The 144,179-nt window shown below is 39.5% G+C and overlaps 1 protein-coding gene across 1 annotated transcript; it reads left to right on the top strand.

The window, feature by feature from the left end:
* The first annotated feature begins 28,514 nt into the window (after window positions 1–28,514).
* LOC127028863 (fibroblast growth factor 10-like) lies at window positions 28,515–101,905 on the top strand. The gene is made up of 3 exons (XM_050914522.1): window positions 28,515–29,015; window positions 97,751–97,854; window positions 101,681–101,905. Exons 1-3 carry the CDS (start codon window positions 28,682–28,684, stop codon window positions 101,876–101,878), a joined length of 636 nt encoding a protein of 211 aa, XP_050770479.1. The 5' UTR covers window positions 28,515–28,681; the 3' UTR covers window positions 101,879–101,905.
* The last annotated feature ends 42,274 nt before the right edge of the window (window positions 101,906–144,179 follow it).

Raw genomic sequence — 144,179 nt, 5'->3', positions numbered from 1 at the left:
TCAGGAAATATATGCCTTTCATCTCACGTAATGGAATATTTTGGTTTATTAAATCTAACTTGAACAGGTGAAACAGTAAGAAATAGTTCAGTTAATAGCTTATCTTTTAAATTCAAATGACATTGCTACAGTTAAAGTGAACATCAACAGAAGGAGCAAAAGATAAAATGAACAATGATGTCGTGACTGAAAGGTATATTTGTTACTGCTTTAGATCAGTAGCTTCCAGCAAAATGTTTCTTTGGTTATTGATAGATGCAAAACTATTATCATTAGAACCTTTCTAGTCACAGGTTGTTTTACTATCCTTATAAACATGATTATCTGGTTTCAAAATAACTTTCATGGAATACACAGATTTTACTGTATAAAACTTAAGTTCAGAAGGAATAATTATCATAATCTAAACCAGTATATTGTCTGTGTGATTGTCTCCCTTCTACAGTACTTGCATTTCCAAAGTGTGCATGACCTACAAGGAATTTTAGCAGTTGTCTAATTCAAAGTTGCTATCCATGTTTGGCCTTGACTTTAAACATCTGAGCAGTGATCCATTAACATTTGTTGTGTGCCTGTATCATGCCATAGAGTTGGGATCTCATTTAGGTGCTGCATCGTTAACGTTGGTAAAAAAAGCATTGCTTTCAGAATGAAAGCAAAAAAATAAATAATGATTTGAACATGCAGAAAGTTCAAATGTTGCAGATGGTTCCTATCAAAAGGATGATATCTGGATATAGCTTTATTGGAAGGTTAAATATTTATAAAATAATTTGGCCTTGTATTTAAAGGTCATCTAACTAAACAAATAAGTAACATTAAATCAGTCACAAATGTTCTTAAAATATTGGTTTGTGCCATTTACAATTAGCCAATAGAAAGTTGACTCATACTTCTCACATCTGACAAAGTGTTACTTTTAAAGCAATAAAAGGTTTTAAGCTGTATCAGGCTACTAATATTTAAATGGGAATTGAGAATTGGCTTTGAGTCATATTTGGCATGATCTCCTACTTCTCCTCCCAATGGTAAAAATTATTGCTGAATTTCCCATTAACTTTCACAGAAATGTTCTTTGGACATAACCGGACAAATTCTACCTAGATTTACATTCTGGAATCCCAAGCAAAGCCAGTAGGGATGCAAACTGTGGCCCAGCAGCTATCTGCCAAAAGGTGACATGCTGTGATGTGTCTGTTTGCCATCAGGATACTGCTGTGGTAAAAACTAATATTACAGTTATCCCAAACACCTTTTCAAAGCCACTGCTCTTACTTTGAACATTTAAGGCAGTGTTTACTTCAGAGAAACACTAATCTGAATGTATGGAGAGTTAATTTGATCCCTGCAATTTAGCACCTTTGTAGTACAGCATTTGTAAAGGAACAGATAACTTAGTGGTTTCAGAGGAAGGATTTTAATGAGATGGATGGCTTTTTTTATTTTTAAAGGATGGCACCAGTTGTATCTAATCATTGTAGTACCCACTATTCTTTGTTGGTGTTAACAACAGTTGTTTAAGCTTTATTTAATACCTTCTTGATTTTTGCTACAGAAAGGGTGATTACATATGGTCCTGCACTGAAGTGTTTGCCCATTTGCCAAATGATGTGAAATTAATTAATAAATATATACCAACAAAAGTGCTCCCCTTAACTATAACAAGCCAACAAGCTATAAGAAGTTCTTAGCCTGATACAGCAACATTTTATAAAGCCCTAATAGCATGGCCCTGGCAGGATTATACACACCAGTTTCAATTGCTGTGGAATTATTTTCACTTCAGAACACTTTATGCCCAGAGTACATTCAGTTTTAGTTTGCAATGCTCAAATCTGCTATCTACAACAGGGTTTGTTTTGATCTAAACTGGCTTCAGTTTGGAGGTCATTTTGTTAGCATAAAACAGAATCAATGAAATTTCAATTATACTTGATTCCTCTTTTCCATTCTGGACATAGCTCTGCTCCTGAAAAAATTAAATTACAAGGAAATACAACATATGCCCAAATCTTTTTCTGTAACATATGCCAGATAGATAGCAATATATGGGTTCCAGTTCCTGCTTCAATGATAGTCTTCAGCAAAATTCCCATTGGTACAAAACCACATTGTGTCGTATCCTCTTGACACAATATATAACAATATCCAGCAAGCTTAATACTCTACATAATATATTTCAACATCTGAGCCACAATTATTTTTAGACATCTAATTCTCTAAGCCTTTCTGTGTTATTGTAAGGACACTTTGGTCATCACATTTGTTCCCCACCCAAAGTAAGCTGGAATAATATCTGTCAAGAGCTCAGAACTCGTTACAGAGCAGACTGAGAGATTGCCATCAACCCCAACAGTCTACAGAGTTCCTCCTATTAGTGACACACAGAAAGAGGCTGAGATTTTCAGTTTGATATAAACTTAATAGCCTTAAAATATTTGTAAAGGTGAAATTGAATGCCATTGTGATTCACCTATTTAATACAAATTTAAATCCATGTGAGACAGCAAAATATGCCTGCCTATTAAGGTTGTTTCCTTCTTTCAAGGATTTCAGTCCTTCCCTAAATAAAGGAAATTGCAAAACTCCTGCCCATTTCACTGGGAGAAGAATCAGATCCTTTCAGATCTTTACCAGGGACTACACCCTGCTATGCATGTTTTTACATGAGAATAAATCCATATCATCTAAAAGTATTTTTGCAATGGGACAGTCAGTACTGTTTTCTCAACCCCTAGCATCTTGCTGTCTTATTCAGTCCCAACAGGCTAGTTATAATCCATTTCATAGGCTTCAGGATGTAGGAAAGATCCAACAGTAGCTGAAAAAATAAGAAATGTGCAAGTGGAGCAGGGCATCTCACTTGCTTCATTAACAAGCCCTAAGCATACGTGTGCTCAGCTGAGTGTCACGCTCAATCACACTGTAGGGCATCATAGTAACCAAAGCAGCTCTCACTGTAGTTGCTTTGTGTCCTTATAAGACCGTGCTGTCTCTTCATCCCAGTAAAAATAGTCAAATTCTCCACTTGGGCACACCTTACAAAACACTAAAGTCTTGGTATAGAACCATTTCTAACACTTCCATAATTAGCTTGAGCTCTGACTTGGAGGGGGTTGGGGAAGGAGCAGGAGAGAAAAAGCTGTGTGTTAAATATTGTAAGACTTCCGCCGTTTTATATGTAACATCAGAAAGAGAGAACTTCTGCATAAGGTCGTTCTCATGGTTTTCATTATCACATATAGTTAATCAAAACCACTTCAACCCCAGGCAACCAACACACTGCAAAGAGAATATTAAGAGGGTATAAAAGCATCCTACTCACTTGGAAACTAATTAACTTGGTTAAAAATGAAATAGTTTTTTAAAAAGTACTATAGTGTTAGGAAGGGCTTGTTCATACCTCAGATTTACTATGTGTGCACACAAATGAAAGCCAATTTTGCTTCTGTTGAAGGTAATGGCAAAAGTCCGACTCCAGTGCAGGCAGATCAGGCCTGTAACATTAGACTTAAATCTTGAAAGAAATAGGATAGCCTTTTATGTACTTATATTTTAGGTCAAACAAATTTGATATACTCTATGGATCTTGAACCTCAAAATCCCACTTCTAGGACATCTCAGTTTCAGAGCTATATAGTGGCTCAGGTTTTAAAAAAATAGGCTTTAGGTGCCTGATGCTAGTTTAAGAGCAATTTAGGCACTTAATTCCAAAACAATAGCCCTGAAAATTCTTCTTCAAAAGCTTCCTAAACTTTCCAGGTGCCTCTATTATCATAAATATCTATTTCCAGTTTGGCACAGACTAAACAGCTTCTTTCTTAAGTGTTCTAGTGCTCCCTACTTAACTTACCACTTACTTACCCATGGCCAGATGTAGACCCAAAGCCCTGGGACCAAGACCCTTCCATCGAACTGCAGGGGTCTACAATGTAGGTGCCCCATTCTGATATTGTTAGCAAGAATCTTTCTATGGTCAAGGGAGATCGAGCCACTGTAGTTAATGGAGTTTGGGGCACAACTCACCTTCTCCCAAGATTTCCTCAGAACTATGGTATAGATTCCATTCACTTTATCATCAACAGGACAAGTACCTCAGACATTGATAGAGTTAGGTAAGAAGAGCTCTGCGTTTGGAGTCACTCTTCCTATTTCTTTTATCAAGCACTCATTCTCTGAGCACATCTACTGAACACCAGCTGAAACAGGATCTGCATAAAATGCAGTAGCAATTCCTTTCATTTAGAAGATGCCTGGAAGAACTGCCTTCCCTTTTACACTAGGAGATCAGAGCAGACGTGCAGATTATGAAAGAATCATTTTCTACCCAAGGACATTTGAGTTCATGTCCCCAGGTGTGCCTAAGCCCTCCAGGTATTGGCTAGTCTGATGACTATGTCAGGTAAGGAATAGATGCTTTCAGGCCCTTGTGATGAAGCTGATCCACTAAACAAACAAACAAACAAAAATCAAAATTTATTGATGTGGAAGAAGACAGCAAGGAGCAAGGCTTTTTGCAGCATGGTGTGCAAAACCCCAGTCTCCTGGAACAGACTCCAGAAGCAAGCGAATGCATCCTTTCTTTTCTGAGGAAACCTACCTCTCAGCATGAGCCCACATTCCCACCTCTCATGAGATGGCCATGTTTGAATGTCCCACCCACTTGGCACCCCGCGAGGTTTCCAAATTGAGATCCCTCTCTGAAATCCTGAATGAAATATATAAAACATCCAAGAGCAGAACAAAACCCACCTTTGTTCATTGCATTTCACCCAGACTAGCTTGGGTGACTCTAATACGCTGGTTTGGATTCCATCTTGAGGTTTTTCTCTGTATGGAATTGATATTAATTCTGGGTTATTTTCCAGGCACCAGTTTGATAAGAAGAATGCAGCTTCCTTAAGATGTGCTCAGCCTCTGCCAATTTCAGTCCTGACCTTGCACTGAAAGCCTCCTGGCTAGACTCTATATCTATATGGGAAGCCAATTAAATTCTCAGCAAGTGCCTTAATATGTTATGGGAGTTTCTGAAGAATGGAGGCCCTAATTTCAAATTCTCCCTTGCTGACATGGATTAAAATTAGAACAGACAAAATTAATAAATAGTTCTATTTTAAAAATCACATCAAATCCTACATTAGAGTATCTTTAGACATAGCATCATAACAATTTAAACAAGGACCTCAAAAACTTAGTGCAGAATAGGTCAGAAGTCTTTAAAATTGTTATTGATGTCTATTGCGCACTGAGATATTTTAAGAGTTATTCTGTTGCACTGATTAATAATAAATAGAGCACATTAGAGTGGTTTTATTTACTCAGCTTTCTCTCACATGAAACTAATCCACACATACGTTATTTATAAATAATGCACTCCTCTCCAGTTCACAGCATCTAAATTATGCAGAATTAGGAACAGCTGACAAACTAATACACATAACTGTTTATCCTAGTAGATCATAGATATCACTGTATTTGTTGCCAGCATACTTGGTGAACTGCAGTTTTGAGTAAAACCTATATAGGTGGACTTTTTTCCATAGATGCCACAACAATGTTTGGTATTCAGATCAATACCATTCTTATTACTCTTTTGCTCAGATAAAACCTATTAGAATTAACTTAAATATATACAGAAGCATCATTTGAAAGCAATAATGCAGTTTAGTGCTTTTAGTCAGCCTTATAAAAATCAAAAGTTTTGCAGTATTTTAGAGTATATTAATTTGCAGATGTTTCAATACTGCATTACACTATAGTTGTTCCATCAACAATAAATAATCTTCTACCAATGCTCACTCCTGTGAGTGTTTATTTTCATCTAGGAACTAAACTCAACATTGTCAAGCAACATCTCTCAACAGTCATGAAGTATTTAGCACCTGAGAGCATCACCTAGCACAGATTTTCAAAGCAATAATCTTAGGTTACATTTTCATTGGTTTTCCAAGAGGAAATATGAGTTTTCCTATGCAGATACACAAGGCCAAATTCACCTCATCAGTTCACTTAATTCATGTCTGGAATGAATTTGGGCTATTCTCTATTCAACTGTGTTGAATTAGACTTTGCATATTCAGTTTTATTTAGATGGAAGTAATTACCTGAGAAAAGCCCCACAGAATATTCATTGTTTAATATTATAGTAATACAGATATGTAACACTGTATGTTCTGCCAGTTATGACTGGACAACTTAGGTGAACAATTCATAGGGCCAACTACATACATTGTGGGGTTTGGGGCTTTTTTGATCACTGGGGCAATACAAGTATGAGACGAAAGCTTAAAACCCTAAAAGCAAGCCATTCTTCAAATACTGAAATCTAAATCCCATTTTATTATGCTGTCAATGAATTGCCAAGATTCTCCTTTGCTTGTTAACATGATAGCGGACAGATGAGAAGAAATAAAAAGTACTGGCCTGTGAAAGGCAAATCAAAAGGGGAGATTGAAGGGATTTCTCGAGTTACTCAGGTGAGTTTTTACACCCCAGCCAGTGACCCAGCCAGTGGTCAGAATGGCTCAGAACGCTTAGACACGGTATCCAACTGTCTGCCCAAAAGGCTGAGAATTTGCAGTTTCTTTGTAAGCTTACTGCACAATAAACAAAAGAAGGGAATTTGATACTAACTAAACAGAGAATGAATAGTCAATAACATTGTATAAGCTTTTTCAAGTCACAAATCTTTATGCAGCAGGGAAAACTTTGCATGTTACTGGAGTCTTTTACTGCAAAGATTGCTTTTTTTGTTCCCTCCACTCATTTTTTAGGTGTAAAATGTATTTTTCTAAAATGAAACCCTCACCTGTTGGCAGATAACGGCATCAAATCCCTAACTTCTATAAAAGAAAGGTAAACTATAGATTAAATAGACATTAAAGTAAATGAAGGAAACTGAGAGCACTATGATTACAGAGATACTTAAATATTCTGCAGAATTGCAAAATAATTATTTTATGACTTTCAAAATGGGTGGCATAATGTTTATGAAATAAAAGATTCCAGTAAAATAATGTATACTTTTTCCATTGTTGGATCTCTAATTCTTAAATTTAAAAAAGCACTTAAAATACCATGGCCAACATTTTGAATAAAAAATTAAATATGTAACAAGTTCCATGCTATCATAACTCAACAACTATGAAATGAGATGGCACGTGAAGAAGAAACACAGAGGACAAAATGCAAACACAACGATATTTGTACAACAATTTTAAGTGCAGTTAACTAGAGTTTATAGAACTAAACCTGAATTCTCTTACAGTGGAAACATTATTGTATGCATCATGGTGTATATTTCTCAGAATGCGTTAGCTGTCAAGTTTAAGTAATACCTTACATGCCCTTTTTGTAACTTGCAGAATTAGCTTTATGAAACCCAGCTGTTCAAAATAAAGCCTGGACTAGCAGTGCCATCTAGCATCTTTAAAAAAAAACAAACCCAACAACAACAAAATCCCTGTGCACTTACAGAATTGGTAGGTTAGGATTTATTAAGACTATCAGTGTTTGTAATAGATCTATGCATCAAGTCGTAACCCTCAAGTGAGCAACAGGACATGTTTTGATAATCAGTGTATTACTAAATATAACATCTGTACACATCACAAACCATCTGGACAATAAAAGTGTCAGACAAAACTCTTTAGCCTTTGAAAGAGCTGAACTGAGACTGGGGAGAAGAGGGCTGCATTTACTCATGCAATGTTGGGTTATAATACATAGATAGCATAAAGCTGTGATAAAGATGGGAAGAAGGAACAGCAAGAGGTTTTCTTCCTTAAGCAATATAGAATATGTAGAATGCTTTAGATGACCAGAGAAAATATTTGCTTATGGCAGTAAAGAGAAACATCTGCTTTGCATGGCTTAATAAATGAATTCCCCATTCTGAAATCTAATAGACTTCTGCTTTGCATAGGTATATATTGACATGTAACAATGCATATGAAATATATTTATTTGCTCCTCTCTATATGGAGTTAAAAGGCTTAAGATTTGCAAAAGTATAACAGTGAGCAAAATTTCACCCATTTTTATTGTTTGTTGAACAGAATGAATTGCTTGGCATTGCATAAGACAAAACATGAAAATAAATACTGCCTCTCAGAGCCTACACAGTATAGAAGACAGGCTCTGAAATGACAGGACGTACTGGGAAGCTTTGAAACACAGTCATTAATTATCATCACTGTTAGGAGCAAGCCTTTAGGAAGAACTTGAGTGCAAACAAGGATGGGAAGACACTGTAGCATAAAGAGCTGCAAAGAAAGAGAAGTGAGATGAGTTATTATTACAAGCTCAGCCATAGCAGCCCCTTGGCACAACAGTGTAGAGATATAGATATAGGCACACACCTTTGCCCCATAGCTAAGAATCATTTCTATATTGCATAAAACAGAGAAATTAATTATATCATAGGCATGGAAATTAGATTATGAATCTTTCAGTTGAAATCCCCTGAAGAACCGTTACCTTGTGAAAAATTATGAATGCCTTGGTGACTTTCAAACAGATTTCATCTTCCACTGTTTTCCCCTGTTCCTGTGCATTTTTGTGTGGACGTTCCCTGAGAAAAGTTTCACCGATTAGAACTGTAAATTTAAGATACAGCTTGCAATACTCTAGATTATTCCATACCTGAAGCAAAATTTTTATTTTATTTTTTTTTCCCAGCAAAGAAAGTTTTCTTGGGATAGAAACAGAAATAGCATGCAAAGATTTAAACAAATACCTCTGGAGCAAAATTAACCCCACTGAGTCTAGGTGCCCAGTCACCCAGTTCAGATAACCAATGTGACCAGTCTGTGACACACCACCAGTGAAGTTTGTTTCCACAGAAACATGCACAAAACAAACCAATCAAGAGACAGTTTAACATAACATTCTGCATCTGGCTTGCATGAAAAAAAAAAACACCTAAGTTATGTCAATATAACTGTTTGGCAGCCACTGTAAAGTCACCTGTAACTATCTCAAAATCATCGTTCTGTTAGCAGCCTAAATATTTATTTAGGTGATTCTCTTTCAGGGAACAAGTGCCTTTTACCAATCAAAAGCCCCTCTTTACTATTATCTACTTATTACAACTGATATTACATAAGGTTTTGTGAGCTTCAACTATGGCACAGCATTCAGCTGAGTTAGATACAAACACTAAGTACATATCCATGATATTCTCATTTTCCATGTCAGGACTTGAACTGTGTGTTGCTAACACAGTAATTAATTGTGCATTTCTCCGAAACACTTTTTTTCCCTAGTGTGAAATGCTACTTCCCTGTAAGAATAGTTATTTAAAAAATATAACATATCTGCAGTACTTTCAGAGACCAGCAGGTTTTACATAGAGAACTGGAAAAGCAAAGTGTCAACACTTTAGTCTGATAAAATGTTTTCACCCTTGTAAAAAAAAAAAATAAAAATACACAAATGGTGGCAGCACGCCATGTGTTTTCCAGTACAATCACGCTAACTTTAGGCCTACCAACAGAAAGAAACAACATGCACTTTGAAAGAGAGTCTAAAGGAAATGTGGGAATGGAGATATGGCTGTCCTGGTTTCGGCTGGGACAGAGTTAACTCTCTTCTTAGTAGCTGGTACAGTGCTGGGTTTTGGATTTAGTGTGAGAATGATGTTGATAACGCTCCGATGTTTTAGTTGTTGCTAAGTAGCGCTTATCTTAAGCCAAGGACTTTTCAGTTTCCCATGCTCTGCCAGCAAGCAGGTGTGCAAGAAGGTGGGAGGGAGCAGAGCCGGGGCAGCTGACCTGAACTAGCCAAAGGGGTATTCCATACCATGGAACGTCATGCTCACTCAGTATATAAACGGGGGGAGTTGGCCAGGAGGGGTGGATTGTGGCTCTGGCATCAGTCAGCAGGTGGTGAGTAATTGCATTGTGCATGTGTCTTTTCTTGGGTGTTTGTTTTTTTTTTTTATTCCTTTTCATTACAATTATTATATTATTATTATTCTTAGTTAGTAGTGTATTTTATTTTACTTTAGTTATTAAACTGTTCTTATCTCAACCCACGAGTTTTACTTTTTCTTTTCCTCCTCCCCACCCCACTGGGAGGGGGGAGGGGTAAGCGGCTGTGTGGTGCTTAGTTGCTGACTGGGGTTAAACCATGACAATGGCAGATGTCTCTTTCTGCTAGAAAAGAAACACTATGAGGTGGTAGCCCAGAAAATGTTTTCTTTTTAACTTTCTGTTTAAATGCAAGTTTGTATCTTACTTTTTTGCTGTGTTCTAATTAAGAAACTTTTATTTTCCCTTCTTATTTTTCTTATGTTATGGCATGCTGGTGTGATTGGGAATTCATCCCCACTGGGTAAGTCTCTGCTTACAGACCTAGGGAGGCAAGGTACCTTATGTATACTAGTATAGCTATTTATGCAGATCACATCAGTTTATTCAGAAGACTCATCATATCCCTGCAGAAGTTCAGGGCTTGATATGACAGTGCTCCCACTTGTTAAGCACCAACCTTTTAATGCTTAAAGAGTAAGAATGTTTCCAAAGGAGAGCAGCAGCAGAGAATAAAATTCCCAACCAAAAGGCAGGGAAAAAAATACATTCAAACTAGACACCCCACCCTCCCACAACTAACCCACTGGCACAAAACTGATTAGTTGCCTAAGGCCACTGAGAGCACAGACATGGGATGTTTTCCTAAAGGGAAAAGGAGTTACTTTGACCTTTTAATTTATAAAAGGAAACCACACACCCAGGTGTTGCAGCTCTGCTCACAAGGAGCAATTAGGACATAATCTGGGTTGTTTATTTTGTTGGGTTCAGAGGTCCATGCTGAAAGATCAAAAAAGACTTATAGTCACTCAGTAAGCTCTATGCATGTGATGCTTTTCAACTGGCTTTTGTGTTGGTACTGTCTAGTTGTTTGTTTGTTTGGGAAGAAAAAACAGTCTCTTTAAGTAGGAAATCCCACTTGGGTTAGTCTGCTACAACAAGGCAAATTGCCCCTTCATGTTAAAGTTGGATTTTAAAGGAAAAGAAACTTGAAAAGAAACCTGTGCCTGTACAGTGAGCAACAGCCATTCAGTTAACGGTGTATTCTTAAAACTAATACAGCCAATCCTTTCTAGATTAATCCACTTTTATTGAATACTTTGTGACTTAAGGTATATTGTTATAAACAGACTTAGCAAAGAGATTGATTTAGTATATTTTAAACCAGTAACAGGCTTCAGAGGCTAGAACAATTCTGCTTGCTATCTAAAGAGAAGTATAAAAGAAAACATATAAGCCATCAATTACAACAGGTGCTTTAAGGGACTCTTCTGGACAATAGTGACACCAATATCACAGCCAAAGTTGCACAATTACCTCTGCATCTTTCCTAGAATGAAGGAGTCAAGCTTGCATGGCTCTTCTGACCCAAACTGTGCCAGCATGGCAAAGAAAGTTGGGCAGTATTTCAAACAAGCAATAAAAAAATATTTCTCAGGCTGTCAGCACAGAACCAATAGTGAGAGAAATAGAATATGCTGTGGTGTTCCCTCTGGTATCTTGAATCTCTCCAAAGATTTATAGGTGCTGTCCTAACAGTGCTGCCTGTTAGTGTGGTCTCAGGTTTGTTTAAAACAGTCCTAAACCATAGAAGGCGTACACAGTAGACCCTTTGGCCATGATATTGGTTCAAGAATAAATCTGACTGTAACAGTTTAAGTCAGTTGTTTTTTTTTTTTTTTAATGGAGGTGGAAGATAGTATTTAAAGAATGATTGCTTGTGTCATCCACCCAGGAAATATAGGTCCCTCTGTGGGACAAGACCTATCATTTATTATATGGATATGCAACTTTTAGCATATTGTAAGGTCTTGGACAATCTTCAAGCAAGAGATTCTTCCCCTCTACTAAACTGCTTGGTAGCTGATCTGTCATCAACTACCCACAAGAGAGAAGGAGGGTAGAAATAGCCATTCTTCACAACAAATTCCTTTCCAAATCTTTCAGATTCCCTGTCAATGCCTTTTCTGTGGCTACTGTTCTTGCAGCTACAGGGGACCTTGGCCAACAGGATGGCAGGCCAGCCATACAGTGGAAACTGTGAAATCTTGAGATTGGCACAGAAAGATGTCAAAATTCGCCAACAGAGTTACGTTACTGCAATGACTAACAACAGGCTGGGATACCACAATCTGGTGGCTACTCTTGCAAAGACTTGTATACAACCTCAAATTAACACACTGTTAGCCTGATCCAGAAAAGACTGATATTAATGGAGACCTTTTTCCAGCTGATGTCACAGACCTTTGGCTCAGGAATTGTGAACATCCTTGTTTGTGTGAGTAGGGTTTATTTCACTGTGTGAACTTAAATCATGAAGGTTATGACAGCAGCACCTACCTGTGACATGTTGGGATATGGCAGCCAAAAGCATTACCAAGGAATTAATACAGGGTGCTTTTTTTTCTTGAAATATTCTCTTCATTTCTAATGTTTGCTGACATTTAATCTTACATCAACAAGAAACTTTAAATAAAGACAAAGTGGCTGTTTTGTCTTGTCTTCACTATTCAGAAATTTCCTCTCTAAGGTTTTCATGGGAAGAAACTAAAAAACAAATCTAACATCTCAAACTTCTAGAACAACCCATAAGCCTAGACATGTCCATTTCTTTCCTTTCTTTTTTTTTCCACGAAAATGAAGCAAGCATGTTTTTCTAAAGTAAACAGCATATGAAAAATTTGGCACTGTAAGATCTGATTCACTGCAACGTCGTCTTCCATTCCATTCTGACTAACACGAAGACCAGTGATGTAGAAATGTAAGCCCTCATTTTATATGACATTAATATTTTCCACAGCTTTGATACTCTAAGACAAAAATTACAACAGAATCAGTTCTGCTATCTTTAGGTTTAATAAAGAAAAACTTAAGCATTCTGTAAGATTCACAAAACTCTTTTTTCTTTCATCAGAGCTAAAAGCTAATTTGCCATGGCACAAACAGGAAAGAGAGAGAAAATTTATTTCTGAATGCATCTGTTGGTTATGAGCACAAATTAAGCTGAGTTTTTGTTCTTTTTAACTGATGGAAAAGTTTTAAATCCCAAAAATACAGTAAGAGCAGAAAATAAAATATGGCAGTTTCTTCAATATTTATTTCATCCAAAAATAAATGTCCTGAACTTAAACACGAATTGCTTCACTTTTATATAACTGGAACATCTTTTCATTGTTTCAATTTTGATTTTGGGAGGGTAAGGCTATTGTATAGATTCATGAATTTCTAGTCCCTAAGCCAATGGATGTCATATTCGGGGCTTGTTCCTCCTCACACTGCTGACTAGCATCCACTGTTGGAGGCTTCTGGAAAGTTACTTTTAACCACAAGTTATTGTATTAGCTGCAGGAATTGTGTGGAAGATAGATATGGGAAAGAGGAGCTTTCTGTAGCATATATTAGAAAGCAAGTTGGATCTGATAGCCATAATAGTTATTCCTTGCTCTAATGTTTGTGAAAAGAAAAGAATCTTTATCAATAACGGATGTAAATTTTATTCCATATTTTAAAGAAAGCCTATCATGTACAAAGCTACAGAGCTACAAAGCTGGTAGTAATTTAAAAAGAAAGGCAAAATGTAATTGAGAAATAGAGAAGCAAATTCAATCGTTTATTTCTTAAAATTTTAAAATACATCAGATGAGCAAAATAGAAATAAACAAATAAGCAGATGAGCAAAATCTTATTTTGTCAGCTATTTTACAATCCAAGGTAAGTGGACACTACACGGGAAGAAAGAATTTGCTGCATAGATGGAGTAGCAGACTAGGATTCTGGAGATTTGGCTCTTACCTCTTCTACTGGCCTTCTGGGTTGCCTTCAGCAAGCCACTTCCATAGCTTGTACCTCTATTTTCTAGTATGTAATGTGGATTTCCTCTGTAAAGCATTCTAAGATCTCTTGGTAATGCTCTCATAGTTAAATTGTATTGTTTTCATATTTTAGAATCATAGAATATCTCAAGTTGGAAGGGACCCATAAGGATCATCAAGTCCAACTCCCTGCTCCTCGCAGGACTACCTAAAACTAAACCATATGACTAAGAGCATCGTCCAGATGCTCCTTGAACTCTGGCAGGCTTGGCGCTGTGACCACTTCCCTGGGGAGCCTGTTCCAGTGACCAACCACCCTCTCAGTGAAGAACTTTTTCCTAATGTCCAATCTGAACTTCCCCTGACGCAGCTTCATTCCATTTCCACGTGTCCTATCGCTGGTCACCAGAGAGAGGACATCAGCACCTCCCCCTCCGCTGCCCCCCTTGAGGAAGTTGTAGACTGCGATGAGGTCACCCCTCAGCCTTCTCTTCTCCAAGCTGAACAAACCAAGTGACCTCAGCCGCTCCTCATAAGCCTTGCCCTCGAGGCCTTTCACCATCTTGGTCGCCCTCCTCTGGACACAGTCTAATAGTTTGATGTCCTTCTTATATTGAGGCGCCCAAAACTGCACACAGTACTCGAGGTGGGACCGCATCAGTGCAGTGTAGAGTGGGACAATCACCTCCCTTGACCGGCTAGCTATGCTGTGCTCGATGCACCCCAGGACACGGTTGGCCCTTTTGGCTGCCAGGGCACACTGTTGACTCATGTTCAACTTGCCATCGACCCAAACCCCCAGATCTCTTTCCGTGGGGCTGCTCTCCAGCCTCTCGTCCCCCAATTTGTATGTATAACCAGGATTACCCTGTCCCAGGTGGAGAATCTGGCACTTGCTCTTGTTAAATTTCATACGGTTGGTGATTGCCCAGCTCTCTAGTCTATCCAGATCTCTCTGTAAGGCCTCTCTACCCTCGAGGGAGTCCACAGCTCCTCCTAATTTGGTATCATTGGCAAACTTACTTAATGTACATTCAATTCTTGTGTCCAGATCATTTATAAAAACATTAAAGAGCACTGGCCCTAAAATTGAGCCCTTACTGTGACCTTATCCTTTTTGAAGGCAAAAAGTAGTTTGGGCATGTGGGATATAATTTATCCCACAGCACTACCCTTGGGCAAATAATATTAACCCAGGGTTATTTGCAGTATCCAAAATGGGATTTAAGGCAGACTTATGCATCTAATCAACTGAGCTTTTGAAAACATTTGCTCAGAGATTGTTTAAAGTTCATAGGGGCCTCAGGCTTCAACAAAGGTGCATTGGCACCTACAGATCAACTTCTAGTGTGTACAAAAGCACCTAAGCACCTAAAACTGGACAGGACCAAGCAAGTCAGCACACCAGTGCTCATGGTGCGAGCATATGTCCTGCTGGAATCCTGAAACTAAATCTGCTTATTTATTTCCATGAGGGATTCAATCCAGTGAGCATTAACAATCCTACCTGTGAAAAGAGAGACTTGAATTTCAGTGCCTGTTTGAACTGCTGCTTATTTATTTTGCATTAGGCAGTCATAAAATGCATAAACAGACCATGGAGCAGTGACTGGAACCCACATTTTTATTTTAAGAGGAATGCTTTAACCCTAAGCTACTGTGTTACAGTTGGTGTTTTTCTGGACACTAGTCCATGCAAAGTGGAAAAGCGACATTAGAATTGAGTAAGAAGAAAAAGAGAGAAGATTATTTTGCCTAACATGGCTCAAGCACTTTGTTGGACTGGAGATGTGGACCTAAATCCTCTTCAGGCAGAGGGATTTGAACCAAAAAGTCCTATCACATTAGTAAGAACCTGTGGATGAAAGGCGATCTCCACTTGTGCTTTCACCTCTGTTTCACAGTACTGATTCCTACTTCATTTGAATGAAGAAGATTTACCTTAAGTGTATAAATTCAAAGGAGGAGAAGGCAGCATCTTCCTCTAGTATGGAAACAGCGCTTAGGTCACCAACAGAGTGATAACCAGGTCAGAATGTTTTCTCTTAGATATACAGACAACAATCTAGATGCAACAAGCTGTAGCTTCTTCTAGAGGAGCCAAGCATCTGATACTCAGGGACCGTGATGATGAACATCACAGTGCCAAAATCCTTTATTATGAACAGATTCTCATGGTAGTTATATTGCACAGAAACAGGAGCTCATATGTAGACATGATGATGTCTCCAGACACCCAGCAATTTCTGGCAGTTCTGACAGTGATTCAGTTCTGATTCCAACTTTGTAACGCATACATTTTCTCATAAAAATATGTAGGAAGAATGTTTTAGACATCTTGCACTTACCAGTAAGAAACAACATTCTGACAGTCACATAAAGGCATAATCAGTAATTATTCTGACATGAGTAAAACATTGTCCATGTCTATTTCAGGTCCTTAGTACCTTAACCTGCTGTCATATTTATTACAGGTAATTTCAAGAATATTGCAAAAAGCCGTCAGTGAAGCAGGGGGTGGGGGTGGTGGTATGCACATACATTTCTGAAGAGGTTGATTCAGTCAGGATTTGTGGCAGTATAAATTAAAACTTCCTGAGTTTTTATTATTGAATTATTTGTTTCAATGCCAACTATCTGAGGATATGATTCTTGGTAGAGTTCCCTGGTTTTCACATCTTTTATCTATACAGAAAATACCACAAAATCTGGCTCAATAAAAGACAAAGACAAGACTACTTGAAACTGATGGAGTATTTACCTTTTTGACACAATTTAAAGCCAGCAGGAGCTCTATGAGTAAACAGGCTGTAGAATCAGTCTAGGACCATTTAGAGGACATGGATTGTTAACCTAGACTTGAGTGACAAATAAACAGCATCGTGACAGAAGAAGCCCTTTTGAGTCACAGAGCCTCTCCTGACTTTTTCCCCCCCTTTTTCTATAAAGATTGATAATATCACCAGCAAAAGATCCCTTCCTCTAACTCAGCACCAGAGGAATAAGAGGAACTTAGTCTACCTATTCTGTTACCTCCATCCCCAGCTAAATACCTTGATGAGCCAAGCACATGCACACATAGCTCCTACTTACCGCTGCCATAGCAGACCAATGTCCAAGACACCAGAATAAGGGTAGCTGAAGAGGTCCTCTTTTTCTCAGCTGCAAGGATGCATTCTTCAGACTAATTGGTTACAAATGTTCACTTAACAAGCAAAGTTATTCATATGTTACAGTAATGCAATAGTGAGTCTTGAAGACTTTAAATGCTGTTCACTTGTCTTTCTAAATCAAAATCACCCAGCAATTATTATGAAAAAAAAACATCCAGTACTTAAAGCAAATGTCATTTTTAATCTAGGGAAAATTTGTATCCCAGAATTTAATAGAGTTAGCATTCTTTTATTTTTTCTTTTTCTTTTTTTTTTCACCAGAGAGCAAACCCTCTATATGAATGCACAGCATAGCTAAAAAAATCAAGAATTAGAAATAAAAGTAGAAGCCTTTTGCTGCTATGCTATTGATTTTTTCACTCAGTTGTGATCAAATAGTCATACTATCTGACAGGTATTCAGTGCACTGTGTAAAACAAACTGCTAAGTCAAGCTCCCAGTGGATGTGCACACATGACACAAATATACTACACTGGAAAAACTATAGGCAGAATGAAAAAAATCAGCACACATTGAATGAGCATTAATTACTGTCTTCCTTAGTCTGCGCTGGGAATTTCCAGGGAATTTCTAGAATTGCCACACCCTGATGTATTTTCTGCAATTTGGTCAGTGCAGGAAAACCACATAGAATCTGTTGAAGTCAGCTGCCCAGAATCAACTGAAATTTGAGTCCTGTTTATTCTCTAATTTTTGCAGAATTAGAGTTTTAGAGAGAAAGGATCCTCATAAAAAGAAATGGAAAATAAATTATTGTGAAAGGATGAGAGAGCTTGCTCTGTTCTTGCTTATGCTGTAGTTTTGCAGGAGATGTCACTTAGTAATGCAAGCATTTTGTTAAGCTTTTAATCGAGATTTATTTGGTTTCTTCAAAATAATGAAAACTATAGAAAAAAAATCCAGTAATCATCTAAATTGATCCCTGCATCAGATCAGGTCCACCTAGAACAACCCAACTAATGTCTTTCGAACTTGCTTTTGAAACTTCCCATGAAACAGATCATACAACCTACCGGTTCCTTGTAATGCTCATCAAAAGCACCAAACATTGTGTCTGTAATAATGATCTTCTCCTGGGAGGACATATAACAGCTACTTTGGTACCATTCTTTCCAGTTATGAAAATGTTAGTATCTTTCAGACTTGAAAAAGTGCCATGCAAAAATAGTTTTTCTTCTCACATTTTGCGTAGTTTTTAATCCCTTAAAAACCTTGATAATCTCACTCCTGATATAGCCAGATTTCTAGAAGAGGACTTCCACACCTGAGGAACTTTTTATAAGCCAGCTGAAAGTCTAAGTAGGAAAAGCTGAATAATCCTGCCCTAAGAGTACTTAAACACACACCTAGCTTTAAATATATGTATGGTCATATTGAAATTTATTGGAATATTCAGATGCTTAAACACATGCATAAGAAATTGTCTGGTTGGCTGGCAAAGGGCTCAATGCTTTGTAGGGCCAAGCCCAGTTTTTCTTGAAGATTTCTAATAGATTAGAGGGTCTTATTTATGGATAGTGTTTTCTACGTCATTTTACTCAGCAGAACACATTATGTTTTGGTGAGTTGACTTGCATTTATTTCCCTGACATTAACCTCAATAATTATCTCTTCATAGATATGACTTGCACGTTTGCTCCTGTTGTAGAGGACAATACTTTTTACACATTAGCTGATATTCATTGATTTGCTTTTGTCAGAGATCCAGGCTGGACATAGTCATTCTTGGTGCCAGGCCACTCCCTACCCCCAAATCTGTTCAGTGTTCAGAAAGGAGATCTACATGTGTCAGCCATCAATCAAAAAACTGAGGAGAGGACATCCCAGCCATCACTTCTCTGCAGATGCTCCATGTTGGGAACAGGATAGGCTGTTTTCAGGGTCCACAGAACTGTGCATTTCTGAACAGACCTTCAAGGACAAGTTTCCATTTTGGAGAAGGTATGGCTTTTCCCTAGTTCCCATTTGAGGATACTAAGCAATTGCAAGAGAATGGAAGGATACTTCTTCTGAAAGCCACCAGGGAGCAACTTGTCCAATGGAGCTGTGCATAAGCTCCCAGTTTTAGATTTTTGGAGGAGCACCTTTTACTGCAAACTGTAGAGAAAAAAGAGCTTTATTCCCCTCACACACACAGCTCGGAGCCTAATTTTTTTCCTTTCAGCAGTGAGAGAAAAGAGAGCTGACTTCTGGTGGCTTATCTGATGATGTGATTTGTTGACAAATTTGAATGCATGTCCATAGGGAACCAGGACCAAAAAGACTGTTTGGTAATTAAATTGTATGGTCTGAGTTAATATATTATTTGTAAATGCTTTTTTAATTTTTCTGAGTAATTGCCATTCAGTTACCATGAATCTAACTAGCTGACTCTCATTGTCATGGTTTAACCCCAGTCAGCAACTCAGCACCATGCAGCTGTTTCCCCCTCCCTCTCCCAGTGGGGTGAGGAGGAGGAAAGGAAAAAAAAAAAGTAAAACTCGTGGGTTGAGATAAGAACAGTGTAATAACTAAAGTAAAATATAATACTAACAATAGTAATAATGAAATATAATAATAATAGTAATGAAAAGGAATGCAACAAAAAAAGGAAGGGGGGGAAGGAAAAAACCAGTGATGCACAATGCAATTGCTCACCACCTGCTGACCGATGCTCAGTTAGTTCCTGAGCCACGATCCATGCCACCCGGCCAACTCCCCCCTGTTTATATACTGGGCATGACGTTCCATGGTATGGAATACCCCTTTGGCTAGTTCAGGTCAGCTGTCCTGGCTCTGCTCCCTCCCAGCTTCTTGCACACCTGCTTGCTGGCAGAGCATGGGAAACTGAAAAGTCCTTGGCTTAAGATAAGCGCTACTTAGCAACAACTAAAACATCAGAGTGTTATCAACATCATTCTCACACTAAATCCAAAACCCAGCACTGTACCAGCTACTAAAAAGAAAGTTAACTCTGTCCCAGCCGAAACCAGGACACTCATGCCTAGAGTTTTTTGTAGGGAGCATTTTCTTGCAACTTTAAAAACAAACTAACTAACTAAATAATAAAATTGTTAATTAATTGAAGAGTTTTGCTGCCTTTTGGTGTATGCCTGACACAAGCACCAACAAGCCAATCTGACGTGGGGCAGGCTGAAGCAAGGGTCACTACTGTTTTGTTAAATCATTTGTACAACAGACTCACAGAACTTCAGAAAACATTAAAAGCACTAGTGTTGAATGCCTCAGAAATTAAGCAAATATTTTTATCCCTGTATCATCTGTGGAAATTGTAGGTTGGCCTATCTATTCAGCCCTTCCATATGCTCTCCTCTGCTTAGACGACATTTTGTATTAAGTAGTGCTTTTCCACAGACAACAGTCAACATTTGCCACAACTAAGTAACTTGCTCTTTGCTGTTTATATTTCTATTGTTCAGATGATACACAAAAAAGGCTCCAAGATTATATTCTTTTCCCGGTAATCACATGAATAGGATAACTTGGTGATTCAGGGCTGGAAGGAATAACAGAGGCAAGGCAGCATCACAAGCAGAGTAGGAGAGAAAGAAATGGAGGTGCCTCTCCTTTTTTTGCCTCCTTCCTCCATTCTTTGGGTGCAAGATGCTCTTGTATGCTTTTGAAAACTGCTCAGAATGAGCTTATATCATATATACAGGCTTCTACTGCTTGTTATGATCAGTAATGTCTCTTGGTTTGGCAGATTCCAGCTACATATTCCTGAGCTGCACTGAAAAAACTGCAGCAGGTTTTTTTAATATTTAGAAATATCCAAGGAAGGTATTTTACCAATTATTGGCATGCAAAAAACAATGTGTGTCATTTTTGAAGTTCCTTGCTTTTAACTGCATGTAGGGTACGTGAAACATGATGTCAAGTTTAGGGAATCTGGCATTTAGGAGCTAAGTATTATCATCAGTAACTGGCAACATGGTTAAAATCTGCAATAATTTGGATCTGTGTGGCCAGTTGTTACCCACATGCTGTAAAGAAAAATAATCTCTTTAAACCTAGCAGAATGGATGACTGCTCTTCAGAGAGCTGCTTAAATCTTTAACATGCTGTAAACATTTTAAATAATGCTAGAAAGAAGAGACCATATTGTTATCCTTTGTCTCTGTGTTTTGATCTTAATAAAAAGCTAAACAATCTGCTAATAAATATAGAACTAATTAAGCTGTATTTCCAAAACCATAATCAGCAGCTGGAGAGTACCTTCTAACAGAAGAAAATCATCTTTAAAAAGATCACAACTCAGCAATAAGCTGACTTTAAGGGACTTGTTCTTTGATACAGAGCCTAGCACAGCAGTAGAGCCTGGCTGTTCTTTCTGAAATCCAGGACTAAATAATAAGAAGAGTGTATCTAGCTGGGCAATTATATCTGAGTCACAGTGTTCTTACTAATAACATTAAGGGTACTAGTATGCCCTAAGCTATGAAGTGCTTCGGAAAAAATCCTGCATATTTCAGCTGACTCCATTCACATTTATTTTTTGTCTTCATGGTATCTTCAATGAGACATATTTGTCACATATATGCAAAAAGGTATGGTTAAAGTCTTAGGAAAGGTGGTATCCAACCCTGCACAGTACTTCTGTGGAAACACAGGTGGAACATACCCTATAAGAGATACTGTGCTACATATCTCCCAAATTATGCCATACATAGGAAGGCTGACAGGTGCCCAGCCTGGCTTGCAGCAGCTCCAGCACTGCCCGCTCAGCAGGAGGCATGGGGAGCTGTCCCTTGTTTCCCAGCCCTGCCCCACACTTCTTAGCTAGCAAAGGGCTCGCTTCCATCACACTTCCTCACGCTGAGAGGTGCTTACTCACAAAAGTAATTCCAGTGACTGCTACAAATTAACTGACAAAGAAGAGGAAATGTGTGAGCTATTAACTAGCTCAGAGGGAGCCCAGCTGGCTACCCTGGTTGCCTATGGTGAGGCAAGCATGTTCAGCTGTTGGGCTGATGTTCCTAGCTGTCAGCTCTGTTTCAAATAGCTCCACAAGCAATGCCTAGAAGTGACTTCTTTGCTCCCTTCCAGTAGCACTCAAGGAGGATGGAGCCTAGCAGAGCTGCAGAGTTTTGGTTTGGCTTTGTCGCCTTTGTAAAAGGGATCTTGGTTGGATCCAGAAAGGGTACTGGATAATTAGCACCTTTCAGGGTACACACCCCTGTTCATAAAAAAGCTTGTATAACTTTTTTTGGTTTTGTCTCAGTTACATCCCATACAAAGACCTTTTCCAGTAAATTAATAGATACAGTTCAAAGATACAAAGATGATCTTACATATTTAAGTACCAAATTATCTCTATTTCTGGAAAGCTTCCTCCAGAGAACAGGAGCTTCAATGTCACAAATAAGCCAACACCTTGTTTCAGCTGAAGGTTTGGATCCTGGGAATGATTAGTGAAAATGTTTATAGTGTATCTTCAGAAGAAGAGAAGTTGTTGTATAAACAGTTAGAATAACCAGTATGGGAAGAAAAAAAAAAAAAGAATTCATTACCATCAGCATTGCATTATCCATTACAAGGAAAACCCACAGGTGTATTAGTTTATGTGGAGGGAGCGTATATCAGAATGCACAAAGTATTTCCTCAGAGCCCTGGTAGGTTTCCCCATGGAAAATGTAGGCTTAGATGAGATTGAGTAGGGAAAAAAAGAAAGAATTCTGCATAGACCTGACTAACATTTGACTCTTCCTGGCATTTTCTGACAGTTTTGTTCTCAATCATTCATATTTATAGGAGTATTTAAGTGGTCTGTATTCATGGTAGTTCTGTATGAAATGAGAAAGAAAAACAAATCCTCTAATATTAAAGTAACTCCTTGAAAATATTGCCTTTTTAATTATTTTTGTGCCACAGAGTATGCAAAACTGGCTGCCAGCAGACCATTACTAAAAATGGTCGGTGTCCAACCCACGCACATAGCTATTTATGGCACTGCAGCTCAATGTCTGGGGGTCTGTAGTCTCCTCTAGCTGACCTCTGTAGAATACATTTTTTTTACTTATTTCTTCTTTTTTTAATAGCTGTATTTATCAAACAAAAATCACACAGATATTTTCAAATTTGTCATACATACATTATTCACAAATCTCTGTAATTTCTGTCAGACATAGCATAACCATAAACATATTCTAAGAGAATAGCTGTAATTAGCATTTTAAGAAGAATAAACAGTTTTCTTAATTGTTTGCTTGAAGCGCAGCATTTAGACAGCTTTGCCAGTACATCCATGAGAAACACATCCTACTAATCTAAGTAACAGGGCAAATCCCAATGACCAAATCCTGCCTGGTCCCACAATTTATATGTCTATTCACAAGATGACCTGTGTGGTCCTAAGAGCTGCCATATTTTGATTCTGTTTCTTAAAAGAAAAACATAAAACATGGTATATTCCAGCTAATCATTACTTATTGCCAGTGGCAGTGCTAGCCCAGCCAACCCTTCATTCTTCCACCAGATCTCAGAGAGTGAGGACCATCTTACTCTTCCTGAGGACTAGCTCAGCCTGGGCAAGGCACTTGGCCATTCTCACTAGCGATTCTGTAGGCTGGGTGGAACCAGGTCTGGCTGAACTAAATTTTGGTTATCTATCTCGGACTCATTTTGCACGTGTCTGTTGTTATATCTGACCTAGAAATGCAAGTGGTTTTGAAATAAAAAAGAAATGCTGAAACAAGCATTTTATTAACCTCTGCTAAACTCTGCTCGAGTTCTTTTCCAGTTTTGGATGCTTAGTTGAAAAGGAGTGTGCGCAGAGGAGCCAAGGAGTATGTTCCACACACTACCAAATCCCACTACAGGCAGCTAAAACAGTATTCTGGCTTTATATGTCTTATTCCAGCTACATATGGCACATGGATGAGTTACACCTCCTTCAGTCTTGATCTTTGACAACTTAAGGGCTTATTTTATACCTCATTCTATACATAAAATTAGAATAATATTAGTATTTGGACACTTTTTAAATGACATGGAGGTACATGAAAAGGTGAAAAATAAAGACAAATACAACGATGGTGATTTTGCAGATTTCTCATAAGAAAACAACTGTAATGATAATTTTTTTTCAAGCTTTAAGACGCACTTAATTCAGATAAAATGCAATGGCCTTCAGTCCCTGTTGTTGGTGGACATGAACTCCACAGTGTAAAGATTTCAGCAAGTAGCACTGCATCTTGAATCAAACGGCTTGTCTTATTGCTGGTTGGTGATTGTGGACATTATGTGCCACTGCCTTTTCTTTATAACTGAGATTAGTGTTTTACAACACTGCCAAATTCTGCAGTTCGGAACTGACATATAGACGGAGGCATCTGAGCCATCACTGACATTTGGCATTCCTTGCCTCATTTCTGGCAGAGCTGCCTCTGGCAGTGACATTCCTGGCCCAAATCTCTCTCAATGAAATCACTGGCAAATTTCCCAACACCTTGAATAAGAACAGAATTGGGTCCCATAACCAGAAGATGCATGTGCATCTCTCATCATACTGTAAGCAGCAAATGGTCATGATTGCTATCTAGCAATCCAAACTGAGGGGCTGGTGACATCTGAGAGTGAGTTGATTATATTAACACTCAAAGGCATAGACAGAACTTATTTACAACACCAGAAAAGATATCGCCTTGCCTAAGGGAAATCATACAAGGCAAAATCTATTCTAACTACCTTAAAATATTCCTTCTCTGATTCAAGTCACTTACTTACCGGGGGGGGGGAAGCAACTCAAAAACATCCCTCCTTGCTGATCAAAAGACAAAAACATGACATAAGCGATTGCTAAAAGTATAAAAAAATATAAAAAATATTTTGTTTAGACTATTTTTCATTAAAATCCACCTGTGTGATTCATTTCCCTGAACATTCTTTGGAAAGAAAACAGCCCAAAAAGAAAATCCTTAAAATATATTTTCTACTTTTTGTACATTTTTTAGAAAGGGTTTTCTTTATTTCATTCTGGATGAGTCAATGTAATTCAGCATTTATAAAACTGTAGTGCAGGAAACTTTTCACAAAATCTTAGAGCAGTAAGAGGCAAAACAGAAACACTGTTTTAGAAGCAGCAGGTACCATTTCTAATCTAGGACCTGTACTGAAGGATAAAACTTTGCAATGGAACAATTAATAAAGGAACCCATTAAGGTCTGATTGTTGCTGCTAAAAAGGAAGGTTGAATTTCAGCCCTTTGAAGTAACTGAGAATGATTCAGGCCTCATTACAGAGATATAATCTACATTCATACATTTATGTTAGTGATTCAAATCTATTGGGACAGATTGAATTCCATTAAATAGTGCATCTTTCCTGTGGAACTTTTCTCAGGCTTTCTCAGGCTAACCTAAGAGGTGACCTGACAATACAAAGTAGTGGGGTATTTAGGGATTCAACTGTGCTATAAAAGAAAGGCTATACAGAAAGTAGAAAAAAGAATGAGATATAATCTAAAAAGCTATGTCAGCTTTTCATTTGGACTCTGTTTTGTAAATGCCCTCCCTGTCATCACACAGGATTGAAAAGGACTCTATGCATTGTAGTAGTTTTAAGTACTGCACTGAATATTGCACCTGCTAGAAGCAGATTTAATATGAAATTCTGGATATGTGGGTTTTGTTCTTAACCACAAGATCTTACAACCAACATACAGCCAATCACAAGCTAGAAATAGGTCTAAGCAGAACTCTTCTTGAGAAGAGTAAATTCAAGAGGGTACCTATTTTTTTAAAGGATTAGGGTCTAAATATATCTGTTTGACCCCCCCACTGCTATTTTCTCCTGCCACCAGAGATCCTAAAATGCCAATTCATTGTATTTTCCAGCATTTGACAGGAAAAAGAGAAAAAATGAAAGGTTTCTTCAAATGTATAGTTTTAAGACATTATGGTAATTATTTATGATTTAAGCTGTTGGAATCAAAAGAAATTCAATTTTAGAAATAACGTGTTGTACCTTTCCTGACCTAGACAGCAAGCAAACACTGGCATCAGCTTTGTAGACGTACATGTAAGCTGTCAGGCATTCATCGAAGAGTAGGCTTTTGCTTTTCATTTTGGTTTTATTTCTTTTTTTATTAGTTGCCACAAAAGGAAAGCCTAAATCAGATTCACCAAAAATTTTCTGAAATGCTTTGCACTCAGTGCAAATACATGCAGAATAAATACTCTGAAGTACCATAAACAACATCATAAAACATATTGATTCTAACATTAAATGGTTTCATATTTAAGGCTGTTTAAATGTCACCCCACAGAAGTTGAACACATAAATTTAGGAGCCGACTCTCTCCAGAATAAACACCATAATTGGAGAAAATAATTTCTAATTTCTGTTGTGAAGTTAACAATATATTTAACACCCTAATCTAATGAATCAGTCTAATTTTAGAACTATTTGTTCTTTTCTGCATTTTCTGTTGTTTAATATTGACTCCAAATGCCAAATGTAATTGCACAGGCAGTTTTCCATTGCATTCCACTGATCTGTGTTATTAAACTGCCTCTACTTCAAAAAAGTTCTGGTTTTACGTATTGAGTAACTCACTGTGTTTCTGTACTGCTTCACTTCTCCGCTATTCCATTCTCTTAGTGAATGTTCCACCTACTTGCATTCCAAAACAGTTATTTTACAATACTAAATACTGAACCAAAATTTAATGTCTTGCATGCTGCCCATATCCTGTCAGTCCTGATCCCTTATCCTGGTGTTAAAAGATAGTACATCATATGGAAGATGCCTGTTAATTACTGGGAAAGTTGACAATTCAGTGATGGGCTAGAAATATGAATCTGTCATAACATTCAGTATGTAAAATGACAAATCCATTAGGAGAGATGGAATCAAAGGAAAAACCAACATATGCCCCTCCAGGAAAATAATAGCTTGAAAAATCGCTTTAAAATAGCCTTAAAAATGGAAAATTTGTTTCTTTCTGGCAAAGGAAACTGCATTAGTTAAAAAAAAAACAGCAAAACATTCAGACAGATTTTATGGGGAAACCTTTGCAATCCCAATAAAGCCCCTTTTGCTTTGAAGTCAGATGCATGATTCAGTAAATGACTCATGTTAGCAATTAGAAAATGGTCATTTAGGGCCCCGATTTCTTTTGAGACAAGGAGGGTGAGGGTGGGGAGACACAATAAATCTTGAGAGGCTTAAAAGGAAGAGCAGGCTAAAGCATGAACTTTTTATTTCAGCAACGGAAGCGAGAAATCAGTGATTCATTGATTCATTAAAGGAGGGAGAAAGACCTCCATGGAAGCTGGCAAAGAAGGAAAAGAAGCTAATTACATCTCTTCCCTTTTTACTTTCTCTGACCAGCATATAATCTGCTTTTCCAGGGTCTGCCTGTAGTATATACTTCTTTCCAACCTCTCCATCCAATCCCTCCTCCAGCGGGGGGGGGAGGGGGGAGGGGGAGATCTAGCAGGCAACAAGCTCCAGGTGGCTTTTTCAAGCACTTCACTGCCAAAAAAATAAAATCCTCCGCTAAAACACAAATTTCTTGGGGGGGGGGGGGGGGGGGGTGGGGGGGGTGGGGGGGGTGGCGGGTGTGATGTGATGTGATGTGATGTGATGTGTGAATGGGGGGAGGGAAGCCTCCTTAGAGGGGATTGGTTCAGCCTGGACGAAAGGGAAATTAGTAAAGCATGAGTCCCCAAGCCATGCTGGTGGCCGGCGCTCCGAGAAGAACACTTTAGGAGCAATTAGCAGCAAGCCAGCTGCTGCTGAGGAGGAGAGGGAGAGCAACTCCCAAAACTTCCTCCGCAGCAGCAGCAGGCACCACTCGCTCCAACTGCAAAAGGATTTCAGATGTCCCACCCCTGTTTGACCCCCTGCAAATAAGGGTTGACCACTAGAGCCACATCCTACCTCTAACTTGTAATCGCTGACATTTAGGCTATAGCTTCCAACCTGTTTACAACCAAAGGGGGAGAGACAAGTTGGGATTTCTGTTTTTCTCTCTTAATTTTTTTTTTTTAATACTGTTCTGGAGAATTCAAAGCAAAACAAAGAAACTGTCTCCTAGGGTTGTCAGTGAGAAAGGACGAGTTGTGTAACTGGTTTGGGATTTGCAAAAAGGCGAGGGGGTGGGGATCAGAAGAAGGTGCAAAACCACAAAGTGTGAGTGCGTGTGCGTAAAGGGGAGAGTGTGTGAAAAATCCCTTCCAGCACCCTTTTTCTGCTGGTTATTATTTATTTTTGTTGTTGTTGACTTTGCTGTCATCTATTTTTCAGACCTTTCTGCATCTAAGATGGTGAAGAAAGGAGTGAGGAAGAGAACAAAATAACTACTGGGAAGTCTCAAACCAGGTTGGGGAGTGTGTGTGTATGTGGGGGGGTGGGGTGGGGAAGGGAAAAAGGAAAGAGGATTAACCACAGCAAACCCCCCCCCACCCAAAAAAAAAAAAAACCCCAATCAACAGCTCTTTTTTCTGAGGGAGGACTCGAAGGATTAAAAGGCAGCAACTTCTGAGGCAATTTGTCCCCTGAGTTATGGATGTTGGTGCACTTACTTCAGGCCAGATCAGAGCTCAGAGGGACCTAACCAGAAGCAGCAACCACTGGCTCTCCACTTGCCTTTTACCAGGTTTTACCCTTCCAGTATGTTTCATTTGATAAGACATTTTCCAGCGCCCAGAGTTTCAGTACAATGTGCAAATGGATACTGACAAATGGTGCCTCAGCCTTTTCCCACCTGCCTTGTTGCTGCTTGCTGCTGCTCTTCTTGGTGTCTTCTGTGCCTGTCACCTGCCATGACCTCGGCCAGGACATGCTGTCCCCGGAGGCCACCAACTCTTCTTCATCATCCTCCTCCTTCCCCTCGTCCTTCTCCTCTCCTTCCAGTGCGGGGAGACACGTGCGGAGCTACAATCACCTCCAAGGAGACGTGCGCAAGAGGAAGCTCTACTCTTACAACAAGTACTTTCTCAAGATTGAGAAGAACGGCAAGGTCAGCGGCACCAAGAAAGAGAACTGCCCCTTCAGTAAGTACGGCTCTGCCGCCGCGCTGCCGGGCAGCGGCTGCTGCCCCCCCCCCGAGCGCCGCGGGCGCGGCAGCCCCGGGCCCAGAGCGCCCGAGCCCCCTCGCTGGGGAGGGAAGGGGAAGGTGACGCCTCGGCGGGGAGGGGGCGCGGGGCAGAAGTGAGGTGGGGTGGGCTCGGCTCCTCCGGGATGCCGCTCCCTGCCAGCCCGTATCTGCAAATCTCTCCGGTTACGTTTGTTTTGCAAATGGCTTCGCCGAGCACAGTTTATTTCTTTGCCTGGCAGAAGAGCAAGTTAGAAAGATTTGTAAGGATGTGGCGGGGGGGGGGGCATTGTCTCCCGAATCTGAAAATCATTATCCCCTGTCATTAAAGTGCCTTGACGAGAACGCTATATTGAAACAATGCATCGATTTCCCCCATGCACACACACGCTCTTCTCCCCGAACCGTACAAGAGCTCTGCTCCACGCTCCCTCCTCCCCGAGCCTGGAAAAGGGGGTTTTCCTTCGGGCTGGGATTTTGCCTGGGTTTGCTCTCCGCTGTGGGGGTGCCCGGCGGGCGCTGGGAGCCAGTGCGCGGCCGCGCAGCCGCCCGCGGTAAGGCGATGCTCGTGCCTGCTGCGCCCCGTCGCCGCGCCGCTCCCGGGCTGCAGCGCCGCTATACTACTTACTACTCGCTCCATTGTAAACATCTGGGCCTGGATTCGCACAGACCTCACACGCATTTCATTGTCTCTTTTTTTTTTTTTTTTAAAGAAATTATTTCAAATTAAAAGTCATATGGCCGTTTCCCTGGCTGTGGTTTCAAGCTTTTCTGTAGTACTAATTAGGCTTTTAGTAATAACAATGCTTCTAGTAATGTATTTTTGGCTGTCAGTGCTAGAAATGTACCCTTTTTTTGATTTTTCCTGCCTGTGCAATCTCAAATTGAAGTAACTGTAGTAAATCACAATATATTGCATTGTAATTTAAGTGACTGCATCCCACTATAGGAGCATGCTGAAAAAGTAAGCTCTGTTATGCAAGTGTTGGAGGAAACTCTCTTAACTTGCTTCACTGGTGGAGAACCATGTTTTGGTTCTTGGACTGTCTTACATAAATCCAGATAAACCTGAGGATAAATCTTCTGTTAAATTAAAACAACTTTAACTTAAGTAGATCCCTTGTTAGCTAATGTGTAAAGTATGGAGTACTTTAGCAGGTTGCCATGCTGTATGATAGACGTTGCTGTTAATTCCACTGTATTTTTATTAAATACCCGTAATATAGGCTTGCAAACAGGGAGGAGAGGGCTGCTGTATCATATTGTCACTACTTCATTTGCTCCACATTGCAACTTCATACTTTATCATGCACTTAATGTTTGTAAAAGCTTTAGATGTCAAAGCAGCTGAATCTTACCACCTCCCTTTCTATATTTCATAGAAAGCCAAATTCTTGAAAAACAGAACTATGATGAAGGCTTCACTTTGAATTTGTGTGGAATGAGGTCCTAGCACTGTATTTCTTAGATTACTTTTATTTGTGGAGGACAGCGTCATTCCCCTAAAATGGGATTCTGAAAGCTTTGTGTGCATCTCAGAACGTCAAGCCATTCTGTGTAGAATATCACTGCCAAAAAGGCTATAAGGGGCCCAATCTGACAACAGTGTATTCAGAGAAGTAACTATTCATCTGAGCAGTCCCGCTTAGCCAGCAGAACTGTTCAGTGAGTAAAGTTGCACGTGTGCATGAGCTTCTGCAAGATCTTGCCAAGAAGAGGTAGAATACACTGAAATACACATATAAATCTTTCTACTCTTTCAGTCTACGTGCAAGAACAACCCCTGTAACTATAGGGTGTGATTTATTTATTTATTTATTTATTTCTAGTTTTCCAGGCATTGCATCAGAAAGAGAATTGGCATTCTTGGTGATGTCATGGTTATTGTCACATCTGCAGAGTACCTACTGAAAAAGAGAAGAATGTAATTTTTTTCATATAAATGCAAACCAATGCCATTATTATACATAGCTGTATCCTGTCCCTCAGGTTTATGTCCAGTGAAGAAAAGACTCCCATTGTCTTAAAACTTGCAACTTGCTAACCACACTTACATCACGAAGTCAGACGTAGTGTACAACATCTTTAAATACAAAACAATTAGGATCTTGCTAGCAGAAGATAGGTCAAACAGTTGTATGTTCTTCTTTAATAGTCATTATAATTTGCAGTAGGAAATGGTGTTTTCTGTAAAAGCACATAGGCTGAGACCATTTAAGTAAATATTTACTGTGCCTTAATTTCAAGGGTGTCTGTGTAGCAAAATGTTGCAAGTGATTCACAAAATCTATGCTTTTCATAACCTCACATGTAGCTGTGCAATCAGAATGCCGCTGTAATCCCCAGCTGGACTGATTCCATCCAAATATGTGGTATCATTAAGGTAGTCTAAAATATGTAATTACATGCAAACAAATTTCTGCCATGCATAAAGGGTTAGTCAGCCAGCCCACTAAATTGTAGCCTGTTTAATATTAAAGGCTATTTAATCTCTAATATAAGTTCTTCTTTCAAAACCACGCTTTCCTAAACAAATAATAGTGACTATTGACACACAAGACTTTGTTTGAAATATTCTAATTTGGGGGCTAATTCTCTCTTTCTCATATGCTAATGTTTAAAATCCATTTATGCTGCAGTAAAGCCTTATCTGTAGGGCTGTAAGATCACAATATGTTGTGTAATTAGACAATAGCTTTCATGGCTGGCTGCCAATTAAGCACTGTCAAGTAAGAAGAACAATTGGAGAAAGTCAGAATAAACATTCAAAAAACAGAATTTAGTCCCCAGCCTTTAAAATGTCTCAAGTAGCATTCATAGATTTGCTCTATAAATATTGTGTTGAGTGCACTAAATAAGTTTACTTTGGCAGATGTTTTCCAACTTGACTGCTTGGAACTATTCCATCAGCCTTTCTCTACCTATAGGGTAATGGGAACAGAGGTGGCTTCTGACTGCTCTGTCAGGAGGCTGGGGGAACTTGCAGCATTTGGCATAGATGAAGGGTGTCTGTCACTAGATCGAAGTAGGACGCTTTTTAGGTTTTGTTTTATTGTTCCTTACATCTGGATTTTTGTCCTCAAAATGCAACTACTCAGTACTAGCTCATCCCTCAGCACCACAGCTGTGAAGTCCCTTGCCCCTGTTCTTGATAGGTCCATTTGCATGCATGAATAAGGAGAGCTGTACTGCTTTCTGGTGACTTAAGTACTTGGGGGGGGGGGGGGGGAAACAAAACCAAAAAACCTCCAAAGAGTAATTACAAAAGCTTTTGCTATAACTTGAGATCTGGGCTGACCAAGAGGAGCTTAAGCCATATATAAAAATGGAGAGAAAACTGCATGTGTGCAGATTCTGACTTTACTTGCATCCAGAAAGCTTTCTTGAAGATAGTGAAACTCTTTGGGTTTAATGAACAGCATGCATTGGGCTACATGATATATGATAAGCTGGTTCAGGAAAACTTGAACATATTTTCGAGTGTTATGCTATTTTTAATTGACTTTTAAGGCAATTTTTAAGCGTTATGAAGCACACACTTCAAATTTACAGGACAGATCTTAGTAGCTGAAGAATGGTAACACAATATGCAATGCTCAATTAGCAGCAGCTAACCTGCAGTCTGTAGGGGGAGTTCTGCCTGAACAAGGATTGCAGGATCAGGCCATTATTTAGGTACGTGTTTAGGGAGTGGAGTCTGTGTCATTGAGCCTGGATATTAGTGGGAAGAATTGCTGGAGTGATTCCTGCGGGCTTTGGACCAAGCAGTGCTATGCAAAACCTACGGTAGATGGCGGCACAGCCACTGTCTGGTGTCACCTCTGCTTGAAGTAGGTGGACAAGAAGGGGATGGATCCTCAAGCTGTATGAGCTAATTTAGCTCAAGCAAAGCTAAAAGGGCTTATACCAGCTGAGAGGCTATTAATTGGCCTTCTGAGCATCCACAGTGGATTAATCCAAACAGTGCAAAGGCACTGCAATTGCAGAATAAGAGCATGTACTGGGGGAGCTAGCATGAAATAATTAGCTACTTCTCACAAGCTAACCTATTCCAGGCTTTTCCCCTGAGTATGCGATTATCTTTTATACATAGCTTTAGGATCTGCTAAAGTCCCTGATAGTCTTTGGTTTTTGCTTTAGTTAGTGTGGGATCAGATTAGCAACATAGTGACTAATAGCAAGAAAGTTTTGAGCCTCATTCTGTAGCCCAAAAGATTGTAAACAACCACTCTAATTGCTAGAAATGCTGAATGTTACTACTGAGGGTTTTAAGTGTGTGCACATATACATGACATATAAATACAGATTTATACTATATATTGGGTTATATACATAAAAATAGCATTAAAAGTGTTTTGATTAAGTATACTCAGTTTGATACTCAGTTTTTTGGTTATACCTCAGGTGTAATAAAATCATAAAGCTGGATAGGTACATTAACCTCAGATGTACAGCTCAAACCAGATTAGAATACTTGGCAAAATATGTTCTTTTGCTACTGAACATTTTTTTAAGCTAGCTGTTTGGGGTTATCGACTCTTCACAAGCTGGTGTTTGTAAATTAATATGAGAACTTTTCTCCATTTTTCTAAAGACTAATTAGTGGGCGTATGTGTTTTGTTGTTTTACTCTCCATAGAGATCGGGTTTATTTTTTTTACCAATTAAAAAAAAACTTAAAATAGGAAATAATACTGTCTTAGTGAAGTAATTTGAATATTAGATTCTTTAATATGAAATTTATATGTTCTTATGGAGATGATTTCTCACTTTAAGTCTTTTTTTTCTTTCCCCTGCAGAACTCAGTTACATACTTTATAACCAGCAGTATACAACCTTAGGCACTTAGGATTTATGAATGTGGAAAGAATTGTACTATTTAATGTCTACATGATGCTCTCCTGTTACCCTTACTGCATTCCTGCCTTGTGGACCCTCCATGCTGATACTGTAGCCCTGTCATAAATCTGTTCAAAATATACAGTTGTAAGAAGTCTTTTTGTCTTCATAAATCTAACTTATAGCCACTTGCAAAAAAAGAAAGAGTTAGGGGCAACTGGAAGTTTGTTCTTCTTAAAACCTCAGAAGAATGAGACCAAGGGGCATACAGGCTTATAGATGCTGTGCTGCTGTTTTAATGGGAGGGTTCTCAGGTAGTGGCTTGGTCAAAGCTTCCCTTGAAGATGGTGTTAGCTGAGTGAGCACTATAGAATGTGCTTACACTTTTGAAACATCTTGGATGCATTCAGTCGTAGGATAAGATCCTCTGTTTTGAAATAAGGCATTTTAAGATGACTTTCAGATGTCTTTGAGCTGTGTGCGTGAATAGGTGCCTTTTCACTTCAAATGGGAGTCAGATCCTGCAATAGGGGAGTTTTCTTCCACAGAGCCTTTCATTTTGGAAAAGAAAAAACCCTTCTATGAGCAAATCTTGTTAACCTGTGTGTCTTAAGTTAAAAATAGCAGGTACCTGTATGAACATAGGAAAACATCTCCTCTCATGGAGGATTCCTGACTCTTCCTCTGAGCGAGTAATATAATCGCAGAAGGAAGGTTCTAAATAGGGAAAAAACATCTTTGTAAACAATATTGTATTTTTATTCTTAAGCTTAATATTTGGGATGATAGAAATAGTGTCAGCAAAGCAGAGAAATGATTCGGTCAACTTGGGATTTGTTATAATGCTCCCTTCATGGCCTGTTTTTGTTTGTTTGTTTTCTCAGTTTTCTGAAGAGCTTTCTGAATCAAGCTCTTACAGTCCCTTCTTCCCCAAAATAGCACTGAGTTGAAATTTCAGTTTGCACATTTTGAACACTTGCTACCATTGCTTGCAGTCACCATAAGACACTGAACTACCTTATCCTAATATTCTGGGGTTTATCATCTAATGACCTCTTTGACACTTTGAACAGCACAAATAGTTTGAATGTTTATCAGCATTACCAACCAACGTCAGCTTGATGAGACTGCATGGAGAAGTAAGCTTTGCTTGCTTTGGGCTATGAAAACCAAATTATCAGATCAGAAATGGAGGATGCATTTAGTTAACGTGAGCACGTGTATGTTTCTTGGTCGGTAGGTATACTAGTACTGCTAGTCTAACTGTATGTACTTATCAAACAAATTTTCCTTCTTTTGCTTCAACAACTTATTTTGATGCAATATTTTAATATCTTGCAGCCTTTCATTGTTCAGATACTTTGAACACAAAAAAGTAGCCAATGGTACTTGCAACCATTAGTTCTGTTAACTGGAAAGATCTTTTCCTAGCAGTATTAATTGCTTTTGTTGCTAGTGCCAATTTGTTGTAAAACATCTCTGTTAGTTACAACATAGTAAAAAGGAGACAGGAAATGCTGTTATGTGAAGTTTTGAAAAGTCAGCCTGGGAAAGCTCTCTGTGTTTATGAAGAAAATGAAAATATTCAAGGGGAGGAGTGAGGAGGAAGTGGCTTACACTTTAATCACTGAATGGATATTAAAACTGAATTAATTAGCCGAGTGGATTAATAAAACTGATTATGCTACTTCATGAGTATAGTGCAACAAATGGAAGTTGCAGGGGAAAGAAATGGTTACAAGTGAGCCAGGTCACACGCTAAATAATGGCTTTAAAGACACTCTTTGCTTTTAAATTAGGTCACTCGTATTCTTTCTTTGAACATTCAGTTCTAATTGCAACAGTAAATCAAAGAATGCATTCAAAGTAGGTTCCCATGTAAAGTGGACAACTGGACAGTGCCTTTTTACTGCTACTAACACGTGCATCCAATTACTGGGTTGATATACTCAGTGTCAGCTGTAAAGCATTCCCCTATTTTATAGTTAGCCTAAAGAATTATCAGCCTGTCCCCTTTCACATTTACCTCTAATCTGTCAGTAGTGTATATCTTCTACAGTTAAAGAGGAATTTTCACACGCATCGAAGCTGACTTTCAAAAAAAAAAAGGAAATGTTGAAACTACACCAAAAAGTTTCATTCCTTTTCCTCCTCCCCCCTTTTGCAATTTCTAATGTTGTGCAAGAGAGGAAAAGGCTACGGATTCTAGAAACATGAATGCTCATGAATTTTATATAAAAACAAGGATCAGATCTTTCATAAACCTTGATTTAGTAAAGCAATATGATGCCTATTCCTTTCATGGTGGAAAACATATGTGAAGGGCAATAAACTTAGTTGGTTTTTGCAGTTCCTGACTCTTCCTCCTACATGGGGAGCAGAGGTGAAAATGGGGGGCCTGAGGAGTCTAGTTGCTCTTCCTTCTGCCACTGATATTAGAGGTTCAAAACATTACCTAGAAATAAAGGAAATATAAGTTTTCTTTCAGGTTCCCGATGCACGTCTGTGCAGCTGTAGTCAGTGTGTGTGTGAGTTGGGGAGGGAACGCTGAAGCATTTTGGAAGTATTCAGGATGTTGTTTAATTGGAATTAAGGCATGGTGCTAAGTGGAGGCTGGGTATAAATCAATGATATTATGCCTGCGTTAGAGGAAGGGGATGGGAAGCGTGATGAGTGCCAGAGCAACACTAGAAAGGATGATAAGAAAGAAATAGGGGCAGCATGTGTCATGAGAGGGGGAGCGTGGCCTACCCATTTTGGCAGCAGTGAACTGTTGGTGATATTGAATTGTCCCGTCTCATCTCACTGCATCAACAGTTTGCTCACAGCCTGAACTTATGAAGCCATTAAGGTGCCTGTTGAATTTGTCTAAAAGTGTGTAATTGGTGTTGGGATATAAACTCTTCCCACTCCCACCCCCAACTTCATTGTATCTTCTCTGACCCTATTCTAGAGATACTATTTGGTAGGTGCTCTGGGATTCTCTTCTTCAGATTATCCTCTTCAAGAGGATTGATAACCTGCTTTATTCCTAATGTCAAAGTCAGTACGGACTACTTGCAAGCAGAAAGGTGGGCAAACTTGCCCTTGGAAGTAATAAGCTATTTAAAGCAGCCACAAGAAAATCTGTGTTAAAGAAGAAAAAAGTTGGGGGTTTTGTTTGTTTGGTTTTTCTTCAATTTTTCACTATGCTAGTACTATCTACTATATTTGTTATGAGAAACATACACCTGAAGGACATCAAGATATCCTAGACTTCTAAGTGTTTTAATATTTTGGGGATGGAATAGGGTATTTTTATGACTGATATGTTTAGTGTTATCAAGTATGTCATATTTTGTAAGCTTATCTTTAAGATTTGAAGTAGTTACATAGTTACAAGCTCATGTATTCAGTAACTGTTACTACAGTGAGCAAGGGAATATATGCTCTAGAATAGGATACAGGATGACTATTTAATATGAAGTAGATTTTATAAGACTGCAGTTTTAGTGCCGCCTTTTCATACATTTTTATGACATTTTAGGAGATGCTAAAGCTCCTGATGTTCACTGAAACAGTCTTTTCACTTCAACAGAACAAAGTTTGTTCTCTGTGTTTTTCCCAGATACTTATTTTTTCCCTATGGTTTTCCTGGGGGTAAACATTAAAAGTGTAAACCATGTTGATCTGGAAGTACCTCTCCCATCCACATGAAGTATCTTAGTACCTGTGGCACATGTCCCTTGGAGGCAAGGCAGGTAACAAAAACCTTCCCCTGAACTTTAACCTTAGCTGACTTCACTGTGTCCTTCTCCCCTGCCTCAGGGGAAGCAGTGGTGCACGTGGCCCATGTTCTGATGACAGGACGCCTTTCCTTTGTCAAAACACTAGTGCTAATAACTGCAATACAGAAATTGCATGCTCACTGAGGATCCGTAGCTGCAAAATTAAATGGTAACATGAAAAGAAGCAGCAGAAAGAGTCTAGAGCTAACCGCGTGAGCTGAGCTGTGGCTGCTTTTTGCTAGTCTGCTTCAAGGTCTAGTCCTGGTTGCTCAGCTAGCTCTTTAGATGCTGAAAAGATAACCTCCTCCTGTAAGAGATACATGTGTGGTTTTGGTGCTACCCTTACCAGGTATCTGGGTCAGCAGTAGATAATTTGGCCAAAGGGCTGTGCTAAGGCCACCACCATGTGTAAACTGGAGCAGAAAGTTAGTACGAGCTGAGTTTCACCAGATGGTACAACCAGACATCCAAACCATTGCAAGCTCTTTAAATTATCAGTTTACCTGGTTCTGACAGAAATAGCTTGGAAGGTGAGTAGCATGTAAGAAATAGAAAGAAATTGTGATTGATTGTTTCAGCTTTTTTACTTACAGGTGAAGATAGTGGGTGAAGGCACATGTTGTGCAAGTATGCTGGTTGTTATGAACAGTAACATTTACTGTCATGTCTGTTAGCTTTTATTCACAGACCAGCATCACCTCTGCTTCCAAAGACCCGTGAGCCCACACAAGCAATGACTCACTTTTGGGACAATGCATAGTTTAAACCACTTAAGCAGCCAAAGCAAAATTTACTAAAGTTAGCGGTGGGAGGTGCAAATGATGCCCTTTCTGAGCCCCAGAAGTGGATTCAATTCAAGCAGTTTTGCTGCTTCCCTTGGGTTTTGCCTTGTGGGCAGCCCTAGTCCTAGGCCAAGAAGGATGGAGGGAGATGCTGAGATCATGCAGACTGGCAATTCTACCCATCCTGGCAATGATGATGTTTCCTATTGCCAACATACTGTGGGAGATGCTGCAGGACAGGGGAAGGGGGACAATACTAACAAAAATCTCTGCTCCAAGTACTATGTAGAGAAATGGACCATTTCTCTCACAGCTTCATGTGCCCGAATAACCTGAGGAGTGGTAATTGGAACCCAATCTGTACATCCCATGGCATTTAGACTATGTAACAGCTATATATTACTTAGTTATTCCTTGGTACTTCCTTTTCTCATATGGCATAAACCAGTCAAGAACAGTGACTGCCGATTGCTTCAAAGCTGATGATAATTGTGTATTAAGGAGCTACAAGACTGAACCTACCGACATTGCTAAAAACATTTTAAGATCACTGTATGGAAGACACAGAAAGATTACTATTAGTAAATGCAGTGTGTAACATACCTTGCTATGGGGCTTTGGATGAGGAAATGCATTTCAGCTGAATGGTATACCTTACAGAACAGCTACTCCTTCAAGGCTGCAACTAAATTGGTTGGGAAAGAAAAGGTCCAACACCAGCATTCTTTGTAGAAGAGTTTGGGGTTTTTTTTGAACTTTAGAAAGGTTCTTAATGACCATGATGGAATTTTTTATCAAAACAAGACTGAAACGCATAAGGGCTGGAATAATGACCTGGGACTGTGGGGAAACTAAAGGCTCATGTCCTTCACCACGAGCTGTGAAGATATGGGCATAAAGGGAGCTAGGGGACTCTTCCGAGTTCTCCATGCTCCTCCTGGTGATGGTCAAGCAACACAGAGGAGGAATCTACTTAAAGGGAAAGGGAAGAAGACTGAACAATTTGGCACAAGGATAGTCTGTGGGAACTAAACTTTGAGTATAGGAAGTGCCATAAAGTGTTAGGTATTATGAAATATCAGGTCCTATATATGTTATCTGTTGTACCCCAAAATTTATAAATGTATTTGACTCTAATCTCTCTTTGACTCCTTGCTGCTTATAAAATGAGGATAGTAATACTTCCTACATGAGCACGGGTGTTATGAAAACAAATTATTTGTGAAACACACCAGTAACTGTGATGAATGCCAGAAAAAAAGCCCACCAGGAGCGTAATACTTCTCTTTTTACAGAAAGGTTTGGATATAAGGAATAGCAAGGTTAGTTTTGTCCTCTTTATAGAATGGGAAAGAGTAAGCTACTTCTTAACTCTAGCAGAGTTAGTTTTTTCTAGTCAAAGGACAAACACCTTAAGATTCCCCCCCACCCCCAAAGTATTCTATAGCTTCTCTTGCAAGCACTCCGTCAAGATTACTCAAAAAATTTGTTGCATAGCATAATACAAAAGTTAATGTATTGGGTTTGTGTGGCAAGGTTTTGGTAGCGGGGGGGGCTACAGGGGTGGCTTCTGTGAGAAGCTGCTAGAAGCTTCCCCTATGTCCGATAAAGTTAATGCCAGCGGGTTCCAAGACGGACCCGCCGCTGGCCAAGGCCGAGCCAATCAGCAACAGTGGTAGCGCCTCTGGGATAACATATTTAAGAAAGGGAAAAGAAGTTACAGGGGAGTAGCAGTTGCAGCCAGAGAGAGAGGAGTGAGAAGATGTGAGAGGAACAACTCTGCAGACACCAAGGTCAGGGAAGAAGGAGGGGGAGGAGGTGCTCCAGGCACCGGAGCAGAGAGATTCCCCTGCAGCCCCTGGTGAAGACCATGGTGAGGCAGGCTGTCCCCCTGCAGCCCATGGAGGTCCACGGTGGAGCAGATATCCACCTGCAGCCCATGGAGGACCCCATGCTGGAGCAGGTGGATGCCCGAAGGAGGCTGTGACCCCATGGGAAGCCTGTGCTGGAGCAGGCTCCTGGCAGGACCTGTGGACCCGTGGCCCCATGGAGAGAGGAGCCCACGCTGAAGCAGGTTTGCTGGCAGGACTTGTGACCCCGCGGGGGACCCACGCTGGAGCAGTCTGTTCCTGAAGGACTGCACCCCGTGGATGGGACCCATGCTGGAGCAGTTCGTGAAGAACTGTAGCCCGTGGGAAGGACTCACATTGGAGAAGTTCGTGAAGGACTGTCTCCCGTGGGAGGGACCCCACGCTGGAGCAGGGGAAGAGTGTGAGTCCTCCTCCCCCTGAGGAGGAAGGAGTGGCAGAAACAACGTGTGATGAACTGACCTCAACCCCCATTCCCCGTCCCCCTGTGCCGCTCGGGGTGGGAGGAGGTAGAGAAAATCAGGAGTAAAGTTAAGCCTGGGAAGAAGGGAGGGGTGGGGGAAGGTGTTTTAAGATTTGGTTTTATTTCTCATTATCCTGCTCTGATTTGACTAGTAATAAATTAAACTAATTTTTCCCCAAGTTGAGTCTGTTTTGCCCATGATGGTAATTGGTGAGTGATCTCCCTGTCCTTATCTCGACCCACGAGCCTTTCGTTTCATATTTTTTCTCCCCTGTCCAGTTGAGGAGGGGGAGTGATAGAGTGGCTTTGGTGGGCACCTGGCATCTAGCCAGGGTCAACTCACCACAGCATAATACAAAAGTTAATGGCAAAATAGCTCCTAACTAAACAGCATGGGTGTAGACGCAAATTAGATCTGTCCTTCTGTCAAGCTGAGCTCTAGATCTGGTTGTGCTGCTTGACCATTATAGTTGAGAGATGTCAAAATTGACTTTGCTTTAAAGGTCTGAACATTAGGATGTTTCAGCTCAAGGATCTATATCATTTCCATGATTAAACAGTTAAAATATAATTGCAGTTTCACTCTTTTCTCTTTACTGTCAGGCCTATCAGTCAAAGAAATTTGAGCCGATCCCTGCCTAATATTTCTAGTATTTGGCCCTATTATACATTTTCAGGACTGCCTTAATTTCCCTGAAATGCTATCTGTGTTGGAGTTAAGCTACTGGAATTATTTGTTTGGTTTTTATTTCTTTTCCTATCTTTTTTATTATTGTTAATTCCATTTAGTGTCACAGACATTATTCTTTCAGTTTAATTTATTAGTTACTTTTACATGTCAAAACTTCTCTTTGAAATGACAGCCATCCAAGTTAAAGTCTTTTCAACTTTAGTGAGAACACATATAATGAGGCTGACGCTTGGCTCGTGGTATTAATCTGGTCTCTTGGTCATTTCTGTGTCTCCTGCTGCAGTCTGCTCTGAAAAAGACATATCTGCAGCTGGGGAGTACATAAGATTAACTTCCACCTCTCTGTGGCTTCTTGCCTCAGACCACACACCAAATAATTCCTCAAAGCATTATCCAGATTTGCTCAAAATTCACCATGCTTGGTTCATTCCTTCAGTTCTGCCACACATGCATTTGTGGACTCTGCTTGCAGCTGATTCTGCTTATGAAACAAAACATTTTGCAAAGATGAGGATTTGGAGACAAACACTATTGTAAAATATCTATAATAATTTTTCTGTGGAACTCTTCCCTTTTTGGTTTTGCTGATTTTGTAAATGTACACAGTAGACCATAAAGGTCAGCAAGATGTAATCTTTTTGTTTTCAACCGTACTCAGGGCATAATAAAGCCTGATCTAGCTTTTCAGTACAGACTGAATTATAGTAACTCCTGTGTCCAAAATGAAATAAATAAAAAAAGCAAACCACAGTGCTTATATTCAGGAAGCTCTTTAGTGCTGTCTGAACTATTAAATTCAATAATGCTACAAAAAAATTGCTGCTGTGCAGATGGAGGAAGTGTTAGCGCTCTTATCCAGGGACCTCCAAACCTTAATCACAGTTTAAAATCCTTAAAAAGGGAGCCACAGATGTGAGGGGTACAAGTATCTGTGCTCACACACCAATGCAGACTCAGGAAATATCTGTAATGATGAGCAGGAAAACCAGTACGTAAAAATATCTAACTACTTTCTGTTACCTTGTGCTTAATACAAGAAGTTATAGCTGAGCTTACCAGACACTTCTCATTAAGTCCATAATGGGGATGGGAACATATTTTTGGTGTTTGAGTAAACTGCAGTCTGGCATTTTCTAATATTCTTATTGTTGGCTTTTCAACTAAATATTTTGTAATGGTAGTTTCAGAATCTTTCTTTCTCCCAGTGCATGAGATCTAATCATTTTCAGAAATATTTCATTGAAAGACCACCAGCCAGATCACGCTTTCTGCTTTTCACAGTAGTCAGTCATAAATATATATAACCTCTTCATTTATAGATGTGTTTTGTGTGCCAAGCTATGGAAGTTCTAAGTGCAAAACTCTTGTTACACACTTACAGACGTACTGATAATGCAAGAGTAGATTGCATGACAATGCAACTAATGTACCACATAAGATGAAGTTTCCAAAGAATCTGTAAGAGCCCTAACAACTAAAGAGCACACTTATATTTTCAGGTGTAATCCTTGTGTAGCTATTGCTGTGAGCACCTCTGAGAACTCTCTCTATCAAGTGTATGATGTAAAACCTCTCACTATGTGAAACATCTTGAGAATAAGTAGAAATCTGTATCATTATTGCAGTATTTGGACACATTAGATTAATGCCTTCAGGAGGACCATAGCATATGCTTTACCCAGCAAAGGATGACAAATGTTAGAGACTTCTAGATATCTAATAATAATCTCAGAGTTTAGTCAGTTAAAGAATTTATCTCATTCTCCTGTTCCAATAAATACCTTGCTAATGAATTCTAGTTAACATGACCTTGTAGCAGAGTTTTTTGTTGTTACTTTTTTTTTTTGCATTCCTCATCCAAATGATAGATTTGTATTCTGATTTTGAAGGAGAGCTGATATTCATAAGTCATATGTCACAAGCCACTAAAAGGGTCAAAATCTTACAGCAGGCCCTTGGTGGCTTGTTAATCTCTCTTTTTTTTCCCCCTCCTTTTTTAAAGGAAACAGACTAGTTCACTTAAATATAATGAGAGCCATGCCTGCCATAGCCTACTTTTTAAACAGTGTCAGCTCAAGTAAGATCTGTCTTATTTCTTCACCTCCTTTTCTTGGCTCCAACAATTAAACACAAAGCTGAAAAATACAGGTTTTTATGGCAGAGCTATTTCATATGTCAAATGAGAAATGGAGGCTGCCATTTTCATAACAGAAAAAAGTGTTAGGGTAGGGAAGTTTTTATTTTCCTTTGTGGCCCCCTTCTAAATTCTCATCAGCAACATGCAAAAGATAAACCTCTATGTTAAATAGGGAGACCAGATGTATGTCTAACCTCTTGCCCTCATTTTTCTAATTGGCTTTCATTAGGAACAAAAATTTAAAATACCTCTAAACAAAAATAACCAATATGGTAAGGTGAACTTTTCAACTGGATAAGAGCTCTATAAAAAGACAGTATTAGAGTCCTGTGTTAGGCCAACAGACTGTTTTACTGTAGTGATACATCTATACTTGGAGCAGTAACTCTGTTTACTTTTGATAAGTAGTGGCAGAAAGTTTGTTGAGTTGCAGCAAAAATGAAAGTAACAAGTAGTTAAAATTCTCACTTGTTAAAGAAAATCTAGAAATACTGTGCTACAGATCTTAGGTTTGCTGTTCAGTGTTAGACTTTTTCATCTCTACAGACATTAGCTAACCAAACCTTGAAATATGGCTGGGTTATTTTCCCCTTTTTCAGAGACAGGGACTGAGGCAGAGAGTTTAAAGACCTGGATTTTCTCCCTTTTATCTTTATTCAAGCTTATTCCACCATAAATCCCTGGATTGATGATTCTACTCTGTTCCTTATTTTGTGTTCACAGCACAAAGGATGACATTCATGTTCGTAATAGAAATGGGAATTGAAGGGTAAAGTGTAATTCTGTTTATTTTGTATAGCAGAGTATGTCTCCAATGTAGATGTATATGTATGATAGATTAAATGATGACTAACACTAGTTAAAGATACAGAAAGTAGAAGAAAAGTTTACAGAAGTGATTGAAAATAGACAATATGCAATTCTGTCTAAATACAGAGGTATTGGAATGTGGCTCCTCTTGGTAAGATGCCCTTCAGCCAGTGGAGTTGAGAAAATTAACAATGTTTGAAAACTAATTGTTCTTAATGAGCAAAGCTAGGAGCTGCTGGTAACCCATAAGCTATCCTTTGGAAGAGTTTGGGAACTGAGTTGATCGTGAAAGATAAATGTTTTAAGTGCTGTTAATGTATTCGCCACTGATACCAGCTGGAGAGAGTCTGTCCTTTAGGGAGTGCACAGTCTGAAAGCCAGCAGATTTTGCATATGAATTCTAAATTCATAATTTTAATTGCTTCCTTCTCACATTGTTAAGCTTTTATGGAGGAGTTAGTGTTTAAGAGAGTTTTAACTGAAGAAAAGGTATTCACTCAGGAACAAAAGAAAATTGCCTACAGAAAGGCAGGAGAAACAGGTCTGACATTGAAAAAAATGAAGAGACTATTGCAATCAGGGATTCAGGGATTCGAGTAGTTATTTGCAAAGACACTGAGAAATCTAAGGCTGTGGATGCCTGTCGTGGTTTAACCCCAGCCAGCAACCAAGCACCACGCAGCCGCTTCCCCCTCCCCCCTCCTAGTGGGGTGGGGAGGAGGAGGGAAAAAAAGTAAAACTCGTGGGTTGAGATAAGAACAGTTTAATAACTAAAGTAAAATAAAATACACTACTAACTACTACTAATAATAATATAATAACAATAATTGTAATGAAAAGGAATATAACCAAAAAAGAAATAACACCCAAGAAAAGACAAGTGATGCATAATGCAATTGTTCACCACCCGCTGACTGATGCCAGAGCAGCAATCCGCCCCTCCTGGCCAACTCCCCCCAGTTTATATACTGGGCATGATGTTCCATGGTATGGAATACCCCTTTGGCTAGTTCAGGTCAGCTGCCCCGGCTCTGCTCCCTCCCAGCTTCTTGCACACCTGCTTGCTGGCAGAGCATGGGAAACTGAAAAGTCCTTGGCTTAAGATAAGCGCTACTTAGCAACAACTAAAACATCAGAGTGTTATCAACATCATTCTCACACTAAATCCAAAACACAGCACTGTACCAGCTGCTAGGAAGAAAATTAACTCTATCCCAGCCAAAACCAGGACAATGCCTCTACCAGAAGTGATGCCTCTATCAGTACCTCTGCTGGAGGTTACTAAATCTCACCAGCTCATGTGAGCATTCCATGCAAAATCACCCAGATTAGCTTTACTAGTTTAAATACAAGATTTCAGCTATCCTGGTTGATATTATCTAAAGCAAGTGTACACTGGAGTGTTTGGAGAGCAGCTAAGCTCCATCTGGGGACAGTGACGAGCAGCTGGAGACAGGAGGCTTTTCTGCCAGTGCAAGAAAGAACGTCTTCATTCCTACTGAAATCAGGGATATTTGAATATCTGGATTTCTCAGCAGTTGAGATTTAAAATTTTCTAGGGACACTGAGATCAGACTTCATCAAGGTGTAGCCAGGAAGATTTTTACAGCAGAATTTTTCAGTCCTTTGAAATATCTGGTACTGCCATTGAGAGAGGTAGGACATGAAATCACATAAAGACTGGCTGGTATAGATTATTTTTTTTCCCTTTAGTCATGATTCATAACAGATCCAGGATGTTTTAGAAGGAAAAAAGTAAAGGGAGTGTTAAAAGGAGTGACATTTGATATAAAATCACCAAAATCATTTAGACTTTGAACAAAGAGGATGGAGTTTTAACCCTGTACCTAAGCGCAGCAGTCCAGGATCTCGGTTATGTATTCCTTGTATTTCTCTCAAATTGACAATGTAAAGTAGCCAATTTATTCACACTGTGATTTCAATTTCTATCAAGAGTATCATTTCAACACCTTATAAAAGTAATAATACCACCTTAGAACCTAGTCCAGGAGAAAATACCAGTTGATTTTATGGGTTGTGCCAATCCTGGAAAAAGTTGCAGATGTCAGCTTTACAGAAGGCTGAAATAGCCAAAGGAAAAAGTCAGTTGTGGGATAAAGAGGAAAAGAAAATTTTAAAAGAATTCTTTGTACTGCAAGCTGTAGTGGGGAGGCAGGAGCACTCTGAATTCACACGATAAGCTCCTTATCTTTTGTGCCCTGCAACTACCTTATAAACTCTGTCTTCTCTTTATCTGCATAAACTTCAAAGCTAAAACACTAGTATTGGAACCATTCCTACTGGATAGCTTCAGCAGACAGTTTCTGTGGAACAGCAGTCTATGCATGGTATCAGCGGCATCTTTACTACACTTCCAGAATGCTCCCTCTTCCACAAGATGGGCACTTCCAGACGGCCTCTCTCACCTACAGACATCCAGTCTGTGGCAGTTTGAGAGCTGTAGGTAGGTGGGGAGTGGTTTGTGGCTCTTGGCCTAGAACAGGGAAGTCCTACAAAGCCATGTCGTATGTAACCAGTGAACTTATGGTACCAAAAAAAAAGTCTCTACTCATCTTTCTCTGGCTTCTTCTTTTAACATCAACTTTTGGTGGATCACTTGAAAGTGGTCGAGCAGGCTGTGTGTCCCAGGATCAGGAAGCAGCCAGCATTGCTGTGTGGCTTATGACTGGGGAGCTCTGCCTCCTGGCACAGCCTCGCCATGGGCATTTGTTACACTTGGTTGGTGTGTGTCCATTAATTAAAAATGCGTCAAGGCACAGGAAAGCAGGACCAAAGAAAACCTTCTGGGAATCCTAATATAGCCCCTGTTATCACCAGCGCTCGTCATATAAATTTGTTCAGAAGTTTATCAAGTTTAATTAAAACCAGGTAGGTTCTGCTCACCATACTACTTAGCTGAAGGCTGTTCCACAATCTCACTCCTCTAAGGGCTACAAATAATTCTTATTTTCAGTCAAAATGCATTCATAGTCAGTGCTACTCTTCCCGCTCTTTTGCCAGTAGTGTCCTTCACTGCCCCACAGCTTTTCTTCTTTAGAGTTCACCACCACAATGTACATGTGGGGAACAGTTATATTCTCTTCCTTTTTTTTTCTTCTGCTAAATTTAATATGCCAAGTTCATTGCTAAACAGAGAACAGTGTGGGGAGATGTAGCCCACCATCTTCCTGCTGGTTCTGGACACGAAGCGATGTAGCTACATCCACATAGGCTAATAAGCTATGCATCTCAGTGGAGCATATTAATTCCTGTGTGACACCCTGGAAACATAGCTGTCTTGCTTTCCAAACCCAAGTTTAATATCTTTTTGGGGGCAGTTTAATTTGAAGTATTTTTTGTGGGCTTTCTGGTTGGTTCTGTGTAGACATGCCCTTTTCTTGTAAGATAATGCTTTCATTCTCCTGCCTTTCTAGAACTGCTTCTAAGTGCCTGGTCTTAAACCAGGATTGCACACCATGTCCCAGGCCTAATAAGAATTCTGAGATTGCCAAAACTAACAAATCCCCCAAACAAACCTTACATGTGCCACTTGGCAAAGGCCACCCTCTGCCCAGTAAATAAAAGAAATGTGGACTATAGAAATGGGCCTGGTTTACAGTGTTTGACAGGGCAGAGTGTTGGAAAGATTTAAGTACTCTGTTAAGAGTGATGGTCAGAATATAGCTGATGTAGACAAAGGTGAATTGAAACAATTTATCACGTTTTACTCTCATTGATTTGCATATGAGACTTCTCTTTAAATTTGAAAGGAGAGTATTGGTTTATGGGCGTTTTTGGGAAGGAACTCATTTTTTCCCACTTTCTGAAAGATGTTGAAATGTCAAAGCATTTTCCAGAGTGAATATGAAATACTGAAACAGACTTTCCTACAAAATCAAAGTCCAAAATAATGTCAGTTTAGATTAAGCAGGGCATTTTGTGGAATTAGTTAGAAATATATAATGAAAACTGTCAAAATTGAAATATTTCTTTACTATATTAAGCTTAACAAGATGTTTCTATTTTTCTTTTAAAAGTATAAAAAATAAATGTTGTTATAATTTTTAGAAAGTTAAATTGAAAATTTGGTTGAAACTCATTATTTCTATAAGAAAATGAAATTTAGTGATATTTTCAAATGAAATAATGTTTGGTCTTAAAAGTTCTATATATAGCTTACAAATTTCAAAATAAGAAAGGAATTGGAGAGTGAGCAAATGAATGCTCAGAAGAGAGTTGTAGTATTCTTTGCCAAAATAATCAGGCTCTTCACTGACATGATGCTAAACACAGAGAACGACTATGTTTTGTTTTGCACAGGCCTGTGTCCAAGTCCTTGGTCCAGGCAAGCAGTTTGACTGTCTGTAAAATGTCTGTTAATACTTGAGGCTCAAGACACTGATGTCTGTACGACTGAAGGAATAGACAGTTCCAGCCAGTCCTTAGGTAGCTTCAGTCCCTAAGAGTTATTGAATTATTGAATTAGAAATACCAGAGAATTAGGGGGCGTACCTGTAATGGCTTAACACTGCGCACAGAACTGTTGCTTTCCATGCAGAAACCTGCCCATGGGTCATTATCTCTCTGTCCCATATGTAGAAGGGAACAGGCAGCACTCTACATTTACTTCCTTGGCTTCATTCCCCAGTATTATCAATGGTTTTAGGGTAAACATTAGGAAATATGCTTGTTTTCTCCTCCCCAAGCAAAGCATTGCTTCCCCTGACTTTTTTCAGGAGTAGCAAGACAACTGCCATTTGTTCTGGATACAGTGCAAGCTGAGGAACCAGGACTTTTATTCATGAAGTTGTATCTTTTTTTATGCTAAACACACATTTGTATTTAAAAAAGCACTTTAGGAAACAGTGTGTTTTATGTGGCTGTGTATTTGCATTTAATATAATCCACACTGGTCTCTTGCTTCTGTGTTGAGAAGGGGTGAAAAGAATGTGTTGACAATTTTTTTTTTTTTCCATATTGTGATAGATCTTTTCACTATAGTATTTCCTGATGCCTTTAGGTATAATTTCACTTGTTCCTGCCATTCTAAGATAGATATATCAACCAAAGCTATTCTTAGAGCTCCCCTGATGCATCAAGATGTCATAGAAGTGTGGACCGTTGCAGCTGATATATGGAGATAATGGTCACCACATGACTTTTTTTTTTTCTTTCTGTTTTCCTTTTCTTTTACTGTCTGTATGTCTGGCTTTAATCAGTGACTTCTCTGTGAAATGTTGCAATTGGGCCTGAACAAGCTCTTTGCTCTTCTCTGATATGGACCTGTGGATTATAGGTGAAACTGCATTAAGAGGCTACAAGAGGTTAATTATGCCTGAAAGTTTCCAGTACTATCCACATCAATTGACGCTCTCAGCACACTACATAAACAATCTGGGAGAAGCTATCATTAGCAAAGCAGGAGAGCTGCGCTTGCCCAGCCCCTGCACTATCTGTTTGCATTTCAAAGCCTTCACACATGGCTGTGTATTTTGGATGAGTCGTTTATGCATTCAAATAAGTTTGTTGGTCAGCTGCACATCTTGTGTGTGGTATTTCTTTCATATATACAAGGAAAAAGATTCCTACTTATCCTCAAAAAATTTAACACCTAAATAGACTTTTCTAAAAGCTTTCTTTTTATTTAAAGTACCTAATCTTTCTTTTTTTAATAATAGCTTGAAGTAATTTTGGTAGAACACCTGTATATATTGTACTTGTCAAGAACTTTTGAGGTTCTGTGATCACATTTTGCTAGTTTAAAAAACATTTTTTCTCTATTGTCCTGTGAAAATTTCATATTGACCCAGAAGCTAACTTTCATTGGGAAAATAGTAAAACTGATTAAACAGAAGTGTTGTCAAGAGTGCAGTGTAAACATACTGATAAATCATTGCTCTCTTTTTAATAGAATCCTTGTAGTTGTTAGGTTAAAAACAGAAAGCATAAGGTTTTCAAACAAAAAGCAGTCCTCAGGACAATCATGTCTCATTTAAAATTATTTCAACTCAAACTCCAGTGAAATTGGTTATCTCATCTCCTATGCAAAACAGAGAAGTGAGCTTCCCTCCATCTCTTGTTACAATGTTTTCTTACATTCCAATGCCATTTTCTTTACTCTTTTTGAAGAGAAGAGGCAGCTTTATGCTTTGGAGTGTGCAGGAACAAGTTGAGGAAGGGTTGGAAGGTCAGCCAGTGAGCTTAAAGAGTGGCAATTCACTTCTGTCTCACCTCATTCCTGCTTCTTCAAAGCAGCAGCACAATAATCTTTTAAATCTGATATGGCTCATATGCTTGAAGCAACTTGGACACTGCTTGCATAGGAGCTGTCTTGAATTTGCCTATATGAGATAACAGCAAAAAAAAAAATCATAGGACACTCAAGGAATTCTCCAGGTTGCTAGATTTAATTACCAGAATTTCTAAGGAATTCTTTTGTACCAAAAATAATGGGATCATCTTTTTTTTTAAGTGGATTAGATACAAAAATATAATGTAAAACAGCCATTACATTGAGATATGATGCGGGACATTTTTAGCTGTCAAAATGTGCTTAGAAATGTATAACAAATGCCAGCATGATACTGTGAATTGTGAAAAGGAAAAGACATAAGTTCTGCTGTTTGTTGTTGCCAGTAAATGTCTACTTTTGTTTAGACATTATGACTACAAAAGCCAAGATAAGATTGTCATTTGCCAAATGTTGCATTGTACTGTCCAACTCGGGTTTTGAATTAAAATACACATATACCAAAAATTCCATTTATATCATCTAGTATGTTGTGTAATAAAAGAGTGTTAGGTAGTCCAGTTAATGAAATTATTAAATTTTGGCAGAGTGGTGTTAAATTGATTTTATATTTAATATTGTTTTGGGGGAGAGTGGGTGGAAGGAGAGTTGAATTCTACTTCATATTAATTGAGACAGACTAAGCTGTTGTTGATATAATAATGCCTGTAAATAGCAATTAACTGCTATGCGATGGTTGGTTTTTCTAAGAAGACAACTTGGAAAGAGTTTGCTTTAGAACGGAACAGTCTAAAGTGGAGCTTTTATTCCCTGTAAGCAAGAGTCTGTGTAGCCGACTTCCCTTTTGGACAGGTGAGATGTTGCTGGTCCCAGGAAAACCATGCACTGGGAAAAGGGTCTTTTAGCTCATAGTGCAAGTCAAAAAATGAGAGTTAAATATTCCATGGTAGAAGTTGGCCCATGGGAATCAGCACACCTTATTATCTTCTTTCAAATGAGATCTTGGTTCTCAAAACAAGTGTGGCCTTTTCCATTTTTTGTAAATTAGAATCATAGAATGGTTTGGGTTGGAAGGGACCTTTGCAGGGGGGGTTGGACTAGATGACCTTTAATGAGCAGGGACACCTTCAAATAGATCAGGTTGCTCAGAGACCCGTCCACCCTGACCTTGAATGTTTCCAGGGATGGGGCATCTACCACCTCTCTGGGCAACCTGTTGCAGTGTCTCACCACCCTCATCATAAAAAATGTCTTCCTTATATCTAGTCTGAATCTGCCCTCTTTTAGTTTAAAACCATTACCCCTTGTCCTATCGCAACAGGCCCTACTAAAAACTCTGTCCCCATCTTTCTTATAAGCCCCCTTTAAGTATTGAAAGGCCGCAATGAGGTCTCCCCGGAGCCTTCTCTTCTCCAGGCTGAACAACCCCAACTCTCTCAGCCTGTCCTCATAGGAGAGGGGTTCCATCCCTCTGATCATCTTCGTGGCCCTCCTCTGGACCCACTCCAACGGGTCCATGTCTTTCTTGTACTGGGGACTCCAGAGCTGGACACAGTACTCCAGGTGGGGTCTCACCAGAGCAGAGGGGCAGAATCACTTCCCTCGACCTGCTGGCCACGCTTCTTTTTATGCAGCCCAGGATATGGTTGGCTTTCTGGGCTGCGAGCACACATTGCTGGCTCATGTCCAGCTGTTCATCCACCAACACCCCCAAGTCCTTCTCCACAGGGCTGCTCTCAATCCCTTCATCCCCCAGCCTGTATTGATACTGGGGGTTGCCCTGACCCAGGTGCAGGACCTTGCACTTGGCCTTGTTGAACCTCATGAGGTTCACATGGGCCCACTTCTCAAGCTTGTCCAGGTCCCTCTGGATGGCATCCCATCCCTCAGGCATGTCAACTGCACCACTCAGCTTGGTGTCATTTGCAAACTTGCTGAGGGTGCACTCAATCCCACGTGTACGTGTACAATTTAAGATCTCATTCTTTATATCAAAACCCTATTGTAGTCACTTGGATAATTTTCTTGTGGATAAATATCACTTGGATGGAGGAGTTTGAGGATCAGCTTTAGTCTCCTTGCAAGTTGCCCAGGCACTTTCAGTTGGACAAAATCTGCAAACCCTAGCTTTTATGAGTTATGTTTGTTTTTTATTTTTTCCATTATCAAGATGACCAGTCATATGTTTCATAAGTAGTTTTTTGATTAAGAGTGTGGCAAACAAGCTCCATTCATCCCTTGTTTGGTTTGACACCCTTCCTGGATGCTAACACTTAATTAGTCATTGTCTGATCTGAGGAATTTGAGTAGCTTGTTGTTTTTGTTTATTTCATCCCATCAATAAGTAGAGCAGTGTAAGACGTATCTTGAAACAGAACATGATGTGAAATGTCTATGTTGTAAAATTGCTCGTTATGGGTAACAGAAGTTAAACCATTGCACCATTCTTAAATTCATGTTGATTGTGCAATGAGAGACAACACTCTTCTAAATTACATATCAGAAAAAGAGAGGGACAGATTGAAATTGTAGCTAGGAATATCTCTGAAGTTTGAAGGTGAAATTAAACTCTCTTCTAGGAAAAAAGAAAGTAGGACAAAATTTGAAAATACAGTGTATTTAAGCCAGTTTAAAATAAGGCTGTCTGAAAATCAACAACTGAAGTTGTAAAGGGCTCATGCAACTATTGTGCTGTCAGCCTAGACATATACTACCCATTCTTCCGAGCATTAGTTTTCTAGTTTGGGTTTCACTGAATAAAAATGTTAAAAGAAAATTCAAGTTCTAGAAAGATTTCTACGTAGACAAAAATACCAGCCCTGTTCCCTTTTGAATGATTTGTATAAACATTTGCAACAACTCAATCCTAAAATGTTCATTAAAGTCAACGTCTGCTAAGCTTCACAATTTCTGGCTTTACTGTGAATATTTCCAATTATTGCAAACTAGGTAATGTTTTTTTTTTCCCCTTTTACTTAACATATTTTGCTGTAGCATTAAGCAAAGAGGCAGGTAAAGATGTTTTAAAGTATTATTTTGTTTGGATCAATTCAAGCCAAACCTTGACAGCTTGTATTTGTATGAAATCTTTCCCTTCTTTTTTTAAATTAAAAGAACTTTAAAATCGTTGATGCTGGAAGCTAAGCCTTTGGGTATCCACTGATAGTGACCAAATGTGCATAGTTTTTTGCACATTCAAGCATTTATAGCTGCTGTCCAGAAAGATATGCCAAATAATTTCACTCTGCTCACATATATTGCAGCAAAATAGTTAGGAGTAGATAAGAAAGGCAAGACAAGGCCCAGAAGAATAAGATAAGAGATGAGAGATCTGGTTATTTAAAATTATAAACAAAAATGTCATTGTTGACATGCATCTCATGAGTATTTTCTTAGCAGAAATATTTATATAAGATGAGGTCTGACTGCCCAGCTGTAGGAGAGTATTAGGTGTCTTGTAGTGCTACAGGTGTAGTGAAACCATGAGAATTAAAAAGAGTAGGTGTGTATGTGTGAGTGTGTGTGTGTGTTTACAAATAATAGATTAAATAACAGATCTTATCTTAGTCAAGGTGGTTTACTGCAAAATAACTTTTTGTTTTGGTTTTTTTTTATTAGTTAATCATTTGGCTTGTTATCTAGCTGCCTGGTTTTGTTGTCATGGCTACAGTTGTTTTGCCTATATACACACATGCATGAACATACATTGTAGGGGATTTGGAGGAAGGATTTAGAGTAATTTACGGAATTTAGCCACATGAAATGAAAGCAAGGGCATTCCTGTTAGAAACCTGGCTTCAGCTAGTGTCTGCCTAACCACTGTTGCATCTAATGAATAGCAATGGAGCCTGGTATTAAGAAGTGCAGGGAATCATCAAAGGTAATAAAATTGAGATTAGACCAAAGCAGCATCTGGGAGTGAAGTTTTAAGTAGCAGATAGGAATGTGTACTAATTATTTCATTGTTAATATGTTGCATGTGTTGGTTGAGTAGAGATGGTGTGACTAAGGGCAGGCAGTAGCACAGCCAGTAGCCCTGGATTTTATCCATCACAGATTCTGTATTAAATCTCCAGCTGCTTTATAACTTTTCTAATATGACATATTCCCATGCAAAACCTGTCTGTCCAACTGAGCACACCACTTCTTTCAGATGTCACCAAATTTATGTAACAGCCTAGGACCATTTGGCTTCCTGCTAAACTGGATTGAAAGCTTAGAAGAGACAGCTGGACAATGTTTCACTGCTACTAAAATATTTTCATTGTATACATCAGACACTCAAGTTCATCAGTGTGCTTTGATGGTTTCTTTCCTATATATACAGGAGGAACATTTAGTTGAGATGATGTTGCAGCGTTGCCTTCAAACACAGCATTCCAAGGTGTCTTTTATCCTTAGAGAAGACTGTTCTTCAGTCTGTTCTTCCTTTTTATGTATCAGGAGGCTTTGGAGAAAGTATTGTTTTGTTTTCTGTACAAGGTGTGCCAAAGAAATACAGAGCAAGCACACTTCACCAGCCAAAAAAACCTCTTCATCCTGAATTTTACATGTATATTATCTGAAGTATCAAAGTTGTGAAATTAAGCGTAATACTAATCAACCTGTTGAACAGAATAATATTTAGTGTTTGTACTTCAAGTTTTCAAAGCTATAGCGACATAAGCTAATTAATGTTCTGGAAGCACAGGAAGCAATAAAAGTCCTGTAGTGCTTTGAATGTGATGTAGCAGGATAACATAATCAGCTTACATGTCTGCATGAGTAATAGTCTTGAATATTAGCTGGAGTAATAGTGTAGTAAGTGAAGCCATCATTTTTCTCCATGAAGTCTTCCAAATTCGATGCTTTTGCCATCAATATCTGTTTAAAATGCAGAAAATTCACCTGTTATCATCATTGCTGTTTGCATCGTTCTCAGTTTATGTCCTATTCTGCTCCCAAACTTCCTCGGGCTATCTGCTATCAATGAAAATTCATAGGATTATGCCAGATGTCAAGGGAATTTGCCTCTCACACCTAGTAGCCTTGTGAAGCTCTTATGGAAAATTTTTATTTCTTATGTCAGTCTGAATGTTGCCTTCATGTTAGGGAAATATTTTAATTGTTTTTAAGTTGTACAAAATGGAATTTGTCTATCAAGGGTATTTGTAGGTATCAAATACTTCATGGACAGTCTGCTAATGTAGTTGTCAATCCATACGATGAAAACTTTTGGTTAGAGTGAGTGAAAAGTAGAGAGGCACTGAAGGACCTCACATCACCATCCCTTTGACCTGGTGTCATGGTTTCAGCTGGGATAGAGTTAATTTTCTTCCTAGTAGCTGGTATAGTGCTATGTTTTGGATTTAGTAGGAAAAGAATGTTGATAACACACTGATGTTTTCAGTTGTTGCTAAGTAGTGTTTATACTAAGTCAAGGATTTGTCAGCTTCTCATGCCCAGCCAGCAAGAAGGCTGGAGGGGCACAAGAAGCTGGGAGGGGACACAGCCAGGACAGCTGACCCAAACTGGCCAAAGGGATATTCCATACCATATGACATCATGCCCAGTATATAAACTGGGGGGAGTTAGCCAGGAGGGGCGGATCGCTGCTCGGGAACTAACTGGGCATCGGTCGGCGAGTGGTGAGCAATTGCATTGTGCACCACTTGTTTTGTATAGTCTAATTCTTTTAGTATTATTATTATTGTAATTTTATTATTATTATCATTATCATTATTTTTCCTTCCTTTCTGTCCTATTAAACTGTCTTTATCTCAACCCACGAGGTTTTTTTGTTTGTTTGGTTGGTTGTTTTTTTGTTTATTCTCTCCCCCATCCCACTGGGTGGGGGGAGTGAGTGAGTGGCTGCGTGGTGCTTAGTTGCTGGCTGGGGTTAAACCACGACACCTGGGAATGGAATTGCATTTATGATTTGATCAAGAGCGTATGTCAGGAACAGTCACATTTTTTTGTGGCTCCTGTCACAGGGCCATTGAGAAAGAAGGTAGCAGGGTGCAGGCCACCAGCTTGATTATGGTGGTCTGGATGTGCCTTATGATATTTGGGATTTCCTCACCCCAGTCTTAAGCTATCCAATGACCAGATGCTATCACACTAAAGAATTTACATTTGAAAAGAGAAAAGGGAAGTGTGCTGTAGCTCTTCTGGGCTTTGTCCTTTCTCCTGTACGTTATTTTTGCCAGGCTACCGGGACTCCGATTAGGTTTTTCCTATTCTCATTTTGCTCTCAGACTCTAGTAGTAAGAAAGTGTGATTTCTTTTCCCCAACTCTGTGGATTTTGAAACATATCTTGTCACTACCTGTTTTGCTTTGTAACATATTTTACTTTGGACACAGATACTCACCCATCTGATTCCAGTGGTAGCAGTGGTTTGGTCAGCCTCCTTGGTGCAGAGTGGGAACACTTTTGAAATCTTGAAATGTTTCCTGGGCGAGAGAGATGGTTTCCCACCCAGCTCTCACTAGCAGTCACATATTTATCCATGGAATCCTCATATGGCTTTGTGGGTGGTAACGTGTAGAGGGCAGCTTTCCCACCACAGCAGTTTTCCCCAATACAGATTTATTTCTATTTTGCGCTGCAGAATTTTCAGTCTTAATCACTGCTGAACTTAGGCCTGGTGTTTGTATTAACTGTATGAGGAAATAGCCTATATTGAACCTTACAGCTCCTTGGATACCCATTTGTTACTTTTTGTCTTTAAAATTGGATAATTAGTTTGAAAATTTCCTCATCCTAACTAGAGGCAGAATAGAATGTACAAAATCCTGGCACCAAGACTTTCATTACAAACTCTGGCCTGGAGGCAAATTGGTGACTCTGAGGGTTGAAAACCTCAGCCATGCAGAAAGCAGAGAAGAACCAACAAAAGCGGAGTCCTCTGGCTGACTCCTGTAGATGAGAGCGCTGCAGTGCTCTGTGTACATAGCAGGGGGCAGACAGCAGTCAACTTTTGGCATCTTTGTCAGCTCTGAAGTAAGCACTCCTCAGAAATTCATGGCACAAAAGTATGGGAGCAACAGGGTCACCCTGAAATTGATAAATACCAGTTTGAAAATGTCTTCCATTATATAAAGATTGGCCGGAACCAGGCTGAGTGTCACATATCTTGCCCTGTTAACTTGTGAGCTGAATCCAGTAATTTGAGATGTGTACCTGTCTTTTGTTATTAATATGCTCCAAGAGGTTGAGAAGTCTTTTGGTCCCAGTCCAGTAGATACAGATCTCAGCTCAGTTAGAAGATGCCTCTCTGGCAAATACCGCTTATTCTCTAACTTTGAGGAAATAGTTCTTATATTGTGGGGGAAAAGGGAAAGAATAAGACATGGTTCATATATCCTGTCCTCACTTGATACCTAGGGTGTGAGAGGCATTTAATGCACACTGTGGCCTTCCATTGCAGCCTGGTCCAAAGGCAAACATTGTGGCTGGAGATAGCAGACACTCACCTCTCCTTCTCTTGTAAGGTGCATGGAGTACCACTATCCCACTCCCATCATACTCATGGGGCCTAAGTAGACTGTAGGCATCACTGAGTTTTTCTTCATTTCATGGTGCTCATTGGAGGCTTCATCCCCACAGACCAAAATTCTTTTTAAAACATTAGTTTCTAACAATATTATATGATGATCTCATATGAAATGTAAAAGCTGTTAGAGGTGTGAGTGTCCATGCAAAAACCTCACAATGGCACACCAATGCATATCATCTGGCTCAAGTCTGGATTTTTGTTTTTAATTTTAGGATTGCCTTCAAAATATTTTTCTCCTTTAACTGCTTAAAATTACATGATCATATACCTTTTAGTTGGACCTAAATTTGCATCTCACCATGTTTTGTTATTTCATAAATGCTACTGCCTAGCATAATGAAAGTACAAACAAAACAGGAGGAAAGATTGGTTGAGTCTAAACTCTATATGGAAGTGCTAAACACTGCCATTCAGATACTGTCATTCAACTTTCTCTGATGGATACTGTTTAAGCAAAAAAAGCAAATAAATAGGACCAGTTACTAAAGTACACCAAAGCAAATCAATCAGTTGTAATTCGTAATTAATTTTATTTTGGTTCACGTCAATAATTTATCTCTACATTCACAACCATTAGAAAACCAAAGTTGTGAATTAAAACTGGGTACAAGTGTGTGTGTAAGCAAGCACCTAGTGAATGCAACTTCCTTTTCCCTAATAAAACAGCCAGTAAAAGAATTTGATTTGCTGCTGCTGCTGCAATCAAAAGAAAGATTGCCCTAAATTGTGTATGTTGTTTGCAAGCTAGAGACATTAGATAGGTTCTCCTCTATAGTAACGTTATCCTGATTTAGTCTTATCATAAAAAGAAGTACTGAATATTTTTTGAAAGTACATCTAAAAGATTTGAGGCTGTTCTTTCATTGTTTCTAGTTGTTTGGTGGTGTCGTGGTTTAACCCCAGCCGGCAGCTAAGCACCATGCAGCCGCTCGCTCACTCCCCCCCACCCCTGGGATGGGGGAGAGAATCAGGAAAAAAACCTCGTGAGTTGAGATAAAGACAGTTTAATAGGGCAGAAAGGAATGAAAAATAATGATAATGATAATAATAATATGACAATAGTAATACTAAAAGAATTAGACTATACAAAGCAAGTGGTGCACAATGCAATTGCTCACCACTCATTGACCGATGCCCAGTTAGTTCCTGAGCCACGATCCCCCCTCCCAGTTAACTCCCCCCAGTTTATATACTGGGCATGATGTCATATGGTATGGAATAGCTCTTTGGCCAGTTTGGGTCAGCTGTCCTGGCGGTGTCCCCTCCCAACTTCTTGTGCCCCTCCAGCCTTCTTGCTGGCTGGCCATGAGAAGCTGAAAAATCCTTGACTTAGTATAAACACTACTTAGCAAAAACTGAAAACATCAGTGTGTTATCAACATTATTTTCCTACTAAATCCAAAACACAGCACTATACCAGCTACTAGGAAGAAAATTAACTCTGTCCTAGCTGAAACCAGGACAGGTGGGGTTTTATTTTCTTTGTATGAAGAAGTTGGATTCTGGGACCACAAGGGCCACTTTGCGAGGTGCTGTACGAGCACTTAAAGCATAGTCTCAGCACTGTGACATTGGGAAATCTTGAAAATATAAAGCAGTAGTAGTATATGGGAAGTATTTGATGAGATTGGTGAGTGGAGAGGTGGGAAGAAATTCGATAGTATAAAGAGCAAGACACTGTTATGGGCTAGTAACAAGAATATATATTATAGGCAACTATTGATTAATCTGGAAGCAGGATTTCAGCATACAGCTTCATCACAGAATGAATAAGAATTTCTAATGTGATGCAGCCATGGAAAATATAAAGGCAAGACTAGTGTTCTGCATTAGAGATTTCCTGTAGAGGTGGAGTAATTGTGGGTCCATTCTACAAAGCACTATTAAGAGCTCATCAGAAATAAAATGCATGATTCTAGTCAAGAAAAAACTGGAAATGGGAGCTGAGGCAGACAAGAATCTGTGGATAGCTCTGCAATGGAGAGGCACAGTTTTACCAGGGAGTCTGAAAAAACCTGACTTGTTTAACCAAGCAAAAGAAAGGCTGAAAGAGGATGTAAGACTTCTCTGTTAATATATCTAAGCAGGAAGATAAAGAGGAGTAACCCTACAGATATGGAAAGAGATAAGATGACTGCTTACAATAAAAGAGACTAATGATACAGAAGAAAATAGGAAAAAACTGATCCTTTAAAAATTTTGCTGGAATTTAAATTTTTTAACTGTACAATACAGGAGATTTTTGAGCTGCACTTTCAGCAAAAATCTAAGCAGGAATTAAGGTTTATCAGTTTATGAACTGAATATATGATGCAGTTGCTTCACATAACAAGTAACTTAACTCAGTTTTACTACCCCACTCTATATTATCATGATTTAAAGCATCCAACAGGAATATTTAAATTAAAAACAATCATTTTGCATTTGTTTGTTTTAGTCATTTTGTTGGTTCTCAGTGATTGGTACTGTCTAACACTCTTCTTGCTAACCACAAAGTATCTGCAGATTTGTATATGCGTGGTTATATGGCTTAATGAACAATTATTCAGATTCTTAGTTTTTCCTTTTTGATTTTGCTAGAAAATGGTGGAGGATAAGTTAGTTATTTACAAGATAATTATTTACATATGGCTTTTGTCAAGCCACATTTGGAAAGAAATTACCATGTAACTAAAAAAATTAAAACCCAACAATTTAACATTGTTTTGTTAGTTAAATTACATTAAATGACATTATGTTGGAAACATAAAGAGTAATTTGTCAAAACATGCTTTGCATTTAGTATGAACTAATTTATTAAGCAAAAGAAGTGTATGCAGTTAGTGTACTAAACTGGCTGTTTCTGGTTACTGTTACCTTTGGGTTTTTAAAAGTAGTAGAACTCATCTTCTGACACCTTATTTTTAATCATTTATTTATTTCCTGATACAAATTTTACTTTCTTTCAAAATCCCAATCAATTCTTAACTTTGAATGGATGACTTACTGACATGAATAAGTTGAACAAATCATAATGAAGAATATTTTCTCTGCTAAAACTTTGATGCAAGGTGTTTCATCCATGTCCTTTACTACTCAAGTGTTTGACACCTAACTTCATTAGCAAATGTACTACTTCATTTAATATCATGATTTTAGTGTCAGCCTTAATATGTTGTCATACAGCTGAACATTCTCATTAAATAATATTTATTAAATGAAAAATAAACTAGATAAGTAAATATCATGTTAAAAGTAAATAACATGTTAATATTGATTCTTTTTTAATTAAAACAAATCTAATGCTACAGATTTGCATTTTTCCAATTATACAAAAGAGAGACATGGTGGAAAGTTTAATAATGGGGAGTGCTGTAACATTGCCTATAATTACTTAAGCAACTTAAATGATTCAGAACTGTCATGGTTTAACCCTGGTAGGCAGTTAAGCACCACACAGCTGCTTGCTCAGAATTGGAGAGGGTAAAAGTGACAAAACTCATGGGCTGAGAGTTTTAAAAAAAGACAGTTTAATAATTAAAAAAAAACAAAACAAAAAAACCAATAAAGAGGAAAAGAAACAAAACCAAGAAAAACAAGTGATGCAAAAAAAACCCCAAAACCAATTGCTCACCACCAACCAACTGATGCCCAGCCAGTCCTGTCGTCCCCCCCCAGTTTTATTGCTGAGCATGACATCATATGGTATGGAATATCCCTTTGGTCAGTTGGGGTCAGCTGTCCCGGCTGTGTCCCCTCCCAACTTCTTGTGCACCCCCAGCCTCCTCGCTGGTGGGGTGGTGTGAGAAGCAGAAGAGGCCTTGACTCTGTGTAAGCACTGCTCAGCAATAACAAAAACATCCCTGTATTATCAACACTCTTTTCAGCACAAATCCAAAACACAGCCCCATACAAGCTACTATGAAGAAATTTAACTCTATCCCAGCCAAAACCAGTACAAAAAACAATATTGTATTCAGATTTTTGTACAACCCACTTCAATCAAAGAAATATCTGTTTATGTATCTAAGAGATCCACAGTGCACGGCAGGGATGTCCAAGCAGCTTGCAGGCATTTGAATCTCTTGATAAAGCCATATTTGAGAGGCAGCTGCTCCCATCATTAGCTCCCAGCATTTTGAGCTTGCACAGAGACAAGATGCTGGCAGCAAGGTGAGCTGGAGCTAGGAGTCCCTGTCTTACATCAGTGAAAACCAGCATCTGCTTGTTCTTACTGATGGCATGCTTAGCCCCTAATCTAGAGGAGCAAGGTGACTATAAACCACCCCTGAAAAGTTACTCTGCACCTGATACACTCAGTGAGTCCTTCAAGGCTAAACACTCAATCAGTAGATACTGAGGAGGCTATTATAAAGGGATAGAGGGATGCAGGATTGAAAGAGATTCAACATTGATTTTGATGGAAGCAGATTTAGCACAAGAATGAACTTTTTAGATTTAGGCCAATCTTAAATGTCACTGTGCGTTTATCTTATTTGCCCACTCTACTGGCAAAAATAAAATATTACTGCAATAAACAAGGCAAAATAATGTTGTCTTGGAAGTTATATGATGAACTGTAAATGTTCTTGTGTACTATAATATCTACTAATTCTGCAATATTCACTAAACTCTGATTTTTATTATTCATGATGTTTTCAGGGATCTGAGCCTTTTTTTCAAGCAGTAGATTGTTTCCAGTGTTGGCAAGACTTCCAGGCTGTAAAGTGAAAATATTTTATGTGGAGAAGTCAGAGAGCAAACTTGAGATTTAACTATAGCTGACACATCTCTACTAAAACTGCTGTCACCACTGTATTTGCCAGCCCTGCTCATGGCTCACAGGAAGAAAAACTATAAACTCCAGCCATTTTGTACACTCATTTTCAGATGCTGCATTTCATAATTACATTTCACAATTCCTTTTCAGCAAAGCCAGCCAAATGTTTCATTGCGATCTCTTCTTTATTAATTAAGTGTCCCTGTACAGACCAATATTTTGATGATGCATTGGTGATGTATCTGCGGTCAGTCTGTGAGCACACTGCGTGAATACATTTCAGCCCCATGCTGAAGCGCACACTGCAATGTAGTCCATCAATTTCAGTTTTCGTTATTTATTCTCTTTTATGTCACTTGATGGTGTTTCTGCTTACTTATAGGATTAGTGAAAAATCATGCATTGGGATATGTAGCAGAAAATTTCTGTGGCACGGAGAGTGATGCAAACACCTGCATTAATGAGCGTAATATTAATCAATTAGATTATTATTAGTAGATATTATTATCTTTAGGGATATATGGATGTAAACATATGTTATCTGACATCACCAAAAACAAATCGTGTTTTTCATAGATGTTTGCTAAAAGTTGGCTAAACACAGCTGAGCTGAAAAGATACTCATAATTAGTGAAAAGCTTCGAATACTTTCTGAAAGACATCCTTCTCTGGTTCTAGCTGTTATTTCTTTTGTTTTGCCTGCCTCCAGATGGGAAATAGCTTAGACCAGATCTATTGTAGTGGGTTGACCCTGGCTAGATGCCAGGTGCCCACCAAGCCGCTCTATCACTCCCCCTCCTCAACTGGACAGGGGGAGAGAAAATAAAACGAAAGGCTCGTGGGTCGAGATAAGGACAGGGAGATCACTCAGCAATTACCATCATGGGCAAAACAGACTCGACTTGGGGAAAAATTAGTTTAATTTATTGCTAGTCAAATCAGAGCAGGATAATGAGAAATAAAACCAAATCTTAAAACACCTTCCCCCCACCCCTCCCTTCTTCCCAGGCTTAACTTTACTCCTGATTTTCTCTACCTCCTCCTCCCCCCCCAAGTGGTGCAGGGGGACGGGGAATGGGGGTTGAGGTCAGTTCATCACATGTTGTTTCTGCCGCTCCTTCCTCCTCAGGGGGAGGAGGACTCACACTCTTCCCCTGCTCCAGTGTGGGGTCCCTCCCACAGGAGACAGTCCTTCACGAACTTCTCCAATGTGAGTCCTTCCCACGGGCTGCAGTTCTTCACGAACTGCTCCAGCATGGGTCCCATCCACAGGGTGCAGTCCTTCAGGAACAGACTGCTCCAGCATGGGTCCCCCACAGGGTCACGAGTCCTGCCAGAAAACCTGCTCCAGCATGGGCTCCTCTCTCCACGGGGCCACGGGTCCGCAGGTCCTGCCAGGAGCCTGCTCCAGCGCGGGCTTCCCACGGGGTCACAGCCTCCTTCGGGCATCCACCTGCTCTGGCGTGGGGTCCTCCATGGGCTGCAGGTGGATATCTGCTCCACTGTGGACCTCCATGGGCTGCAGGGGGACAGCCTGCCTCACCATGGTCTTCACCAGGGGCTGCAGGGGAATCTCTGCTCCGGTGCCTGGAGCACCTCCTCCCCCTCCTTCTTCCCTGACCTTGGTGTCTGCAGAGTTGTTCCTCTCACATCTTCTCACTCCTCTCTGGCTGCAACTGCTACTCCCCTGTAACTTCTTTTCCCTTTCTTCAATATGTTATCCCAGAGGCGCTACCACTGTTGCTGATTGGCTCGGCCTTGGCCAGCGGCGGGTCCGTCTTGGAACCCGCTGGCATTGACTTTATTGGACACAGGGGAAGCTTCTAGCAGCTTCTCACAGAAGCCACCCCTGTAGCCCCCCTGCTACCAAAACCTTGCCACGCAAACCCAATACATCTATCCATTAGACAACATTGAAATCTGTCTTGTAGGTAGAAATATGAGAAGGGAAGATGAATGGTGTCTCATGCCTGTGCTGAAATATATCAAAATTTAAGAGAAGCAAATTCACCCTGTGCCCTTGGACTACATGAAGCATTTACATGAGGTCACTATAATTTTGCCTGCATGTATGATCCTGTAATTTTTCTACATCATTTTCTGTATCAGAAATATTCATTACTAGCTAGTGTGCTTTATAAATGTTCAATATAATTTGAGAATATGAACAATTTGATAGCTATTCAACAATTTGGCTTCTGATGGGAAATATACCAGGGATTTTGCATCCAGTTAGATGTACTTCAGAGTTTAGGAATACATTTCTAAATTCTATGTGAAATGCTCAATATATATAAAGAAGCCTTCATAAACAGTATTTCAGTAGCTAACATTTATATGGTTGGATCTATATTTTTACATCACAGACATAGTGAGGTACATATATATACGATGATATGTTTAGTACATATGGAAAAATATACATGTATATACATGTGAAAAAAACTTTTTCCTACACACACTTTAATGTTATGAACAAGATAAATGTAGATACTTGCAAAGTTAGATAAAGATTTGACCTCTATCAGTTTAGTTTTGTTGCTAAACCTAAAAGTCATTTGTTTTTCTGGTGTCTTTTAAGTAAAGGGACATGTAAAACTGTTCACAGCAAATTAATCTTTACAACCAGATGCCAGTTTATAAATACTGTCTGAAGACATGATAACATAGGAACAAAAGTGGAAAGATCATTGGTCAACTGGACCAATGGCCCACAAAAAGATAGCATCTAATGAAGGAGAGTGACTAAGCACAGAGAATCAGAATGAGTCAAACAGAAAGGGTGAGGTTTATTCTGGAGAAGAGACAATGTATTTCTGCACCATTGTCCTGGTTTCGGCTAGGACAGAGTTAATTTTCTTCCTAGTAGCTGGTATAGTGCTGTGTTTTGGATTTAGTAGGAAAAGAATGTTGATAACACACTGATGGTTTCAGTTGTTGCTAAGTAGTGTTTATACTAAGTCAAGGATTTTTCAGCTTCTCATGCCCAGCCAGCAAGAAGGCTGGAGGGGCACAAGAAGCTGGGAGGGGACACCATCAGGACAGCTGACCCAAACTGGCCAAAGGGATATTCCATACCATATGACATCATGCCCAGTATATAAACTGGGGGGAGTTAACTGGGAGGGGGGATCGCGGCTCGGGAACTAACTGGGCATCGGTCAATGAGTGGTGAGCAATTGCATTGTGCACCACTTGCTTTGTATAGTTTAATTCTTTTAGTATTGCTATTGTCATATTATTATTATTATCATTATCATTGTTTTTCCTTCCTTTCTGTCCTATTAAACTGTCTTTATCTCAACTCACGAGGTTTTTTTCCTGATTCTCTCCCCCATCCCAGGGGTGGGGGGGCAGTGAGCGAGCGGCTGCGTGGTGCTTAGCTGCTGGCTGGGGTTAAACCACGACAACCATAGTATTACAGAGCTGTTCAAACTAGCTTTAAACTAGCTGCCTGAGTACCAGCAGCAGTCAAGCCACTGGGCTGAATCCCTCTGCAGAGCTAACACATTGCGTGCTGAGCACCTAGAAATCTGTGGTGCTAATCCCATTATGCTAACCACAGTACAAATACAGAATAGGAGACGGTTCCTCTGAACAATGTGATGGCATTAAACATATTATTTGCCTGGTTTTTATTTTTGATCAGATACAGTGTGATGCCTCTAAGGGTGTTACATTCAAATCAAATGATTTAGATAAACCAGTGCAGGCTCCTAGCCTGCGTGGGAGTTTGTCACACAGGCAGGGCTGCTTTCTCAGATGCTGAGCTGTCTAACAAGTTGACAAATCACATTTCCTTTTTAAAAACTCTCTGTACTGCCTCAACTGTTGCAAAACCTCTGTAGTGTTGTTTTAATTGTTCTGGTAAGTGACGTTACCCAAGTTTCTCTAGTCACAAACACTAGTGAATTCCAAGGATTTCAGAAGAGCTGTTTTCAGTTTACACTGTGGTATTTTCCTTCCTCTCTAGCATGCAAACTCCTACCTCCAGCACCTACACATGTGATTTTACATGTTGTTTCTGCACATCATACGTATGTATTACTTTGAGTTTTATTGTCACAGATGTTCAAAAAACTGTATTTGAAACCAATGCTTGTTTGAAGGAAATGAATGCCAAAGTTACTTTAGTTTAAGTGTAAGTCAGTATTCACTATTTTAGCCTTGGGTACTTAGAAGTAATTGTAGATGTGCTGCTTTGTTTACAATACTGATTCATCCTGTGGTTTCAGGCAAAGCAACACAGGAAGAATGGAGGAGAATCTTAAGGGGTAAAGATGGCAGAATTAGGCACACTTTCTATTTATTTCAAGGAGCAAACATACTAAATTTTGATATTAAAATTAAAGCATATACTGACTAGATAAATCTAATAAGTTATTGATTAACTTAACTTAAAAATATGTACACTTGGGGAAGGAGACTGAAAATGCCTTGCCTCTTGGATTTTGCAAGTTATATTCTCTCTTCCACCTCCTTTTGTGGGGTTATATTTGACAGTGGCTTCAAATTTTTGCATCTATTTCTACCTTTCCTAGAGCGTTACCTACATTTAGTAGTTCCTTCATACATGCGTTATGTATATCGCTTTTGTGAGGAGCAATGATATTCAAATCCAGTTGTAGGTAAAATAATTATTTTTATCTTGAAACAAATTTTTGCATGCTTAGGGTTTTCTGCTTTCTTCTGGCTAAACTTGCTTGTTACATTTGATTTATAGAACTGAATTTTTCACAATAAATCTTATAGCCAGTATACAGCCTGTATACTCCTGATGTCCCCAAGCATCTATACTTTATTTCCACCACTCATTTATTTTTCCTGTGGTAGATAAATGGTCAACAACTATCAAAAAATGTTTAGTGATCTTAGCTCAGATATTATAGCATTTCTTATAAATAAAGTTATGCTAAAACTGTATGTGGCAGTTCAAAACTGCTAGGAAGCTTTTGTTACAATTCAGCCTTTATATAATATGTTTTCTTTGAACTTGCACTGCAATGGGGAAGATGAGGAAAAGGCTCTACTGATATTTGAAACACATCAAAGGCTTAAGAAACTAAACATGCAAGACATGCTTTTGTTAACCCGTGCTGTATCTCATTTCACCATCTTTAGCAGCATATACAGCTTCATGATTTGAGAAACTTACTATTTTGCTGCTTATTGATGTGAAAATTTGATACAGTAGGAAACACTTGTTTCTGGAGGGAAATCTCATTTTTTTACAATAATTCTAACCTGAAAATACAATTTTGAAGAAAAAGAACTAATAAATAAATAGATAAAAAATGCTAATATACAGCAATTTTTAGAGTTCTTAATTGTATGGAAAGATCCATAGCGTCTAGTCTGACTGCTTATATATCCCAGCCTATTGCATTTCCCACAAAGAGAATAGTAACTTGCACTGAGCATAACTAATCTTTGGCTAATCATATATCCCAGAAGGGCATTAGTCTTGGTTTAGACACATCAATATATGGAGAATCTTCATTTTTCTTTGATAGCTGGTATCAAAGGCTGATCAAAAATTTTAATTAAAATGTTGTGCTTGCTTTCTTAATGAATTTTCCTGGCTTCAGCTTCTACAAATGGATCTCTGCTCAGTCTCTAAGTATTTTACATTAGGCAGTCATTTTTTTTTTTTTTTTAAAAATGAGCAGAAACCTCAACACAGAAATAATCTTAGAAGTGAGGAAAGTTTGCCAGTATGACTGTAACAGCAAATCTTTCCTAACATAGGCCCAACTTTAGACTTGAGTTCTGAAATTTGAGTTGGAAACAGAAAGGGAAAGGGAGCTTGGATCTCCCTGTTCCCGCATGTGGATAGCCCCAGCTGCTCTCCCCCTCGAACTCCTGTATGTACCAGCATCTGACTTCCAATATTTTTTTCTTGAAGTAAAACAATAATGATGGTGATAATAATCTAATAAATTGGCTAATGAATACAAAATAAATTGGCTAATGAATGCAGCCCTCTACTGCATAGACTCTAGGGTATGCATAGGTCTAGCCTGTTTACACTTAAAGACAATTCTTCCTAAGTTCAAGTGATAGAGAGACCTGTTATAGCAGGAAAATCTGAGTCCTATCCCCACTTCTGCTTTGTAACCACAAATTTGTTACAGTACTTTACACATACTGCTTTTCATTTGTAGACCTCATTGAAAATACTAATCTCTAAATATTCCCAGCTTTCCTCCTCTTTCAGAATATGATATACCACTGGGATTTTCTTATTTTGTTTTAACTGAAAATGGGCATGGACTAAGACTGTCAGTTTTGGTTTATTCCATTATAGTTATAGTAGCAGCCTTTAATCATTACCAGCAATATTAGTGCCACAACAGTGTTTACATCTCAAATATGCTTCTAATTTTCCCAGTCAAGGGCAAATTGTTGGTGATATCTTAATGGTTTTTTAGGTAGCTAATACCAAAATGCAAGGTTATGATCTTGATCTGAATATTTCCCAGATGTGTGGTAAGGTGAAAGGTGGAACAGCTAACAGAACTTGACTTCCTATGCGTGTTAGTCTAAGTTAAATGAATTCTAAGTTAGGCATAATTAGAGAATGAGACCCCCAGAAGCCTTCACCTTCACAACTGTTTGAGATGAAAGCTTAGCACTTGGGTGGATGTAACATAATCCACATGTTGGAAGAGAAATCAGAATCAGCTGTCACTGTATTCTAGCATATGTTTTACAGTGCCCCATTAGCCACCTTCTTGTCAAAAGTCAGTGATCTTCTCCAAGCTTAATGCTTCTAATTAATTTTCAGTGGAATCAGGACCAGATTCTGAATCTGATGCCAGTTCTACCACAGTGACTTCCACTGAGGTTTCAGTTTGCATATGGCAGATCCAATTTTGGAAGAGATTGTTGATAGAGATGGATTCTAAGGATCCTCAGTCACGGAAGTCACTTAACTCTTTTCCAGGACAGCCACGTGAGAGATAACATAGATACCAAAAAGAAGGAATAGAGCAACTTAATGAAACTTTGAAGTTGGCCCTGTTCTGAGCAGGGGGGTTGGAACAGATGACCTCCTTTTCCAACCTAAATTATTGTATGAATCAAAAAGGCATCTGGAAATCTTTTCTATGTCCCACAACACTGGAATTGTTAAGCTGAGAATCAGAGATTGATATTCAAATCAGTTAAGATAATTAGAAAACTTTGCTCTTATTAAACATTGTAGCCTCACTGGATAAAACACTGAAATAGAACTTGGATACCTGAGTCCTATTTCAAGCTTTGCTATTATTCTGCTAGGTCACTACTGCAAAACTGTCAGTCTCCTGAACCAATGAGGTTTACTGGCTTCTCAAACTGATCTTACTGGCTCTGATACCTAATGATCCTGGAATGAGGGTCATACTCTTTCAGGGTATTGTAATATGTATACTAATATGTACATAAAGGCATTCAGGGGTATGTCTGTTAACAGTAAACAGGTAATAGCCTGTTTATACTAATATGTACATAAAGGCATTCAGGGGTATGTCTGTTAACAGTAAACAGGTAATAGCCTGTTTATACTAATATGTACATAAAGGCATTCAGGGGTATGTCTGTTAACAGTAAACAGGTAATAGCCTGTTTTTAATATATATGATAAGAAATATTTTATGAGGGCTGAGTAGGAAGACATTATACAGTGGTCCTATAACAAATTCATCAGTGATTTGCTTTAGCCCACTTGTTACTAAGAGGTAAGCCAGATTTCTTGAAGAAGTAAGGTTTATGCATTCATGCTAGTTGTCTTCTAATAACTTTTGCATCTGCTGGAAATTTTCATTCAAGTTTGTTAATGAATAGCTTGAAGGTTTCATGTAAACAAGGATATAGCACTTATGAGATAATAGGCAAGCAAGCAGAGAAGAGACAAATTATTAGTTCTATGCTAAGAAAAATGGTAGATTTAATTAACCACAGGCCACAGATCTGCAAGAACATTTTTTTTTAGTTTTCAGAGCTTTTTATATTTTGTCAGAAGCAGCACAGCAGTAAGGAATTTCTGAAGTATCAGCTGATGATTACAGTATATTTTGGGACAGTACTGATCACTGGCTCTACACATCATACATTAACTAAGAAGAAGAGATAAGGCTTCATAAATTAGAGCATACTGCTCATTAAAATCTTTCTATTTCTGAGCACTGGACTTAAGATGTTTTCAAAGAAATAATGGTGAACCAGCAGAGAACTGTGCCAGTCTGGTCACTTATCGATTTGTCTGACATCTCCTGTTGAAATGAGATTTAAGGAGGAAGGATATATCTGGCATAAACTTAGGTCAGCCTGTGGAAACTTCCAGTCTTCCTGACTGGGGGTAGTCTGCCTCGATTTGGGAATGTGGCCACAGATCTCCCTTTTATGTGTCCCACACCACTGGAATTGTTACGTTGGAAATCAAAGATTGATATTCAAAGAGTTAAGATCAATTAGAAAGGTCTGCATGATTGCTGAGGTCAATGGGCACTGGGTCATGTCAGCTGACATTTGCAGCAGTGGCACTGACAACTTTGAGATCCTTCAGGCAACTTGCTAGAACTCCTCGCACCAGAACTGTTCCACTTTGATACTAGAGAACTGAGAAGGTGGTTTGCCAACTGGGATTTCTTCATCTTGGTCTTATTAAAGATTTTACAGAGCACTAGCTGTTGCTTAGTATGTACATGAAACATATGGGACATGGAAATTATAAATCACTTGGAAATAGTGTCAGTAATATATTGATGTTACTCTATTGTCATAAAGAAGGAAATATTTGCAATATAATTTCTATCCTGATACAAAAATTTCTTTTCATCTTTTCTACCAGAGACTGGTTTTGTTATCTTCTGCTTTCTTCGAGGGCTTTCATTTTTTCATAGGCATCTGACAATGCAACTGGTGGGACTGAGTGGGGTCAGGCAGTCCAATTACTTTGTAGTGGCATGGAAGTGAATTATGATTGTGCAGATGCATGACAATAGATTTAGCAGTGTCTTGTAACTGTTGATTATTGTGTTAGTTTATACACAGCAAGGAGCTCCCAGAGCATGGTCTTGGCACACACGGATTTCAAAACAGCAAAATAAATAAAGTAAATAGACTGACAGTTTAAAGGCAGCCACTGTGATTCTTAGTCATATGTTTCAACTTACTCTTTTTCTATCAAGCTGTTTTGTTAGTGGCTACAACAAGGAGAGAGGAAGAGAATACAGTGTGGGCTTGAGGGGAAAAAGAAGCACCACGAAAATGATGAATAGAAAAAAAATATTTCACCAGAGGTGGGCAGAGGAACATGGGCATTGAGAATCAACTTTTCAGATGTGGTTCTGTGATCTTCATGCCTTGCTTTGTAGAACACTTGCTGTCTATGAGCCTGATTTGTGAAAGGAGTCCCACAAATTTGTAAGTCTTGTAGGAACTACAGTTGGAAGTCCAGCTTTCAGATACTGAATCCCAATTTCTGTATGATTTACCAGTATACAAGCTCAGTGTTTATTTTTTTTAAGTAGAGGTCCCTTCAAATTTCAGTATAACAGGCCTAGTACTGTTGTCATAATTATGCTTTTCATTACAGAAATAAATAGGTGTCTCATTTCTAAACACCACTGACTACAGTGTTTGGGTGGTTTCTAATAAAACAAAAAAGAATTATGGTTAGTATTGCATTTAATCAGATATCAATTAGGATCAATTAATAAGCACAAACCTGCAAATGAAGAACATGAGGATGAGGGGCGTAAAGTTCACAATTTAGAGGCAAGATCTCCAAAGTTTATACATCATCTGTAAAGACTATGCACTGTGCAAAGATTTATGGTCTTGAAGTTTTTGTGAGACAAAGCTAAATGATCACACTCCTACTCTCGCCTAGAGCTATCACATATCTGAACTGACCTCTTCGGCTGCATGGGGCTTTTAATGATTCTTTGCATTTCTTTTGGAATTCCAATGCATTGATCAGAAATATCATGCAGTAGTTCTGACTGGGTAACCAAAAATCTTGAATATTTCTCACGTGCACACCATGCACACTGTAAGTCCATACATTTCTGGAAGTGTTGGACTTCCTATGCAAATACTGTACAGAATACTGCTGTGTAGCACAGGAAGTCCAACATTTTCAGAAACATTTGACTGACTTCTTGTATGTGGAAACACAGCTTTATAGGGCTGGAAGAAATCTCAAGAGATCATGTGGTGCATTCCCTTGTCCCACAATGTACATATGGATAATACCTATTATCAACTCTGCCAGACACTTTTATCACCTGCTCTTAAAGACTGCACACACTCCAAAGCATCTTTAATGAATACAGAGAGTTTTCACCACCCTTATTAAAATCTTTTCTTAATATCCTCTCTTACTCTTCTGTGCTGTTGAGTCCATTTCTGTTGCCTCTTGCATGGAATATTCCCCTCCTCTTTCCAGATATTTTTTAAGTATTTGAAAGTTACTGATATGCTTTCTCTTCCCAAATATCCTCTTCTTAAGATAAACAGGATGAATTTATTTAATTTTCCATTGCAAACCATATTTTCTAGACTTATGGCCATGCTAGTTGCTTTTATTTAGACATATCTTAAAAAGAGCATAGAGCCCAGATGAGGCCTTCCAAGTGCTGGATGAAGTGGAAAGATTTTCTTTTGTGTTTCACACACTATATTCATGTTTAGACATATTGGGAAGATGTTTGCTTTTCATGTCATTCACTCAAGCCCAGGTGGTGGACCACTAGCCACCCAGAGGCTTTTCTGCAAAATGGATATCTCATTCTTCTCCATCCTGTATTTGCGTTTCCTCAATACTTCATTTCATTTTGGCAGTGAATCATTGAGAATGAGTCTATAAATATGGTTTTCTAGCCTGTTTTTCATCCCGCTTAAAATACAGTTTTATATGAATCTAGTGTATTTATGATAATGTAATGTGATAGTGTCAAAAGCCTAACTACATAGCTCTTTTCATGATATGACCTGTTACGTTATCATAAAATGAAATTAGATTTGACAGAATTTGCTCTTTATAAATCTTTGTTGGCTGTTTATCTGCTTTCTTCCATTTCCCTATATGAGGGGATGTATATGTAAGAAATTAAAGGGCAACCCCACCTCTTCAGACTAAAGGTCAGTCTAGTTTCCTGTCTCTGACAGTAGCAGTAGCAGAAGCCTGAAGAGAAGAACAAGCATATAGTGATAACTGCCTATTATACTTTCCTAGTGTCCATCAATATGCAATTCAGAGACTAATGATGGTACCTATTTACTTGTCGAAGGAACATATTTTTGTAATTGTTTCGATTCCTTTTCAGTTCATGTAAACTGACATCCCACCAATGACTGCTGTAATCTAACAAGTGTGAAAAAATACCTTCTTTTGTTTTAAACATCTGGCCGATAATTTCATTTGAGAGACAGTGCATAGTTGTTCCTTCTTCACTTTTTCAAGGTTGCCTACAATTTTATAGATTCCCCCTCCTCAAGCCATTTCTGTTCCACCCTGCAAAGCCCTAGGTTTTAGTCATTCCTCAAACAATAGTTAATCCTTATTTCTGATCATTCATGTTGCCCTTTCCTGTAGCTTTTCCAGTTCTACTCCATCTTTTATGAGATGAGAGACTAGGGCAGCATGTGTGTTCAAAATGCAAGCACAGATGGATTTAAACTTTGTTGCTATATTTTCCATTTCCTAAACATTCCCTACTCCTTTCCTGTACATTACTAATTTTTGTTTTGTTATTTATTATAAGACTGAGAAGTGATAGCTGGGCCATAAGCCATTCTGTAACTCATTCCACGTTTATAAACCTAACATTACTCTTCCCTGTATGCATCACTTTACAACATTCATCTACATTGAATTTTATCTGATATTTTATTGCCCTGTCAGCTTGGATCCTGAGATTCTTCTGCAGTTACTCCCAGTTCCCTTTCAGATTTACTATCCCGAATAGTTTAGTATAATCAGCAGGGTTTGTCATGGCAGTATTCACCTATTACTGCGGATCATTAATGAATATGTTGAGCACAGACAACGCCAGGACTTTGCTGATTACTTTCCTGGGAAAACTGATTTCTTTTATTCCTTATTTTTAAACCATTATTTATTTATTGTTATCTATACATCAGCTACACAGCATGTGTATAGAAAAGTTGATGCTTTCTGGAATATAATTGTGGAGTTGGTTCATGCACAAGCAATAAGACACTGTACATAGAAAGTTTTATATTTATTGTCTGTGTACAGGCTGTACAAGCAGCACACGCACCATAGCTCTGACATTTCTCAGAAGTGTCTGTCTCCACATGCAAAATCCCAGACAAAAATATGGCAGCTCTGTTCTTCAACTGCTCATCTCCATAGTTGTCTAAGGCTAGATCTACACTGTCAAATAACTTAGCTCCCCAGGTGGCTTTTGGATCCAGCACTCCTGACCTATCACACTGCACATATGTTAGTTCACTCTTAGCTTTTTTTTGGCATGAACTATTTCCTCCTGAGATGAACCTCCACAAAATTCTCAGCATAGTTCACTGCAGGGACCACTCCTGAGAGGGAATATAGACAAGACCAAGCCAGGCTTGGTTCCTTTGGTTTTATACACTCTCATGCCAGGCCCTGCAAGAGGATGTCTACATGACCTTGGCATCAGACTATACAAACAGCACACTGGTGGGCTGCCACACCATCTTCACAATGTCAGACACTCAGAACAGAAAAAACACAGATATATCTGAGGGCTATGGGTAAAGTCTCTAGAGGTAATAATCTGAGGAAAATTGAACCAAGCACTCTCATGGATGCACCAGACAACTCTAGAAGGTGTGAATATGATTGTTAGCTAGTTTTCACCAACTGGCCTAGGGGCCAGGTGCTCTTTGCAATGTTAGATAGTAGTGTAAGCAAAGGTATCTCTGAGCCTGACATAAAAGTACATAGAGAAGATGGGAGGTTCTTTGCCTGCCCTCTATATGTCCCCTGACAAGGATTCTGCTGGGATCACAGCAGAAATCAGAATCATTGTCAGTTGAGTGACTGGTTGAAGTTGATTGGGATTTTGTGCTGTTTGATTCCAGTAAGCAGAAACCCCGATTTAAATACAGAAGGTTGAGTAGAAAAGGTGGAAAGAATGTATCAAAACTTCTGAATTGTACTGTCCATTAACTGTCCCAAGCATAGTTTTGTGAGTATTTGTTCAAAAGACTTACATATTTCAAGGAAAGGGAAAAACAAAAAGGCTTCAGCAACTCAGACTACGGAATCAGAGTTTGTATAAAAGGACAAGACATGAGGTGCAAGCACATGCAATTAGATCACATAATCCTGTATGCAAAACATGCTTGTTAGCTGCTATCTTAGGATGTCAGCAGGCAAAATGGGAAACAATATAGAAGGAGACTTGAAGATAACGAAAGCAGAAGGATGTGAAGTGATTGTGCTCTGCAGATCAGCCTTTTAAGTTTCTGTGCAAGATTGACGATTTTGTCATCCTGCTTTTTGATGAGGTGTTGAATGAATGTTTAAGATGACAGCACTTATCACTGCTCATCAGAGATTTAAAAAACCTATTTGTACTAGAAGACTGAAGATACCAGGTCCAGCCAGGTTAGGAGACAGTCAAGTATTAAAGATGAAAACACTGTGAAAGACATATATCAGGTGCTTGCACTATAGCAGGCAATAGTTTACATCTGTGTGCTAGAGTATAGACCTTGTTATTTGCTTTAATGTTTCAGCATACCTTTGATGTTGAAGGAAGCGTACAGAATATGTAAGACAAAGTACAAATCTAGCATTAAAAAATGAGAAGCTGATCACATTCTTATAACAAGAATAATGCATGCAGTTATTGAATGGTGTCTTTTTGATTGGTTGTAATTTAGGATGAATTAAGTACACAGAATTATTTATGTCAGGAAAAACAAAAAATGAATGGGCAAAGCAATGAACTGGTGATCAGAGGTCATCTAGTTCTTTTCAGCTGCTAAACTATTGGCTTTAACATCTTATACAGTAACAACTTGCAATTAATTTCTTAGTCCATTCACTTTGTCTATTTACTCCAAGATTGTCCAATAACAAGTGCCAATATTAATTGTGTCTTTCAATAAATATTTTGTCTGAAAAAGTTTAGACGGTAGTTTGTTTGCAAAGCACCCACCAGGGTTATGAGCTACTCATAATCCATGACTGGTCATCTTAAATCATACACAACATTGACCCAAACTATGTAAATAAGAGCATTAGAATCAGAGACCTGCCTTTTATTTGATCACATCCAGGTCAGTCAAGAAAAGAATTTGAGGAGAAAAAAAGCTACAAGGGACAAATTGTTAGGAATTTTAAGATATACTGAAATACTGTTTGCAGTCATTTTCTTAATACTGATCACCCATACCATGCAGCTGCCCTAATCTACACTTCTTATATGTTCATTCTGTCCCCACAGTCATTATGAAGTTTCCTTAAAAAAAGTGATTACTGTGACCAAGCAATATTAGGAATATTTGTGGCATTGTAGAAAAAAAACTGCTGAAAGTGTTGATGAATAACTGCCACCTAAGATAATTATGTGAAAAAGAGCTATCATTATAGCTGTCCAGGGGTAGTTTGCATTATAAACATGTGGAACCCATATTTTAAAATACCATGGATTCCTTTTTCCTGTGTGAGGCAAAGACAGACATAAACCATTAGAACCAACAACTAATTGATGTGGTGGATTAGTGTATTTGGCAAGTTTCTGATTTGCAGGGAAAACACTAAAACATCCTTTTTTTTTTTCCTGAGAAACATAGCAGTAGCAGGATACTGCTAGGAACTGTACCTAGCCATGGTCCCTTAAAGAGGAGCCTGCAGAACTTTGTGATTTTTCTGCTTTACCCCAAAACTAGGTCATCGTGCCCATACAGATTTAGGAGACGATCCTACCTGCCACAGGCAGTGCAACGCACATTCACAAGTTTTGTGGTACAGTTATGCAGTGTTTCCCTCTGTCTCCTACCTTACACAAGAAGATAAGTATTTGAGACTAGCAAATGAGAGATCATATTTTTCCAGTCCTGTTGTCTTGCATAATAGGGAGTCAAGTTGAGATCCATCATAAGAACAAATGAGGCCCAAAATTAAACATAACTGTTGAATGAAACTGTTGTCTCATTTTGATGTGCAGCTGAGCAGCCTTAGTGTGGTGGGTTGACCCTGGCTAGATGCCAGGTGCCCACCAAAGCCGCTCTATCACTCCCCCTCCTTAACTGCACAGGGGAGAGAAAATAAAACGAAAGGCTCATGGGTCGAGATAAGGACAGGGAGATCACTCACCAATTACTGTCACGGGCAAAACAGACTCCACTTGGGGAAAAATGAGTTTAATTTATTACTAGTCAAATCAGAGCAGGATAATGAGAAATAAAACCAAATCTTAAAACACCTTCCCCCCACCCCTCCCTTCTTCCCAGGCTTAACTTTACTCCTGATTTTCTCTACGTCCTCCCCCCGAGCGGCACAGGGGGACGGGGAATGGGGGTTTGGGTCAGTTCATCACATGTTGTTTCTGCCACTCCTTCCTCCTCAGTGGGAGGACTCCTCACACTCTTCCCCTGCTCCAGCGTGGGGTCCCTCCCACGGGAGACAGTCCTCCATGAGTTTCTCCAAAGTGAGTCCTTCCCATGGGCTACAGTTCTTCACGAACTGCTCCAGCATGGGTCCCATCCACAGGGTGCAGTCCTTCAGGAACAGACTGCTCCAGCGTGGGTCCCCCATGGGGTCACAAGTCCTGCCAGCAAACCTGCTTCAGCGTGGGCTCCTCTCTCCACGGGGCCACGGGTCCGTAGGTCCTGCCAGGAGCCTGCTCCAGCGCGGGCTTCCCACGGGGTCACAGCTTCCTTCAGGGCACATCCACCTGCTCTGGCGTGGGGTCCTCCATGGGCTGCAGGTGGATATCTGCTCCACCGTGGACCTCCATGGGCTGCAGGGGGACAGCCTGCCTCACCATGGTCTTCACCAGGGGCTGCAGGGGAATCTCTCTCTGCTCCGGCGCCTGGAGCACCTCCTCCCCCTCCTTCTTCCCTGACCTTGGTGTCTGCAGAGTTGTTCCTCTCACATCTTCTCACTCCGCTCTCTCTCGCTGCAACTGCCAACTCCCCTGTAACTTCTTTTCCCTTTCTTCAATATGTTATCACAGAGGCGCTACCACTGTTGCTGATTGGCTCGGCCTTGGCCAGCAGTGGGTCCGTCTTGGAACCCGCTGGCATTAACTTTATCGGACATAGGGGAAGCTTCTGGCAGCTTCTCACAGAAGCCACCCCTATAGCCCCCCCCCGCTACCAAAACCTTGCCACGCAAACCCAATACACTTAGCTAGAACAACAGCTACAGTATGTGTCAGACAGTCTCAGTAGGAGGCAACAAACCTGTCATTTGGATAAAGATTGTTGAGAGACAAATAGCAGAGGCCATCTGCAGCACATTGAGCTTCATAAGTGTGGTAGGTTACCTTGGCTGGATGCCAGGTGCCCACCAAGCTGCTCTATCACTCCCCCTCCTCAACTGGACAGGTGGAGAGAAAATATGACAAAAGGCTCGTGGGTTGAGATAAGGACAGGGAGATCACTCACCAATTACCGTCACGGGCAAAACAGACTCGACTTGGGGAAAACTTAGTTTAATTTATTGCCAATCAAAATCAGAGTAGGGTAATGAGAAATAAAATCTTAAAAACACCTTCCCCCCACCCCTCCCTTCTTCCCAGGCTCAACTTCACTCACAATTTCTCTACCTCCTCCCTCCCAGGCGGCACAGGGGGACGGGGAATGGGGGTTTGGGTCAGTTCATCACATGTTGTTTCTGCCGCTCCTTCCTCCTCAGGGGGAGGAGGACTCACACTCTTCCCCTGCTCCAGCGTGGGGTCCTTCCCACAGGAGACAGTCCTCCATGAACTTCTCCAGTGTGAGTCCTTCCCACAGGCTACAGTTCTTCATGAACTGCTCCAGCGTGGGTCCTTTCCACGTGTCCTTTCCATGGGGTGCAGTCCTTCAGGAACAGACTGCTCCAGCGTGGGTCCCCCACGGGGTCACAGGTCCTGCCAGGAGCCTGCTCCAGTGTGGGCTCCTCTCTCCATGGGGTCGCAGCCTCCTTCGGGCGCATCCACCTGATCCGGTGTGGGGTCCTCCATGGGCTGCAGGTGGATATCTGCTCCACCATGGACGTCCATGGGCTGCAGGGGGACAGCCTGCTTCACCATGGTCTTCACCACGGGCTGCAGGGGAATCTCTGGTTGGGTGCCTGGAGCACCTCCTCCCCCTCCTTCTTCCCTGACCTTGGTGTCTGCAGAGTTCTGTGTCTCACATATTCTCACTCCTCTCTTCCAGCTGCTGTTGCGCAGCAGGTTTTTTCCCCTTAAATATGTTATCACAGAGGCGCTACCACTGTCGCTGATTGACTCAGCTTTGGCTAGCGGCGAGTCCGTCTTGGAGCCGGCTGGCATTGGCTCTATCAGACAAAGGGGAAGCTTCTAGCAGCTTCTCACAGAAGCCACCCCTGTAGCCCCCCTGGCTACCAAAACCTTGCCACGCAAACCCAATACAATGTCTCACAACTTTCATACAACATCTCATAGGGATACCTTTTTTTCATCTGTTTGTACATACTCTGACTGCTTTAGCACCCAGGCTCACTTCTGTCTGCTCATAGCTGTCAGTGCCTAAGTAGTGATTGGCTCCATTTAATTATAATTTGTGCCCCATTTGTGAATATATGTACTGTATCTGCTAGGAGCTTCTGACTGAGCAGCAGCTGACTGCCTGAGCAGTGAAGACCTGCCTTTCCTGAGACTGCAGGTGATTGATAGACAGCTACTTCTCCTGGCAGTCACCATGCATTTGACTGTTTCTTCTGCAGTGCCACTGCCTATATATTATTCCTTGTGTGTTAGGATGGGCAATAAATGGAACAGCCTTAACTCCATCCAGTTTCTTCCACTTTGCTGTTATTCACGTTGAAACTTACTTATACAAATGGTAAAATGCAGGAGGTGAACATAATGATTATGAATGTGAAAGATAACTCGGGATTCCGCCCAGGTTGAAATAGGCAGCTCTGTACACCCCTGAGAAAATTTACTGATCTATACTAGTCTTATAAGCTTTCGACTGTCCTGTGTATTTCTGTGAAGACCTAGAAATTTAAGATTTGGCAGAAATCCTGAGTGCCTGGTCCTGTCTACTAAATGGAAACATATATGGACTGCCAAGTTTCGATTAGGATTTGGATTGGGATCCAAGTTTCCTTATAAACACATGAAGTAATCTTTCTGCTCAATTTAGTACCCATCAGGCCTTAGAAGACCATAGGTCCATTCTTGGGCACCTCACTTCAAAAAACTTAGCCAATTGGAAAGAGACCAGAAAGAGAGCAATAGGTCTAGAACACATATACTACTAGGAATGACTGCAAAAACTTGGATTGTTTAGTCCTTAGGGTTTTAGGTTGATTTGTTTTCTGTTGAGAGTTATTTCCAAGCCAGATCATTCCAATGATTTTGTTTATAGTGCTGCTCCACTAACAGTTATATTTGAAGGGTTGGTGAACTTCAGCACAGAGGCAGGAAAAAGTATCTAGGGGAATGGAGGGCTGAAACTCAAGCCATCTTTGTCAAGAGAGCTAACAAATCAGATAACTACAACCCTGCATCTAACCATATATACTAGGTGGGGGTGGGGGTTTTTTGTTTTCCTTTTATTTTCTCTTGGCATGTGAATTGCTACCATTCCTTGGTCAGTATGAGTCATCAGTTATAACTCCTCCATCCCAGAAACAGTTCAGATGATAATGAATTCTGACACTGTCTGTGTCTAATCTACAAGTTATCAAATCTTGCAATGTTGGGGTCAAGCATGCTGAGATCTTCAGACCCTTATATTTTCCATCAACATTCACGTAGCTGGCTGTACCTCTTCCTGTCTTGGCTCAAAGCATGGAGCTCAAGAAATCTGAGCTCTGATTAACAGAGCTAGGTACAGTTGGCTCTACCTGTAGCCATCCCATCTCCACAGCATGAATTAAATCCATGTGAAGGAAGCAAACGTGTTTATCTTCCCTTCCACAAGATAGTTCCAGCACTTTGGCTAAATCTGATGACATGCTTGCATGTAAGTGATGGACAAGGTGAGGGCAGATCTGAACTCATCTTAACTGACAGTATAGATGTGTCCTCAAAGTCACTTCTTGCATTTCCTTTGCTTAAGTTTAACCCATCTAACTTTGGACGTTTAATGGAGGGAGTGGTGGTGTTCTTTGGAGTTTCCTATCTCTCTTCACTGACTAGAGGGGAAAATGCAGACTAACTGTGCTCCTGAATTAATTGTTTCTGTTGCATGTCAAGATGTATACTAGCGTAAATTGATTCCTGCCATTCTTGTAGCTAGACTTAAACTTCTCCTTTGGAGGACTTTAAACTTATATTCCTCCTTTGCTCTTGCTATTGCATCACTAATGAGGTTCTCTCTTCCCATGTACCCTATTGCTGCTACCCTTCCATTTACTTGGTCTACAGAGGAGCGTTGGTTGAGTGGTCCTTGCTCTGCTCTGAAATTAAAGTCATAAAAGCAGTAGATAAGGAAAGGAGAAGCAACTTATTTTCCTTTAATCCCCTTGTGGGTCTGAGAAAGGGCTCTAATAATTAGTCTTTTATATGGTCTTTATGCACCATAGAGATTTCACATCTTATGCTGATATTGTGCTAATGCAGGAAGGCTCAGAGGTCCTGTTTCCACAGCCTTCCACGAGTTTGGATACTTATCTGAGGCTTATCCAAATGCATCAGATGTGGAAATTGGACTGGAAAGCTCATGGGACATTCACAGTTTGCCTATAGTTGATCTAAATATGACACATTAGCAGCTTGCTTTGTGGTCTTTCAGTACTTTCACTTCTGATTTAGAGCAGGAAGGGTGGAGGTCTCAGCAAATATTAAATAATAATAAAAAGCACCAAACTGATTTTAACTTCAAATAATATTTTTAGTTTTAAGTCAAAGCTCAGGTTATGGTTCAGGTTGGTTCTTATTTGAGATTTCTGTCCATAACTGTGCCATCGTGGGTTGTGAGATTTGTATCTTAAGCTGCCTTCCAAAGACAACCGCAAAGTCCATAAGATTACATTTTAGTGGAACTACTTTGCTTCATTGAAAAAGCTTCCAAAGGCAAGTCTTGCTTAGCCCATCTTCAGTTTCCTAGGTTCGTTTCATCTTCTACTCCACCATCTTCTTCTTTCTGTTGTCAGTAATTCTTATGCAAAACAAATAAAAGATAGGAATAACAGTATAACTTCTGATTTGGGGATGTTTTCAACTTGCTTTGCACAGGTGTAAATGGTGAAACAGAATGGAAATAGTCAGTGGCACTTCACTCTTCTCTTTCAAAACCACATCCAACCAATCTTCTCACTGCCTCAAACCACCCTTTTTCAAGCCACCTACTAAGAGCAGCTTTTTGAACTAGCAAATCTTTAATGTTATGCCTTATCACCAACTTTGTTTGACCCAAGCCAATGCCAGTCAAAGGAACCCCTTCAGAGAAGCTCCCTGGAGGATGACCAAACCAAAGTTCTGAAAACTCAATTTAGAGGAACATTACCAAGTTCCCCCCTCTCCAGTTACAGGCCCAGCAACTTCTTGTCACGATTTGGGAAACTGGAAAGTTTCGGAAGCTCTCAGTCATCATCACATTCCATCCAGCTGAACTCACTCTTCATCTGCGGTATTTCTGCAGACAGAAGAAAAGGCAAGGGAGGGGGGGACTGCCTGTGGATTGCCACATATATGGGATCATCTCTGAAAGGGGAAGGCTCAGAATGGGGAGGAAGATGCAAGGTGGTCCTGTTCCTCTACATTAAGAGGACTGCAACTAGGGTTGCAAATGTTTAAAGTGCATTTTAAGAACTTATTACACAAATGATGCAGCTACAGAAAAATGGTCACTGCCTCACACTGCAAAGAAGTTGAATTTGGTCCCAGAATCCAGTGGTTCTCATTGCAGTGTATGTTTGGATCCATTGCAGTACTGCCTTGATAATATATCTGATACTCTGTCAAGTTGTCTGTTTCCTAACAAATTGCTTGACATAATTTCACACAAGTTCTAGGATATTTTGTAATTTTTTTGCTTCACATTACCAGCATTTTTATACGAACATAGGACATTTGGAATTAGTGTACAGAATTATGTAAGAGCAATTTTTCACTTTTTTTTTTTACAGTCCCTCTGTGTGGAGCAAGACAGCCAGTCAGCTTTCTGTTGCCTTGTCATTTATATAATGATCACTTTTATAAACTATAAAAATACAGTTTATTTAAGTTAAATATATTTGGTTTCTATTGGGAATATGTTTCTAGCCTTTGGGACCTGTAAAGAGAGCACATACATAGCTACAGGGCACATCTCAAGTTGATATTTAAAATGTTTCTAATTATAATGAGTTGGAAATGGTTTGGGTATTGAAAACCATGCTTCTAAAGTGGATGTGGTCAAAGTGGATTAGTTGTAATTGTTGAAGTTTACAGAGTTATGGCTGTAAAATAATAGTGTGCCATCTGTTTTAAAACCATAATGGAGGCCACAATTGTTTTCCTTTTTTTTTTATTATTATTATGTTTTCATTTCCACGTTCCTAAAGAGCATGGAACCAGAAACAATTAACAACTAATGAGAATTTTCCCCCCAAGAATATTAAGGTTTTGTAGTGCTTATTATCAAGCCTAATTACAAGTCAAATTATACCATGGAAATTATTTACTTTACACATTTTCTTGGAGTGAAAAGTTTTAAGCCATGGAAATGCCTGAGCGCAAGCAATGGTATAAAATCAGATACAAGAAACATACAAAGTAGTATTTGGAATGCCTTTTTTGTTTCAGTCTTCACAGAAAAGAAACATGAGCTCCAAAGAGAAGCTAACATAGGTTGGAATAGAAAAAGAACAAGATGAAAATGAGTTGGGTGATTTATCTGTTTTTTACTTGATAAAATTTACTCGCTCTACTGAGTAGGTCAGCCAAGCCTCTAGAGATTCATTCTGAAAACTTGAGGAGAAAAACAACTCCCCAGATGACTGAGGAAGTAGTAAATATAATACTTCTCTTTAAAAAGGGAAAAAAACCAAAGACCTAGCGACAAGTCAGCATATCCTGAGAAAAAATATGGGGAAAGTAATTTTTAAATATATGTTATAAGCACCAAAGAGAATTAATCAAAGAATTAATCAAAGAGAAGTAATACCAAACAAAGCTAATTTTCATCTGTGATGAGATAAAAATCTTCATGTATAGGAGAGAAACAGTAGATACCATAAATTTGGGAAACATTTTTGAAACTAATGTCTCTAATGATATTCTCTTAACCAAGATCAGCAAGCAAAAATCTAAGTGAAAGTCTTACAGTATGGAAAGCCATACTCAGGAATTAGCAGTTTTTCACTGCCAATCTGAACAGAGGCATCAAGTTCCACAAGAGTCTCTTCAAGGTATCTCCTAATTAAAAATTCATTAATAACTTGAATGAAAGAATTGAAAACATGGTTATAAAAGTTGAAGGCAATATGAAACTTGGAATAGTTGCAAGGATTTTGGAGGACTGAATAAGAACTGAAAACAACATTGACAAATTAGAAAAATGATAAAATAAATAAGAGGCCACTTAACTGGGGCATGTGCAAAGTATGAAATTTAATTAGGAGTAATCAAATTCACAACTATAGAATGAGGAATGATTGCTTACATTTCTTCCACATATCCAAGGGTGGTGGATCACAAATTGAACATGAATCAGTATTATCATATTACTGTGAAAAAAGGGAAGTATGCATAACTGTATGAGTATGCATAAATCCTTTGAAGGAAATATGAAATGTTCCTTCATGTATCAACACTGATAAGATTTCAATAAGAATATTATGGCCATGCTGTGGGGACAAGGAACAGGAGTGTTCAAAGGTCTAGAAAATCTGAAAGCTTTAAGGAAAGCATTGAAAAACTGGGCTTGTTTAGAGAGCAAAAATTGGTAGGTAAGATAGGTAGATGTGATAAAAGTTCCTGAATATGTAAAAGGTTTCTGCAAAGAAAAAAAAAATAAAATCTCTTTTTCACGTTAGTTTACAGTTTAAACAAGAATTAATGGGCCCAAATTGCAACAAGGCTATTTAAATTAGATACTAGAAAAACTTTCTAATGTAGATAGTGGAATAGGTTACCCAGGAGGTCATAGAATCTTGTTTTTTGAAGGTGTCTGAGAACAATCATCTATATCAAGAATGGTTTTTGTAACTAAGGCCAGTGGAGTACCCTCAGTGGTCTGGCATCCTTTCAGCCATATTGTCTATGACTACACATAGGCTCTTATCTCCAAGCCTGCAGCACTTGAAGAATATGAAACTTTACAAAGTCAATCTTGAGAGCCCGTGGAAATGATGTTTTTTATTGCAGTAGTATAAAAGTCCAATCACGGCCCATGACTCTACTATATAAACCTTGAGGAAAATACAAAATTTTGTGTGCCTTCAAAGAAGTCAGTTTCATTAGATGGTGAAAACACTACAGTTTTAAGCTTCATGCTGTATGTCTCAATTTCTTTTTCTTATACATTCCTGCTGAATTTAATAATGACTCAGGAATAATCAAATACATATTTTCACCCTTACATCAAAGTAATTTGATTTAGAACCAGTCTATTTCAAAGTTCTGGAAAGTCCTTATGACTTCTGCTTGTAGATTCATGTCACATGAGTTGGTGCTCTCATGCTGACCTCTGAAATTTGTGTCTACATCACTGACACCTATGAAAAGATTCCTATCAAACTCATGAGAGAATCTCGTCCTGAGAAAATCTGTAAATAATGCTGAATAATTTGCAACCTAGACAAAAGCTAGTTCTGTGCTTGTAACTAGCATGTAACTCCAGTGAAGTCTCTGGGGTGTACAGATAGTAGCACGGTAGATAAGTACCAAAATTAGATCCCTGTTATCCAAGGGGTAATAGATCAAGAGTATTATATTTATTTGAAAGAAAAACAGCTATTAAAATTCCCCCTTCTCCCCCCAAAATACTGCAGAGGTTAGAATATGCAAAATTATCACTGAAAATTATATAACTTTTTCAACTTCCAAATACACAAAACACAATCAGTGAGAATAAATCCAGATTCATTGGTGATCAAACTGATAATAGTTCCAAAGAATTCAGCTACATTTCACTCCAGTTAAATAGCATAACTAGGTATAATCTAGCTAGTTACTGTGGTATATAATGTAAATGTACTAACATTTCTCCTCATGACCTCCTTTCAGCTGCCCCATTGGGAATATAATGGAGTGTGAGATTGTGACCAAACTTTATCAGAAAAAATTACTATATTTTCATGAATTATATGAATATTTCTGTTGCTTTAACTTGGGTATTGTACTGAAGAGCAGTGTATCTATCTCCATCATTCAAGAGAAAAAGTTAAAATGGGTTAATTCAGTGCAAGTTTCTTATTTAGGCACTGTTCTTCAGCTGCACTCAAAAATTTCACAAGTGTAAGAGATAATTGAAATGGTCTAATATGGTGTTATTGTTACAAGGATAATATGACAAAATATAACTCAGTTTAATCTATTTCAACATAAAAAAATTAATAATGGCACAAGTTATGCCGTATGTTCTCTTTTTTTGTTTTGTTTTGTTTTGTTACTGCTGCTGTTAGAAATGGACCCAGCCTAGTTTTACTGGTTTCACAGTTCAGTTACAACAATTGATTTCTGTAGAAAGAATTAACTGAATTCTTCTCATCACTTTTTGGCATGGAAAATACCAAAAAAAACATGTCACTCGTAAAAAGAAGTGGGCATCGTAACAGTGTTCACACCACATTCTTACCCTCTAATAGCTTGTCATCCATATAACTTAAGGCACTCCGCTTAACTGTGATTTTGAGAACAAATACTTTAGGGGATGACCCATGGGAGAGAAATATTAAAGACCACTGCTCTATATTAATGCTCTTGCAGAAAATCAAGAAAGCAACTTTGGCTTTTCTTTGCTGTGAAAATGAGCAACATTTTAAGAGTAATACAAACATAATAGGCCTTGGCTGGTATGGACTCACTGATCTGCTTGTATCAATGGCATGACACTGGTATATATGAGCTGGCTATCAAGACCTAATTAAGGAGCCCTCACAACTTTTCTTGAGATTAGAGAGTATAATTCTCTTCATCTTACATATGGAAAATGATATATGGCTCCTTTGCAACAGCAGACAAGTTAGCCTTAAAAGTAGGTCGTAGGTCTTAACTGACTCTTCCCTCACGTTTTCTGGGTCTTCCTAGATAGATTACAGAGTTCCCCTAAGTTATAGCTCCTCTTATTTCCACCTAAGCACCTTGTGCTAATTCTCAAGCTAACATTACATATAAGTAACTAATGGAAGTTATGTTTAGAGTTTTCATTTATCTAACTGGCCATATCGTTTTCTGCTTGGCAGTAGTTAGGCAGCTCCAGATATCAGAGGGGCCTTTGCTGCTGCTGAGTTGGATACCACTGATGATGGAGTGAGCTGATTTTGGGAACTGTTGTTCTTACCCCCTCACAGGTAGCAGACTTGCAGTGTCATATGTAACTGTGTCTTCACTCTGTTAAGTCCATTGGGTTTCAAGACTGAGTGGCAATTAGCACAGAATTGTTCTCACACAGCTGTAAGAAACTCAGTGGATATTCAGATCTGTCACAGCACATGTGAAATTTTTTTAGTTTATATGTGCAACTCCATCCTTAGCAATGCTGATTTTTCATGCTGCAATTAAGAATCTTACCATAAAAACCTTACAGCAGAAGGCTTTATAATAATACATGATCATTTGTGCCTATCAACATTTATATTTGCATTTTGATATCAATATTTGTATTGTGAGGCACTCACAAAGAAATTAAAATAATCCTCCTCTTTCAGCTCTTTATAGGCTTGGACAAGAAATTTTTTTTTTAATTATTATTTCTGTTTTAATATTACCCATTTTCTGAAGGGCTTTACTAGATCCTAGACCTATTGTTTATCTTGCATTTCTCACTGAAGTCTCTCTCATATGCAAACACTCTAGACCTTGTAGCTGTGGCCAACCTAATGCTTCTTGCTAAGTAAATACAAAGCCTCTGGTAATTGCACTAGAATTTATATATCTTCATATCAAAATGTATGTAATTTTTATATATAAAAACCTATATTTATATATTAAAAAATGCATCCAGGAAAGGCCACCTCTTCTTTCTTGACAATAAAAGGAGATCTTTCATGTAAAATTGCTTAGTTTGATGTTCTCTCTCTTTATGTGCATAAACTATGTCATCAGTTTGCTTCCCAATAAAAATCAGCTATTACTTTGTCATGCTTGATTCACAGCCATTGCCCAGCTACCATCAAAGCCTCTACTTCTAATCACAGAACAAGTAACACCCTCAACTCCTGTTAATCCTGAGTTGCATAGACCAGTACAATGGCCATACAGAATGGCTTTTGTATCATATATAAAGCAGCCATTTTCAAAAAAAATTTCAGTGAAAAAACTTCCTCCTCACCTCACTGCACACTAAAGTCCACATGGTTCCACAGTCTGAACAGACTGCATTCAGTTTTCAGGGACAGAAAATCAGCATTTCCAGAAAAAGCACTGAATACTAAGTTACACTGTTGGCTTCAGTTGGTGTGTGGTTACCATAAGGAATTTTTAAGTTGTCCTGGTTTCAGCTGGGACAGAGTTAACTCTCTTCTTAGTAGCTGGTACAGTGCTGTGTTTTGGATTTAGTGTGAGAATACTGTTGATAACACCCTGATGTTTTAGTTGTTGCTAAGTAGCACTTATCTTAAGCCAAGGACTTTTCAGTTTCCCATGCTCTGCCAGCAAGCAGGTGTGCAAGAAGCTGGGAGGGAGCACAGCCAGGGCAGCTGACCCGAACTAGCCAAAGGGGTATTCCATACCATGGAACGTCATGCCCAGTATATAAACTGGGGGGAGTTGGCCAGGAGGCACGGATCGCGGCTCGGGAACTAACTGGGCATTGGTCAGCGGGTGGTGAGCAATTGCGTTGTGCATCATTGGGTTTTTTCCTTCCCCCCCCCCTTCCTTTTTTTGTTGTATTTCTTTTCATTACTATTATTATTATATTTCATTATTAATATTGTTAGTATTACATTTTACTTTAGTTATTAAACTGTTCTTATCTCAACCCATGAGTTTTACTTTTTTTCCTTTCCTTTCCTCCTCCTCACCCCACTGGGAGGGGGAGGGGAAGCAGCTGCATGGTGCTTAGTTGCTGACTGGGGTTAAACCACGACAGCCTTTTTGGCGCCCAATGTGGGGCTCGAAGGGTTGAGATAACGACGGATCTGATCAGAGTGTGTTAAAACAAACTTGTTATAAGTATTCATTGTATTGGTTTGATAGTCACTGGTTACAATGTGGGTTCTTTTGCTCTCAAAGTTGGTGTTGTGGTTCATTGAAATTGTGTTATGTAATGCCCTACTTGCAGTATATGCTCCCTGTTGTGCTGTTTATCATCTGTGGGAACCGGGCTAGAGTTATCACGTTGTTGTTGTTTGTAACACTGGCTTATGATATGATAGAAGTGCAAGCCGTGAAACTAATTGGGTGTTTGTACTCGGCATTGTTGTCACCTCTGTACTTCGGGAGCCGCCTATGGGAGACTATTAATAATTGTACCTTTTACCTTTTCTCCTCTGGGAGCCAATCTATGGAGGAGACATCTCCGTACTTCGGGTGCTATCTCCTAGAGAATATTAATAACTGCACTTTCTACCTTTTCTCCTCGGGGAGCCAACCTATTGGGGAGACATCTTCCCACATCTTCCTTTTCTTTGCCAGGTTCATTGCAATAGCATTGAAGGAGTTTGTAAATTTTGAATATCCTTGGGATGTTGAACTTAGTATGGTCGTACTGCTAGGAATCAGCCTGTTCCTGAATGTGATTCAGATCTTGCCTAGGGTTAAACAACTATTTAAAAATACCACCCAGAGATCAGCTCCCACGACTGCGGCTACTCCAACTCTGGCAACAGGCACTATGGCCACTCAAACTCTGGCGACAGGCACTGCAGCTACACAAACCCCAGCGACAAGCAGTGTGGCTACTCAAACTCTGGCGACAGCTACTGCAGCTACTCTAATCCCTATGACAAGCACTGTGGCTACTCAAACCCCAGCGACAGGCCCTGTGGCAACTCAAACCTTGGCGATGGATGATGCAGCTGAACTAGAGAATCAACCGGTGCCAATATCAATCGCCCCTATACAGAAGAAGAAATATACAAAAAAATCAGTTCGCTTAGCAAAGGATGAAGGTGAACCAGGGTCATCATGAGAACAGGAGGAAGAGGCAGAACCAGAGATAATCACCCGATCCCTATCCCTGAGTGAGCTGCGAGATATGCGAAAAGACTTCAGCCGTCACCCAGGCGAGCACATTATCACCTGGCTGCTCCGATGCTGGGACAATGGGGCAAGTAGCTTGGAATTAGAGGGTAAGGAAGCCAAGCAATTGGGATCCCTTTCTAGGGAAGGGGGCATTGACAAGGCAATTGGAAAAAAGACACAAGCCCTCAGCCTCTGGAGGCGACTTCTATCGGGCGTGAGGGAAAGGTACCCCTTCAAGGAAGATGTTGTATGTCAACAAGGCAAGTGGACCACCATGGAGAGAGGTATCCAGTACCTGAGGGAATTAGCCGTGCGGGAGATGGTTTATTATGACCCAGATGATGGGCGGTTACCCACAGATCCAGATGAAGTCCAATGTGCACGACCCATGTGGCAGAAGTTTGTACAAAGTGCACCATCGTCATACGCCAATGCATTGGCAGTAATGGACTGGAAAGACGAGGAGGGACCAACAGTGGATGAATTGGCTCGCCGACTTCGGCCATATGAAGAAAGTCTCACTTCCTCCCTCGTCGCGGCTGTGGAGAAACTGCCAGACAGACTAGCCGAGAAATGGTCCCAAGAGTTCCAGCGATTTGAGGATAAGTTTGGCCTCCCACCTGTACGGACCAATATCTCAGCTATTAGGAGAAGGTATTCCTCTGGGCAAGAGAGAGGAGAGAGAAGGTATATACCATGGGGTACCCTGTGGTTTTACCTGCTTGACCACGGAGAGGATATGAGGAAGTGGGATGGAAAACCTACCTTAGTCCTAGATGCACGGGTATGTGAATTGCAAGGAAAAACAATCACAAATGAGGGTTCTTCCAGGAAAATTGCTGCTTCAGCCTCCAGTGAGCACTGCGTGCGGTGTGGCCGACAGAGTGGAAGGGCTGATCTTACTCCTGATCCTATGAGAAGGAATTCTAATCCATTTTTACAAAGAGTGACTGGAGAATCTTATGACCAGGACTAGAGAGGCCCTGCCTCCAGCCAGGCGGAGGAGAGGGACAACCAGGTTTACTGGACTGTGTGGATTCGATGGCCTGGCACATCAGACCCACAGGAGTATAAAGCCCTAGTAGACACCAGTGCACAGTGTACTCTAATGCCATCAAGCTATAAAGGGGTAGAACCTATTTGTATTTCTGGGGTGACAGGGGGATCTCAACAGCTAACTGTATTGGAGGCTGAAATAAGCCTAACTGGGAATGAGTGGCAGAAACACCCCATTGTGACTGGCCCAGAGGCCCCATGCATCCTTGGCATAGATTATCTCAGGAGAGGGTATTTCAAGGACCCAAAGGGGTACCGGTGGGCCTTTGGTATAGCTGCCTTGGAGACAGAGGGAATTGAACAGTTGTCCACCTTGCCCGGACTCTCCGAGGACCCTTTGGTTGTGGGGTTGCTGAGGGTCGAAGAACAACAGGTGCCAATCGCTACCACAGGGGTGCACCGGCAGCAATATCGCACCAACTGAGACTCCCTGATTCCCATCCATACGCTGATTCGTCGACTGGAGAGCCAAGGAGTGATCAGCAGGACTCGCTCACCCTTTAACAGCCCCATAGGGCCAGTGCGAAAGTCTAATGGAGAATGGAGACTAACAGTGGACTATCGTGGCCTGAATGAAGTCACGCCGCCGCTGAGTGCTGCTGTGCCAGACATGTTAGAACTTCAATATGAACTGGAGTCAAAGGCAGCCAAGTGGTACGCCACAAGTGATATCGCTAATGCATTTTTCTCAATCCCTTTGGCAGCAGAGTGCCGGCCACAGTTCGCTTTCACTTGGAGGGGCGTCCAGTGCACCTGGAATCGACTGCCCCAGGGGTGGAAACACAGCCCCACCATTTGCCATGGACTAATCCAGACTGCACTGGAACAGGGTGAAGCTCCAGAACACCTGCAATATATTGATGACATCATCGTATGGGGCAACAGAGCAGAAGAAGTTTTTGAGAAAGGGGAGAAAATAATCCAAATCCTTCTGAAAGCCGGTTTTGCCATAAAACAGAGTAAGGGGAAGGGACCCGCACAGGAGATTCAGTTTTTAGGAATAAAATGGCAAGACGGACGTCGTCACATCCCAATGGATGTGATCAACAAAATAGCAGCTATGTCTCCACCGACTAGTAAACAGGAAACACAAGCTTTCTTAGGCGTTGTAGGTTTTTGGAGAATGCATATTCCAAATTAGAGTCTGATTGTAAGCCCTCTCTATCAAGTGACCCGGAAGAAGAACGATTTTAAATGGGGCCCTGAGCAACAACAAGCCTTTGAACAGATTAAACAGGAGATAGTTCATGCAGTAGCCCTTGGGCCAGTCCGGGCAGGACCAGATGTTAAAAATGTGCTCTACGCCGCAGCCGGGGAGAATGGCCCTACCTGGAGTCTCTGGCAGAAAGCACCACCAGGGGAGACCCGAGGTCGACCTCTAGGGTTTTGGAGTCGGGGATATCGAGGATCTGAGGCCCGCTATACTCCAACTGAAAAGGAGATATTAGCAGCATATGAAGGAGTTCAAGCTGCTTCAGAAGTGGTTGGTACTGAAACACAGCTCCTATTAGCACCCCGACTGCCGGTGCTGGGCTGGATGTTCAAAGGGAAGGTCCCTTCTACACATCATGCAACTGATGCTATGTGGAGTAAGTGGGTTGCACTGATCACACAATGAAGTCGACTAGGAAACCCCAGTCACCCAGGAATTCTGGAAGTGATCACGGACTGGCCAGAAGGCAAAGATTTTGGAATATCACCAGAGGAGGAGGTAACGCGTGCTGAAGAGGCGCCATTGTATAATAAAGTGCCAGAAAATGAGAGGCAATATGCCCTGTTCACTGATGGGTCCTGTCGCATTGTAGGAAAGCATCGGAGGTGGAAGGCGGCTGTATGGAGTCCTATACGACAAGTTGCAGAAACTGCAGAAGGAGAGGGTGAATCGAGTCAGTTTGCAGAGGTGAAAGCCATCCAGCTGGCTTTAGACATTGCTGAATGAGAAAAATGGCCAATACTTTATCTCTATACTGACTCATGGATGGTGGCCAATGCTCTGTGGGGGTGGTTGCAGCAATGGAAGCAGAGTAACTGGCAGCACAGAGGTAAACCCATCTGGACTGCCGCATTGTGGCAAGATATTGCTGCCTGGCTAGAGAACCTGGTTGTGAAAGTATGTCATGTAGATGCCCACATACCTACGAGTCGGGCCACTGAAGAACATCAAAACAATCAACAGGTAGACAAGGCTGCTAGGATTGAAGTGGCTCAGGTAGATCTGGATTGGCAGCATAAAGGTGAATTATTTATGGCTTGGTGGGCTCAGGACACCTCAGGCCATCAGGGGAGAGATGCAACATATAGATTGGCTCGTGATCGAGGGGTGGACCTGACCATGGACACTATCGCACAGGTTATCCATGAATGTGAAACATGCACTGCAATTAAGCAAGCCAAGCAGTTAAAGCCTCTTTGGTATGGAGGACGATGGCTGAAATACAAATATGGAGAGGCCTGGCAGATTGACTATATCACACTCCCACAATCCCGTCAAGGGAAGCGCCATGTGCTTACAATGGTGGAAGCAACCACCGGATGGCGGGAAACATATCCCGTGCCCCATGCCACCGCCCGGAACACTATCCTGGGCCTCGAGAAGCAAATCTTATGGTGACATGGCACCCCAGAAAGAATTGAGTCAGACAATGGGACTCATTTCCGGAACAATCTCATAGACACCTGGGCCAAAGAGCACGGCATTGAGTGGGTGTATCACATCCCCTATCATGCACCAGCCTCTGGGAAAATCGAGCGATACAATGGATTGTTAAAGACTACATTGAGAGCAATGGGTGGTGGGACCTTCAAACATTGGGATACACATCTAGCAAAGGCCACCTGGTTAGTCAACACTAGAGGATCTGCCAATCGAGCTGGCCCTGCCCAATCAGAACTTTTACGTACTGTAGAAGGGGATAAAGTCCCTGTAGTGCACATAAAAAATATGCTAGGAAAAACAGTTTGGGTTACTCCTGCCTCAGGCAAAGGCAAACCCATTCGTGGGATTGCTTTTGCTCAAGGGCCTGGGTGCACTTGGTGGGTGATGCGGAAGGATGGGGAAGTCCGATGTGTACCTCAAGGGGATTTGATTTTAGGTGAGAACAGCCAATAGATTAAATTGTATGCTATTAATTGCTATATAATCTTGCCACTGTATGTCATCATTATTATAACTGTTATATGCTATATCAACAGTATTACAGTAAGAATTACTTAGATTAATGAAGAATGAACTTTGACAAAACTGAGCAAAGTGCAGTAGTGATGGAACCAGGACTGACTGCAGCATGCAACAATCCGACACCACACACCATCCTCCTGCTGCGCCCAATGTCACCTGCCTGCCACATCACACCGAAGCCCAATCCTGTTCTGCCGACTGAGCGGTCTTTGCATCATCCCTCCTGCCCGGACAGACTGTTACGACAGATGGAGCCCAAAGTCATGGACTGAATGAACTCAACAGACATTGGATAGAGATGGCCCATAGATCACGGGAATGATATCTATATGTATATATTAAAAGACAGGAAAAGTGGTGGTGATTAATTGGAAATGTATCAGAAAGTGTGGGATCTGTGCATAACGTAAATGGTATAGAATAAGGGGTGGATATTGTCATGGTTTCAGCTGGGACAGAGTTAACTCTCTTCTTAGTAGCTGGTACAGTGCTGGGTTTTGGATTTAGTGTGAGAATGATGTTGATAACACTCCGATGTTTTAGTTGTTGCTAAGTAGCGCTTATCTTAAGCCAAGGACTTTTCAGTTTCCCATGCTCTGCCAGCAAGCAGGTGTGCAAGAAGCTGGGAGGGAGCAGAGCCAGGGCAGCTGACCTGAACTAGCCAAAGGGGTATTCCATATCATGGAACATCATGCCCAGTATATAAACAGGGGGGAGCTGGCCGGGAGGCGCGGATCGCGGCTCGGGAACTAACTGGGCATTGGTCAGCGGGTGGTGAGCAATTGCATTGTGCATCACTGTTTTTTTTCCTTCCCCCCCCCCTTCCTTTTTCTGTTGTATTTCTTTTCATTACTATTATATTTCATTATTAACATTGTTAGTATTATATTTTACTTTAGTAAACCCACGAGTTTTACTTTTTTTCCTTTCCTTTCCTCCTCCTCACCCCACTGAGACAGCTGCGTGGTGCTTAGTTGCTGACTGGGGTTAAACCATGACATGGATTTTCCAGTACTTCTCTGCTCAGACAAAAAGTATAGAACAGATTTAGGAGGAAATTATTTCAGATCCCTTTTTTAAGCAGTTGGCAACTCATCAGTGTTTTTCCAGCTGATCTATTTGTCACATTATTTGTTGGCTTGGTCTAGGATGTTTTTCTTTAAAATTTCTCAACACTTTTGCTCCTCCTGTAATTTCCCCAGTGGTAGACCTGTCGTGATGACTGAGTTAGACTATTGTTCTGACGACTACTACTATAAAAATCAGAAGAAAGGTTGGAGCCAGGCATGCTACCTGGATAAACCATTTAGAAGATATTTGGTTGGAGCTATATTTCTCCTATATTAAGACACAATGCCCAAACGTATCCATCCAGTTACTCTAGTAATAGCTGAAAATGGATCTCTAAAGTCACTATGTAAGTTGTAGTAACTTCTACTACTCCCAAATCAGTATGCTCTTGGGCAGAAAATATAGAGATGAAAAGCTCTGTCTCCCATTACTGGCCCCTTGAGCCATCCAATATCCCAGAAAGTTTGTTTTAAAGAAAAAAACTTAATCATATTTATTTCAAACACAGCAAAATGTTTCTGATATCTGAAAGACAAAGATAATGTGGCTGTTAGGGTTAGTCTTACTATATCCCAAAATGTCAACACACTTGCCAAAAATGAATTTTATCAGCTCAGTACAGCCAAGGGATTTAGTTTATCTAACTGTCCTACAAGGAATAAATAGTTTACCACTGTTTTTGAAGACTGCGGTAAATCTAACATTCTATTGACATATGCTATAGATTTAATTTAATGCTGTGGTTCAGATGTCTCTTCTGATAAATTTTAATAAAATCTATGCTAAGAAGAATGGAGCTGTTTCAGTATTTATGGGGTTTAAAATGCAGAGTTCGCAAAGGAAACATGTTAATTGAAACAATGTTTGTGTACATTCTTGCAATGATTTGGAGAACGTTGCTAAAGTTTGTTGGTCAGTTGGTTCTAAATATTAGAAGTTTAGTATTTTTCAGGTTTATTGGTCTGTTTCTATAGTGAGAAAAACCTCTAATGAAGTGATTAAATAGCTCAATTCTTATTTTTTAGGCATATTGGAGATAACATCTGTAGAAATCGGAGTTGTGGCAGTTAAGTCTATTAAGAGCAACTATTATTTAGCCATGAACAAGAAAGGAAAAGTCTACGGCTCTGTAAGTATTTTTATATCTTCCAAATGGATTGCAGTAGTCAGCACAGTTCCCTCTCTTACCTACTGAAAACCCCACTTGACTGTGTATTACTACTAATTAGAGCTGAAATGAGCTGTTCATCAAAATTTCATCCTGTGGTAAACCAGCAGCCCCCCTCTCCACAAGCTCCCTGGTGTTTGTTAGGCTCATATCATACCAAAGCAGCTGCTGGGGGATTTATCATGCTTGCTGCTTCAGTCAGGTTTCTTATTAAGTAGTGGCCGATGGAGAGGGTCCTACAAAATGTAATCTTTAAGGCTATTTTTCCCTGTTTTTTCTGCAGTACAGCCACATTTATCAGTAATTCCAGGGGGATAAAGTGTACCTAAAATCTTGTAAACTTCAGCTGATGGAGGAGACACACCAAATTATCAAACTACAACTGCCAAGAAGATGATTTCTAGAGTAGCCAGCTTTAAATTTTATTAATTAATACACAAGATTATGGGCAGTACAGAGAGACAGAGACTTATATATCAGCAGACAGATAAGCTTTGACTGAGCAGAATTTGGATATCATTTGAAAATTGTCCATATATACTCTATTTGTATTTGTGTAAGTTTGGGGTTACTGATACTTTCAGTAAAAACAAACACACACACACACACACTCCAAACAAAACCCAGTAACTATCCAAATATTGTTCTGGTATTACATCTGGTTTGGTTTGTAATTTTGCAGCTTTTTGCCAGTTCCAGTAAGTTTGAGCCCACATAAATGTAAACTTATTCAAGTCATCTGCAAAGGTTATGAGCCAGTCTTCAGATTGCTCAGTATTCAGAACATCCATAGGCTTTAAAGAGAGCACTTCACAGATAGATATTGGGGCTGGGTTTATCCTCAGGCAATGTAGCTAAGCCTACCTCTACTGAAAATGATGAAGTAATGCCAGTCTGAGACTACCAGCAGAATCAACTGGGACTCGAGGGGGTTAAAGTCATTTGGCCCTCTTATTTTAAGGAAGCATTTCTACGGGGTGGGTTTAGTTCATACAAACTATATAAACTGTCCTCCCTCATCTGCACTGTGGCTAGTCACTCCTGGTTCATAAGGTTACTTCTGACCTTCTAAACTCCTGGGCAGTGTCAAAGAATCACATTAAGGAAAGACCAGAACAGAGAAATGTTTCTTAAGCTCCCGTAAATGTGAATTTTAATTTCTAAAATTACACTGGTCAGAAATACAGGATGATCAGTGCTCAGTCCTGCACCATTGAGAGGTATAAGGGTATACTGAGTTGCTGATAAAGTTACCATTTGTCAGTTAAGCTCCATTCATTGATTGTGGGTATGCTTCTGGACATATGTGAAGGTGTTAAGCATAAATCATCATAGTCAATTCACATGTCTCAGTGAACAGTGTTTAACTTAGTTTTTTGTGATGATCCATCTCAAAGCCTGAGATAAGTTTTCCTACCAAAGTTGTTAGCCACAGCTGGTGTGGTGAGAGTTCATTCCAACTCTATACACACACAAAAGAAGGCAAAGCAGCTTTCATGTACCGTAAGTGGAAACTGCTGCCATAAGATTCAGTAATTCACAGTGTATTAGAAATAGTGTTGACAGGAGGATACGAATGTGGAAAGCCTTTTTTTTTTTTTTAATTCCAGCTGAGATAATTTTTCAATATTCACATCAAAATCACAACATAATTACTTATCAAAACCTATTCCATAATACTTCAGAGATTTCAAGAATGCTTCTGTTGTTATTTTTCCCATCCTCCCAAGACTTGCAGTTAGATTCATATTACTACAGTGTGGCAGCTTGCAGATGGATATGAAAAACAAAACCAATAAAATTGTAAAAACACTCTTAAGCATGTGCACAATAGACATTGGTGCAGGGTTATACTGAAATTTGTTTGAAGTGAGCGAAGCAGTCCTGGGCTAACACTCAGACCCCTGCCAATAAGACTTCTTAACCACATCACATCATCTGTTGTCTCTGTGTTATCAAAGAATAGAGATAAAAGTTTGTATTCAAGTACAATTCTGCGTTTGGGAAAACAAGTCAAGTAACCAGGACAGACTGTTTCTATGTTTATCAAATAGGTTGCCATTTGACTGACTTTGGTTAGAACGAGAGAGCAAAGGAAGACTCACTATTTGGTTACTTTAACAAAATAAGGTGCTGGCAGATAGGAGAAATTACTGCAATTTAGAACTGTGATTGATGGTCACTTGCCTTCTTAATACCTTGAAGCAGGAGGTGGCATATTATAGCAAGTAAAAGTTAAATGATCTGTATGTAGCTTTGTGAATACAGGCAGTATCAAGGGTCATTTTGCAGAGAGTCTTCGCTTGATAGTGTCTTCCCCAACAGTCATTGTTCAACTAACTACTAATCCCAAAATTGAAGTGCATTTTGGGAGCCAAATTGAGTTTGAATATGCGCAATTCTGTTAGGAAAACATAAGCATGTGTTCTGTAGTTTTAGCAGCAACTAAGTAAAACATTAATTATAGACCTGAAAGTTCTTACTGTATCAAAGTACTGAACATTAATTAGTTCAAAAATTCTAATTTAAATTAATAAGAATATTTTTAAAAATATATTTTCCATTCCTATGTCCATTTTATTAACATGGATACTTTATATCTTTATTAGCTGAATATCTAAGGATTTTGATCATAATAAAAGATAAAACATCCCTGAAATTATCTGTACCATGAAAATTCTTTTATTATTCAGACATATTTCTCATCTTGTTCATAGACATGTTAAAAATACCACATGTAGTTAGCATATCATACTCAGATTCTGACATGCTTCTGCCTGAGCTGCGAAATAACATCTTGTTTTCTGAAAAGCAGAAACAACAAAATGCTAATTTTTGGCTGTTATTTAAGTATGTTGTAAATGTCCTACTTTCAAAAGCTTTCTAAATGGAATATAAGTAACTTGATCAAACTGTTTTTTTATATTAGGAATTACTTGTTTGTGAAAACAAAGCATTCTTGGCTTCATTATAGAGAAGATGATCTGCATAAAAGTGCATTTAACATTACAGAAAAAAATAGTCTTCCCCTACATGCTTCCACATGCTTGTATTTTTTATCCTTTCTAACAAACTGACAACAGTTTCTCCTTTTAAAATAGAAAACCTTCATCCCTGGTACCCTACATGAAATTGCTTTCAAGTTTACTTAGTCAATAAGATACAGGATCATATGAGATTCTTTTTTAGGCTAAGCCCCTCTTCAGATCAGCAAAGTAAACAGGCCTCGCATCCATTGTAACAGCAGCATAACAGTGATTTGCACCCATCCAAAAAAGCCCTTTTTCATGGCCAGTGTGGTGTAAAGGATCTTACTTTAAATAAGAAGTAGGCCTATGCCACGCATATTTGTTTAACATATGGTATCAATAATCTGGTTCAAGATATTTAAGGGTTATATTTGTTAGAACTGAAATATGATGAATGATTCCAAGATTGCTACCTCATACTTTGAGTTTATGACCAAGAACTTGATTTAATATTGTTGCCATATTCCAACACAGGGAAGTTTCATTTTGGCTGTGAGTGAATTATATCATTATGCACTGAATAATTGATTATGTCTTTTGTTGGTTTCACTTTTTGCAGTCTAACTGATGTTGCTTTAAATGCTATGGACACAGTGAAACTTTTCTTTAAAATACACTGTAGAATCCTAAAAGAGCATCACATACAGAACACTCAAATCTTCCAAAACATTTTTAGAAATTATTTACCTTCAGTATGCTGCAACTCTGAAAGATTATGTTTATTCTGAATTTGTGCATTTATTTTCTTCTTTTAACAGAAGGAGTTTAACAGTGATTGCAAATTGAAGGAAAGAATAGAAGAAAATGGATATAACACATATGCATCCCTAAATTGGAAGCACAATGGAAGGCAAATGTTCGTGGCCCTGAATGGAAGGGGAGCCACAAAGAGAGGACAGAAAACAAGAAGGAAAAACACTTCAGCTCACTTTCTTCCAATGGTAGTAATGCCATAGATGAAGGAACTATTTTATCAATGCAGTTGAACCAAAGGCTCTTATGTCAAGAATATTTGGTAATCCTCTTGAAGAGTAAATGCAAGGAAATAGTGCAGACATCTGCTTGTTTGTAAAGAGAGCAGGGGAAGCCTTTGAAGGTTTTGTACTCATTGCTGGCACATGAAATACTGTTATTTAGTTCAGTATCATATCTTATAATCAAGATACAAGCTGGATCAAATGGGATGGAAGTTATTGCCAGTGTGAACAATTTTTTTTAATCTCTGCAACAGAACTTAAGGGACTTGAGACAATCTGTTGAATGATCTTCGTGGGGAAAGTTATTTATAGAATACTAACTCATATCAAAGACCTTAATTGCTCATTCAAGCCTAATGATCCAATGAACAGTTAGACATGCTAGCATTTACTGGAAGCACTTGGATCACATGCACAAATAATGACATTTCTGGAGAAGCCTTGTGGAAGAATGGATAGGATAAGGAATATAAGCAAAGTAGTGTAAAACTGTTCTAACAAAATTAATAGTATGGTTTGCTTGTATGTTCTAACTTCATTCCTTTTTATTTCTAAGTTATTTATTTAATAGGATGTTAAATATCTTTTTGATTTGAAATGTTTTCCTCATTTGCTTCTTTGTTATTTTCCCTTTTTCTCAGTACTTCACACAGAGGTTGATAGGTTAAAATGTCAAAACCTCATACGTACTCTGAGAACAGGTATTAGACAAGGCTTTAAAGGCAGAATTTAATGTGTATAATCCATTTTTTTCCTAACTGTCTTGCACTTAAGCAAAAAGACCAAACAAGCAGTACCCACTATGGTATTGGGTGTCTTTATGTTGGAGAGGGGTTTTTTTGTTTGTTTGTTTTTGTTTGTGGGTTGTTTTTTTTTTTTTTTTTTACTTATCAGCACTCAAGAACAAACTTCAAGAAATACTTTGTTCAAGGGGTCTTTCTGCTATTTTGAAATTGAGAGAAGGGGCCACATCTGTACTTGGGTGTCAATGCATCTGTGTGTATATTCATCTGACTTTGATTTCAATTTGGAACTAAGATCTAATGCATTGCAATCAGTGTGATATTCTGCAGCAAGCATTGAGCTGGAACCTAGATGTGGACAGCCACTGAGATTGCAAACATTAAAATTAAATAGCGTGTAATTCCCAAGTGTAAAATTTGGCCTCTAAAAGGTAAGTAAGAAGGCAACACAGTTCTGCACTCCTTATTCAGTTAATACGCCCATTCAGCACATTTGCCCTTGTTACCAGCTTGTAGAATCACAGGCATATAGTGGGAGCAATACCTAAGTAAGGACTGAGGGATAGGAGATCCAAAATCACGCTTGTGCATTTATCTGAGATTATTACTTACATGTATATTATATATGAGAGCTAACCAAAAAGCCATGCTGGTATCCAGCTTTAGCATGCCTTTCATATCCATCATAGTAACTGAAGGCTCAAAATACATAATATCCAGCACATTTTTATGAAGTGTTACTAGTCCCATGGCTTAACTTGAGCAACTGCAGTATAACAAAGTTAAGCATAAGATGAAGTCTGTTCAATTAAAGGTACATAAGGTTTGTTTTATGCTTTGCTTTACTCTAAAATTAGAGAGCTCTGGATAGCTCACCAATGTAACCATATTGAAATTCATTTTGTTAGAGCAGATAAATAGAAAACAGTACATCAAACAATTTGTACCACTGTCTTCACATTGTATTCCACTAAATAAATAAATAAGCCTTTGCAGTGTCTGTAGTAAGAAACAAAAGTAGTATAATATTATTTTGTTCTAAATACTTTAAGTATGAGATTATATTGATGCTGCAGTTTTATCTTCAATATTTCTTGTGAAAAACATTCTATTTTTATTGTTTGGAAACTGTATTTTGGTACAAAGGAGAGCCTTGCTTAATGTGTCTTTTTGAGAATGTTTAACCTCTATAAAGGCAGGTGGTGGTGGAATCTTCTATAACTTATTTAAGTCAATGTTTAACCAGCACTTCAATCTTAATGTTATTTAAATATTAGCTGGGTTTTTTTTAAAAAAAAAAGGCAAAAAAATAATAGCTTTCCCATAAAATACAAAATGGTCAGATTGTATTTCCTGTCCTTAAATAAAGTCAACTGTTTTAAAACCAGGAAGTCATTTGAGAGACAACATTTTAGCCAATAGCTAACATTATATTTCATGGTACTTTATCTCCAGCTTTCTTCTTCACAAATGAGATTTTTCTAGAAAGGGAAATAAGAATTTCAGATTTTAAATGTAATTGGAGGTCACAACAAAACTTAACTACCATGATAAAAGCGAGTTTCTGTTGTTTAAAATTTGTAATCGATAATTAAAACTGACAAGACATAATGGACCACCCGCAGTGAACATTCAATGTGAGATTGGACAAATGCAGTATTGGATGACCACTTAAAGAACATTTAGGGTACAAATGAAGTTCTCTTTTGACAGAATTACCTAGATGAGTTGGTCAGGGGAAAAATCATGCATAAACATTATCATAGTACTCAAAACACCATGCTGCTCAGAGGCCAAAACCAGGAAATATAACTTTTCCAAAGTGAGTCAGAAGCCATTTGTGACATAAATAGCAGTGAAACAAAAAAGTCCTTGAAGGAATCAATGATTCCTGCATGACTGGCATACTGTAATACCCACTGTGGTGGGAGCAAACTGCAGACACTGTCTAGAGTATCACAGATCCTCAACCATAAGCTCTGTTTTCTGTCACCCTCAGCATAACAGACTCCTGAGCAAAAGGAAAACAGGGGGAGGGATTTAAAAAAGAAAAGGGAAACAAAAATCACTGAGCAACAATGTATAGTATGTTATATTTAAATAAAAATAATAAAATGTGGGGAATAGAGAATGAGAGTATTGTCCCTTGTTTTATTAACCTGAAATGGTATTGCACAATAAAAATAAAAAGGGAAAAGATCTGTTGTACTACAGGATGTGGTTTGGTGCTGTATAGCCCCAAAACAAAACAAAAACAAATAAACAAACAAACAAAAAAAAAAATCACTTGAACATTTGTAAGTTTCTTTAATTTTTTGCATGTGTGAGTCAGCTATCTCCACACTAATAACAACCAAATGCTTTAGATTCTTCCCGTAAGTATTCAAATCTACCTAGTTTATGCAGTGGAAAAAGCAATGAATTTAAAGCAAGCACATTCGATGAAAGAATGAAGGGGTTTAGGAAAAAGAACATGTATTCACATTTTTAAAGTAAACTTTAGATATGGAAAACTAGTTAAATTTTATATAAGATTTCATTCAAGACATTTCAGGTTATAAAGTTCACTAAAGGTTAGTAAGCTTTAGTAATACAATAATACCAGTGTATGAGCACAAATTTGTAATTCATGCCCCTGCTGAAACTGATTGTCTCTGTTCACACAATCAGTCGTAACTGCTTCAAGGAGTGATCTTGAAACTAATGCAGGAAGACAGCTCCTCTTTTGAAGTATCAAGTATCATTATTTACTCTCCTAAGTTAGATTGTGGGGCAGAATTTATCCTCCTAATTTCCTATTAAATTGGAGAAAGAAAAGTACAACACATAACATAAACACGTTTTCTGCTGCAGATAGTCAATGTGATGAGAAAAAGCTCATTGAAACAATTTCAGTGCAACTGCAAATAACAAACACATGCAAAAAAGTTATATTTCCCATCGCATTATGGGCAAGAAATGGAATATGAAAAATTAATTGGTTTTGGACCGATCAGATTATGATTTATAGTTATGCTTACCCACTCAAAATATTTGAACCTCACGTTTAACTATATGGGAGCTTTCTTGGACTAAATTTTGGGACTGCCATTTTCTAATGAAGCACAGTGAATCTCAGATACCTGACTGATGTCTTTTCACTCGCTAATCCCAGAAAAAAAAAAAAATACGTAGTATGTACTTTGCCCACCCCAACAATGTAAAGAAAATATGCTACTGTGAAAGGCAAAACAGAGAAACCATGATTAAGCCTCAAGTAACTGATTAGGGAGCACTGATCTCTAAAGTTACCACAGTATAAATGAGGAGAATTTGCACTCCTGAAATTCCTCACTGGGACCTTTAATGAAATTGTATACAGTGGCATCACTAATGCAAAATACTAACTCATGCAATTGAATAAATGGATACGCTGGTGGTGACATCAGAAATACATGTCCTATCAGACCATTGTCCAAATACAAGGCTATGAGAAATGCAATACCTGAAAAAAAGCACAGGAAGTACCCATCTGTATAGTTCTGTGCAAAATACTTAGGGCGCTGATAGTATATAGATAATATACTACAGTGGAAAAAACAGAGTCTATATTTACATCAAAGCTCAGACTCCATTTATCTTGAGATAATGTAGTAAATGAAGAAATTACAGGTTCTTTATTACTGCTGAAATGTAAAGTGTGTGTATCTTTGGTGTAGCCATTCATCCAAGCTCCAGGTGTACTATTTCACCATCCAAATTATTTTGTGGCTTGGTTTAAATGATGTTATCTGTTTTTGTTTGGGGTTTTTCTGGTTTTTTTGTTTGGGTTTTTTTTTTTTTTTTTATGATGAAACTTTTACTAATTGCTCAATGAACTTTTAACCCTTTCATCTGCTAACCATCTTCACAGAAGTCTGGGAAAAGGCCAAACACTGGTCTACACCTGAATCTGTACTTTTCATCTAGCTATAAATAGCTGAAAAACAGATTATATTTAATCTTGTACATGCAGGAACTTGTCTTATTCAGTGAGGTGTGTCTGAGTGGGATGAAATATGGCAGTCGCAAAACATTCTCCCCAATTCATTTATCCATTACTTTCATGATACCCAGTTAATTTGCATACTCTCTTGCATTAGAGATGTTCTTGAAGTCTCACGGTGTCCCCACGTTTCCAAAATGTATGTCACAAAATTGTATGAGCACTTTAGCTTTCTCTTTTCTTTTTAAGAAATTGAGACAGCACCCAGAAAAGGAACTGCCTTATCAGGAGCCTATACATACAATTTAACATACTTTCCAAATTGTACTGGAATAATCCATTCAGGACAATCAAAATGTTTTGAGCGTGGTCTTCTAGTATCCATATCAGTATGCTTCAGATACAATTGATTACTTGAAAAAATGATTTTATTTTTACTCAATTATAGAAAGACTTGTCCAGGAACAGTAGAATCTTGGAAAAAAAAAATAATCAATAAGCACTTTCTAGATGTTGGGGCCAATAGGCTGGGACCTTTCAGTCAATATTTCTATCAAATCACAACAAAAAATGAGGGTATTAGGTGTAAATAAAAATCACAGCATAAGTATTCACATGAGGCATTTTAAATTTTGCACTAAAAATGTGAAAATGTAGTTTCTTTTTTCCCCAGCTCAAAAAAAACCCACACTCTTCATTTAATCTTTTTGAAAAAATATAGTTTTCAGTTTACTCTTACACTAGTATATGCAGCATATTTCTTGTCCAGTTATGGTAATTTCCTATGATTTCTTCCTTCTTTTGCATGTAATGATACCCCCAAACAACAAGATTCATAAATGGTTCACTGAAGGAGCCTGCATGACTGATGTCTGCAGTATGCTGTCATTAATGCCACAAACATAAGACTCATTTCTGGTTCCATGTAGAACACGACACAGAGATCCAGTGATGCTGTAGTGTTTTGATAACCCTTGGTTCCTCTGAAACTACCCATATACTTAATAGTAAACATGCAAATTAGGTTCAAAAGTTAAATATGAATTGAGAGGATAACTTGGCTTTTATAACAACCACCATGCACAAGATACGTGACAAATGAAAATTTATTTTGCTCCTTCTTTCCCTTTCCATGGTTCACTCAAGGAAAGGGGAACAGAAGAAAAGGATAAGATATCATTATTGTTATTTACAGTCTTCAGTGCTTTTCTTAACCAGTAGCTAAATATGACCTATGCTAGTCTTTGACTGGATCTTATTTCAGTGATGCAATAGAACGGAGATATCAGCAATCTTGTAAGAGAAGGGTTAGCCTCTCTCTTCCTTATGGTCAGCCAATTTGACTTACTGAGTGCTACTGATGTAGCATACAGTTTATGATCAATTAAATATGGATTAAGCTAAAAGATTCAAGCTTTAGAAGAGATATGGCTCTGCTTATCCTATTAAATGAGTACTCTATCCTTTACCTGACAGAGACAGATAAGATTTAATTCATTCATTCATTCAACCGATTGCTTACTAAATGCTCTGAGGTGAATGATATAGTGTGAGAGAAAAGTCTTGCTGATAGCTGTAATTATTACATTTCTATGGTAATTGGGAGGTGCAGCAGGAAGGTGCAGTGTCAGAACAGTTAAAGTACTTCAATACAAAATCCTGCAGCAAGGTTCAGCCTATATTCATACTGAAAGCCACCATCAAGTTGCAAATGAATGCCTGGGCCTCTGGACTGAGGAAGTCAACTATCCAGAATCAATGGTAGGCCCTTTGATCCCCTGACTGCTCTAGTGTCTTAACCATTCTCCACATTAAAGTCACAACAAACTTGACTCTGATTACATGTACAGATGTAGAATGGGAGGCAAATTCTATTCAGAGTCAGAAAGTGACAGCAATCGAGTTTAAGTCACCTGTGGCACTAATGTGTTTCTTCCCTTTCACTCTTGTAACATTTTCCCCGGACTTCTTGTCTGAGTCCTGACACAAATACATTTTTTCCTCATTGCACTTGAAATGCAATACAGCATGAGGTTCTAACACCAAGTCCTATGTATACCAAGTACTAAGGATTAAAATTCACTTGGGGGGGGAAATCAAGTGAAAAATATCAGGTAGAACCCTGCAAGCACAACCATTGCTGCAAACTGCCTGTGACACATGGGACCGGATGTAAGAGCAGACTACTCCTCAGCACTTACATGACAGGTATTCTGCTTGGGGTTAATCCTTACATATATCAGATTTTCCCCATACTTGCCATATATTTTGCCAAAAAGGACTTCAGTGAGCTTCGGACAGTTGTCTCAGCTTGTCCACTAAGGACTATTAATACAATACACCAGGTTTTGGCCCAGGAAGTACTTTAGTGTGGTGGGTTGACCCTGGCTAGATGCCAGGTGCCCACCAAAGCCGCTCTATCACTCCCCCTCCTCAGCTGGACAGGGGAGAGAAAATATAACAAAAGCCTTGTGGGTCAAGATAAGGACAGGGAGAGATCACTCACCAATTACCGTCACAGGCAAAACAGACTCAACTTGGGGAAATTAGTTTAATTTATTACCAATCAAATCAGAGTAGGATAATGAGAAATAAAACCAAATCTTAAAAACACCTTCCCCCCACCCCTCCCTTCTTCCCAGGCTTAACTTTACTCCCAAATTTTCTACCTCCTCCCCCCGAGTGGCACAGGGGGATGGGGGTTTTCGGTCAGTTCATCACACCTTGTTTCTGCCACTCCTTCCTCCTCAGGGGGAGGACTCCTCACACTCTTCCCCTGCTCCAGCATGGGGTCCCTCCTACAGGAGACAGTCCTCCATGAACTTCTCCAATGCGAGTCCTTCACACAGGCTACAGTTCTTCACAAACTGCTCCAGCATGGGTTCCTTCCACAGGGTGCAGTCCTTCAGGAACAGACTGCTCCAGCGTGGGTCCCCCATGGGGTCACAAGTCCTGCCAGAAAACCTGCTCCAGCATGGGTTCCTCTCTCCACAGGGCCACGGGTCCTGCCAGGAGCCTGCTCCAGCGTGGGCTTCCCACAGGGTCACAGCCTCCTTTGGGTGCATCCGCCTGCTCCGGCGTGGGGTCCTCCACAGGCTGCAGGTGGATATCTGCTCCACCGTGGACCTCCATGGGCTGCAGGGGGACAGCCTGCCTCACCATGGTCTTCACCACAGGCTGCAGGGGAATCTCTCTGCTCCGGTGCCTGGAGCACCTCCTCCCCCTCCTTCTTCCCTGACCTTGGTGTCTGCAGAGTTGTTCCTCTCACATCTTCTCACTCCGCTCTCTCTGGCTGCAACTGCCACTCCCCTGTAACTTCTTTTCCCTTTCTTAAATATGTTATCACAGAGGCGCTACCACTGTTGCTGATGGGCTCGGCCCTGGCCAGCAGTGGGTCCATCTTGGAGCCGGCTGGCATTGACTTTATCAGACATGGGGGAAGCTTCTGGCATCTTCTCACAGAAGCCACCCCTATAGCCCCCCTAGCTACCAAAACCTTGCCACGCAAACCCAATATGTTTAGCTTCTCAGTGCTGGACTTTGGAAGTATACTTTAAGGAAATACTATAAAATTACTCCATTCTTTTGCTCATCCCTCTTGCCACACTTTTATGCTCACTGTTGGAAACGGAACATTTTAGAGGATAGTTTTTATTCTGGCACAATAAAGCTCTTCTCATACTTGATTTAGCATGTCAGTAATTCCATTTTGGCTTGCAGACTTCCAAAAAAATGCCCACTGTCTTGGTTTTGGCTGGGACAGAGTTAACTCTCTTCTTAGTAGCTGGTACAGTGCTGGGTTTTGGATTTAGTGTGAGAATACTGTTGATAACACCCTGATGTTTTAGTTGTTGCTAAGTAGCGCTTATCTTAAGCCAAGGACTTTTCAGTTTCCCATGCTCTGCCAGCAAGCAGGTGTGCAAGAAGCTGGGAGGGAGCAGAGCTGGGGCAGCTGACCCAAACTAGCCAAAGGGATATTCCATACCATGGAACATCATGCCCAGTATATAAACAGGGGGGAGTTGGCTGGGAGGAGCAGATCACTGCTCTGGCATCTGTCAGCAGGTGGTGAGCAATTACATTATGCATCACTTGTCTTTTCTTGGGTGTTATTTCTCTTTTTTTTTGTTATATTCCTTTTCCTTACAATTATTATTATATTGTTATTATTAGTTAGTATTATATTTTACTTCAGTTATTAAACTGTTCTTATCTCAACCCATGAGTTTTACCTTTTTTCCGATCCTCCTCCCCATCCCACTGGGAGGGGGGAGGGGAAGTGGCTGCGTGGTGCTTAGTTGCTGGCTGGGGTTAAACCACGACACCCACCTAGCCACCGTTCTTATGCAGATCAACACATAATCAGTACTGCAGTAGCTGGGCATGCCCAGCTCCATTCAGACTGACTGCATATATGTAAGTCAGTTGTGAAACATAGACATGGTACATACAACATACCCCAGAAAGCCAGACCTTCAGCTTCCACTCTACATGTAATATCTGTGTCCAAGAAAAAAATCAAGATACTATGATGCTATGTTAGAAATACTTAAACATTTCTGCCCAAAATGTTTATATTAAACTACTAAATCGAACTGCAATGAAAGAGGTATCCAGTAACAAATTCTGCAAAATAATCCTGGATTGATAATCCTAGATAATCCTCTTCTCAAAAGCCACAATGCTTGTGATCATCATATGACAGCATTTCCATACCACCCTGTGCATCTGTCCTCATCTGACTTTCAGGTAGAACACCTACTACTGAGGAAGCTGTTCTATTTCCAGAACCATCAGATTAGTTCTTCAGATATGTTGAGACTATTCAAAACTGTTAGTGTTGATTTTGATACCTGTCCAGTTGGGCTATTCTGTTACGTTGAGGAATGCTCAATGCTTGAGAGGAGCCATGGTGACTATCCTGAAATATACATCTATGTAAAAGGATTCTGCAAATAGGAAAGGCTCCCTATTTTCACCACAGATAGTTTAAGAACAAATTATCAAACTGAAGTAATGGAAACCTAAGTTTAAATATCTGGAAAAACCTTCTTAACACTAAGGGCTCTGAAGTAAATTGATTAGGAAGATCTTCCTTTCAGAGTTTTACGCATGTAATAGCCATCAATAATGGTTTAGGTTGTTGATTCTGCCACAGACAGGAGGATGGACTACGTCTCTTCCAAGGTCCCTTATAGAAATATTTTCTACGATTCTATGAACCATCAACTGAATCTATATAAAACACTAGGCAGTCAGCTGCAGTCGTAACTTTCAATTATTACCAACAGGCTCAAGCTCAAGCCAGTAACATGTAAAGACCCTATAAAAAAACCCCAGGGGCATTCAGTCCCATCTATTCCCCCCCCCCATTACTTTACATGAGTGTGTTGCAGTGCTGAACAGAAAGGAAACATAAGTAGCTAAAATCTTTCTAACTAAAAGAAATCAGAGTGACTAAAAGCAGCCCAAGCGTAAGTTTTTTCAGCAGAGCACAAACTCGTCCAGGAAATGTCAGCAAAATGATATTTGGTCCCTTTTTGCTAACCATTATAGAGAGATGCAATCTGGGTCTGACTCAAGCTTCCATTGCACACTGATTGCAGGAAGTGAGACTGACCCAGACAGTTAAGATATGCAAAGGTCAGTATCCACCTCCTTTTGACATTTAGTAACTTGTTGTTAAAGCAACAGATAATTTTCATAGATAATGGCTATATTTTTCAGTGGTCCTTGAAAGAATAATGCCACAGTGAATAAACCTCTCCATTAACCCACTCCTCCTCAAAATGTGCTATGTTCCAATATCAGTTGACTTGTGGATACTGTCCAAGAACCTTTACTTATCTCAGCTATTACTAACAGCACTATAAATTAACCAGCAAATAAAGTTGTTCTATTTAATACAAGTCTTTGATCTGTTGGCAGCTTAATAATTTGTAATGATCATTTCATGTTTATTTTCTTTTGTTCATTTTCAAAATAAGCATGGCAGTTGATCAAATGACAGACTGACCCTGCATTATATAGAGCCCTCTATTTATACTGGGGACAGCTCAGCCGCTCACAGTTTCTTCTTCTCACACTCTGGTTTCACCATTTTATACAAGCCCTGAAAAGAAGGACTGTTCTAGGGAAGAGCGAAAATATACAATGTTCATGACTATTCTGTTACTGCTTAGACTCCACAAGTGTGGCAAGGATTCAGCATAATTAAAATACATGGAGAAGAAGGTAAAATTATTCTTCCAGTTAATTGTAGCTTTAACAAGATATGGATATATCATAAAATATACAGTACGTTACACATCCCAAACTCCATTTTCTTAAGTTAATTCTACAGTAACGTATATAACATGTAACAATATTTATACCCTGTAGTCTTAAATACCACACACATGCACACAGACTTATACCACTGGCAGTTTCCTGCCAAACTCACTATGTTGTTTTCATTTTTTTTCACCCCATAGGAGCACTGATGTTATCCCTTGCTCTTACTTTCTATAACTTAGGTAGGAAGTTAGCTTAATCAGCATCCTTCAAAGATAATGTCCATCTCTCAAGTTCACAGCTCTTACAAATCTATATGACAAAACCTTGTACTTCAAAGTCATTAAGGCAGGTGTTTCCATTTCTCTGTGTATTTGGCAGCTATCAGTTTACTATTCATAGCAAAAGTACAATTGCTAGCTACAGCTACTGCTGTTATCAAAACTCCATTGTTTTAGGCACCAAACAATAAAAGGTAAGAGAGAAGACATGTTGCTACTCCAGTATGATTACATCTCTTGTCTGAAATGGTGGAATACAACAGAGAACAATAAATAGATGAGAGTTTTATCATAAAAGTATCATTATGCATACCTCTAATCCATTTCAGGGAGGCTGGGGTTGTGGTCCTTACTGAAAAGGTGGACTTCAAGGAGTAATTTACAAGAAAATAAAGTAGAAAATATACAGATTTTCACGTAGAGGATTTTTTTTCCTCAGTCTAATGGAAGGAACACAAAAAAAAACCTGCAGACATACTGAAGGCAGAGGCAACAATCACAGCTAGTATCATGAGACTACTAAATCATATAAAGCATATCAGAGAAAACTTCAACAGAGCCCTCTTCTTTAAGAGTGGTCAAAGATAGAAAGAAAATGAAAGGATACCAAGCCCTGTGATGATAGAAGAATGATTTTAGCAGCTGTGTCCTTAATACTAATAATGAGGGGACTCAGCACAGCTGGCATCTGAGCCAAACAACAATAGGACATAAAGTATGTGATCTCAGAACAAGGCACATCTTTCTCACTTAATAACATCAGGAAGGAATTAGAAATAAATTGATATTTACCTGTTTGAAATACAGTCTCTAAACAAGACTTCATTATTTTAATTTAGAAAACAAAGTTACTGAGAAAAACACAGTAATCATGCAAATACAGTTGTTTTGGAAGAAAATACTACATATATTTTAGAGGAGCATAAAATGAACCTTGCCAATGCACTGTAATGACCAACATAAATGCTCAGTGTTGTTCACAAGTGTCATGATCAACTGTGTTGACTAAGAGCTGCAGGAATGAGAGGATGGATAGATCTAGACCCACACATGAAACTTTTATTGAAAACGCTTTACCTCTAGTTACTTATTCTTTAAACAAATAGCTAGCTCAGAGCTATATTACATGAGAATAAAAGGGATCATATCAGTATTGTAGAGCAAAATTAGAGCCTTAATCTTTACTTAGAAGGTATGCCCTAAGTCCAGCAAGGTGATATAAGGAGTTTTCTGCATAGGGGATCACTGCAAGAAACTCCTAGGCAAGTATAGGCATCATATCACAAAAGCAACAGAAGAATTTAAATGTGTCTAAATCAGGAAGCACAGAAGTGGAAATAAGGAGTATTAGGAAGAATGAGTTAAATTAACTTTGCAGAACCTCACAGAAAAGGTTCAATTTAAGTTTTGGGCAGTGCCTGAGCCTGAGGGAGAAGTTCAAATTTTCTTCAAATCCAGTCCTAGAAGCAAGTTGCTATTTGGTTCTAATTATTAAATTAAATGTGATTTTTGTTTGTTTCAGTCTGTGTTGTAAACACTTTACTGGTAACATTATTGTGTTTTATGTAAATATGGAGAATTTTCTTAACTTGAGCCAGATGACATTTAAAACAGCACCATGTAACAAGGATGGCCCTAATTAAACAGAGGACAGCTGGCAGTACTATTGCAATACATAGAAATCTTGTGCTGTTTCCTGTCTTATTTTTTATTGAGCATGAAATCCACAACAGATTTCTTGCCACCTAGGAAGAACTGAAGAAGATACATTCTCTCCCTTATTCTTCCCTGCAAATGCATATAGCCAGTACTGCATGGAGCCACAGCATTGACTGTGGGACTGTGTAGCAGTCTGTGTCTCCCCAGGCACATGATATGGAGCCCTTGCCAACCCAGGTGCTTCTACAGGGAACATTGAGACAGTTGAGCATGCATGGTAAACCAGATCTCTATCATTGAACATGCTTTAGAAAATCCATTAGGGAAGAAGTTTTTCACTTTGGCAGCTGTTCTCAGCTAACACATCAGACTTCACTCTGGAAGAATGGCAACGTAAAGCAAGAATGGAAGTAATTTACACAGTGGAAAAAGGGCAAATAGAGCTGATGTAGTCAGTGTTTTATGTGACGTGTTCAGGTAAGGACTCCACTCTGCTCTAAATATTGCTTCCTACAAAGACCAATATAAGCAAGAGGAGAGAAAATATCAGAAAAAACAAATGAGGTCAAGACGCAAGAGGAAAAAGGCTGAAGTAGAAAATGCAAGAAGCTGGCTGCACAGTGGGCTGGCAGGCCTGGGTTGGTGCAATTATCTGTACTTTAACATACTGTCTGCAGTGACCAAGAGAACTCCATCATTACAAGAAATGATCTAATCATTCACTGAAAACACTTGACACTGTTCAATGAGCTACGACTTCCACATTCCCATGACTGTTGTGCCTTCGATCATGAGTAATTATTTGACCAATAGTTTTACACACATATTCAGATATATAATTTTTCAGTAATTGCTCTTGCAAACAAGACAATTATCTTGTTCATCTTTCTCTCGTGTACCCAAAGAGCATGAAACTAGAAGGGAATATCACTTCATCTTCACAAATTTCTTAGTCATAGCTATATTTAGCTCAATCAGTTTGTAACTGACTACAGCCTAATTTGTGTTTCACTAAAGCGTATACTCTTAAAAATGATCTTGTCTTGACAGGAGTACCTGAAGAGAGAGTGAGTTCAGTTTTGTCCTAGTTATGTACTTTATTTAAAATTTGTGTTTGTCTGGCTTTAATGTAAATCTTTGTTTCAATTCTACCTTTTTTCCACTGGAGCTAAAAGGCAGTGATAGCCAGTGTTTTACTCTCTGTGAAGGACCAGAATCAAGTCACTCTCAACATTTCTGAATAGACAGAATTCTTTCAGTTGCTGAGCATAAGGCACATCACTCTTCCTCTGATAATATTTAAGGCACTTTTTTGTGTGGCAGCATCTATAGTGTCTATAGTATCCTACTATGCAGAAGCAAAACAAAACTTTCTAGTTTTATCACCCCTACTTATAAGCCTGAGAATGAGACTAGTCCATCTTTTGCCACAGAATGCTTTTTTATGAACTTAGTTTGTATGGATATGTAGGAAGTGTATGTTTATTTCCAGGTCATTGATTAAAATCCTGAATAGCATCAGGCCTAATATGCTCACTTCTGGAACTCCTGTCTAAACCCTCTATTCAGTTTCTCCGATTGCTACTTTTTGCCACTTGGTATATCATTTAACATGTGTTTTACTGCTATTTCATAATGTTGATTTTTGTAACTGCAATATGATATAATGCTAAATGGAAAGTTTATAAAATGTAGTATATCTATACAATTACTTTTATCTATCAAAATTGTTATTTTATTAAAGAAAATCTAATTTACTTCATAAGGTCTAAATTTCCTTTGAGGCCTATTAGCTATTACTATGCTTTCATTGTCTGGTTCACAAATCCTGTAGCAGGAATTATATAATGCTGGCTGGCTGTCGTGTTTTAACCCCAGCCGGCAGCTAAGCACCACGCAGCCGCTCGCTCACTGCCCCCCCACCCCTGGGATGGGGGAGAGAATCAGGAAAAAAAACTCGTGAGTTGAGATAAAGACAGTTTAATAGGACAGAAAGGAATGAAAAACAATGATAATGATAATAATAATAATATGACAATAGCAATACTAAAAGAATTAAACTATACAAAGCAAGTGGTGCACAATGCAATTGCTCACCACTCGTTGACCGATGCCCAGTTAGTTCCCGAGCCGCGATCCCCCCTCCCAGTTAACTCCCCCCAGTTTATATACTGGGCATGATGTCATATGGTATGGAATAGCTCTTTGCCCAGTTTGGGTCAGCTGTCCTGGCTGTGTCCCCTCCCAGCTTCTTGTGCCCCTCCAGCCTTCTTGCTGGCTGGGCACGAGAAGCTGAAAAATCCTTGACTTAGTATAAACACTACTTAGCAACAACTAAAAACATCGGTGTGTTATCAACATTCTTTTCCTACTAAATCCAAAACACAGCACTATACCAGCTACTAGGAAGAAAATTAACTCTGTCCTTGCCGAAACCAGGACACTGGCTTATATACCCTTAAGTTATCCCACATGCCTTTCTGATGATAATTACAATTTTGTATGCTACATATAAGGACTCTGATTTAATTCAATAATTTTGAATGTACTCTGTGTAGATAGTTCACAAAGAATCCAAGGGATTAAGAAAAACAAATTTATCAATATGCCTAATTTGCTGAACATAAGTTCACATCTCCATTTCCATTGAATCTGCAAATTGGCTGAAAATTATTCATCTAATCATTAAGACAATGGCTTGCTGTAGGAACATAACAAATAAGAAAATCCATGCTGTTTTTGTTGTTTATGAATCATTAATAATGAGTCACAAAATTTGGCAGCTTATCCAGTAAAACAACCAAGCAATGAATTACTGAATCTCTCTGAAAATTTACAGTTAATTTTCTATTTGCCTAGTACTTATTAATTTTATCAGTGAGCTGGAGATATAAAACTGATCACGAAATTTTCTATTGCAGTCCTTTTGTCTAAGGTATAATCCATTATCTAGACTATCCCTGACAGAAGTTCATCCAACAGTTTTAACATATCTATTTATGGAAATTCTGCTGCTTCCTCAAGTTGCCTGCTTGGGTGTTGAACTGGCCTTTTGATGTGAAAGTTTTTCCTAATATCTAATATAAATTGTCCTTGCTACAAATTAATCTAACTAATTCATGTTCTATCTTCTGCAGGGATGAAAACACTTGATCACCATCTTCTTTGTAATAACCTTTTATGCATTTGAAGCCTGTTATCATATCCCTTCTTCATTCTTCTCTTTTCCAGACTAAACAAGCTACATTCTTTCATACTTGCTTTGGAGGTCATGTTTTCTAAACTGCTTATCATCTGTATTATTTATGATGTTATCTCCAATTTCTGTGTCTTTCAGAAAATGTGTCCCCTCCCCCAGAAGTGCTCACCAATACCAGGTAGCATGAAATAAACACATCCTCATTCTAACAAGTGATATGCTTTTAATAACTTTCTGGAATGACATTTGCCTCTTTTATAAATGAACATTCACTTGCATCTGTGTCCCCATCTTGTTTCCTGCATGTCCTGGTTTCAGCTAGGACAGAGTTAATTTTCTTCCTAGTAGCTGGTATAGTGCTGTGTTTTGGATTTAGTAGGAAAAGAATGTTGATAACACACTGATGTTTTTAGTTGTTGCTAAGTAGTGTTTATACTAAGTCAAGGATTTCTCAGCTTCTCGTGCCCAGCCAGCGAGAAGGCTGGAGGGGCACAAGAAGCTGGGAGGGGACACCACCAGGACAGCTGACCCAAACTGGCCAAAGGGATATTCCATACCATATGACGTCATGCCCAGTATATAAACTGGGGAGAGTTGGCTGGGAGGGGTGGATCGCGGCTCGGGAACTAACTGGGCATCGGTCAATGAGTGGTGAGCAATTGCATTGTGCACCACTTGCTTTGTATAGTTTAATTCTTTTAGTATTACTATTGTCATATTATTATTTTCATTATCATTGTTTTTCATTCCTTTCTGTCCTATTAAACTGTCTTTATCTCAACTCATGAGGTTTTTTTCCTGATTCTCTCCCCCATCCCAGGGGTGGGGGGGCAGTGAGCGAGCGGCTGCGTGGTGCTTAGTTGCCGGCTGGGGTTAAACCATGACACTGCATTTGCCAAGCCAGTCCTTGCCCATTCCCTATATGCATTCACATAGTCAGTGAATGATAGGTAAGATGGGTTTCGACCAGCTATGACCTCACTTTATCAATCTGCTTTTTAATGCAAAGACTGTCCTGGAACCAAAGAGCAGAACCTAGGACTCTTTCTGTCCCTGAACACATCCTCATCCTTGAAATAGATACAAGTTTCCACTTGCTTCCTTCCTCTCTAGCCACACTAATTTGGTCCCTTGGCTCTACAGTAGCAATCCTCATGGTGAGAGGTGGGACAATTGCCGCCACCTACATACCTTCTAAAATGATGGTTAGGGCACTTTCTTAGGAGCCAGAGGATGGTAAATGCCCTCAGATTATTATACAAAAGGTGACTGGTGGGGCTATTTTCTTCCCTGGCTGGGTTTTAAAAGAAAAAGTAGATGCAAAGTCAATGGCATTTGAGGTATAAAGCACTTACTTAGCCAAACTCTGACTCTATCTATAAGGGACTGGTTCTGCCCTGTGAACCCTACTCTCACACACACATTGAAAGCAGAGGATATGTATGTATGGCCAGGAGACCAATGGGATCTGGGACACCTCTTCCTTGAGTCAGCTTGGGCTCCACCAAACTGATGTGCAGGCTATCAAGAATCCCACTGCATCCCAAATTCTTTCCCTTAATTTTTAGGGAACTCATATCCTTCATTCAGGTTTTGAACTCTACTTGCAAGGCCAAGTGCCAAGAAACCGCCTTGTTTACCTGTTCTCCAGAACTGGTCACTATGTAAGTCACCAAGTAAGTCTTATAAGTAATGTATTAGCTTTCTTTTCTTTAAGCTCAGACCCTATACACTTCTACACCTGCACCCCTGCAGTGTCAATCCCCCATATGCAGAGTCAGAGTATCATTATCTGTTCACATTATTCACAGAAACAAATAAAAGAAATGCTATTTCTGAAAAAAATTGTTTTTTTCATTTTCTGTTGTTTAGTGATAGACTATTCTTTTTTACTCCAAAAAGATACTTGGGAGATTCAGTTAGCCTATTGAATAAAAGCAGCAAGTCATCAGCTGCAAGCTCTTTAACTTTTTGTAAAATGTATAGATAAAAAGAAGGCAGCCTCCAATTTTGCAAGACGTGTTTTAGAAAACATTGTAAATATATCTGCTAACATTTCCACTACATATCGTTTGGGATGTTTTCTCTGCCACTGTTCCAGTAAAGCAAAAGGTTAAGATACTCATGATACAGGGGAGCAGGAGGGACTGGAAGTGAGATAGATCTTTAAACCACATTGGATTGTGTTTGGGTGATAAAGGAGCAGTATGAAGATTAGCTTATCTTTGAGACTAGAAATGTACAGAGGCTCTGATATTATGGTGCATGCTAAAAGCAGGTTTCTGAATATAAACAATGCCTTACTGAAACCTGCTTGATGCTGAAACTAAGATGCTGAGGCTGGTGTCCTGATGTGATTTAAATGTGTGTCTTTAATTACAAAATGACTAGTTAGTTTTGCAATTATTTAATGCTGAACTTAAGGCCTCAAACAAGTGTGTTTTTCAACTGGTTTTCAGCGTGTTCTTAGAGTCATATGAGCACTGAAGCGCTAAGGAACCTCAAATGAGGAAAGCAGGTTAAATAATATGAAACTTCTCTTTTATTTGGCTCTGATGGAATGAAATTCTCTTTCCAGCCTAAGCTGGGGAGAACAGGAGAAAACCCATATTAAATGTATTATTATAGCCTTATGCTCCACTTCTGAAGGGCAACTGTTGAGTGCTAGATCCTCGTGTCACCTCAAACCAAAAGCTATCTCTCTTTGAAATGTTTACTGTAGAAGACAGGAAATCTGTTTGCAATCTTAATCACAGACCAAACTTTTCAAAAGACATCTCTAGTGTCTAAGCATAAAGATAATCTTGTGGGTAAGGAACTGGACTGGAATTCTGACCTCAAATCTCAGCTGCCAGAGTGGAAAAATGCCTAAAATAAAGATTCAAAATTACGTCTGTGGCAGATGATAGGTGTCTGCATCCAATTTTGTAATCTGACAACCTTCATTTGGCTGCTGCTTAAATTCCATAGGCACTTTTCTCTTTTTGGTCAAGATTCCCTAAACTGTATGTGTTGTACCTCTTATTGTGATCCACCATCTCAGTTTCAAGCTCCCTCCTAAGCATGTTTTTCTTCTGGGTGGGGTACTCATGGGAGCTGAGGATTCGGGCAGCTGATCTTACATCAGCAAAACCAAATCAACAAAAAATATGGCTGCTGTCTTCCACAACACAGTGACTGGCAGAGCTAACGTTTTCCTTATCTATCCCTCAGAAGAGTGTTCTCAGAGCTTTGGTAAGTATGACCTTTTCAGGGATTCATCCACCCTTGTGGGACAAACCCTCTCTCGCTGTCCATCATGTTGCAGTTGCAATTACTAAGGAAACAACTAAATACTTTTAATTTAACTGGCAAAAGCTCAGTTTCCTTAGGAAAGAAGAGCAACAACTGGTTGTAAATTTTTGCTTCTGGTACTTCATAGTAGTTAGCTACCCCAGCTAGTATAAAAATTCTACGATGCCCTTAGACCCACCTATGGCCCATTTGGTGATTAACTTACTGCTTAGACTAAACTACAGGTTAGATCATCTGCCAAGGAAGTAGACAATCTATATTCAGGTCTGTTCTGTTTTATTGTCCTGCACATCAAATAATTTGACATTTCTTATAGAACCAAATGCTGAATTGTGAAGATTTCTCTTGAAACTGCAGACTTAGGCACAGCTCTGTTTAAGAAGTGCAAGTCTTTCCTATTAACTTGTTCTTCCCATATTGCAGCCTTTTCCTCCTGCCACAGACAGAATCATGTGTGGCAGGGATGTTTTCAGGGCTCCCAAGAGTAAACTCCCAGGAGGTTACCACTATACAGGTTAACACTAAGCTCTGCAGAAAATGCTCTCAGCCTGAAATGTGTGTCCTGAGAAGTCAGCTGTCTCCCCCTTGGCTACAAAAGAAGCCTAGGTATCCAGCTTGGACTAGATGCTAACTTTCATAAGGCTAAAGGTGGACCATTTAAGACTTTAAGCTCTTCAGGAAAAGTACTGTCTTTATTATGTGCCACTTCCTTCCACAAAACTTCCATAATCTTGATAGGAGCTTCTGTGGCAACAAATAGCAATTAAAGTGTCGTTATTAAAAATTATGACTTCTCTAAGTTTATCCGTTATTTTAAGCAATGCATTTTAATAGCAAAAAGCACTAATGGACATTTTCTACTCTTTGCCCACTATAGAAAGAAAGTAGCTGCTCATTTTTTATTTCTTTGGTCCAACTGGACCCACTGGTATGAATTAAGTCCTCAGATCAAGATGAGATTAGTTTAACTAAACACAATTAAGCGCAATTCATGAATCTTATACCAAAGCTCTAAAGTGCAGCTCCTCATTCTGACCCCAAGGAGGTCTGTATGGATTTTATAAGCCCTTGTGTTTTACAAGCCCCTCTTCAAATGCTGTGTTTGTTACAGTTGTTCAATGTATAGGAACAGTACATTGTTACTGGATGTTCATCCCAATTCAAAATACCACGATATTAAACATTTTCAGCCAAACACAACGTCTAGAGAATGTTCCACATTTGGCCCACAGAGAAGAAGTTATAACACTATTGCAATTACATCCTCTACAGATGGCACATGCCATATGGATTACAGTGTTGCTTGTTCTGTTGCTGTGGACTTGGTTTGAATTGTCTGTGAAACGTTGGAACCATAAATCAATTCTTCTCCCTCTCAAAGAAAAGAAAAAATATTTCAAAGGGAATTTTGTGCAAAATGGCAAGGGTCAGGGAGGTTAGGGTAACCTTCCACTTTGTATCAAGGAGAGGAAGCCTTCTGAATAAAACAACTTTTTTCTCCTGACCTCATATATCAGAAAGAAAATCTCCATTGGAACAACCTAAAATGGAAGACAGACTATATTCAACCATGTCTTGTATAGATCTCCAGGGCTGGCAATTGTCCTCAAGAACAGCTTTACCAGCATCAGTGGAAGACTGAGCCAAATTCCATATCTAACACATACTCTTTAAAGCCAAACTGTTCGTGGCTAGAAGGATTGTAAAATATTATAACAAAATGGTTTTCAAGCTGAGTGTTGAACCAGATGACAAGGTAACATCATGCCTTGATCAAGCCTTATATAACTGTTTTGGTGTGTGGCAACATTAAATGTCAGTTACTCTCGCTAACATTTATCTTTATACATGAACTGATCATTAGAATTACTGTATTTAGATACCCTTTTGATAAAAATGTCAAATGATTTTTGCAAAATTCTATCTTTTAATCTTGATCTTGTGTTGCAATTATTCCTAGACCTTATTGTGGTTTCCTGCACAAAATTATATCCTTAAGCATACCAGTCCAGCATTTATTACAGACACAGGACAATAAAAAGTCAGAAGCAGGAGACAATGTTTTATATGTGCAGTTAACTTTACACAGTGCTGTTTCCAGCCAATATTTTCATATTGGCAAGTGGCACTTAATTATGATACCCCTGGATTCTTAAAATGTATCACAAAGAACACAAAGGCACAAAGCACTTATTTGCTGTAGTTACTTTTAGGAACTACTTTTCAGAGGTACAGGATTTGCATCTTAGAATACAATTTCAAGATGTTCTAATTTTGCTAATACAATTATTCTTCCTTGTTTGCATTCTTTGTTTACTTTAAAATAATTTCCAATTAATAATTGTATGGAAAGTGATTTCATTTGTGACATCTGAGAAGTAACTCCAGACAGATGTAATTCCAATTCTTCACCATATTGGCTCTGGGTCTGTAAGTTTCAAACACCAAAGTTAGAGGATTTTCTGCTGCACTGCACAATACCTAGATCTGGAAATAGGATCAGTGATGGAAAGAACCCTATAAAAGGAAAGGCAGGGTACAGAGATAGCAACAGTAGGATATTTAAGTTTGTGGCCCATTGAGACTACATCCTAACATGAAACTGCTGGAAATGCTGGGCTGAAAGTTCTTCAGAAAAAGAAAAGAAGACATGATCTGATGGTCAAACCTTCCTATTTTCTACTTAGCGGTGCACTCAAAGTCCACTGCTTTATCCCCACCAAGCTAATATTGACCAAATTTGTATGCAGAAACCATATTCCATTTCACATCCTGAAAAAAATGTTCTAACAAGAAATGAAACTAGCTTAGCACAGTCATATTGCTAACTAAATGCAACAAGAGCAAAAACTTACCAGCTGACAGTAATCTGCTGCTTTAGTAGCTTGTGTAAGAATAATTTTATATATCAACATAAAGAAAAAGATTTGGGACAGTAAGCACCTTCTAAAAATTGTAACTAGAACCTACACTGTAGCATGCCAGTGTACAGTGTACTCCCTGACTTTCTGAAAAAGACTAGTCCAGAGTCTGATTCAAAGGTCCCTGGAGATACTAAAAGAAATTCTGGAAAATCTTTGATCACAAATTTTCAGCTAAAGATGAAAATGTTAAAAAGGAATAGCTGTAAAATACCTCATTCTCATTTATTAAAAATGTTCCCACTTATAAAAAATCATCTAAAGGAAATGACTTACTTTTTTGTAGATTGTTTCATAAGGCTGACAATTTTCTTATTTTTATGATTGAATTTTATTAGGAAAGTAAATCTGTAATATGATAATTCCACATGGATCCTGCAAAACTTGATAATGCTGTACTTTCAATAGTATGAATGTATCTTAACAAATAGTGCCTTTACTTTCACTGAGTGCTACAGACAGCATTACAGCTCAAACACTGTGTTTAATAAACAACCATTTTTGTTGCTACTCTGGGAGAAATGTGCTATTGAGTTATTATTAGACTCAATACTGCTAACTTTTGAGTCACACATGGAGGAAGAGGCCAACATTTTTTCTTACCAGACACATAGTTTGACTTTGACAACATTTTAGCTTTGCCAGCTTGATTTAAAAATACTGACATTTGTCTCATTGCAAAAACTTCAGAAAAACAGCCATTCCTGCCATTCTCTGTTTAATTTTCTTATTACTGCCAAGACTGTACGTAGCCACAAAATTGCTGTTGGCAATTCAGAAGCACATCTTCTCCCGCCATCTGGAGATGTGCAGTGTGCACGACACAAGACCACGTTCATGAGGTCTACAGTCCTGTTAGCCCCTCCTGCTGAATCCATCCTGACTAGCAGAATAAAAAGTGTTGGGATTTGTTTTGTGTTTGGATGTTTTTTAGTAAATTTACATTTGGTTTCGTTCTAAAAGAAACAACAGAGAAACCTTTGACCAGACCCTTCTCTGACATGAGATACTGTGCCACTCGCTTTCGGGGCACCTGTGCTGATTTATACCTGCTTAGGATCTGGTTCAGCATGTCTGTGTTAACTCCAAGCCAGAATCTGAACCTGTGTTGAGCTCTCCTGCACAATGAAAGCTGCAAAATGAGAGTAATGAAAAAGACGTCACCATGTGAGAAACTGGTATGTGTTTTGTCTTCTAGCCTCACTCAAAGAAAAATGGCTGTTGTCTGCACACAAGAATGTGCTTTCAAAGATGAAAATGCAATTCAAAGAAAATGAAGACAGCACAGATTTAAAGTTACATAAACCAAACACCTTTTAAAAGATTTAGATTCTTCATCCAGAAAAGTAATTAGAAGTTCTTTGTGATAAGCTTGCACTAAAAACTTAGAGGAAAAGAAAGGAATTCTGCCCTGTCTCAGCCTGCTAGGAATGTCCTGGTGTGTACCTGCACTCACAGAAGAATATGGCTCAAGGAAAACTCACCCTCTTACATTCTCAGTTTCCTCCTTATTAAAAGAACAAAAAAATTAAAAAAAAAAAATAATGCCACTGGGCATTCCCTGCCCTCACAAAGTAAACAGTACATGCTGAGCCAGGTATTTTACAAAGAATTTGTGGTTATGCTGGCAGCCCAGAAGATGAATCTTTGTTTTCCAGACATTAGTTTAGTAGATTATGGCACATCATTAAAAATTATTCTTTATTTTGTTTATACTCTACTAAAAGTGAATTACAATTTCAGAACACATATATACTTTTCTTCAGCCATTTAGAAGAACCATTACAATATAACCAGTTAGCGTAATTTCACACTACTAGAAAAGCAGGATGCAAATATTGATCCTTACCATATTGTCGTGGTTTAACCCCAGTCAGCAGCCAAGCACCATGCAGCTGCTCCCTCACTCCCCCTCCCGCTCCCAGTGGGATGGGGAGGAGAATTGGGAAAGAAGGTAAAACTCGTGGGTTGAGATAAGAACAGTATAATAACTAAAGTAAAATATAATACTAACAATAATAATAATGAAATATAATAATAATAGTAATAGCAATGAAAAGGAATATAACAAAAAAAAAGAGGGGGGGGGAAACAGTGATGCACAATGCAATTGCTCACCACCCGCTGACCGATGCCAGAGCCACGATCCGCTCCTCCTGGCCAACTCCCCCCTGTTTATATACTGGGCATGACGTTCCATGGTATGGAATACCCCTTTGGCTAGTTCGGGTCAGCTGCCCCAGCTCTGCTCCCTCCCAGCTTCTTGCACACCTGCTTGCTGGCAGAGCATGGGAAACTGAAAAGTCCTTGGCTTAAGATAAGTGCTACTTAGCAACAACTAAAACATCAGAGTGTTATCAACATCATTCTCACACTAAATCCAAAACCCAGCACTGTACCAGCTACTAAGAAGAGAGTTAACTCTGTCCCAGCTGAAACCAGAACACATATGAACTGATATTAGTCAGTCTGGCATTTGCTTATGACTTCTGGAAGAATGGTATCCTCCTTTGTAGGAATGATACTGTAATGCTGTGGTTTTATCTTACTTTAATTACAATGGACAGTCTGTCAAACCACAAAGATGTAAATAGCTATACTTTACTTTGATCCTTCAACATGGTTCTATCTCATTAAGTAGATATATTTGCAGTTTCCACTTCCTTTTCAGAGACGATATATCTTTGGTTTTCCTACATGTTAATTAAATAAAAAGTGTGCTAGATGATAGGAAACTCTTGAAGTACATTTTTTAACCTGCTAGTTCAAATGATATAAATACATTTATAGATATTTGCCGAGGTTCATCTGATTTATCTTTAGCCATCTAAATGGCAACTGGGACCCCTCTTTAGTCAGTGTACAAAGATAAATATTTTCATTTTAGTATGGTATGAGTCACTCTCCAGAGGTGACAACCTCCTTCCATTGACCATCAGAGGGAGTCACTAAGACTAAGAGAATAGGTGAGAAAAATCTCACCCTTAGTTGAGAATGTGAAATGAAATGTGTACTTTCAGGTATACTGACAAGCATTCTTTGGACACAGGCCACTTCTGTGGCCACGAACAAAAAAAATCATTAAAATCAAGTGATGCATAATTTCACCACTCTACGGTTTCTGTGGGAAGCATTTTGCAGAAACAACATACACAACTTCTCCACAAAATTTACAGTTCAACTGAGCATAAAGAGAATGAGAAAGAGAGATTACAAAATACCTCTCATATGTCTACACTTTGGATACCCCTACGGAAGTCACTTCTAAGCATATATCTATTCTGAAAACAAAAAACTTGCTCCTACTACTTCTTACATACAGTCTCAAGAATCAGACAGCCAAGAGGAGTTCTGTTCTGCCCATGAAGAGGCACATGGCAGGTCAATAGACTGCATTTGCAGGAAGTTAAATCTGCCTGAAGCATTTGCAGAGCCTTAAAGGTAATTTTAAATCTCTAACGTGGAAATTACACTGAAATATAACAGTGAGCCCATAATAAGAGTAAGCATTAATAGACAGTTAAATTTACACAAGCAAAAGCTGAAGTATATCTCTTCAATATCCCAAATCAGCTGTTCATTTTTATTTATAATAGCTGTTGCATCTTAAACTACTACTGAGAGGACAGGCCATCTTCAAGGGGCAAAAAGAATTCATCAAAAAAGGACTGAATAAGCCAAGAAAGCTGAGAAGAAAAATAATTAAAAATGAGAGAGTGTATTGAAAATCACAGCTAATTTTTCTCTTATTCTTCTACTGGTCTTTATTGTTTGTAGTGAAAACATACAGTATATGAAACTCTAAAGAGTTGAATGAAATATGGTAGCAGCAAGCTGCATTTAAGATCAATTAATCATGTCAAGATGTACAGCAGTGTGCTATTAACACACTTCTGAAGATACTGAAGGCTCACATCACATCCAAGAAGTATACCAGCAATCTGCTAATGTGCACCCTTGTTGTGGCTTATTATTATATGTCTTGGTGCAGCTTCCACATGTTCCAGTTTTAAAACTGTCTGACATTTTTGGTTGAGTAAGTTGTGGCTAAACATGTGCAGGAGCAGTTTTTCCACAATGATGCATTTAGTTATTTTAAAATGTTTATTTCCCTGAGTAGCCAAAAGTACCAGTCCGCAACCACTACAGGGTGGATTGGGAGGGCTTGCAAAATTTTGTTTCATAAAACAATGCAATGTTTGAGTTAGAGAAGTGTGGAAGAACATCTGAAAGCAGTAACTTCCTTTTTTTTTTAGTTTTATTTGTGTTTTTTAATTTTTCACTACTGTAATTTGAAAAAGAACCAGTCTGCAAAATACCCTTGCCATAAGTTCACCAATCACCGGAAACAAGATATTTGAGAGAACTTAGTACATCAAGCTCAAGAAATTCAGCACTCATCAGTGCACTCATCATCCGAGAAGAAAATACCATTTTCTTCTCTTAAAAAGCTTTTTTTTTTTCAACTGTAAATGAAGCAAAGGAAATTCCACTACTGAAAAAGAGAGATGTGATTAACCTGCCATGTACAGCAGCTGACTTTGGCAATATGGAAGGGGTGAATGCAACACTTTGAGCTCCGCCTTTTCCCCATACCTCTGCCAAAACCAGATTGGTTTCTACAGCCATTTTTTACTATGCCTGATTCCACATATTAGAAAATACTCACTGATTTTTACAGACTTTCTCACATCATATACATAAAGTTGGATATAAGTACATCATCAGGATTAGATATGAATTGATGATTGTCGTGGTTTAACCCCAACCTGCAACTAAGCACCACACAGCCGCTCGCTCACTCCTCCCCAGTGGGATGGGGGAGAGAATCGGAAGAGTAAAAGTGAGAAAACTCATGGGTTGGGATAAAGACAGTTTAATAGGTAAAGCAAAAGCCGCGCACACAAGCAAAGCAAAAAAAGGAACTAATTCACCACTTCCCATTGGCAAGCAGGTGTTCAGCCATCTCCAGGAAAGCAGGGCTCCATCATGAGTAACCGTTACTTGGGAAGACAAATGCCATCACTCTGAATGTCTCCCCCTTCCTTCTTCTCCCAGCTTTATATGCTGAGCATGACGTCATATGGTATGGAATATCCCTTTGGTCAGTTGGGGTCAGCTGTCCTGGCTGTGTCCCCTCCCAACTTCTTGTGCACCCCCAGCCTCCTCGCTGGTGGGGTGGGGTGAGAAGCAGAAAAGGCCTTGACTCTGTGTAAGCACTGCTCAGCAATAACAAAAACATCCCTGTATTATCAACACTGTTTCCAGCACAAATCCAAAACACAGCCCCATACTAGCTACTATGAAGAAAATCAACTCTACCCCAGCCAAAACCAGCACATTCTCCACCCCTTATTCCATACCATTTATGTCATGCCCAGGTCCCACACTATCCAATACATCCTCATTAACCCCCACCACCCTTCCCATCCCTTGATATAATACACAGATATCATTCCCTTAGTCTGTGGACCACCCCTGCGAAACGTCTGTAAAATGTCTACAAATGTCCACAAAATGTCCACTGAGTTCATTTAGTCCATGACTTTGGGCTCCATCTGTTATGGTGGTCACTCAGGACAGGAGAGGTGGTGTGTTGCATCGATACAGGGCACCAAAGCCAGCTCAGGTCGGGTCGCTGCTGCACTTGCACTGCTTCTTGTAAGGCTTGTCCTCCATTGGTTCAGGTGGTTCCTGCTATAGTAATTCCTATAACATGCAACTCAAATCCTGGGTTACAACAATTTAAAGGTATTTCCATTACAATCTCCACCCCTGGTCCCTTTGGACCACACCATTGGGCTTAACATTGCAATGAACTCCTCCCCTTGCCCCTGCTCCGGCTTGGACTTATCCACAGACTGCAGTCCTTAGGGGCGTACCTGCTCCAAGTGGAGCCTTATCTATGAGCCACAGTCTCTTCAGGGGTATACCTGCTCGAACATGGCCTTGCCCATGGCTGCAGTCCCTCCAGGGACCTGCTCTGTCGTGGGCTTATCCATGGCCTCACGCTTTGAGGTGCTCCAGCATGACCTCATGCACAGCCACAGATGCTTTGAGGTGTACCTTCTCCAGCATGGACTTATCCTTGGGCCACAATCCTTTCAAAAGTATACCTGCTGCAGCACAGACATAACCACAGCCACAGATGCTTCGAGATATACCTGCTCTGGTGTGGACTTATCCACGGCCACAGATGCTTTGGGGTGTCCTGCTCCCGCGTGGACTCATCCACAGGTCACAGTCTCTTCGACTTGAGTTCACATTGGAGTTCCAGCCTGTCCAGTACAGCAGCACAGAAACAGCATGTCGTGGTTTAACCCCAGCCAGCAGCTAAGCACCACGCAGCCGCTCGCTCACTGCCCCCCACCCCTGGGATGGGGGAGAGAATCAGGAAAAAAACCTCATGAGTTGAGATAAAGACAGTTTAATAGGACAGAAAGGAATGAAAAACAATGATAATGAAAATAATAATATGACAATAGTAATACTAAAAGAATTAAACAATACAAAGCAAGCGGTGCACAATGCAATTGCTCACCACTCGTTGACCGATGCCCAGTTAGTTCCCGAGCAGCAATCCGCCCCTCCCAGCCAGCTCCCCCAGTTTATATACTGGGCATGATGTCATATGGTATGGAATAGCTCTTTGGCCAGTTTAGGTCAGCTGTCCTGGTGGTATCCCCTCCCAGCTTCTTGTGCCCCTCCAGCCTTCTCGCTGGCTGGCCATGAGAAGCTGAAAAATCCTTGACTTAGTATAAACACTACTTAGCAACAACTAAAAACATCAGTGTGTTATCAACATTATTTTCCTACTAAATCCAAAACACAGCACTATACCAGCTACTAGGAAGAAAATTAACTCTGTCCTTGCCGAAACCAGGACACAGCAGCAATGCCCTGGCCACCTGCTAGCCCAGGCGCATCGCCATCACTGTTATCAAAATGTTCCCAGGCACAGCAGAGTAAGATGATAAGCAGTACAGCAAGCAGTGAAAGCAAAAAGCAGCCACTAACGAGCACTAGACTCTAATATACAGCAAGGCAAGCAAGCCCCAAGGCAAGCACAGGAGCCTGCCGATTAATAGCTAAACAGCAATAACAGCTATAAATTCGATCTAGCACATTCCAATCAAATCTGTCATTATCTCAAACCCTTCATGCCCCACGTTGGGCACCAAAAAGGACTGTCGTGGTTTAACCCCAGCCGGCAACTAAGCACCACACAGCCGCTCGCTCACTCCCCCCCGATGGGATGGGGGAGAGAATCAGAAGGGTAAAAGTGAGAAAACTCATGGGTTGAGATAAAGACAGTTTAATAGGTAAAGCAAAAGCCACATGCACAAGCAAAGCAAAACAAGGAATTCATTCACTACTTCCCATCGGCAGGCAGGTGTTCAGCCATCTCCAGGAAAGCAGGGCTCCATCATGAGTAACCGTTACTTGGGAAGACAAATGCCATCACTCCGAACGTCCCCCCCTTCCTTCTTCTTCCCCCAGCTTTATATGCTGAGCATGACGTCATATGGTCTGGAATATCCCTTTGGTCAGTTGGGGTCAGCTGTCCCGGCTGTGTCCCCTCCCAACTTCTTGTGCACCCCCAGCCTCCTCGCTGGTGGGGTGGTGTGAGAAGCAGAAAAGGCCTTGACTCTGTGTAAGCACTGCTCAGCAATAATGAAAACATCCCTGTGTTACCAACACTGTTTCCAGCACAAATCCAAAACATAGCCCCATACCAGCTACTATGAAGAAAATTAACTCTATCCCAGCCAAAACCAGCACAATGATGACTGTTGACTTTTGTGAATCATGCCTGTAACAACCTACTCTCACAGAGTATGTACATATATGTATATATGTGTGCATGTCTCTACGTATATAACATACACATCCACCTCAAACATAACCATTGATATGCCACTTGTACCTCACTTACTTATCAGATACTAAAAAAGTAATGGTTCAGAAAAAAAGTTATGGGATTTACAGGTTAACAGCCATAGTCCTCAACTAGGATAAATCAGCATATCTCTAAGTCAGAACATCACTGATTACACTGGCCAAAGACTACTCTAAATGCTTGTAAAAGGCACTCTATATGCAAACCACTCAGTTTTATATTAGTGCTATATTCCATCAATGAACTTTACAGTAATTCCTATTCTCCTAAGCACGATTACAGTCATTCATTGATAAAACCACAATGACTTATATGGATTCTTAATAAATACAGCAGAGTCCTATAGTTAAATGTTTTGCTCTATTTGCAAACCACTCCTTATATTACCTAAGAGATTCATGCCTCGTGTAACTTAAGTAGGAGGTCAGATTCTAGCTTTAATTTCTTCTTTCCTGTGTTCTCTGCATTGATGGATAGTTTTCTTACTTAGCTTGGAAGTTGAAAAGGGAGTTTTCCTGTGAGGCCCAAGTAGGAACCAGTATTAATCCACTTAAGAAAAGCCAATGTAAGAGAAAGAAAAGATGAAAGGAGTCATAACAGACAGTGACAATTTATGGGACAGGCCCAAGCCTTTGTCTTTTCCCCCTTCGGAAGTGAGGCAATTAACAGTCACCTCAGAGCATTACTTATAATTTTCTCCCTGTGGCTGTGCATAAAGACAGTGGAAGAGGAAGCTGATTCCTTTTGGACTGCCCCAGAACAGATCAGGTGTACATCCATTAACTGGACTTCCAATAGCAGAGAATTGATGAAGTTATTATGGAATATGACTTGGTCAAATTTTGACATTTTCTTAAGGAAACTATACTATATTCAAGTTTGTAAGGAAAGGTCCTTTTTGATGAGACTGTTAAAAACACTTCAGCCTATGTAACCACTGCTGGGCACATAGCAAGCTAACAGAAACACACATAACTTTATATGTAAAAGCTTAAAAAAATGACAATTTTAAACTACACAATGAAGTAGCAAAAAGAAATAATTGTCTGAACATGTTTCCAGGGTTTGTCCGTCTACTTTAGTTCAGAAGCAAGATATGACACTAAAGAGGAAAAGCATTAAAAAGGGAGGGATTAAATTTAAGTGTACATGGTCTAGATTCTAGTGCTAAAAAATATGGACTTTCATTAGCTCACCAATCAACACCAATGATCTTTGCAGACAGTGGCAGCTCTGATACACAAACAATTTTTAGGGAAGAGACACACAAAGTTTATGAGCAATGTGTAAGTTTACATGAAACCTGCCAAAAGAAAAACCTGTAACTTTCATCAATGGATAACAGGACCAGCAAATGCTGCTGTGATGATTTGTGCTGGAAAACACTAAGATAATATTTGTTTTTAAAAGTACCAATGTCTTGGCATTAAATTCACTGGCACTTTTAAATCCGTACTATTAACTATGGAACAAAGTACAGAGTTATAAGGATTTGATCACTGCTACCTGTTCAGTGTAGTTATTATTTACATATGCAAATACAGTTTCAAAGTTGTAATAAAAATTAAGCTTCTGCTATGGAATTGACATATTATGTCCAAATCACAAGTTTATTGTTAGTTTTGCAGTATTGGTTCACTTCCTCAGGCATGGAGTCAGCTAGGGGAGTCAAAGGAAGAGGTTAAAACCTTGTTTTTTCTTTAAGAAACAAGTTTATTTTAGCACATTTGTACCTTCACAGAAAAAGCTTGGGCATGTAAAGTCAGAAGACTCAAGCAGCAGAAGACATGAAATCCCAGAAGGCGTTTTATTACATCTTATGATTTTTAAGACATTCATATATTTTAGTGAGGCAGAATTATAGAGTTTTGAGTGTCTGAAAGAATATTGTATATCTGATTGCTGCAGGAATTGTGTTTTGGGTAATGAAACAGAAATCCAAGTGGAAAAGCAGCTATATTTTTGCCCCTCCAAAGTGACTCAAAATCTTGCTAACAAAGCTGAAGGTGCAATATTGAAATGCATCTTCATAGTCAGGGATGTGCTAGCATTCCAGGCATCCATATAACTGTTCTGTATTCCAAATGCCTTTTTCAAAGTAAAAGCAATAATCAGAATAAGCAAGAAAATGGAGATCTATGTTCCAGCCAAAGGTAATTTCCTTATAATTTTAAAAGTGAAATGCTAGGTTTCAAAGTTGTGTGATTGAACAGAAAGAAATTAACCTGCTTCAGAAGGAATTTAAAAACACTTGGCCTTAATTTTCATGATCACACACAATCTATGCATTCAGTAAATGACAAAACTGACAAAGGATAACACAATAGGAAGGATGATTTCCTTGCATTCTGGCACTTAGGTGACCTGAATACAATTTCTAATTTAGACTTTCTACATAACCAAAGGCAATTCTCTCACAATACTCTTTGCCTCAATTTTCACCAAAAATATGAGGCAATACCTCCAAATTTCATAGAAGCTTTCTGAGGATAAAATTCATTCACATGAAATGTTCTGACACTACAAAACTGAAGGCTATGTACCTTGTTTGCCATTACAGTGAAAGGATACAAAAGTCATTTTTTTGCGAGGGGCTGTATCAATAGCATGTTGGCATGTCATGATGACAGGCCATTTTGTTTGATTAGTCTTCTAAAACAAGAGAGAAGTGACTAAAATAGGAGTCTTTAAAGTGATTCCTATGCCTTCAGCCATAAAAAAAAAAATCCCTAACCAGTAGTATCTTGTTAGAGCACAACACAAGTCTCTTAGAGCCAGAATCCTCTCTGAACCTGCAAATTAGGTCCATTTACAGTACTCCAGTAAGAAAGAGCTGGTCTTGTTGGAAAGCTCAGAGAAGGATCATAATAGTGCTTTGCACTAACTTGTCTGGAATATCTTCACTTAATGACTTAGTACGAATAATGCCTTGTCTTTCTAACCTGCTAGGCAAGTGCCAAAAAGTACAATCTATTCTAAATCAAAATGAAATAGGTAAAAGCAGCATGGTTTTAGAACTATTTACTATTCCCTTGTATAGATCACTTCCTCTCCCCTGCTCTTACTCTGTATCTTCTTACAATCCAAAGATAAAATGAGCTATGCAAACTTCAAGGCTGCTCCATGTGTCAGAGCCTTCAGAAACAACAGAAATCTGCCCTGTGTCTGTGTCGGCAGGCATGGGACTGGAAAGACAAATGTTGTCATAACCTCCACCCACTGGAATCTGGTTGTTGGTTTAGTTACATCCTCTGGCTATTTGAACTGGTCACTGGAGAAGTCAACAGTAAGTCAAGTTGTCATGCATTCCTTACTAGTCATTTCCTCCCACAGCTGGATCCTCTGCATTCATATTTACAAATCAGCTGAAATCTTGTTTGTGCTTTGAGGATGAACTGAAGACATTAGAGGAGCATCTACTGTTCAGCTCTGCAAACTAAGTAGATTTAGGTTCCCCCATGCAAGCAAACTCCACCAATTTGCTGTTTGCCAGCTGTCTTGCTACTGCTGAGTTGCATGGGTTTTTCAACATCTAATTATTTCTTTTTCGGGGGAGGGGATGACACAAACAACACATCCTCTGATCCCTTCTGCATAAAGTATCCAGGCAGGAATCTCAGCTATTTTCAGTGAAGGAAATGCTTGAGTTATTTCATGTAGTTTTTGCTTGACATGGTAGCACTGAGCGGTTATGTTTGTTCATAGAAAGAAAGATGTGCATATAATGACATTTTTTGTCTTAATACAACAGCTATTCCTGGGCAATATTTCCGGGCAACTGTTGAGATTGTGAGTCAACACAAGTGCTTACTTTTGCTTACTTTCACAGAAGAGGATAAAAATTCTACCTTTGGGCATTTCTTCAGATTACTCAATGCAGAACAGGCAGCATATAAAAGCAGGCAAAATGGACATGACACAAAGGAGGAATCTGGAAAAGTTCTAGCCAAATTCCAGCTCATTGCCAATTGTGGTGGGTTGACCCTGGCTGGATGCCAGGTGCCCACCAAAGCCGCTCTATCACTCCCCTCCTCAACTGGACAGGGGAGAGAAAATAAAACGAAAGGCTCGTGGGTCGAGATAAGGACAGGGAGATCACTCACCAATTACCGTCATGGGCAAAACAGACTTGACTTGGGAAAAAAAAAATTAATTTATTACTAGTCAAATCAGAGTAGGATAATGAGAAATAAAACCAAATCTTAAAAACACCTTCCCCCCACCCCTCCCTTCTTCCCAGGCTTAACTTTACTCCTGATTTTCTCTACCCTCTCTCCCCAAGCGGCGCAGGGGGATGGGGAATGGGGGTTGAGGTCAGTTCATCACATGTTGTTTCATCTCCTTCCTTCTCAGGGGGAGGACTCACACTCTTCCCCTGCTCCAGTGTGGGGTCCCTCCCATGGGAGACAGTCCTCCACGAACTTCTCCAGCATGGGTCCTTCCCACGGGCTACAGTTCTTCACGAACTGCTCCAGCATGGGTCCCTCCCACGGGGTGCAGTCCTTCAGGAACAGACTGCTCCAGCATGGGTCCCCCGCAGGGTCACAAGTCCTGCCAGAAAACCCGGTCCAGCATGGGCTCCTCTCTCCACAGGGCCACAGGTCCTCAGATCCTGCCAGGAGCCTGCTCCAGCGCGGGCTTCCCACGGGGTTACAGCCTCCTTCAGGCATCCACCTGCTCCGGCGTGGGGTCCTCCATGGGCTGCAGGTGGATATCTGCTCCACCGTGGACCTCCATGGGCTGCAGGGGGACAGCCTGCCTCACCATGGTCTTCAGCATGGGCTGCAGGGGAATCTCTGCTCCGGCGCCTGGAGCACCTCCTCCCCCTCCTTCTTCACTGACCTTGGTGTCTGCAGAGTTGTTCCTCTCACATCTTCTCACTCCTCCCTCTCTGGCTGCAATTGCTGTTGCGCAGTAACTTTTTCCCCTTCTTAAATATGTTATCATCACAGAGGCACTACCACCGTTGCTGATTGGCTCGGCCTTGGCCAGCAGTGGGTCCATCTTGGAGCCGGCTGGCATTGGCTCTATTGGACATAGGGGAAGCTTCTAGCAGCTTCTCACAAAAGCCACCCCTGTAGCCCCCCCGCTACCAAAACCTTGCCACGCAAACCCAATACACCAATGTTATTTCTCTTGTTGTACTGCATTTCTTGGCAATGTTACACTTTCTCTTCCCTCTAAAGAGTTACCTATAACATGCCCCCATCCTGCCATATCTGACTAGTTATTCAGTCTTTTGTACAAAGATCTTTGCTCATTAAACGTGGAAGACTTCATCTATCAATTATTTTTTTTCCTCAACTATTCTCACTGGACCTATCTGTTTTTTGACACCTCCAAAAAATGTAATTCTGTTAAGAATTGCATCGAGAAAAACAAAATACACTTGAGTTAAAACAAAAGCAGAATCAAATAAAAATGTCCCACAGGTAAATTTGGTTAATCTATTCCAAAAGGCATACTGCTTATGCATTAGTCAGAACATTTTTATAAATATGTCCTTTAAATATTTAAAGTCATTCTTTATAAATAACTACTACCTAATCATCATCTTTTTGGAGAAGTGTTTGTACTCTACTTTTATTTTTTATGACATCCCATTCCCAAGAGGTGAATACATAGAATTCACCAGCTGTGAAGGTCAAACATGTCTACTGAGTTGGAACAACTGAATCTAAGACTCACACCTATTTTTTAGAATAGGTAGCCTTATATTGCTCTTTGACTTTAGCTGCAGATAGAAATGCCAAGACTGACTGGTGCTACATTGGGTACCCAGAAACTGAGGAATCCAAGCATATCATCCATGAGTGGAAAGTCTGACTTACGTTCAGATTCTACAGCACTTGCTTATACAAAAAGGAACTCTGTGGTAGAAGCAGGGATGGTTTTCCAGGGCAACATCCCAGTGCTTAAGCCATACAACAATCTTTTTTCCCTACAGTCTCCCCAGTCCCTTCATTCACTGATAATACACTTATTAACTCCAACAGGTTCTATAAGGAAGCTAAGAGATGCACACTAACTCACATCACTACCCAACCATTATGTATCTCCAGGGTCAAGACCCAGCAACAAATTGAAGATAAGGCTTCTCTAACTACCATGGGGAAATTTTATTGATTGCCTCCACTTTAACATGAAAAGTGATATTTCATATTATTACTTTATGCTAAAGCTCCTTAAAAGGCTTCTTCCACAAGGCTCTAAAGTACTGCCAATTTTACAGGAGAGCCAATGGACAGTTATGGGCTGCAGAGATGGAAAATCTTCCATGGAAGAGTTTAATGCATATAATGTTTAATATTTAATGTATTTACTACCAGGCCTCTTTAGTCTTTTCTAATGAGTAAGAGGTTTGATGCAAAACAATTCTATTGCTTGCAATGACACAGTTGCAGCAAAATAGATAACAATTTCATTTGTGTATATTATGAGGAGGTAAGTACATTTTGCAAAAGCATCTGTTTGCACTATAAGGACTACAACTTTTTTCTCAGAGTTCATCTCACAGCAACCATTTTCTTAGTTCCAGATACTAAGAAATACTAGATACTAGATACTTCTCTTGAACCAATCAAATATACATTATACAGATATTCCTCCACCTATATGAAGACAGATTAACTGCTTGACACTGAATGTTTTCTTGTGTGCTTTTTGCCAGTAACTAAATGTCACAGCAGAAAAATATGTCTATTGGCACAAAGAAGTTTTTTACCTTGACAATAGAGGGTTACACTCACACACAGGAGACCCATTTTGTTCAAATTCACATTTGTGCTAATGATTTCACAACTGCTGCTGCTGCTGCTGTGCTTAAGCGGTTACCTTTCTTGCAGTCCACTGTACTCTTAGGCTTATTTCCAGTAACTAATACAGACTGAGTCATAGGATGTACTTGGCCAGCAGATGGAAACAAGCAGAAGGAGGGAGATATGGCTTCCAATGCTTTGTTTATGAGAACATCCTTCCTGTCATCAATATCCGCATTCCATTAACATATGGTTTCAATTCTGCCTTTGCGATGTGGTTCAAGCACTATAGTCAAAGCATATATGCTCCAGTCAAGCACATTTCACTTTATATTTAATCAAGTAAGAAGGGATACTATAGCAGTTTCTGTGAAAGCTCAAGCTGCTTACTAACCTGCTGCTCTAATCATTCTCAATGGTACTGCAAAGCTTTTCCATTACATAAGAGCAAATTCAACCTCTGATAAAATATTATGGATAATATACATGAAAAATAAGATGTACTCCAAAATGGTTGCAGTTTTAGTTATTTATCTAGTTGTTTAAAATTTACATGATTTAAACTAGCATTCTGTCAAAAAATTGTTTGAAAGAGCAAGAAATGAGAAAGCAAGCCTGAAAGCGAACTACTAATCATTAATAAGTCAAACTCCCTATATATGTCCCTTTATTTCCATAGCATATAGACTGTATCCAGGTTCATGGCCTGAGAAGAGCCACGTTTGGAGCGTGAACTGAAATTGCAAAGGAACTGAGGAATCTATTAAGAAGCTATTTGAAGAGTATGAGCTATACTGTGTCTTGAATTGCTGAGGGTCAGCTAGGGTATGCTCTAGGTTAGCTAGAGCCCCATTGGCTGTGATACAAGTGTAGATACACAATTTACATGCAGACACCTATATGTAACCACCTAAATGTAGGTGTCTCAATCTGCAAGATGAATTCCACATTAAAGGTCTGAAGACCTGTCCTGGTTTCAGCTGGGACAGAGTTAACTCTCTTCTTCGGTAGCTGGTACAGTGCTGGGTTTTGGATTTAGTGTGAGAATGATGTTGATAACACTCTGATGTTTTAGTTGTTGCTAAGTAGCGCTTCTCTTAAGCCAAGGACTTTTCAGTTTCCCATGCTCTGCCAGCAAGCAGGTGGGCAAGAAGCTGGGAGGGAGCAGAGCTGGGGCAGCTGACCCGAACTAGCCAAAGGGATATTCCATACCATGGAACGTCATGCCCAGTATATAAACAGGGGGGAGTTGGCTGGGAGGTGTGGATTGCTGCTCTGGCATCGGTCAGCGGGTGGTGAGCAATTGCATTGTGCATCACTTGTCTTTTCTTATTTCTTTTTTTTTTGTTGTATTCTTTTTCATTACAATTATTATTATTATTAGTTAGTAGTGTATTTTTATTTTTACTTTAGTTATTATACTGTTCTTATCTCAACCCACGAGTTTTACCTTTTTTCCTTTCCTCCTCCCCACCCCACTGGGAGGGGGAGGGGGAAGTGGCTGCGTGGTGCTTAGTTGCTGGCTGGGGTTAAACCATGACAAGACCCAACTTTCATTCACCTGGAGATGCATCAAGTAGATGTCTTCTATTTAACTCAGCAAAGTGATGCCTGTATAATCCTAGTTACATTTACATAGCCCATCAGGAATGCTGGCAAAGTTTACTGCTTATATTAATTCCCAACATTAAGAAGGCACTTTCTGATCAAGCAGTCTTAGATATTTCTTCAGAGCACTGCATCGTCACATGCAGATATAACTCTGACTGAAAATAAGAGCTGAATCAGAACCAGGGACTGGATCTGCTAGATTTTTTTCTGTGGCTTGAGTTTATGACATTGGCACAACCTGTGGCCAAGGAAATAAAATCACCTTGATCTGCAGCTCTAACCTCTTTTCTAACAATTACACATTCTTGACCAATGTGCAAAATTTCCAGTATACAATTAACCATAATAGGTATTATAACTGAGTGATTCCTGAACATTGCACTAAATCTGTAACTATGTGTGAATCCATTAGGCTGCCAAAAACCAGCCTCTGGCAACAGATGCCATAGATTCCTCTGTGGAAAAAGGCTTGGTACTTGGTATGGTCCGAATAACAGACAATTTCTTTTATGATGATGGGAATTACTGAAGACATAGGACAACTTTTATGTTGGGAAGGGATAGTAGCATGCCACCTGTACCAGAGATGGAGTTAATTTTCCCCATAGCAGCCCTCATAGTGCTGTGCTCTGTATTGGTAGCTAGAAAGGTGTTGATAACACACCAGGGTTTTGGCTACTGCTGAGCAGTGCTCCCACAGCATCAAGGCTGTCTCTCCAACATTGCCCCCCCTCACCAGTAGGCTGGGGGTGGGCAAGATCTTGGGAGGGGACACAGCCGGGACAGCTGACCCCAACTGACCAAAGGGATATTCCATACCATATGACGTCTGCTCAGCAATAAAAGCTAGGGGAGGAGGAGGAGGAAGGGGGGGCATTCATTTGTTTACGTTTGTCTTCCGGAGCAACCACTACGTGTACTGAAGCCCTGCTTCCCGGGAAGTGGCCGAACATTGCCTGCTGATGGGAAGTAGAGAATAAAATCTTTTGTTTTCCTTTGCTTTCGCGCGCGACCTTTGCTTCGGCTTTATTAAACTGCCCTTATCTCGACCCACGAGCCTTTCGTTTTATTTTCTCCCCCTGTCCAGTTGAGGAGGGGGAGTGATAGAGCGGCTTTGGTGGGCACCTGGCATCCAGCCAGGGTCAACCCACTACAATGATGATGGGAATTACTGAAGACATAGGACAACTTTTATGTTGGGAAGGGATAGTAGCATGCCACCTGTACCAGAGATCCATCTCTAATTCCTGTTATCTTTTCTGAGGCTTCCTGTGACTTCTCCTGGACAATTTCTTTCTTGTTAGAGGGATATAAAACAGGATCAGACTATTGATATTGCAGAACCAGTAGTCATAAGACAGGAACCGCACCTGGATTCTGCATTGCCATTTCTCTTGTTTACAGCAGATGCTGTGTCTAACTTAAATCTGCTTGTGAGAATGTCTTACATGTTTGTTAAAATGCCTTCTCTAGTCAATATTTAAGCCTGATCTATTTCTCCTTGTCTAGAAATAAACAGAACCAAGGTAAAATCATTGGCTCCAGTGGAATTACTCCTGATTCACAAAGCTGAACTGCTCTACAGCACAGCTTCCTGATGAAGACCAGCCTAATGACTGCTGGAAAAGGGTCTGAAATACTGCAACTTCCATATTCTTAAGAGCAAAATCTCAAAGTAATTTGAATAAACAGACAGAAAAAGAGGGAAAAAAATTATGTTCCCATCTACTAAGTTCAGTTGTTCAAGAGAATCAAGCATTTTGGAATATAGACAAAACTTTTAAATAAACATGTCATCTGAAAGTTTCTTGTGGGCAAAATAGCTATCATTTCCTGGAGTGGAGCCTAACTTCACTCTAATAAAAGTGACTCCAATACTATGAGAAAGAACTGGAGGCTGGAAATTAAAAAAACAAACATTTGACCACATGTCAATCTTGCAGTGCAGGAAGTGATGGGGAGACACAAAATTACCTGAAATCCTGCCAAAGTTTGCAGAGGATCTGTCAGTTCCTAAAGAACAGGGTGTGCCTCAAAACCATTGCATGGTTCTTGTAATCACCAAACAATGGGCTTCATTAATATGAACAAGGTATTCAGGGGCGGGGGGTGCTATTTCCATAGTTCAGCTTCTTGGGATTATAGCAACTGACTCCTAAACAAAATGTTCCAGCAATGTGTGTCATAACTGAAAATTTGTAATTGATATGATTTATGAGGATGTATAATTTTCTATTAATTCTTAGGCTTCTCTCTACATGGAGCTGAAAACACATATCTATTCCCCTGCAGGAATTCAGATGTTGTGACTCAAATTCCAAAGACAACACAAAGGAGCTGCATTCCCAAGTTGTTTCTATTACTTTGAATATTGATTACGTTCCCAGTGGTAGCAGCAGTTACAATGGCTCAAAACAGGTCTTAGTTCATATTCATAGGTAAAAGAAAAAATGAGTTTCAACAAACATATATTCATAATACTTTTACTGGAACAAATCTTGCTTCTGACTCTGAAATCTCCCTGACAGCACTGGAAGTGATGTAAATTCATTTCATGGGAGCAGGGGATTATGGGCACCAGGATACAGATGTCAGGACACAGAAATTAGGACTGCATAGACCAGAGTTTGTGGAGGGATGGACAATGAGTCACAGGGTTATGTATAATACTCATCATTAAAACCAGGACAGGAAAATAGCTGTTGGAACTACTGCAGCTTCAGGGTTTCTTTTCACACAGCCTATTAGTTGGAAAGAACTAATTTGAGATAATAGAATACAACTGACCTCTGAGGGTTTTTGTAGGTTTGTAAAGGATTGCTGTTTCATACCCACAACTAAAGTCTTTATTGCTTGTAGTCCAGCAGGCTAGCTGAGAAAATCATACAGTAAGCAAGGCAAATTAAAGTGAACATGACCTTTACTCCAATTTTTGCACTAAGAGAGAACTGTGGAATGAAAGGCTGAACCTGAACAAATGCTAATTCCCATAAAAGTTTTTTCTATTGTTCCGGAATTCTAAGTCACAAAAAAATAAAAGATATGAACACTGGGAGGCATTGGTAGAAGGAAGAAGGCAAAAATACTACTAGGAGAAAAATGCAACCATTCACAAGAAGGTCCTGGACAACAGCATGATACCCAAGTAGTCATATGGGGTATGTATGTCACTCTAGTACCCATAAGAGCTGACCCAAAGAATCCACAATCAGATGTTACACAGATAGGGATTTGCCAAAGTCACAGATACCTAAAGAAGACCATATTAACAGTTCTACAACTGATAATGAAAACACAGTTTGTGATTATGAATCACCAAAAGGGGACACTAATTAATGATCCTTCAAATGTCTTTCAGTCCTCCCACTGAAAAAAGGAGCATAACACAGTTCAGACAATACAGTCAGTACCATTCACCAGGTGACACAAGAGCTCTATCCAGAGATTTAAAAAAAAAAAAAAAAAAAAAAAAAAAAAGAGTGAAAGAACATCATAAGTGTGTTCAAGGGGAGATTCAAACCAAAAGCTGAGAGCTATGACATATCCCATTGCTAATATTAAGCAATGAACATCTCATTACTAATATTGAGCAATGAACTGAACAGGAACACTGGCAGCTTCCACTCAAAACTTCATTCGTTTGCAGAGAACATGAACATTACCCATACACAGCCAGG

Source organism: Gymnogyps californianus, unplaced genomic scaffold (genome assembly GCF_018139145.2).
Source record: "Gymnogyps californianus isolate 813 unplaced genomic scaffold, ASM1813914v2 HiC_scaffold_45, whole genome shotgun sequence".
Taxonomy (NCBI): domain Eukaryota; kingdom Metazoa; phylum Chordata; class Aves; order Accipitriformes; family Cathartidae; genus Gymnogyps; species Gymnogyps californianus.
Note: the sequence above shows the minus strand (reverse complement) of the source record. Positions and strands in the feature narration are given on the sequence as shown.

Excerpts from the sequence above, each read along its gene's own strand:
- LOC127028863 (XM_050914522.1), top strand. The coding sequence starts at position 28,682 with ATGTGCAAATGGATACTGACAAATGGTGCCTCAGCCTTTTCCCACCTG. Across the intron at positions 29,016-97,750 it reads GAAAGAGAACTGCCCCTTCA|GCATATTGGAGATAACATCT; the intron begins GTAAGTACGGCT and ends CTTATTTTTTAG. Across the intron at positions 97,855-101,680 it reads AAGGAAAAGTCTACGGCTCT|AAGGAGTTTAACAGTGATTG; the intron begins GTAAGTATTTTT and ends TTCTTTTAACAG.